Source organism: Hemicordylus capensis, chromosome 6 (assembly GCF_027244095.1).
Source record: "Hemicordylus capensis ecotype Gifberg chromosome 6, rHemCap1.1.pri, whole genome shotgun sequence".
Taxonomy (NCBI): Eukaryota; Metazoa; Chordata; class Lepidosauria; order Squamata; family Cordylidae; genus Hemicordylus; species Hemicordylus capensis.
In genome coordinates, this window is record NC_069662.1 from 15506539 (window position 1) to 15634178 (window position 127640).

Below are 127640 nucleotides of genomic sequence, written 5' to 3' on the forward strand. Positions count from 1 at the left end.
TTTTTAAAAAGAACGTTGGCAAACTCTCTCTGTATCTCTATTCTGTTCACTCTCACCCAACAGAGTGAGATCACCAGGCAGAGCAAGCTGTATAGACTGTCTGTAGCCGCATTAAGATGTTTGAAAAGGAAACTGCACTCGTGGTTACAGTGACTGAAAGCGGATAGGAAGTCCCACCCCTCATGGCCACTCCCTCCCTCCACCTCATGATAATGATGATAATTGAGCTGTTTGTGTGTGAAGAGAGAAATGCTGTAAATGGGATGGCAGGTGCTTCCGTGATCAGCAGCCTGGGTTATTATGGGCATAGCTCACTGAGAGCATGCTGCCTGATCCATGGGGTGGCGAGTGTGGGCAGCCTGCCCTGCTCTCACACCCTGAGAAATGCCTCACCTGCCTGTCACCGCCACACCCCACTGCCAACGGCAGTGTCAGCCCCCCACCCCCCACCCCCATGCTTTCCTGCCACATTTCCCGGCTGCCTTACCTTCTGGGCACACTGGGGTTTTAAAGTAGGGGTCACAGGCCGAAGTGGGCAGTGGAACAGGCAAGGATGGAGCTCCTAGCAGAGAGAGGCAGATTCTGTTGCTTATGCTTTGCTACTTGGGTCACTTCCTCTCTTACGCTCTTCTCCCCATATCTTCCACCAACAGGTTTTGAGCACTGCACTTTACTCCCAAAAGGAAACAGGCAATGTGCAGAAGTTTATGGGTGTAAAGAGCAGGGAGAAGGGAGTGAGAGAAAAAGTTATTCACCAGCTGGTGAAAGGGCAGCAAAAGAAGCCACTGTTCCATGCTAGAAGGCTGGTGCTTGCCATCATCTCCGCTGCTGACTCATAGTTTAAAACTCCAGTGTGCTCAGTAGGTAAGCTAGCCAGGAGATGGGGAAGGGCAGCGTGGGCAAGGGAGGCAGGGCTGGCCCTGGCCACTTGACACTGATGTTGCCCCTGACCCCCAACTATGGTGTTGACATCAGGGAGTTGGGCCAGCATCGGGGCATGTGGCCAGTAGCATCTTGGTGTCGCTTCAAGCAGCACAAGTGCTCAAGTCAGCACCAATTCCAACAATGGGGCAAGATCTGTTTCTTGGTATACTGTGGGGGAAATAATCTCCCCTATTCTGAGTTCTAGTTATATAAAGTTGAAAATTATTTTTCTAAAGAGGTTTTTTCCCCACCCAGCTCTGCCACTTGGGAAGCCATGGATTCCGCTGAAAAGTCCTTCAAGCTCATACAGAAGGCCAAAAGGAAGTTAACGGAAGCTCTTCAGAGAGACCCGGAGCTCATCTTCGCTGTGGCCAGGTCCCAGCAGCTCCTCACACAGGGCGAGCTCTCCTCCCTCAGTCAGTTGAATACTCCACAAGAGGTTGTAGAGAGCCTGGTTGATACTGTGCTGGGAAAAGACAGATCGACCCATGAACGTTTCTTAGAGTACCTGGAAAACCTGAGATACGTCTTCCCAAGCCTGAAGCCCATTTCTCAATATGTAGAAGAAGATGGTGAGTGGGACTTTATGACTTCCTTGGACTGAGGGGATTTTCCTTGCTTTTCTGAATGACTTGAAAGGAAACCATGCATGCAGTTGCAGAAGCAGTAGCACTGAATTCCTTCTGTATGTTCTTGCATTTCCTACTAATGATATGGAGATAGGCCTGGTCCTGCCTCATATGTTTAAAATGGCCCTTACATTCATATTTTCTGTGTTTTAAAAGACACCTCATTAGCATAGGAAAGTGGAAATTCCTTTCCCTTCATGAGTGACTTTGGGAGTGAGGGGAAATGCATTGGTGCCCCTGCTCCCCTTCTCTTCCCTAGAAAATGGATTCCTACTTCTTTCACTGGCAAAGATCCTGAGCCTTTGACAGCTGCATAGTGGGGGGGAATTCAGTACTTTTTCCAGATGGTCATTTATAGCTGCTTCATTAGGGTTACAGTTGTGGGATGTTCACATGACATGGTCCTTCCTGGCTTTCCCCCCTGATGATTGGCCCTTCAATGCATGAAATAGTCTTAAAAGGTTGTACTTTTAAACAGTACTGGACATGGCAGTGTGGTATCTTGTGGGAGTTGGAAGTAGTTGGAAGTTGGAAGTTCGACGGGGGTTCGGTTCTACGTCGAACCAATTCGGTTCAATGGTTCCGAGGTAGAACCAAACCCCGCCCCCCCCACCCCGCTGGTTTGGTCCGATCTTGGCGTGGCCCAGGGCCTCACAGAGGCCATTTGCACATGCGCGGTGGCACAAAATAGCCATCACGCCAACATACAGAGGCCCCAACAGGCCAAAAAAGGTGGCCAAATGGGCCGCAGCGGTGATGACCGAGGCTGGCAGGGGGAGGGGGAACCTTCGCGGACCCCCCTGCAATGTAGAGGAAGCCCCTCGAAGGAGATAAAGGTTAATTTAAGAAAACCACAAACCCCTCAAACCGTCGGGGATCCGGCCTCTGACTGAACCCCCTGACAGTTTTGGGTGTGTGTCTTTTTATTTTTTAAAAACCTTTATCTCCTTTGAGGGGTTTCCTCTAAGCTGCAGAGGGGTCTGAAGGTTCCCCCTCCCCTGCTGGCCTCAGTCATCACTGCTGCGGCCCATTCAGGCTTCCATATTTTGGTATGGTGGCCATTTTGTGCCACCGCGCATGTGCAAATGGCCTCTGTGAGGCCCTGGGCCATGCCAGGCCTTGCAGAGGCCATTCGTGCATGCACGGCAGTGGACAAAATGGCCACCGCACCAACATACGGAGGCCTGAACGGGCCAGAAGAGGTGGCCGAACAGGCCATGGCGGTGATGACCAAGGCTGGTAAGGGGAGGGGGAACCTTCACGGACCCCCCCCCCCATGTGGCCTAGAGGAAGCCCCAAAAGTGACTAAAGGTAATTTTAAAAAATATATTTTTAAAAAATCACAAAGCCCCCCAGGACCAAACCAAACTAGGGGGGTGGGGTTCAATAGGGTGCCAGACAGAACTGGTCCAGTCAGGTTTGAGTCCAGTCCGGACTGGAACTGAACCGGGCCAGCTGGTTCTGTGCACATCCCTAGTGCTTTTGGGAGTTATGGCAATGTTCCAGAGTAATTACTTATCCTCTATAAGTAATTGAACAAGAAGCTAACTTTAACTGAGAAACAAGAGTTTGATATTTGTTACGAACTAAACACTACAGTCTCTTATGCAGATAGAGGGAGAACCTCTCAGTTTGAATTCAAGGCAATAAGCAAGGAGCCAACTGTGACTGCACCTCCAAGCCAGTACATAGATACATTCAAATAGAGAAGCATGCCCTGGATAAATAATTGAGACAATGTCTGTAGCAAATCCCAACAGGCTTCACCCTGCACGCCCCTCTATTCTGCACCTGAGCACACCTCTGTTTTCTGCTTTCTTGTGACATGCAGTCCACTTCCAGTCACTAGCTAGCTTCTTGATGTTTCCCCCTGTGTTCACTGTACAAAAAACCTTTTTTACACTGTATGCATGCTTATTTGTATTTGTATGAACCTGCAGACCCATCAGCCATAACATCTGTGGTGTAGCTGGGATCTTTGGGGTGGAGTGTGGGTTGCTTTACCTCTTGATTCAGAGGCATCACATCTCTTGATTGCATCTCTTGATTGAGGCATGGCTTCTCTCGCCCAACTCTTTATTCTCGCATGATGTGCCAAGCATCATCATGTTTTAGTCTCAGCAACAAGCTACAGGGAAGTATTGGAGCAGGTCAGTAGCTGATGTCTTGGAGGCAGAGATAACCTTGCAAAAACAAGTTGACTACAGCAACATTCTCCATGCTCCCTACTTTGTTGGATCTCCTCTGTCCTTACAAGACAGAGAAAAAAAGTTGCTCAACAAAACAAAAAACATGGAGGGTTTGGTTGAGCAGTTCCCCAAAGCCAACTGATTATGAGAGGTGGGGAGAAAGTATGAAGGAGAATAGAGTCCTGCTTCATCCCCCTGCCCACCAATCATCCATTTAGTGCATTATTGAAAACAGAATCCTATTGGAGGAGCAGAAATGGGTTGAGCTTCTCCATAACCACATGGCCTTGAAAAGAGAGAATGGCACAGTGAAAAAGTGATGCCTAACATTCTTTAAAAGTGAGCTTTTCAGGACAAAATGTTGCTTGGAATACATTCCAAAGATTGAGATTTTTGTGGTTTTTGGCTGCCAATGTCCTGGCTGTCCTGAGATGTCAGTAAATGTCCCTCAAACAAAGCATCAATTTCAAACTGGTTTTCAGAAGCTTTATTTTACTTCTGAGCATGCAAATGACTTGCGCTCTTGGAGGCTGAGCTTGTAGTTCATATGTAGACCAGAATCGTGGTAAATACATCATTGAAGGTTGGGGCAGTGGTGGCAGATACTTCATTAGGTGAGAAAATTGTGGCCTATGTAAGTTAGACCATAAGAACACCCCTGCTGGATCAGGCCCAAGGCCCATCTAGTCCAGCATCCTGTTTCACACAGTGGCCCACCAGATGCCACTGGAAGCCTACAGGCAGGAGTTGAGGGCATGCCCTCCCTCCTGCTGTTACTCCCCTGCAACTGGTACTCAGAGGCATCTTGCCTTTGAGGCTGGAGGTGGCCTATAGCCCTCTGACTAGTAGCCGTTGATAGACCTCTCCTCCATGAAGTTATCCAAACCCCTCTTAAAGCCTTCTAGGTTGTTGGCTGTCACCACATCTTGAGGCAGAGAATTCCACAAGTTGATTATGCGTTGTGTGAAAAAGTACTTCTGTTTGTTGGTCCCAAATTTCCTGGCAATTAATTTCATGGGATGACCCCTGGTTCTATTGTTATATGAGAGCAAGAAGAATTTCTCTCTATCCACTTTCTCCACACCATACATGGTTTTATAGACCTCTATCATGTCTCCCCGCAGTCGTCTTTTTTCTAAACTAAAAAGCCCCAGGTGTTGTAGCCTTGCCTCATAAGAATGGTGCTCTAGGCCCCTGGTCATCTTGGTTGCCCTCTTCTGTACCTTTTCCAGTTATACAATGCCCTTTTTTAGATGTGGTGAGCAGAACTGTACGCAGTACTCTAGATGTGGCCACACCATAGTTTTGTATAAGGGCATTATAATATGAGCATTTTTATTTTCAGTCCCCTTCCCAATGATCCCTAGCATGGAATTGGCCTTTTTTACAGCTGCCGCACATTGAGTCAACACTTTCAACGAGCTGTCCACCACAACCCCAAGATCCCTCTCTTGGTCAGTCATGACAGCTCAGATTGCATCAACGTATACTTGAAGTTGGGGTTTTTCGTCCCAATGTGCTTTACTTTACACTTGCCAACACTGAACCACATTTGCTATCTTGTCGCCCACTCACCCAGATTGGAGAGATCCTTTTGGAGCTCCTCATAATCCGTTTTGGATTTCACTACCCGAAAGAGTTTGGTATCATCTGCAAATTTGGTCACCTTGCTGCTTACCCTTGCTTCTAGACCATTTATGAATAAATTAAAAAGTATTGGTCCCAGTACAGATCCCTGGGGGACCCCACTTCTGGTTCTCTCCCAGCAGGGCCTGTTGTCCTGTGCGCTTTACAATTTTATCCTTTAGGATGCGTTCCATCAATTTGCCTGGAATGGACGTTAAGCTAACCGGCCTGTAATTTCCCGGATAACCCCTAGATCCCTTTTTGAATATCGGTGTTACATTTGCTACTTTCCAGTCCTCTGGTACACAGCCCGATTGCAGGGATAACTTGTATAATTTTAGCATGGAGGTCGCAAATTCACATCTGAGTTCTTTGAGGACTCTTGGATGGATGCCATCCAGCCCCGGCGAATTGTTAGTTTTTAGTTTTTCCAGACAGTTTAGAACATCATCTCATGTCACTTCTATCTGACTCAGTTCTTTAGCCTCCATCCCTGAAAAGCCTGGTTCAGGGAAAGGTATATGCTCAGTATCCTCTGCTGTGAAGATGGATGCAAAGAACTCATTTAGCTTCTCTGCAACCTCCATATCCTCCTTAATAATCCCTTTCACTCCCTCATTGTCTAATGGTTCAGCCGCCTCCCTGGCAGGTTTCCTGCTTCTGATGTATTTAAAGAGGTTTTTGTTATTCTCCTTGATACTTTTCGCTAAATGTTCCTCAAACTCTTTTTGTCACCCTTATTGTCACATTGCATTTCTTTTGCCAGCGTTTGTGTTCCTTTCTGTTCTCTTCATTTGGACAGGAATTCCAATTTCAGAAGGAAGTCTTCTTCCCTTTTATGACTTCCTTGATGGTACTTGTTAGCTATGCTGGGATCTTCATGGACTTAGTGGTACCTTTCCTCCTTTTGGATATACAATCTAACTGGGCTTCTAGTATTGTGGTTTTGAGTAAACTCCATGCATTGTGGAGCAAAGTGACTCTCCTGATTTTCCCTTTCAGCTTTCTTTTCAACCATACTCCTCATTTTTGAAAAGTTTCCTCTTCTGAAATTCAAAATGTCTGTGTTAGACTTCTTTGGTGATTCTCTCCCTGCATGTATGCTGAATTTGATCACACTATGGTCACTGTTCCCTAAAGGGTTGACGATACTGATATCCTGCCCCAGGTCTTGGGTGCCACTCAGGATTAAGTCCAAGGTCACCTTCTTTCTGGTTGGTTCCAAGACCAACTGTTCTAGGGCACAGTCATTCAGCGTATCTAGAAATTTGAGCTCTTTGCCATTACCTGACTGTGAATTTACCCAGTGTATGTGTGGGTAATTGAAGTCACCCATTATTACAGCCCTGCCTCTCCTTGAGTAGGGGTGTGCACGGAACCACCGAACTGCGGTCCGGCACTGGGGTGGGGGGTTGCTTTAAGAGCGGGGGGAGGGTTTACTTATCCCTCCTGCTGCTTTCCCCCTCTGGCACCCCTAGTTCCTTTGGAATTGGGGCGGCAGGATACCTCCCTGCTGCCCCTTCCCCCGTTCCACTGCTCAAGGCTCCCAGGACCCAGAAGTCTTCTGCGTGCACGCTTCACATCTTTAAAACTATCCCCTAAGGCGTGGGGTTTTGCGGCATAATACCTAAGGAGGTATTGCGGCGGCAGTAATTTGGGCGGCAAGATACCTCCCTGCCGCCCCTTCCCCCGTTCCACTTCTAAAGGCTCGGGGCCTTAGGCTCCCAGGACCCAGAAGTCTCTTTTGCACGTGCACGTCATGGAGACGTGAAGTGCGCGCACGATGTGCGCACACGCAGAAGACTTCTGGGTCCCGGGAGCCTAAGGCTCCGAGCCTTTAGAAGTGGAATGGGGGAAGGGGCGGTAGGGAGGTATCTTGCCGCCCAAATTACTGCCGCTGCTGTTGCAATACCTCCTTAGGTATTATGCTGCAAACCCCCCCCCCACCTTAGGGGATAGTTTTAAAGATGTGAAGCATGCATGCAATGTGCACGCGCGCAGAAGACTTCTGAGTCCAGGGAGCCTTGAGCAATGGAATGGGGGAAGGGGTGGCAGGGAGGTATCCTGCCGCCCCAATTCTAAAGGAACTATGGGCGCTGGAGGGGGAAAGCGGCAGGAGGGGTAAGTAAACCCTCCCCCCGCTCTTAAAGCAACCCCCCACCCGAACTGCCCGAACCCTGAACCGCCCAGGTCCGGACCGGTCTGGAGGCCTTTAGAATGGCCTCCGGACCAGTCCAGGCACATCACTATCCTTGAGGCCTCCCTGATTTCCTGCTGCAACTCCCAGTCACTGTCAGCGTATTGATCCGGAGGGCGATAGCACGTCCCCAGTAGCACATTTCCTTTCAGGCCTTGTATTTTCTGTGGAGGACTCCAGTCCACCTAGGTTTTCTAGCTTGTTAGATTCTATCCCTTCTTTAACATACAGTGCTACTCCATCTCCAAGGTGCCCCGCCCTGTCCTTTCTGTAGAGTTTATATCCAGGGATAACAGTGTCCCACTGATTCTCACTGTTCCACCATGTTTCTGTTATGCCCACTATATCTATTTCTGTGTTAGCAACCATATACTCCAGCTCACCCATTTTGGCTCGGAGGCATCTGGCATTGGCATATAAGCACTTATACACTGAATCTCTTCCGTGGTGTTTGCTATCTTTCTTTTGACTCTTTGACCAGCTGGCACAGAACCTGAGGTGAGTCCAAAACCAAGATCAGGCCCATGGATTGCAATTTCCTGCACATTGGCAAAGGGGGAAAATGACCAGACTGTGAATTCTGAGTTTGGAAGAAGGTATGAAACCAGCAGTGTGCTGTAGTGGTACAAGGTTAGACTTGGATTAGGAAGATCTGAGTTCAAATCCTCACAGCTACAGAGCCCACTGGGTGAGCTTGGACTAGTCAATTTCCCCCAAACTGACCTAAATCACAGGGTTGTTGGGACAATATGGGGAGGAGGGCAGGAAACCATAAACTTGAGTTCCTTGGACCAAAAGGAAAAAATAGTATAATAAATTGCTATGTGAACAAGTCATGTATTCAGGGTAGGGTGGCCCCTCCCTGCTCTGTGGAGGCTGTATCCCAGGCAGCCATGTGTCACTCGCATCACCAGACTGAGCCAAGAACTGGAACTCTGCTGGATCCCCAGGAAAAGGAAACTGGGCTGAGATCCCAGGAACCTTCAAGGAGGCAGAAAGAGGACCCAAAGATTGGGATTACTCAAGAAGAAGCAGTTCCCCTGTGAGAAGGGAGAATGCCGAGAACATTTTGGACAGTGGTTTTTATTCAGTTAAAGGGGACTTGGGAGAGTATAAGCATGACTTGTAGCTTAGTTTGACCAAAGTCCCTGATGTAATAAATCAAAGCTTTATTACTGTGATTGAAGGGTCACCCCCTTTGAAAGGAGTGAGAAAAGGCAGCGCATTTGTACCATTTTGTGTCTCCTGCATGATGGATTTTGCAGGCAGTGTCATGTTCCTAATGATCTAATTACAAACTCCCCAACGTTGTGATGTGGCTGTGGGGTTTTTCTGTTTAAGCAGAGAAATTAGTGACTCTTGGACACACACTTCTTTGAAGACATTGCCAGGCATCCTGACTAAATTACTTGACAGAAGTCCTATTGAAATTAAGTAGTTCTTTACAGTAACACCTGAGTAGTAATACATAGTCTGGATGTCAGCCACTAGTTTTAGAAGGAGAATAATTTATGTCTGTTGCGTTAGATTGAATAATTTGTTAGTGCAGAATTTTGATTACTTGGTTACAAACCTGGATTTCAGTTAACTTTTTTCCTGCAAGGAGCATACAATTTTGGCATTGCTAGACTGCAGATAGGCCATCTATTTGACTAAGAAAAGCAGTTTTTAAAAATGTGCTCACATTCTCAATTTCTACCAACAGAACCACGTTCCTTACAAGATGCAGAAACTCTTGCTGAGATTGAAAGTGCGAGAAATGTGCCTGTATCAACACTGGCTGGAAGGACATCATTTTCAAGGAAGACAAAAGAGGGTTTGGAGAGAGAGTCTTCATCAGAAAAAGCCCCCAAAGGGTAACTGCTGTGCTTAAGTGATAAAGCAAAGCCTTGTTAATAAAGGTCCAGCATTGGCACTGTAGTACCCTTTCATAATTAATATGTGAAAAGAAGAAAGAGGGAAAATCAATAATTAAGTGTTCTTCCCCACACAAGGGAACAGAAACTGGCATTACAGGTTTAGGTTATTCATTATCTGCTGAGATGAATAGGAAGCAATAAATTGGGCTGAACATGCAAAGAAGAAGCTTTCAGTTTAAAGGCACAAGAGCCCTGAAAAGTCTTATAGCATTTTGTCCTCACTGGATCAGCTGGAGCTGGGATTGCATTTTATTACAAAAAGATAGTAACAAATGGGATCTGAAAAACATGGGAGGAGAGAGCAGAAAACACTGAAGATGGAGACCATGTCAGGGGATGCTCCATAAAAAAGGGAGTAAACAAAATGCAATTCCAGAGAAAAAGGCTGGTGTGGAAGCACCCATGGAAAGTTAATGCCAGTCTAGTGTTACACTTTTGTAGGTCTAGGATCCACCTCTAGTCTCAGTCTGAAAGATGGGACTCTGTTGTAGCTTTTAAATATGAATATGTTGATTCCTTCGTCTCTCTCTTTGCTCCTCCTTCATTTTTCTCTTTCTTTGGGGGTGGGGGAAGAGAGAGAATGATGGGTAGTTGTTGCTGTGGCCCATGTTAGCCAGTCCAGGTGTTCCTAAACTTGGATCCTCAGACATCATTTGACCACAACTCCCATATGTGGCCTTCAGCCATTGTGGCTGGGGATGATGGCAGTTGTCCACCAACATGAGGTAGGGAATCGCTGGACAAGGACATGACTTAATTGTGGGCTCCAACCCACAAGCTGAAGACCAATGAAATGGAACATTGCTACCCTGGATTGACCATTGTTCTGACTCTCTATAATTCAGTTTATTACAGCCTTACTCATTTGAATTATTTTGTTTTACTGTAATGCATATGATAAAATGCACTTTTTCTATCACAGGTCAGGGGATTCAGTAATGATATCTGCCAATAACATATCGAGAGGAAGAAAGCAAGTGATTGAATTCCTTCAGAAAGACATAGACATGGTTTTAGATGAGTTACTCTCCCAGTCTGTCATCACAGAGGAAGACTATGAAACCTTGGACAAACTAGAGGCAGATGCCAAGAAGAAAAGTCGAAAATTGCTCCTTCTAATACAGAGAAGGGGCGAAAAAGCCTGTTGCCAGTTCTTGGAATGTTTAGAAGTCACATGTCCAGGGTCCAATCAGGCGCTGATGTTTTCAGTCCATGGTGAGTTTCACTTGGCATTCTCCCTAAGCTACAAGGACAATGAATAAAGCTTCTTTATGCACTCTCACACTGACCTTATGGGATAAGCAATTGGTTATCCTAATTTTATAGGTCAACATCCAGTCCAGTCGTTATGCCACTCAGTCGTTATGCCACTGCAGTCAGAATCCCTTCAAGTTGAGTTTTGGGCTCATTTGAAATGTCACATCTCTGAGGCAGCTTCACCTTCATCTCAACTGAAGAATTTCAGATTCTTATACATGAAGTTAATGTTATTTGATAGAAACATAGGAAGCTGCCTTATACCATTGACCACCTCGCTCAGTATTGTCTATGCAGACTGGCAGTGGCTTCTCGAAGGTTACAGGCAGGAGTCTTTACAAGCCCTCTCTGCAGATAGAAGCATGCAGGTGCTCTTCCCTGAGCGGCCCCATCCCCAAAGGGGAATAGAGAGCCAGCATGGTGTAGTGGTTAGAGTGCTGGACTAGGACCAGGGAGACCCGAGTTCAGATCCCCATTCAGCCATGATACTTGCTGGGTGACTCTGGGCCAGTCACTTCTCTCTCAGCCTAACTCACTTCAAAAAGGGAGGTGAGCTGGTGGTGTGGTAGCAAGCATGAATTGCCCCCTTGCTAAGCAGTCTCCATCCTGCTTCACATTTGAATGGGACACTATATGTGAGCACTGCAAAATAAATAAATAAATAAATAAGTGTGTGTGTGTGTGTGTGTTTCTGTCCCGCTCTTCCTCCAAGAAGCCCAGAGCGATGTACTACATACGTAACCTCCTACAGGGTTGTTGTGAGGAGAAACTTAAGTATGTAAGTATGTAGTACATCGCTCTGGGCTCCTTGGAGGAATAGCGGGATATAAATATTGAGAGAGAGAGAGAGATTTTACAGTGCTCACATAGTGTCCCATTCAAATGCAAACCTGGATGGAGTCTGCTTAGCAAGGGGGCAATTCATGCTTGCTACCACACCACCAGCTCACCTCCCTTTCTTTACTTGAGGAAAGGTTGGCGGGGTGAGTGGGAAGAGCAGAGAGTGGAAGAGGAGGGTTGTGGGCTTAGTGTGATCCCTAATTTGAGGTGGGCCTCCTTGAGCAGGGAGGAAGTAGCCTCATCTTAGTGCTGCTCTATTTGAGGGAGTCTGTTTTTCTAATCGCCACCCCTCCTTTTGAATACTAGATTGCCATCTCCTCCCACTCCAACCTATTTTGGTCAGGACAATCAGCACAGCCTGGAAGGATCGGTTTTTGATACGAATGGAGCTCGGTTTGTGGCCTAGCTCCCACCTCGCCTTTCCGGGTAGAGGGATCTTCATTCTGTACACCATTTTCCCTCCCCCAATCTCACTGTCACATACAAAGCCTACACATTCTGACGAGGATTGCCACCCTAAATCCATCTCCTTACTGGCAGACTTACAAATGGCTTTTCTATATTTCCTTCAGCATTTTTGCCTATGTAAATAAGTTCACCAGTCATGTTCTTCTCTTCAGAGCATTTGATTCCAGAGGCTAAAGCTGAAAGCCCAAGAACATCAGAGGGGACAAAGTACAAAGATTTCAAAGTTACTTCCTTTTGTTTGTTTTTGATTTATATACCGCTTTTCATTAAAATAATCTCAAAGTGGGTTACAATATAATTAAAATAATGCATAATTAAAATTAAAAGTACAGATAATATAAATATAAAAATAATAAAAGCGAGAGAGAGCAGTGATGTATAAATAAAGCATTGTTTTGGCACATCTGAAGGGCCAGGAAAGCTTCCTTTCATGATCACACATTTGGTTGCACACATGGGCAGATTTGGTTGCCTCTGGTATCTTTAATAGGTCTTGTTCTCCCTACTTGTTTGGTTTCTCCAGAAGCAGGATGTGCAGGAAGGGACATGTATCCCAGTGCCTAACAAATCTAAACCCTTCCTCCCGGCACCAATGTCCATGTCCATGCAATGTCCTAATCCATGCATTGAAACCCCTCAGTTCTGCCTGTCTCACTGTACCTGCACGTGGAACAGGTAAAATTTCTGAGAATGCTACCTTGGGGGTCCTGGACTTCAGTACTCGACCTATCAGCCTAAATTTGGCTTCCAGGACCTCCCGACTACATTTCCGCACATCGTTGGTGCCGACGTGCACCACAACAGCTGTCTCCTCCTCAGCACTGCCTAACAGCCTATCTAGATGCTGCGTGATGTCCGCAACCTTCACACCAGGCAGGCAAGTCACCATGCAGTCAACACACGGGTCACAAACTCATCTCTCTATACCTCTAATGATTGAATCACCCACTACAAGGAGGCCTCCACCCCTTGGAGGAGTATCCTCTGTGCAAAAGGATACGTGCTCATCTTCCACAGAAGGGGTCTCTTCTAAAGGAACATTTCTCTCTTCCTCAGACCTCCTTCCCTGAGACCTTCATTCTCCCTGACAGCAGAGGAGCTATCAGCCCTTGAGTGGGTTGACTCTACCACATCCCTGAAGGTCTCGTCTGCATGACTCTCTCTCTCTCTGAGCTTCTCCAGATCATCCACCTTGTTCCCTGAGAGCCAGTAGCTTCTTGCACTGAGCACACTCTCATGACTTCTGCCCATGAAGCAAAAAGTCACCCTCCCTGGATGACTTTCTATCTTCATACTGGTTTTGTTGGCTGTTTACAGTACTGTATTTAGAGATAATTTATGAGAAGGATAGGTCTCAGCTGTAATGGTCAGCTATTTAACTGTCCAAATGGCCTTTCTCAAGAATATGAGGGAGAGATCAGTAATTATATGAGGAACGGATTTGTACTTACCTTCTCTTCTCCACCGGGCTCTTTGTGATCACAGGGGCTTGTACCAGGCTCCCCAGCACACTTCCCACTAAACTCCCAATGTCCTGTTTGCTATCTCTGTTCGCTATGCTCTCAGGCCTTCACCTCTTATCTAGAGAGTAGATTTCAAACTGAGACACAGGATGTGGGTCAAATAAATGTAGGGCCTCCCACAGCCCTAACTGACTCTACCCCCTCGAGGCAGGGACAAACAAAAACACTGAAGTTTGCTAGCCCTGGCAAATGCTAGCCCTGGCAAATAACACACAGACACAGACTAGGACTTATCCCTTAAAGAGAAACCAGCCCCTCAAAATCTCCCCTCCTCCTGTTAGTTAGTTTGAAGGGGGGAAAGGCTAGATGTTGTTCTGTTTAGAAAAGCTTGCTCACCTCCTGAAGCTTCTTCTGCTCTTCCCAGAGTGGGCTTTATACCCAGAGAGTTGATCTCAGAGAGCTTACATTTCCATCCCGTTGGCAGTAAGCCCAGGAACCAAACTAAACAGAAGTAGAGCTCCTTCCACAGGATTGGTTGGCTGAGGAGAAAGCCCCTCCTCGTACAATCAGGTACTTCTGGATAATTCTATGGCATATAGACCAAGAATCTCTAGACAACTACACTGACTTGTGGTAACAGTGGCAGCTGGTGATTCCTGGGGATGGGGTGGGAGTGCTAGGCAGGGCAGGTGATGGGTGCAGCCACAGGTAGTGAGAGGTGGAGCCAATTGTGTCCAACTGCGGAGATGGAGCCAGGACTAGGTGTGTGCCTTAGCAATAACAGGTACATTACAGATTTGTAACCAATGAGTGGGATGAAAGGCACTCATTATAATAAAATGCGCACACACCCCTCAATTGCTCATCAGCAGAGATACAGAGAAATATGTAAAACATCAGTTGTTCTATAGTGATTACAAGGACTACAGTAGTATGTAGATTTGTATCTAACATGGCAGGATCAAACACAAGCACACACACACACACACACACACACAACTGTACAGGCCACAAGTAAAGCACAGACCAGCTACAAAAGGCTGCTTCCGAGGAGAGTAAATGCATTCTGAAGTCACCAGGGTAGCTCTGTCTGCCTGGTTTCAAAAAATGAACACTACTCATAATAAACAACAAGGAAGAACTGAGCCAAAGTGGTACAGTGATTAGTGTGCTGGACTAGACTGGAAAAATCCAAGTTCAAATCCCCATTCAGCCATGAAACTCACTTATCTCTCAACATAACCTTACTCATGGAGTTGCTAAGATGTAAATGTAACCATGTGCACCACTCTGGGTTTCTTGGAGGAAGCACAGGTTATACATGTAAAAGCAAATCTATATAAGACACAGGTAAAGCAGAGATCAGTTACAAAAGTGGAGAACAAATGCATTCTGAAGTTACAATGGCAGCTCTGCCTGCCTATTTAAAAACCACATACATCAATAATAGAAAAACCACAAGTTTTTCAATAATGCTTGCTGCAGCTATGAACCATCTCCTGAAACTTAGAAGACACAATGGGAAGCAAAGATGTATGGCGACATGCTCTCACTTCTCTATGTCTGCTGAACAACTGGGTGCCCACCTTGGGTGCCCACTCTCTGCCCACCTTTAGTGCCCACCACCCAAGGTGGTATCCATTCTAGCTTGGGTGTCCATCCTAGCAAGCAACAAATGGTTTAAAAATAAAATAAAATAAAGAACACTTCCTTAATCCTTGCCCAATGAACCATAACTGTCAGTTGACATATTAATGTTACAGATACTGGCCACAATCCAGAGAAAACCCTGGTTAGCTCTTTGCATAGCAAATTGATTTTTAAAATCATTTCCTTCCAACAGAATCCATTCCTTCTCTACATATACCACACCCACATGGAAAGCCACTTCTGCAATTATTTGAAAAACATTTTGGACTCAGAAATCCATTCATATACCCTAAAAGAACTCTTATGTCTTCTTCTGCCAGTTTCTAATCTAATTAGTCCAGTCTTACAGTTTGCTGTTCCTTCCAGTGTTCTTAAGGCATGCCATTTTGGGAATGGGCCATAAAGCTTTGCATATAGATCAGACCAGAGAGCAAGGGGGAGAAAGCAGAGGTTGCATTCCTCCCCTCCAAACAAACACAAAGAAGCCAGCAAAAGATCAGACTTACCAACAGCCAGCCAGCCAGCCATCTCTAACCAAAATGGTGATTGGATTTTTCTGAGTTGTGTTTTATAGCTGCTTCCCTCATACACACGTGGAAATCTTAAGTAGATTTAACTAAAGGTTTACTCAGCAACAACTCAGTTTTCTCCTTGCCTTTCCCCCACTTTCCCTCTTGAATCCACCCCCACGCTCTCTATAGGATCCCCTTTGGGACAAATGCCCAAACAAACAAATTGAAAAGATAATTGAAGAGAATAAAAGTAGCTAAAGAAAAAGGCCACCCACTGGGCACTCACTTCCCCACCCACTGGGCACTCTGATTGGCTGCCTAAGGAGTCAATCAGCATGACTCCTTCTGATTGGTGCTCAGGGTATTTTAAGCTCAGCCCACCATCTGAAAACAAAGACAAGCCTTTTAATTGGCTGCTACCTCATTATATTCAGATTTGAACAACACTGTGTGTTCCTATTGGTGTTTACAAAATTCTGGCACCATTGCCCACCTTATGTACACACTGGGTCTAAGCTGGAGGCAGGTAAGAGGCACAGACAGGGAGACAGTGAGGCAGACAGAGAAATGGCTACAGAAGACAGACAGAGGAGATTAAATGGCTGATAAATATTTTCAGGTATTTTCAAGTGGGCACTGCCCACTCTGCCCTCTGGTAAGAGACACCATTGTGTGGTTAGAGCAGCATAGTAATAAACTTATCATTTCTACTTTGAAAACATGCCAAACCCACAATGCTCCTGTGGCAACACAACTAATTCAGGGTGAGGGTAATACTTCCTATGTCCTATTGTTCTCATTCTGAATGCAAACTTTGATGTTGAAGCAGAAATAACTTGAGTATTTGTACTTAATTTGCATAGTTGCTCAATAGTGCTAGGGATGGGCCCAGACTGGTCCAGAGGCCATTAAAAAAGCCTCCGGACCGGTCTGGACCTGGACGGTCTGGTTCGGGTGGGGGGGTACCTTTAAGAGCGGCAGGAGGGTTTACTTACCCCTCCCGTTGCTTTCCCGCTCTGGCGCTGTAATCCTAAGAGTAATTGGGGCGGCAGGATACCTCCCCGCCGCCCCTTCCCCGACGTTGCTTGAAAAAACTCTCAGCAGTCCTTTGCACGCGCAGGCTCCCACCACTCTTCAAGCTACCCCCCACCCCAGTGCCGGACTGCAGTTGGCGGTTCCGTGCACACCCCTAAATAGTGCATAACCTGGATTCCTTTGTTGCAAATGACTCCTTTTGCTAGGGTCTTGTAAGATCTGTTTGACCAAGCTGCTTATCTCTAGTCTTGTTCTCAATTTCTAGAAGCAGAGCTGTTATCCCTCAGAGTTACAGAGGATCTTGCAACACATCAGCATGAAAGAAATGGACAGAAACCAACACCAGCTAAAACTTTCTATTCAGAGGAAACACAAGAGGCTCTGGAGGGAGAAGCTGCATTGGAAACAACTATCAAAGGGTAACGTCTGTCCTTAAGGTTGCACTCAGTACCATTCTCCCATTGAAAACAATGAGACCCGAAAGTGCTTCACTTTGGCCGAATGGTACTGTTCTTCAATTACATGGCCCAGTTTTTTAAATTTATTGATGCAACAGAAGATTAATACCAAATGTTTTTTGCGGGGAGAAATGTATCTAATTCATTGGTGGCCGGTACAAGTGGAGTGGGGGGGAGGGATGGAGGGCAAATGAGCCTCAGTGAGTCTCATTCTCAGTCCTCTAGCTCCATCCCAATTGCCTCCCTTTCCCTTGCTGTGTTAGCCGCAGCCTTAACCCCTTATATGTGAGCTGGTCATTTGCCAGGCTGGCCAGGCACAGTGAGGGAGAGTGAGGCAGCCGGGATGGGGCAAAAGGAGTGAGAATGAGCCTCACCATCCCCGTGATCTGCCCATACTGGCCACCACTGAGCTAATTACTTCATCTTACTCCAGCACTGAGCTAATTAGTTACTATTGAGCTAATTACTTCATGAGCTAATTATGAATTCCCCCAGTGGCTGCCTGTGTGCATATGCACACATTTGCTCAGTAATGATGTGCAAAATGGTTTGCCCACAAATTGATTCAGGTCAAATTGGGGGCGGGGGGCGGTTTGATGATTCTACTCTGAATCAAATCACCCTGAAAACAAAGGGCCAGATTTGTGGTAGAATACGATCATCCCTGATTCAACCTGAATTGGCTCAGGTGCCATTTTGAGGCCCATTTTTCTGGGGAAACTGGTCTCATAATGGTGCTTCTTTCCGGGAAGAGCTAGTCTACCAATTGGGATCAGCGGGTTGACACCCTAAGTCCAGAGTGGTGGGTTGGTCTATCCGCTGATCCCTATTGGTAGACAAGCTCTCCCTGGAAATCCAGGAGAGCTGGTCTACCAATTGAGTTTGGCAGGTAGACAAATCGTCCACTCCAGACATAGGGTGTCAGCTCGCCTCGGAGATCAGGTCTACCCAGCAGATCAGCTGATCTGTTGGTTTTTAATGATATTTTGAATTTTTTAAAACCTTCAAAAAAAAGTCCTGTAAGTGGCTTGTTTCATGGCGGAAAATAAAAACAAACTAGAATGGAATTCCACCCTTGGACCATCATTCCACCCCCATGTGGAGAAATCTATCCATTGCCTTCATAAAAAAGGGTTAAACATAACCCCCTTTCCCCTCCTTTTATATTTCCAGAATGGCTTGGGCTAGTGTTCAACTTCTGAGCCCAATTTCAGAACAGGTTAGCAAAATTCTGTGTATTGATTTATAATACAATACAACAAATATTTATATTTCAAAAATGTCCTATAAGTGGCTTGTTTTGTGGCAGGAAATTACAAAACCTCTGTAGCTGAAGCCTCCTACCCCCACCCTGGACCATCATCCCACCCCTGATGTGAAAGATTCTGCCATTTGCCTTCATTAAAAAGTGCAAGATGCCCCCCCCACTCTTTATATTTCTAGAATGGCTGAGCTTAGAACTCTGAAATTGGGCTCACATGTTGTCCAAATGGCAGAACTCTGTGTATTTTTATTTCAAGGAAATTGGTCAATCCTTTGATTTTAATTGATTTCCCCCCCTACTGCAGTAAAGCTGCCAGAAAGGGTTATCTCTATCCATAGGCTGCATTCAGACATACAAGATAACCACAGTTAACCTTGACCGGGGTTGCAATTCCTAATTCCAATTTGCGCTGCAGATATTCCATAAACCAGGGCCAGCTGAACTGGAGTTTCAGGAGAGGGGAGCCCCTGCCTGCCGTTTGGCCTTCCAGCTCAATCCCAGCCAGCTCCGTGGCCAGACTGTGTGCAAACCATCACTGCGTCAGTGACTCAGCTGCGATTGGACATGATCTTCAATGGGGCATGCCGAGCATAATCATGCATATTTTGAGTGTTCCCTCCACCTGCCTCCCGGCAAACTTGGGGGCCCGGGGTGGAATCCCACATTCAGTGTGGAAGGGGGAAACCCAAATTTGCTATAATGGGATATGTAGATTAAAGAGGGCAAAGGATGCTGGGAGGTCTGTCGAGATGTGTGAGGGCAGAGCCCATCAGAGCAGTCCAGCCAGACCCATCACAAACCTGCTGCAAGCAGCTGGCTGCTCAGTGGGCTCTCACTCTCATGAGATGGCCAGGCTACTGGGGATATGACTTTGACTGCTAAGGCACTATCCCCACCCACAGACTGCAAGCTCATGAGTTGATACACCCATTTAACCACCAGGGAATTTACAGGGGCCCCTCTGTACTGGGGTCCCCAACTCTCATTGTTAAAAAAAATAAATCCCTCTAAAGCCTTGCATGCACCCAAGAGGACATCCGGACACAGAAGGTGCCATAGCCTGGCTGTGTGCACGGCCGGGAATGACCCAATGGGACAGTACATATACTCACATTCGAAAGTCCCAGGTCCATCTGCTCTGTCTGTGCGCTGTATGCTGATAAATGGGTGCAGGGAATCAAGGGAGAGGGCACTTTCTTCTGATCCTCCAGCCATGGAGCAGCTGAGTTGACTGCAGGGCTGCGGGCGATGGCACACCTGTACATATGTGTGAATGGCCAGACAGGGGGCTGGTTTCCGAGGCACTTAGCCACCTTTGGGACCACGAAAGCAGTCCCTGCGATACCCCTGCCAACCGTGTCCCAACACACCGCAACACAGCTCTACTCGGAGCACCTATGGCCTGAAACTATAGTGAGTGGGCACAGTCCACATGTTCATACTCATCATCATGCCTTGATGAGGAGTAACCAGGGCCTTGCTCATCATAATTGCTCATGAGTAATCAGAGGTTGCAAACCGCCCCCCACCCCACCCCCAGGGAAGTGGCTAGGCTCCACTTCCCCACCCCTTCTTTGTAAAAATTAGAACAGATCCCCCTGAAACCTCCCCACCATCTTCTCCTGTGCAGACTTCTGTACACCCAAAGATCATCTAGAACAGGGATTCTCAACGCTGGGTCTCCAGGTGTTATTGGACTTCAACTCCCACAACCCCCAGCCCCAGTGGCCTTTGGTTGGGGTTTATGGGAGTTGAAGTCCAATAATATCTAGGGACCCAACGTTGAGAATCCCTGATCTAGACGCTTCCTTTATTGTTGCCAGGGGAAAAGGAAGATTACAAGGGAGGGGTAGATACTGGCGAGGACCTTTCCACCCAATCAAAACTCCCGGGTCCAAGTCCATCCTTGCACCGTATGCAGATCTGATGGGAGAGGGAAGCCTCTGTTCTCCAGTCACCCCTGGACAGCGGCTTGGTTATTGTGGGGTGATGGCAAAGGTACATGTGTATACATGAGCTGGCAGGGGGCATAGTTTTGCAGCAGCTTGTCTGTGGTCCTCAAGACAAGGAAAGTGGTCTCCAGGGTAGCACTCCCTGCGGCAGCCACTCAAAAATCATCCCTTGTTCTATTCAGAGCACCCATGGCCTGATGCTCTCATGAGGGCAATATTAGTAGGTGAATGAGATGTTTTGCCATCTGGCATCATGGCAGATTTGTCAGGCAACTATTACCTCTCCCCTTAATAGTCCTTCTCACGAGCTGTCTGGGGGTGTCCCCGTGGCCTTGCACTCTCATGCCTGGCCATTGGTCATGTGACTGGTTCCTTGTAAAAGGATCTCAGTTGACCCAAGACTGACCCTGGTGATCGGGCTTGATCATGAGCAAGCCTTTGGGGGCATGAACCCCAAGAAAGGGGAAGGGGATGGGCCCCCTTCCCCAACCTTTCTGTGTAAATAATAGAACCTGGCTATTAACAGAACCTTCTGGGAGGCTGCCTTTCAAATCCTGCCAATAGCACCCCCACCCAAACCATTTGCATGGATGGTGCAGACACCAGGCTGCAGCACAGACCCAGAGGTGCTCTTACCCCTGGATTTCGGGGCTGAAGTCCAGGGCCTCCACAGCCCCTGGGGCCCCCAAACCTTTTTTAGTCTCTCCCAGGTGGTGTGGCTGCATTAAAAATGTGTTAAAAATACTATGCGTGGGGGCTCCAAAAGCCTTTAGGCATTCAAAACTCCCAGTGCTGGCCTGGTGTGCTGCCCCATGCAGATCTCTTCGTGTGGGTATCAATGAGAGAGGGGGCCACCAGTGTCCAGCTGCCCCAGGATGGCAACGTCTCCCCTGGGGGCACGGGCAGGGGGTGCACATCTCCACATTGGTTGCTGGGCTGGCAGGGCGCAGGTTTGACAGCGGATTGGTGGCAGTAGCTGAGACCAGAGTGTTGGTTTCACTTACCGTGAAGGCTTCTTCTGGTTCCTGGGCCTGTGGACACCTCGGGGAGGGGGGTGCAGCTGTTAGGAGCAGCCCCATTGGCCACCCGAGGAAACTCATAAACATGCTCCGACTCCCCTGATTGCTGCCGATATCGGATGCTGACAAGGAATGAGTTAGGTGTGGTTGTGGCAGACGGCTCGACTCCCAGTCCCCCTGAGAAGCCGTTTGTCGCTGATAGGCAATGAGGTGGAGAGGCAGCCAGTACGAGCAGCCTGCAGACAGCCATATCTGTTGCTGACAAAAACTCCAAATTCACCGTGAACAGGGCAGGATGAGGTGGGGTCTGGCGCATGAACGGCCCAAAGGCGGCCGTGGCCGACAGGGAGAGTTGCAGCGAGATTGGGCGCATGCATAGCCGTTGGGTGGACGTGCCCAACGGGGCTGCTCCTAAGAGCCGCACCCCCCCCGAGGTGTCCTTGGGTCCAGCAACTGAGAACAGGACAGCACTTGCCCAAGTGCTTGTCCATGCATCTTTCCTGCATAGAACATCAACCCTTGCTTCCCTTAGTCTGTCACTCTTGTGAGAGAGCAGCCTGTGGGATAATTGCAGCTTATGAGTACCACCGCGCACTGCGCTAGTACCATCTTGTATGTTTTGCATTAGTGCCCAAAGATGATTCTTCTCATGAGCAAGACTTAGGGAGCAAATATTCCCACCCGGGGAAGGGGCTGGGTCCCCTTCCCCACCCTTTCTGTGTGAAAAACAGAACTTTGCTGCTCCAGCTTCCCTGCTTGGGTCTGCCTTTTGTACTCCCCCACCCCTAGCCAGTCACTCCCCTCCCTGCGCCATGATGGGGTACCCTGCTTGTGCTGCCACTTGCAGTGCTTGTGAACATACATGATTAATGCTCCATTCTCAGGGAGCAAAGCACTGAGTGCCCGCCCTGCCATCTTGTGTCCTCACCCTACCATTTGCCAGTTGGGGAAGGAGTGGGAAGAGGGAATGCTCCTCTTGAGAGAATGACAAGCCTGCAATCGGATGTGGTGGCATCCCTGTTTCCTGGCAACTCCATAGCTGTGCAACTGACAGGAGGGGCAGTTTTCTGAGAGGCTGCCAGTGAGAAATGCAGAAAGCATGGAACAGTCATATCCTCGGGTGAGAAGTGCAGAAAGCATGGAGCTGCCTCTATGACTGGGTTTGGAAATGGGTGTGAAACCATGTCTATAGCAGAGTCTACAGTCGGGGGTAATGCTTCAGCAGCAAAACTGCAGTTGGCAGTGAAGCTTAGAGAAAACCAAAGGTCCCAACTGGAGTTTGGTGGAGCTTGGTGGAGCAAAATGGAGTTAACTTTTGGACTGTAACCATGGTTTTGTGCATTCGGGTGTACTGCAGTTACAACCTTGGCAAATTATAACCGTGGTTATAGTGTACATCTGAACTTGGCCATAGAGTATTTCACATCTAGTGAAAATGGAACTAGCTGTTTCATCTAAATAACCAATATTTTTTAAAAAACATATTCACTATGCTCAAATTGGTTTGTGATCCAAAAGGTCTTCACGAGAACTGTGAAGCAAGACATGTCTGGTGGAGCAAGGGACACATGATGTGTCCCAGTTAGTTTGTGAATGATGAAGGAGCTATGTGAATCCATTGTGGGTTGTCATCTCCTCCTCCTCCTCCTCCTCCTCCTCCTCCTCCTCCTCCTCCTCCTCTGCACTCTGGCCCAGATCTATGAGTTTGTAGTGAATGATCAAGAAGATGTATGGATCATTTGGGGGCTGTGTAGTCCCCGTCCCCCCACCGCTCACAATGCACTCTGGCCCAGACCTGTGGGATTGTGGTGAAATGTATATATACAGAGCGGATGCTTATTATGCGGCAGGGTGGGCGGGGGAGCTCATTAGTTCCAGGGTCCAAAATTACCTAGCTGCACCTCTGGGAGGGATTGAAAATGTGGCAAAAATTCTGAGTGAAATGTCACGCCGCCCCCCCCCTTCTGAGTTCTAGTTATGCAAAGCCTAAAATTATTGTTTTTTAAAAAGGTTTTTTTCCCCCTAGCTTTGCCACTTTGGAAGCCATGGTTTCTGCTGAAAAACCCTCCGATATTATACGGAAAGCCAGAAAGAAGCTAACAGAAGCTCTCCAGAGAGACCCAGAACTGATCTTTACTGTGGCCCGGTCCCAGCAGCTCCTCACGGAGGGCGAGTTCTCCTTCCTCTTCCAGATACATGAGCCACAAGAGTTTCTTGAAAACTTCATCGATACTGTGCTGGGAAAAGAGGAATCAACTCATGAACGTTTCCTAGAGTTCCTGGAGAACCTGAGGCACGTCTTGCCAAGCTTGCGGCCCATTTCTGAATATTTGGAAGATGGTGAGTCAGTGGCACTTTCCAACATTCTTAGGCAGAAGAAAAGCATTTTTGTGCTTTCCCAAAGGGCTGAGATCACACATTTAACAGCAACAGCACTGAATTCCTTGTTTATGTTGTTCTTGGGCTCCCTTCTGCCTCTGACTGTATGTAGAGAGTCCCATGTGTGACTGGTACTGCTTCTTGATGGTAAAGTGGCCCTTATGTGAAATTACATTTATGTTTTCATCTTTTATAAGGACATTTTCTCATTTAATAGGACAGTGGAATTTCTTTTCCCCTCTCAAGTGATTCTGTGATAGGGGTATGCACAAAACCAGTCGGAGTGGTTTTCAAACTGAATTTGAACTGAACCACTGGGGGGGTTCTAATTTGAACCTCACTCAAACTGGTTCTAAAAGGTTCTAAATAGGGAATAATGGAGACTCAAACTGGCCCATTGTTCCCTATGGAGAGCACCTAGGGGTACAAATCTGGGTTAGGTGATAGAGACCCAAGTGTGTCAACTACCACCCAACCCCCAAAAGCAATCGGGCACTCAGGTGATTTTTAATGATTTTAAAACTTTTTTCAAGTTTTATCATTTCTGCCATAAGGAATAATGGGGATTTGAGACAGCCCCATTTCCCCCCTTTGGGGTGCCCAGGTGCTCCAAAGTAGGTTTGGGGGTAAGGCACACTGGGCAACAACTACCGCCTCAAAACTCAAAACAGTGGTGTATGGTTTTTTTATTATTTTAAGGAGTTTCTTAGTTTGGCCTCTTTGACAGTTCTCTCAATGAATCCCTATGAAGAATGTTTATATTAGCAAGCAACCACTTTGTGTTGGGATTCTTGGATGTTATATACGTTCTTTATAGGGATTCATTGACAGAACTGTCAAAGAGGCCAGAAACTAAGAAATACCTAAAGAAAAAAAGGGGGGAAACCTATACCTGTATATCCCACCAGCTTGGGGTTTGAGGGTGGAGTTGTTGCCCAATGTACCTTACACCTAAACCCTCTTTGGAGCACCTTGGCACCCCCCAAGGGGGAAATCGGCTGGTTGGGCCACCTCAAATCCCCATTATTTCCTATGGCAGAAATGATAGAACTTGAAAAATGTTTTAAAAATCACATGAGTGCCTGGTTGCCTTGGGAGTTGGGTCCCCCCATGGGTGCCTACTACCCTACCTGGTTTTGTGCCCCTAAATGTGCCGCAAATCAAGACAGTGACACAACTAAACTGCAAACTGAAAAATCACAACAGAGACAGATCTGCATTACACCATGGCGAACTACACACAAAGACTGACATGACAACAAGAACTGCAAACCAAGAAAACCAGCAGGAAAGGAAATTACGCTGAAGATTACAACTAGCCTGCAGCCACAAAAACCTAGTTACCTCACACAGAGGAAGACGCAAAACTGCAAAAACCAAAAAACACCTTTAACCCCAACCCATTACGCACAAACTTTAAAGAAGAACACATTTAAACACACACATTGAAGCAAGCAACCATTTAGGGGAAAAAGAATCATTTAAAGCAAAGCATATTAAAAACCCACATTTTAGATATCCAATAAAAATTTAAAATAACGCACCTTGAGCTAGTTTATTTTCTTCTCTTCGTGCATGGTAAAATAAAGGAAAATTTGCCTCAGACTGGCAGGACCACCACATCTTTGGTGAGAGCCTACATAGGCAGACATGTGGTGGCACCAGACCACTGACACCTCACTGGCAGTGTGCGTATGTGTTTGGCGCATGTATGTGGGTGCTAGCCACAACTGAAAGGAAAGAAATAGGAAGCTATATACATTTTATAATTATGTACAAGCATGCATGCGCGCGCACACATACACACCTATACAGCTATTTACACACCTATCTACACAAACCTCCACACACCTATCTACACAAACCTCCACACACCTATCTACACATTGACAAATTTACACAGTCCCACATGCGGTGCAACCCCCCACAAGCCACTGATCTACACATATACATATTTGCTAATTCACACGTTTACAGATTTACACAATTACAGAGCTCTGCATGGTGCAACCCCCCCAAGCCACCTATCTACACATTTACACATTACCGCACAGCACAACCTTCCCCCAGCTATCTATTTACATATTTACACAGTCCTGAGCTGAACGCAAGCCCCCCACCCACCTAGTGTGTGTGTGTGCCCACAGTCCCCCGAGTGCTACTGGCCAAGGGCACCAGATGTTCATCTTCATGAGTGGTGCCAGTGGGTCTGTGTGTGTGTATGTGTGTGTGTCATGCTACAGCACTAACTGCATGCTGTGACACAGCACAGCTTTGGAAAAAATGAGGGAGGATTGGGGTTGAGTGGAAGACGTTGTGGGCAGGTGACCAATACCATGGGTCAACCATGGGCCAATCACTCACCCACCTCAACCTTCCGCTCAGAGTGACCCAGCAGGGGGAGGTTGCCCTTGAGGAAGACCAATTGCTCCACCAAGTCAGTGTCCAGGCGTGAACAATGGGGTGTCACCATGTCTCCAGCACATGAAAACCACAACCTTCTCGCTCTGGACACTACTTGGTAGGCAGGAGAGGAGGTGTACTGCCACCACCACCAGGTGTGGCCAGACTTGGTGGCTCATTGCCCAGAATTGCCATGGAAAAGGCCTCTGGACCAGTCCAGAATTTGGCCGGTCTGGCAGTCTGGCAGCGGGGGGGAGTGTCACTTTAAGGGCAGGGGGGTAGTACTTACCCCTCCCGCCGGCGCGTGCCGGCGGTGACAACGGATGTGTGTGCACTGCACCGGGCGCATCCGTAGCACCAGCTTCTACTTACTTTAGAGCTTTGCAGTCAACGATGGGGGCAGGGGCGGCAGGGAGGAACCCTACCGCCCCAAAAACATTTGTTTAAAGATGAGCGCCGGAGGGGGAAGAGTGGCGGGAGGGGTAGGTACTACCCCCCGCTCTTAAAGTGACACTCCCCCCAGTGCCGGACCACGCCTCCGTGGCTCCGTGCACATCCCTAGTTCTCTACATCACATGATGAGATGTTGAGGGAGCCCATGCTCACTCTGCCGCTCATGGAGCATGCACCTGGACCTTTCACTCTGGTGGAAATGGGCTGCAATCTTGCGGAGCAGTGGTAGTGTGGAGCACAAGCGCAGCTGTGACAGCAGCAGCACCTACTGGTGAACGGGCCTGTTCCTTTGCCTCCTTGAGCCAATGGCATCTGTCACAGCTAGGTGAAGTGTGTGGGCCATACATTGCATGTTCACACACACCATCAGCTCTACTGCCTTGGTTACGTTGGAGGCATTGTCTGTGACAATGAACCCCCTGCTGAGGTTTGGCAACCCTGTTAGCCATTCTGGCAGTTGATGGCGGTCGCCACCTCCTCCTTGGTGTGCACCATGTCCATTGTCTGCACATGCATGACAACCCACTTGTGTCGAGCTGCATGGGACGGGATGGGTGCGGAGGCAGCACCAGAGGTCCCCCCACTCTCTCCAGCCCCCACCAGTGAGCAGTGAGGAAAGAAGCATGCATCCCACGCACACTGTTCCATAGATCAGTGGTGAAATGCACACTTGTGCTGGGCTTGGCTCAGTTTGAACTCGGACCGGCAGTGCCATTTTAAAGGCCAGTTTGAACTGAATTTGTTCAAATTCAAACTGAACCAGTTTGCACATCCCTATTCTGTGAGCAAGGAGAGATGCATTAATTCTCTTCATCTCCTCCCCTTCCCTGGAAAATTGATTTCTACTTTCTTTTTCTTCTGACAAAGATCCTGTGCTCTTAAGAGATGCATAACAACACTTCAGCAAGTGTGGCTCCAACTTATAGCTATAGCTACACATTTATTCCTGTAGCTGACTATCATTATCATCATATTATGTCACCTCAATTTCATTGAAAAAGGAAGAAGCATTTGAGCTCTGACACCGTCACATATCATTTGAATCCAAGAAGCTTTGTAATGCAAAGGGAGAAACTCTGCCTCATAACTTAGAACCAACATCTTAGAGCCAAAAAATTGGATCTGCTGCTATCACCTTTATTTTGAGCCCGTGTTATAGGGTTTCTAAAACACAGAAATCTGATGTGAGAGGAACATGCATGTATGTGTGTGCACACACACACCTTTCTTTGAAAATTTTGATACTGATACAGAATCAATTATGTGTTTGAGTAGTTTCTTATTGCTGCATAATCTGTATTCCTTTGTTGCAAATGAGTCTTTCTATTATTAGCTTACTGAAAGATATATTTGACTAAGTAAAACTCTTTATCTGCATTCACTTTCTCAATATGTAGAAGCAGAATCATCTTTCAAAATCACGCGCAGAAATGACAGTGTTTCAAATAACAGAAACACAGCTGGGTTAAGAGAGATATCCCATTCAGAGGATGCAAAAAAGAATCTGGAGAGAGAAGAAACAGCCACCAGTGAGTAATGTATTTCGTTAAATGATTACCTGAGGTCTTGCCAAGAAGGACACTGTTGTTTGGGACACCCTACTGCAGATGGTGCTCACACTAGGATGGCAGCTCTGTCCTCTTCCTCAGTGCTCTCCGCAGTTGCTTTGTTATCTATTGATCTCGCTCCATATTGTTGTCATTTTTTTGACCTCCCATCCAACAAGGGGAGCTGCAATCATCTATGATCATATGAGAAATATGTCTTGTTTATATAAGGTGCAGAGGGAGAACACTAGGTTTCTCACTGGAGCATCCAGGAGCAAATTGTAGAAGAAGGTGGAATGTTTCTTTTGGGGAGGTCTTCTATGGAATATAATGGTGTCATAGTAAGTGTAGGCTGCTTTGTGGTTTCTAGTAGAGTAGTAAAGGTTTTCATCCTTTTTATTTATGTTTGTTTCATTTGTTTTTCCTTTTTTGTGTTTTTCATTTGTCTTATAAAACAGAAAAGAAACATTTCATTTTTAAACAATGCATCATAACTGTGATGCATCATGGGTCATGTGATTAAACAAAATGGCTGCTGGGAGAAGGCAGTTTTGTCACTGGTCTTGAACCGAAACTGACAGTTTGGTTCCAGACCAGTTGATGGTTTGGATTCAAAGCTGGCAGTTAAAATAATAACCCTTCCTTCCTCCCAAAACATGAAAATGAATGGCAGTGAACAGGGGTTCCAAAACAGAACCCCCATATACCATCATTCTTTCCAGTAGTTCCTAAGTGCATTTATTTCTGATGAATGGAAACAAATATATATAATTTTTACATTTATATCCCGCTTTTTCCTCTGAGGAGCTCAGAGCAGTTTACATGGTTATCCTCAAAACAACCTTGCGAGGTAGGTTAGGCTGAGAGATACATGACTGGCCCAGAGTCACCCACTGAGTTTCATGGTTGATTGGGGTCTTCCCAGTCCTAGTCCAACATTCTGACCTCTATGCTATGCTTGCTCATGAATGGCTCATCATACGCTATGAATGGGTCTCATTTGTATCCCTTTCCATTCATTTCAAAAATGAACACACATGTCGAAAACATTATAGGCTGGTTCTCTAAACAATTCGCTAAACAATTCTGATTAGGGTAGGAGATGCATCCTACCCAAGTTCAGGAGCTGTACGTGCTCCCATTTTCCAATCAGCTGTGAATAAAAGGTAAGGTAGGAGCGGGAGGAAGTGATCGTCTGCTAAGCAGCGTCTAGGTTGGAGGGCTTGGCCCTACCCAGCAGCTGAACCCAACTCTTTAAGGAATTAGGACGAAAGCCCTTCAGCTCAGCTGCTGCTTAGCAAATGATCACTTCCTCCCCCTCCTACCTTACTTTTTACTCACAAATGATTGGAAAAATATGAGTACACACAGCTCCTGATCCCGGTTAGTATGTTCTCCTTCCCTGATTAGAATTATGAGAACATCCCTTATATCAGAACCCCACAGAACACAACACAATGCAGACTACCAAAAAGGCGTCATAGGAAAAGAAAGCTACAAAGGGATGACTGTAAAAAAGAAAAACATTGTAGCCAAGGTGAGACTGCATGACAGTTTGGGGGGTTTAGCTTAACAAAGGGTCAGGATGGTAGCAGTTAACTGGTGAGCTCTGCAGTCCTTAGAAGAAAATCTCCATTAAATGGGAAAATAAGATCAATCGGTCATCACACAGTGTATCCACTCAACAAATACACACAAAATATTTCATTCCCCTTTAATGTCTAAATATTTGGCTATCTGAGCAGAGCTGTTCAGAATTAAAATAAAGTTCCAATAGTTCTTCAGTTATTGTTATAGTTGCACATGCTTTGCATGAAGAACTAACTTCCGCCCAGTAGGGCAGAGAGTACTTGCCTTAGGAACAAGATGGTGGGATGCACAATGGACCTCCACCATCATGTAATATATTGAGGTCATTCACACCATCAAAAACTGTGTTCCGCCTGGGCTTGGGGGCTGTGTGTGCTCTCATTTTTTGGTTGTGTGTGGAAGCAAGCTAGGAAGAAAACTTGGTTAGCTTTTCCCTTTGCTTCCACACAATCACTTCTACCCAGGTTTTCCTCCTACTTTGCTTCCACACAAGCAAAAATTGGGAGCACACCCAGCTCATAAACCTGGGTAGAACAGGGGGAATCTCCCTATGTTGCAGGAGAAGTACAAAGAGAAATGCAAGACTTCTGGAAATGATGGCTGGAGATTGCCCCAGTGCCATCTTGGAAGGTACACATGGAGAATTTGGAGAGTTCAATGCTTCCCAGCGCTTTCCCCATAAAGCCCTATGGAGATACCAGTGGGAAGCACCATGCTTCGCAGCACTCCATGCATGCCTTCCCACACAACTTCCTAGACATCTCTAGAGTACTCTGTGGCTCTGGATCTCTTTAAGGGCCTCCCCCCATGCTGTAGATGGGCTGGGCAGAGGAGAGCAGTGGGAAAGCTGCCTTTTATTTAGCTTTGAATATTCAGCACCAAAAAATCACACAGTCATCATTAATGTTAATCAACTTTTTTCTCAACTTTTTCCACAGAAAAAGAATTACAGAAGTATATAAACAAGGAACTTACCCTAAGAGAAGTCCTGGAAATCAGTTCAGAAAGTCTGAAGGAAAGGACCCCTCAGTCACTGGGAGACTTGCCTTGGCATTTTCTGAGGAATGTCTTTGCTTTGAATGTAACTGCCAGGGACACAAGACTTGGGAAAGGAGCACCCAATGATCAAGGAATGAGAGGAAAGGAAGAGAAAGAGATGTTTGATGAGGGAATTTTCTTCACTAGTGAAATGGATGACAAAGTTTCTGTGAACCCCCTTGACGTCCTTTGTGCTGTTGTGCTTTGTTCAGACAACTTTCTCCGACAGGAGATCTTCTCCAAAATGTCCATGTGGCAGTTTGCTCTGCCTTTGCTTCTGCCTCCCTTGGAGACTCCTAGGTGCACCCTGATGCTCTGGGCCATGAGAGACATTGTGAAAAGATGGAGGCCCCATTCCCTGGCTGAAAGCAAAGGCTTCAGAGAGGAGAGCCTGGTGCTGACCTCCATGTCCAACATTTCCTTTGTGCGGATGGGGAACTTGGGACTCTCCAAGTCCAAACTCCTCAATGAGATTCTCAGCCCCTCCCAACAACACTACGATTTCTTCATACACCAAGACATGGAGTGTGGAAATATCCCTCAAGAAATTGCTGATGGGCTTGTGGAAATGGCCTGGTATTTCCCAGGGGGTCAGAAAAGCTCTGATCTCTTCTCAGAACCAGTTGCAATTGCAAATCTCCATGGGAATGTGGAGTCTCATTGGCTGCAGTTCCACTTTCTAACACAAGTTTCCTCAGCAGTATTTATATTTACTGAATGCATTGGAGAGAAAGAATATGCCGTCTTGTCATCATTGAAAAAATCATTGTCACTGTGTTTTTTCATCTTGGAATGTCACAGTAAATATTTCACTGATACTTCACATTTTATACGTGAATTAGCTACTGTTTTTAAACTGAAGAATTCACAAACACTAATGAAAGGTGACAGGAAAAATGAACCACAGTTTGTGGAAAAGCTACAATCTATTGTTGCAGGAATAATCCACTCTTCTTCTAAGAGCATGCGTAAACAAAACATGGCTGATGTGGCCTGTGAATTTAAAATCCAGGTGGGTGAGGATGCTCAAGACTGTCAGAATGTCCTCAGATACGCTGATGAAATCACAGGAGGCATCAAAGACATAGCAATCTATAAAAAAGAAACACTGACAGAGATCCAAGGTGATCTCTGGAAAAATCTGGCAAGAGTGGAAAAAGAGCTGTGCAGAATGAAAAGCCAAGGGGACACACCTTCAGAGCAGTACAAGTCAAGGGTGGAACTGCCCAAACAGTATGAGTGTAAGCACCACAGTGGTTTAAATAATTTCACTGATGGCATAATATATATGAATTCAGCAGAGAAGCAATATTTTTTACAATGGATGAAGTTTCACCTGGACGGGATTGTTAGGGAGAATTTGACTAGGTTGTGGGCAAAGTACAAAGAGAGATGTGAGACTTTAGGAGACAAAGGGCAGAAGACTTCAGAGTTAGACCAACTGATATCTTCTTCTTCCTTGGGAGTTGTACATTTCGTGCGTGAGTTGGGGCAATTCTATGAGGCAGAGCATTCATTGGTTAAAGAGGGCAGAATAGCAACAACCAGGAGGCAGTTTGTCCATTTCCCAATCATTGCAGCTGACTGGATGCTGGAAGAAGGATTTCCTCTAGAACAGATCAATGGAGATGCATCGAATATACCCCTTCAGTGGATAACTGATGTTCTGACTGAACTCAATAAGAAACTAGGAGGTTGGTCCAGAATGATAGTAATCATTGTGCTGGGGGTTCAGAGCACTGGGAAGTCCACCCTTCTCAACACCATGTCAACACTAGTGATTAGCTTGAGTGCCATCACAATGGTGAACATGGCCAAGAAGAATACCACTAAAGTGAAGGACATGCTGCAAATTGTGACCCATGCCTTCCTCAGGATGAAGGAGATTGGGCAAAAACCCAACTGCCAGTTTGTACATCAGAATGTCAGTGATGTTTGTGCTCATGATCAAAACATGAGGGACAGGAATTGCCTTTTGGAGCAGCTGAATGAAATGACTCAGGCTGCTGCAAAGATGGAAAACACCAAGTGGGATATCAGATTATCAGACATTATGGACTATGATCCAGAAATACATAACTGGTATATTCCAGGTCTGTGGCATGGAGTCCCACCCATGGCTCCAGTCTACAGGGGCTCCAGTGAAAAGGTCTTTGAGCTAGAGAAATACCTATTTGAATATATAAAGCATATTTCACGTGAAAGGCCTCTCAAAGACATTCCTCAGTTTATTGAGTGGGTGAAGAGTCTGTGGAATGCTGTGAAACATGAAAACTTCATCTTCATCTTCCGCAACAGCCTCATAGCAGAAGCCTATACCAACCTGTCCACAAACTATTCTGAATGGGAGTGGGCTTTCCGCAAAGAGATGCACATTTGGGTATCTGAGCAGGAAACTGTGATACAAAATGTTTCCCCTGATGCACTTGATCTCAACACTTTGAAATGTGAGCTCCAAAAGAAATTATCCGTTGGAGCACAGACGATTTCCAAGAATCTGAAGCAGTACTCTGAAAGTGGAGCAGGAAATGTATATCTGGTAGAAAAGTACAAAGAAGATTTTGTCAAGAGTGCCAAAAGCCTCAAGCGTGAACTTGAAGGTGGTTCTTATAGCAAATTGGAGGATGCCAGACGCATTGAAAAGCGTGAATACAAGACTGACATTTTCTTAACCAGATATGTGAAAACAGTTGAAGAAAAGGTTGATGGGCTTCTTGATGAATTCAGGAACAATGAATGTAAATTAGAAGACTGCAAGCTGAAAGAGGAGTTTAAAAATAGACATTTGTATAAATTAGATGAACTTGCTACATCTTTGATCACCAAATGCAGTTGGCATATTGTTGAAAAGGCCAATCCCAAAGGGGATTATGATGAAACATATTGTGTTGAATTTGTGCATATGATCAATAAGGAACTTCAAAAGAATAATGTTGAGGAGTTTTATACAACACCTGGCTTTGAAGGAGACATAAAGCTTCATATTTTGGGAGAAGCAGCCCATGCATTTCAGAAGATGTATGAAGATTTCATTAAGGAAAATGATCTCATAGCACGCCTGAAGAAACTGAAACCTCAGTATTTCTCTGCTTTCAAAGACCTTTATCTGGAAAAAGATGCCCAGCAAAACAGGGCTATGAATGTCTGTGATAAATGTCTTTATCCTGCCCTAGTGGATTACATCAAGAAAAGACTCGGGACAGAAATAATGGACAACTTTCTTAGCAATGCACAGTCCACTGAATTTGCCTGTTGGGGCTTCTTCCAATTTGCTGTTCTGAAGGAGTTGTTGCAAGGAATGAATTTTGGTCCATATGTGACATACATCAGGAACTATGAAGACAAGAGCTGCATCTGGGGACGAGTGTTAGATCACTCTGCAGTAAACGACAATCTGGAAATCCGTGAGAAAGACATTCTCTCTCTAATACTAAAAAAAATTAGGGGAACATTGGACAATCAAAAGCTTATTGAGACAATTCCAGAGTTTTTGGACAACTCTTGCAAAGCTATGCAAAAGGAACTGGTCATATCTGAGCACAATCTAGCAGGGATACAATTTAAAAACAAGTCCGCTCCTAGCCAATTCGCTTGCATTAAAAACCTCCTCCATGGTTTGGAAAAACTAATACTGTCTCAGCTGAAATCCATGGATGTTCAATCCACATTCACCAGAAGGTCTGTCAGATCACTGGATGAGATCCATAAACGAGAGTTTGGCTGTGGGAAGCAGTGTCCCTTCTGCAAAGTTCCTTGTAAAGCTGGAGGGAATTATCATCAGGAGCACTTTGCAGTAAGAATTCAGTCAGGATTTTGCAAGAGAATATGGTGCTAAATGAGCACTACTGCCAGAAGATTGGAAAATGATCACCAAACAGGCATTGGATGCTTTGAAACAAACCTTTAATAGGAAGTAAGCAACATTATCTTGAATGAAAACTGGTGAATTTCCAAACAAATCTTGACATTCACGAAGCACACCCATTTTCCTGAATGCTTCTATAGGTCTCTCTTTGAGTTTTGACCACCATGTAGCCAGCAGCTACACACATGGACAAATGTGTTGGTACCCCTCCACGAAAAAAGAAGAACCCACAATTGTCTCTGAAATAACTTGAAACTGACAAAAGTAATTGGTACCCATCATTGTTTATTCCACATTTAACAAAAATCAGACTCTGCTTTAGAGTTTTGGTGCAACAGAATATTTCAAATAATAACACAAATGAAAATGGCATGGACAAAAATGATGGGACCCTTAACCTAATATTTTGTTACACAACCTTTAGAGGCAGTCACTGCAAACAAGCGATTCCTGTAGCTCTCAATGAGACTTTTGTGCCTGTCAACAGGTAGTTTGGCCCACTCTTCCTGAGCAAACTGCTCCAGCTGTGTCAGGTTTGAAGGGTGCCTTCTCCAGACTGCATGTTTCAGTTCTTTCCATAGATGTCTGATAGGATTCAAATCAGGGCTCATAGAAGGCCACTTCAGAATAGTCCAATGTTTTGTTCTTAGCCATTCTTGGGTGCTTTTAGCTGTGTGTTTTGGGTCATTATCCTGTTGGAGGATCCATGACCTGCAACTGAGACAGAGCTTTGACACTGGGTGGTACGTTTCACTCCAGAATGTCTTGATAGTCTTGAGATTTCATTGCTCCCTGCACAGATTCAAGGCACCCCGTGACAAACGCAACAAAGCAGCCCCAAAACATAACTGAGCCTCCTCCTCGTTTCACAGTAGGTATGGTGTTCTTTTCTTTGAAAGCTTCATTTTTTCGTCTGTGGACATAGACCTGATATGACATGCCAAAAAGCTCCAGTTTTGTCTCATCTGTCCAAACAACATTCTCCCAGAAGCATTGTGGCTTGTCAATATGCATTTTAGCAAATTCCAGTCTGGCTTTTTAATGGTTTTCTTTCAACTGTGGAGTCCTCCTGAGTCGTCTTCTATTAAGCCCACTGTCACTCCAAAAGCGACGGATGGTGCGATCAGACACTGATGGACCTTGACCTTGGAGTTCAGCTTGTATCTCTTTGGAAGTTGTCCTTGGCTTTTTGTCTACCATTCTCACTATCCTTCTGCCCATTCTGGGGTCAATTTTCCTCTTGCAGCCGCGTCCAGGGAGGTTGGCTACAATCCCATGGAGCTTGAACTTCTTAATACTATTTGCAACTGTTGTCACAGGAACATCAAAGTGCTTGGAGATGGTCTTATAGCCTTTGCCTTTAACATGCTTGTCTATAATTTTATTTCTGATCTCCTCAGACAACTCTCTCCTTTGCTTTCTCTGCTCCATGTTCATTGTGGGACACACGATGATACCAAACAGTAGAGTGACCACTTTTCTGCATTTAAATAGGCTGAATGACTTATTGCACGATTGGAGACATGTGTGATACTAATTAAAGAAAACAGCTAATTTGAAAAATTACTCTAATCCCATTATTTATTATCTTTTCTAGGGATACCAAAACTGTGTCCAGGCCACTTTACAATATCTTTGTAAAATAAGCAATACTTTATCTCTTTTCACACTTGCTTTACTTTACTCGATGGCCTATCGAAGGCATGCAGGTATCCACATGGGACAATTGCTTTTCATTTAATCACTTTTCAGGAGGCATAAAACTGGCTCCACACATTGGTAGTGAAATGCAGGCTGGTGTCAGGCACTGCTGGCTGCAGCAGCCGCAACACAAGCACCCTGCATGCCTGTTACAAGGAAGGCATCAGCCGCCTACTGAAGGTGGTGCGTGAGGGGATCTGCTAGTCAGTGGCAAGCAGCTGGAGCAGCCGGCAGAAGCTGATGTTCTCTGCTATCTGAAATGGCTGGTCGTCCAAAGCCATCATCTCTCCAATGGCCTTTCAAAAACCAAATTTCTAGCCCTCATGGTGGTAAGGACGGGATTAAAAGGGCAGTGGCCAAGTCTGACAAAATCTTCTGGAAACTGCTCCCCTTGCCCCCTGTCCACATGCCCATGGGGTAGGGTATTGGATACAGAATTTAGGAGCCTCAGAATATTAGTTTTGTGCCTTAGTGTGCCTCTGGGCACACTATATTAGTGTGCCTCTGGGCAACTCAACGCTTGGCCACTGTGGACTGCATCCACTGTGCAATGTGCAACACCCACTACTTGAGAGCAGGAGCACATCGTTGGCATCCTCAGATGCTTGGCACCATTTCCCCTGCTGACCTGTGCCCTGCACTGTGTGCAGACAGCACATCTAGGCTCACCTTGGTCCCACATGATGCTGCAGCTGGGCCAGGACCATTTGGGTTCTGGCAGTACTACTGGACCTGCTGGCTGACCACCAACACCACCCCCACCACCCTCTGTATGGGGCTGAGAAAGTCCAGGCTCCACAGGAATGATTTTCTCCTGATCCTCTCAGTAACAGACTGAGAGTCACACTGTGGGTCATGCTGCGAGTGGGAATTAGTGGGGAGGAGCATGGAGAGAGGGGTCTGGCTGGGCCAGAGGCCATCAACACCTCCTTCTCCACTCCCACCAAGGGAAGAGCTTCTCCCCCACGCACTACTTCTACCTCAGCCACCACAGGAGGCTGGAGTGTGGGGCAGGCTCAACTGGAAAGGAGATCCTGTGCACAAAAGTAAGTGGGGCCAAAGACATGGGGAGTGGGTGGCTGCCCCTCTCGCTGCCCATATCTGCTATCCCAACCAGCATTCTCACCCTTCCCTCTGAACCTTGGTCAGCACTGTCATGGAGACCATCTTCCCCTGGGGCCTTTAAATTAAAGCCCAAGGCCTACTCAAGCACTCCCTAGCACCTTTCAACCTGGATCCCTTCCCCAAACTAAGCCCTATTTAAAAGATAGTGATGGAATTCTCCTTTCAGTGTCTTCTCCTGTCAGCTTCTTCAGTTGGGGTATTTGGCCAGGGGCTTCAAGTGATCAGGCCAAACACACACTGGCACTCAACAGCACAGTGGAGGTCAATCAACAGCAAGATAAGCCACAAAAGCAGGGCTCCAATAACAGAGAGCAAGGCAGGCAGCAGCACCAGTGCAGCAAGAGCAAGGTAAGGCACTCTTCCTCCAGAAGCCCAAGGCAGAGTAAAGCCAGGCAGGAACTTTGAAACTCCCTGCTTTTTGCTCCCCCCTCCCTCATCCCTCCGCTATAGCCAATGGGGGCAGAATTGCCCTGACAAAACAAAGATTTGAATGACAACAAGCCAACCAGGATAAAGGAGATTGCTAGCCAATCAAAAGTGGCAGAAAACCAATGAGCAACTGAGAAAACCTGTAAACAAAGTGGAGAAAATGGTGGCCACCTGTCATGCCCTCGCTCTCAGATAGCAAAGAGGAGGGGGAGGCAGGCAGCCCTCCAGCAGGTGGAGAGGCACCTGAAAGGGAGTGCTCGGCTGGTGGCCCGCAGGAGATAGCAGAGACGGGTCAGGGAGAGGGTTCAGGACAAGATGGCCCACCAGGAGCCAAGGACTTGGGGGATGGAAGATCAAACCACAAGCTGGAGGACGAACAGCTTTTAACTCCCCAAGAGCGCAGATGTGAAAAGCAGTGATGGCAGGTGCAGGAGCTCCATAGAAGCCAGCGCCTCCTCGAGAGGCAGCAAGAGAGACGCTAAATGTCCGACAACTGGCTGGGGGAGGAGAGCAATTAAGGCCAAGGACTATAAATCAGCCGGTGTGGCAATGAACAAGCTGCTGGAAACAACACGTTGGTTGGGCTTGTGCTGCATTTGAAGCGTCTGCTATTTCGGATTCCAGGCTTCATGTTGAGCTCCTGAGACCCAGGCTTCCCTGCTTGTATTTGAACCCTGAGCTGCTGGCTCCTCCAACAGAGACCTTGGACCAGGCATGGTCTGGCAGTCAAGTTCGTGACAGTGCCAGGCCATTCGAACCACCGAACAGGTTTGAACCAGTCCTATATGAACTGGGCTTGGTTCAGTTTGACCTCAAACCTTGTTTTGGGGGCCGGTCCAGTTCAAGTTTGAACTGGTCTAACTGGTCCATTTTTAGTAGAACCCTGTTTGAATAGAACCAGTTCTGCACACCCTTTCATGATATTTTTCTAATGTTAAACAGACATGAATTGATGATGGATTGAATGGAGGCAAAGGAAGACAGGATTTAGAGGGCCAATGTTTCATGCCTGCTTGATGGATGATGCTGTTATCAATGGAAAAGGAGAGAGTGTGAGGAGAGGAGAGTTTGGGAGGAAAGATGAGAAGTTTGCTTTTGGACATATTGCATCTGAGATGACAATGAAACTTGATTGTTAGGGAATGCTCTGCAGCATTCACATTGTGGACCAGGCCCGGTCTTCAACAAGACTTTAATGCTTGTGAAAGAGAGCAGTGTCTGGCTTTATATGTATGCCGCACTGGCTCCAGTATTGGGGCTGACCGAGGTGGGGCCCTTGCACTGCTGGCCACACCTCCTGATTCTGATGGCAGCATCAGGGAATGGGATGAGCACCAGCTTCCTCATGCACCCCCTCTGCCTCTCCCCATTACTGCCAGTAGTGCTTTCAGCTTCAGGTTGGGCAGCAAAGAGGAAGGAGCTCCCTTCTTGCCACCCAACCTGCAGTCTAAAACTGATCCTTGCTGCGAGGTAGCCAGGAGCAGAAGGCTGGTGAGGCGAAGCCTGGCTGGTAGAGGATGGGGTTGGATGCCCCCTGCATTCACCATCCTATTGCAAGAGATGCCAGCTGAAGCCAGCACCTCAGCTTGCCTCCTTCATGAGCCCCCTTGTGAGTGTGTGTGTATGTGTTTAAGTGTGAGTGTGTACGTTTCTTGAGGTGCCCACAATTGTACATGGTGGAATGTCTGGTTTTTTGTGTGGTCATATTACCTTTTATCACAGCAGATTTGCTAAGAAACATCTGCATGGGAAACCAGGTATTTGACTGTCTACTTTAAGGAAGAAACCCTCAAGCTAGTCTCATGTCATGTTTCATGGCAAGAGCCTAATGCAGGTGCTCCAGTGAACTTGTGCACATTCTGCACACTTTCCTGCAATGAGTATAAACACTTGCTGGTGCTCAGGCACACTCACCAGTCCACACATATTCTCCAACCTCCAATTACCCCAACACCTATGCCCAAGTTCAGCTGCTGCAGCTCTATAAACAACACTTCCTTAAGGTGGAGCTGGCTCAAAGCAGGTCTTTGTCAGAACAAGTGTTCTGTCCTTGGTGCTTTTACCAAGATGTCCCCAAATAAGTTTGATTGATTGATTGATTGATTGATTGATTGATATACTACCTTCCTAAAGTGACTCAGGGCAGTTCACATTAAAATAAAAAACACATAATAAAACAATTAAAATCAAATAACATTTAACCAGATTAAAATTAATATTAACAACTAGGCATCATTAAAAGCCAGGCTAAAAAGATGGGTCTAAGGCTCTCCTGAATGCCTCCAAGGAAGATAATCCTCTCCTATCCATAGGGAGTGCATTCCTCAACTAAGGGGCAACAACTGAGAAGGCCCGATATCACCGGTTCATGACTACCAGATGAACCAGTGGTACCCAAAGACAGACTCCTGATGATCTTAATGAGCAGCAGGGATATTGTAGGGATATTGTGAACGAGCATTCTGACCCCTGACCTTTATTAAGAAGTCTCAAAAGAATCATTTCAATTTTCTTCAATTTTTCTTGAAATCCTTCAGAATGAGCATATACTCTCAAACACATTTTTATCCCACTTTTCATTTTTTAAAAGGTGGTTTTCAGTATAAAACAGACAATGATAAAATCAGTTGCTGCAAAATTCAGTACGTGGTGAGTCTTATTCAGGTTGGCTTTGCACAATTACTGCCAATCTAAAATTTTAGATGATTTAGTCTCTGAGTCTGTCATCACGGAGGAAGAGTATGAGGACTTGGACGAAGGAAAAGAGGACTTCAAGAAAAAAATTTGAAGTTTGAAAGTTGTTGTGTATAGTACAGAAAAGAGGCAGGTGGGGGGAAGCTTGCTGCAAGTTCCTGGAGCATTTGGAAACTGCACATCCAGGTTCAACTCAATCGCTGCAAAATTCAGTACGTGGTGAGTCTTATTCAGGTTGGCTTTGCACAATTACTGCCAAGTCCAGAATCTGGGAATGTGTCAGGGAAATCTGGGCATAAGCAGTGTGTGTTCCCACAACAGTGGCATGCTCCCTGACCCATCCACCTGCAGAGAGACTGCCCTGCCCCTGCCACTCACCTTGTCTCTGCAAATGCACAGAGGCTGGCTGGCATTGCAGCCAAGTGCCACCATGGATTCTAAATAGTATGCTGCTAAAATGGCCACCATGCATTTGTAGAGGCCAGCTGCATTACAGAGGCAGGGAAGCCTTGGCACAGGCCGCTGGGTGAGCCGCTGTGCTACCCGGAACCTGCAGGATTGGTGCCTGCAGTGGCAAGGTGAACAGTGTAGCGTGCCACGGGGAAGAGAAGGGGAGAGTGAGGTGGCCAGAAATGAGCATGGTGGCAAAGCAGCATGGGTTCTTCGGACTTGTGTGCCCTATTAAAGCTCTGCCTTGAGTGCACTCCTGTTGGGCGTGATGTCTGAACCCACCCAAGTCCAGTTCCCATACTGGATTCCGAAGATTCACCTAACGTTCTCTCAGGATTTTTCACTCTACTTGAAAAGAAAGTTGCAAGTGAGTAGATAATATCAGGTGAATTCTGCGAATCTGGAATGGGAACCGGACTTGGGCAGGTTCAGATCCCATACATGCCGTGAGCATGTACTCCCAGTTCCTCAAATTTCATGGACACATTACCAGCTTCTGGACTTTGTGGCAATTGTGGGAAGCCACACTGCTTTCTTTCTGAGCCTCAAGGACAATTGACATAGCTTCCGTCTTTGTTCTCAAAATACCCATTCAGGATATGAAGCTCTTATCCTCATTTTACAGATCAGGATCCAGTCCAGAGTTCTGGCCATTCAGTGCTGCACTCAGAATCCAGTCCAGGTGAGTTTGAGGCACAGCACTAAAGAATGGAGCTCTTGATAGGAAGACACTTCTTTGATCCAAGTTCATGCTTAGAAATCAAAATCCATAGCTGGCTCTACCTCAGCCAAGGGAGTTCCTGTCCAAATCCTTCATTTTGGTAGGGGGTCTACCAGAAGTGCACCAAGATTATTTTGATGCCTGGACCCAAAGGCCTTTGGAGCACCCCCCCCTCACCTGACTGCAAGTTAAGCATCATCCCCCTACACACACACACACACACACACACACACACACACGAGTATTTTTGTTGGGGGTTGTAATTTTTACCCTAATTAATTAGCAGAGCACTAAAGAAGGTACCCACTCTAGTTACAGAGTAGAATGCAGAGTTTAGTTGTTGCAGCTATTTAGACGAGACACATGGAGTTTCTTGTAGAGCTAAATACTAAGTATTTATTGGTGAAGTACACTTTGGATAGGAAAGACCTAATCCTATCTTATAGGCTACATAATGAATAGGGAGAGAGAGAGAGATATGTTTCCATCTGCTCTCTACAAGGAAAGCTCCTGGCTACCTCTACCTTGCTGTGAGGTAGCCAGGAGCAGAAGCCTGGTGAGGCAATGCCTGGCTGGTGGAGGACGCATTGAGATGCCTGCACTCAGCTCCCCATCGCAGAGATGCTGGCTGAGGCCATCACCTCAGCTTGCCTCATTAATGTGTATGTGCATTTCTTGAGGTGCCCAAAATTGTGTATGGCGGAGTGTCTAGTTTTTGTGGCACATAACTCTTGCCTGTGCGCAACCTGTGATGCTCCCTGTGTGAAACAGGATGCTGGACAAGATTGGCCTTGTGCCTGACCTAGCAGGGCTGTTCTTATCTTATCTTATCTTCAACAAGAAAACAGAAAAATCAACAAGAAAACAGAAAAAAATCAACAAGAAAACAGAAAAAAGGGGTGGGGAGAAGCTAGGTTTATTAAGGTGTGTCTTTTCTAGGGTTTGATTTCTGGCTCGCTGGGGTTTGCTATAGACAGGGCAGTTTCAGCTTCAGTTTCAGTTTGCCTGGAGAGACAGTGGGTGGGGATTAGCTCCAGGTAAGTCACACAGCTGTGGGCGGGGCCACATTCCTGAAGTCCATCAGTTTGAAATCATCAGCTCTTGAAGACAAGACTCAGAGCAGGGTAGCTTTGCTCCCAGAAGTTTACAAAGAGATATTGAAGGGGTTTTACAGGAGTTAGGGGTGGAGTTTAGCGGGGAAGTGTGTGGGGAGGCACAGAAGCGGTTCCTGCTTATTACAAAGGAGACACACAGCACGAGAAGGTGAGTACTACCCCACTTTTGTAATTTTCCTGAGAGTCAGAGCTTAAAACCCTTACTTAGCATTTTACTGCAGCTAGCTTTTGAATGACCAACTGATATATTCTATATAGCCAATAAAACCAGTTATGAAGCTTGAATGCCAGCAGGGGAAGGGGATGGGGTGCTTCCCAGTGTATTGCACAGAATGTTGCATGATTGACTATCTGCCAGAGGAGCAGAGGTCGTGGGTGTGCACTCAGTGCAAAGAGCTCCTGGCCCTCAGGAAATAGGTTTGTTCCCTCAAAGGCAAGGTGGATGACCTGGAGAAGCTCAAAGGGGCAGAGGTGTATGTGGGTGAGACCCTTGGGGACATGACAGAGACATCCCACTCCCAGGCTAACAGTTCCTCTGCTGTCAGGGAGAATGAAGGTCTTGGGGAAGGAGGACATCAGTCTGAGGAAGAGGGGAATGCTCCCTTAGAAGGGACTCCTTCCTTGGGTATTGTGCCCATATCGTCTCGCACAGAGGATATTCTTACAGGGGTTAGGGGCTCCTAGTAGTGGGTGATTTGATCATCAGGGGCATAGAGATATGGGTGTTTGACCCATGTGTGGACTGCACAGTGACTTGCCTGCCTGGTGAGGTTGCAGACTGTTGGAGATCCAGCTCCAGATGGCAGGGGCCTTTTGCACCAGTAACCCTAATGACCACTAGGTCATTGGGAGTAGAGAGAGATAGTTGGGGTCTCCTTCTCTTGCCTGTTATCTCTGCCTCTATGACCCCTCTATGGATAGACTGTACTCAGGAACTTCCTGAGACTAACTTCCTTCTTCTCCTCCTCACAATGCTTCTAGCTCACTCTCTGAGCACCATGCTTCTATAGGTCTCTCTCTGACCAACCTGAAGCCAGCTGTTAGATATGTCTTTTCTATCATCATTAACTTCTGAATAAAGTAGATTAGTTTAACCTTACATAAATCTCTATGCTTATCATTTACAAGCTGTTGCCCCTTAAACTCTCTTAACTTCTGCTGTAATGAGAGTGAGTTCGCTCCTGAAATACTCTGCTAAGTAATTTTCTCTAACACAGACATCATGCATCATCTGGATAGGCTGTTAGGCAATCCTGGGGAGGAGTCAGCTATCGTGGTGCATGTAGGCACCAATGATGTTGGGAAATACATTTGGGAGGAAACGGCTAGGTAGCATATTGAAGCCCAGGACTCCCAGGGCAGCGTTCTCTGAAGTGCTACCTTCAGGGGCTGGCGAGACAGGCAGAGCTGAGGGGTCTCAATGTGGGGATGAGACGGTGGTGCTGGGAGGAGGGGTTTAGATTTGTTAGGCACAGGGATACATTTTGGGGCAAGCAAAACCTGTACAAAAGGGATGGTCTCCACTTAAACCAAGATGGAACCAGGTTGCTGCCGCTTAAAATAAAACTAGGTGGCAGAACAGCTTTTTGAATGACGCCAGAGCGTTATCCTGTCTGCCAACAGGAACTGGGTGGCATTTCATTCAGCAAGCAAAATCCCCCAAGGTGCCAGGGTGCAAACTTTTCAGATAAACCAGAAGGTAACAGAGTACAATCAGGAGTAGCACAGACAGATATGGGTCCAAAAGGTGAAATAACAGTAAGGGAGATAGCACATGCCAATGCCAGGCAAGAGACAGAGCATATAGGTGTTTATATACCAGTGCCAGAAGCCTCCGAGCCAAGATGGTTGAGCTGGAGTGCTTGGTTGCTAGTGAAAACATAGTGGGCATAATGAAATCTGGTGGAATGGTGAAAACCAGTGAGACACTGTTATTCCTGGATACAAACTCCTCAGAAGAGACAGGGAGGGGAGGATTGGGAGTGGGGTAGCACTGTATATCAAAAAAGGTATAGAATCCAACAAGATAGAAAACCTAGGAGGTCTAGAGTCCTCCACAGAATCGTCATGGGTGACAATATGAGGACTGAAAGGAAATGTGTTACTAGGGACATGCTATCACCCTCCAGATCAAAATGCTGAGAGTGAATTGGAATTAGCGGGGGGGGGCAGAATCCAAGAGGTGTCAAAGAGAGAGAGAGCTGTAATAATGAATGACTTCAATTACCCTTACATAGACTGGGCAAATCCATGTATGGGTATTGACATTCAGGTCAAATTTCTAGACATGCTAAATGACAGTTGGTCACAGAACCAACCACAGAAGGTGACCTTGGATTTAATCCTGAGTGGTGCCCAGGACCTGGTGTGAGATGTCAAAGTTGTAAATGCATTGGGGAATAGTGACCATAGTGTGATCCAATTCAGCTTATATGTGAGTAGACACTGCTGAGGAAGTCCAACACAGATGTGTTGGACTTCAGAAGAGGAAACTTTTCAAAAATGATGGGACTGGTAAAAAGGAAGCTGAAAGTGAAAGTCAGGAGGGTCAAATCACACCAGAAAGCATGGAACTTATTCAAAACCACAATAATAGAAGCTCAGTTGGAATGTATACCAATGTATAACAGCAGTTTCAGGAGGACGTCAGCATGGCTAACAAATAGAGTCAGGTAAAATATAAAAGGGAATAAAATTGAAAGTGCTGCCCAGATGAACAGAACAGAAAGGAACATAAACTCTGGCAAAGAAAATGCAAGGAGAGTTTGGGGAATTTATATTTAAATTTCCGAAGCAAAAAACCTGCCAGGGAGGCGGTTGGACCACTAGATGATGTGGGCGTGAAAGTGATTAATAAGAAGGATAAGCAGATTGCAGAGAAGCTGAATGAGTTCTTTGCATCTGTCTTCACGGCTGAGGATACTGACCATATCCACGCTCTGGAACTGAGCCTCTCAGGCTTGGAGGCTGAAGAATTGGGCCAATTTGAGATAACAAGAGAGGGCGTTCTAAACTGTCTTGAAAAACTAAAAATCAACAAATTGCCAGGGCCGGATGGCATCCACCCAAAAATTCTGAAGGAACTCAAATGTGAAATTGCTGATCTCGTAGCATAAATATGTAACTTGTCCCTACAAACAGGCTCTGTGCCAGAGAACTGGAAAGTAGCTAATGTAACCCCAAATTTCAAAAAGGGATCCAGGGGGGATCTGGGAAATTACAGGCTGGTTAGCTTAACTTCTGTGCCAGGTAAATTGATGGAAAGCATACTTAAGAACAGTGTGGTTAAACATATAGAAGAAAAAGCCTTGCTGAATGAGAGTCAGCATGGCTTCTGCAAGGGCAAGTCTTGCCTCACTAACTTTCTAGAGTTACTTGAGAGTGTCAACAGGCATGTGGATAAAGGTGATATGGTTGACATAGTATACCTGGACTTCCAAAAAGCTTTTGACACAGTTCCCCACCAAAGGCTCTTGAGTAAACTTAGCAGTCATGGGATAAGAGGACAGGTTCGTGTGTGGATCAGTAACTGGTTGAAGGACAGGAAACAGAGGGTAGGAATAAATGGACAGTTTTCACAATGGAGGTAGGTAGGAAGTGGGGTCCCCCAGGGATCGGTACTGGGACCAGGACCAGTGCTCCTTAACTTGTTCATAAATGATCTAGAAGTTGGGGTAAGCAACGATGTGGCCAAATTTGCAGATGACAACTATTTCAGGTAGTGAAATCCAAAGTGGATTGTGATGAGATCCATAGGAATCTCTCCAAATTGGCGGAGTGGGAGAAAAAATTTCACATGTGGTTCAGTGTAAGCAAGTGTAAAGTGATGCATATTGGGGCAAAAAACCACAACTTCACATAAACATGGATGGGGTCTGAGCTGTCAGTGACTGACCAGGAGAGAGATCTTGGGATCGTGGTGGACAGCTCATTGAAAGTGTTGACTCAGTGCACGGCAGTGGTGAAAAAGGCAAATTCCATGCTGGGGATAATTAGGAAAGAAAATAAAAATTAGGAAAGAAAATAAAAAAAACCTGAAAATAAAAATGCTAATATTATCATGCCCTCATACAAATCTGTGGTTCAGCCACATCTGGAGTATTGCATGCAGTTCTGGTCACTGTATCCTTAGAGGGACACTGTAGAACTGGAAAAGGTGAAGAAGAGGGCAACCAAAGTGATCAGGGCCTGGAGCACCTTCCTTATGCAAGGCTACAGCATCTGGGGCTTTTCAGTTTGGAAAAGAGGCAACTATGGGGAGATATGATCAAGGTGTATGAAATTATGCATGGAGCAGAGAGAGTGGGCAGAGATAAACATCCCTCTCTCACACACAACAGTAGAACCAGGGGCCATCCCTTGAACCTGAAAGCTGAGACTTTTATGCCTTCTAGGAAATTTTAGGCCTTCCAAAAAAGGAAGTAATTTTTCACACAGCACGTAATTAATCTATGGAATTCTTCTGCCACAAGATGTGGTGATGGACACTAGCTTGGATGACCTTCAAAGGGGTTTAGACAAATTCATGAAGTGATGGGAAATTCCATCTATCCATGACCACTAGTCTGGTGGCTGTACTACACCTCCACCCATTTAATGTCATTTAACTTTATGGACATAACGTTGGACAACTAGTCTGGTGGCTAGTTATTTAACGTCATTTAACGTTATGATTAATTGGAGGCAAGATGCCTCTAAATACCAGTGGCAGAGAGTAACAGTAGGAGAGAGGGTATGCCCTCAACTCTTACCTGTGGGCTTCTCAGAGGCATCTGGTGGGCCACTGTGTGAAACAGGATGCTGGACTAGATAGGACTTGGGCATGATACAGAAGGAATGTTCTTTTGTTCTTATGATACTAAGGGGTAATTTCCCATTACTAATGAATGGCAAAGGGTGAAAAAACACATAGCGTGAACCCTGAGGCCAATGGCAAGGATGAGGATGGCACAATGGCCAGAGTCACTTGGTGCAACATTCATCTTGTTGACCAGGCATGGTCTTCAACAATGTGTATGCAACACTGACTTCCATCTTGGTGCTGACCAAGGTGGGGTCCATGCACTGCTGGCCACATCTCCTGATGCTGATGGCTGCATCAGGGAGCAGGATGAGCACCACCTTCCCCAAGCACCCCCTCTGCCTCTCCCCATTGCTTCCAGGAGTGTTTTCAGCTTCAGGTTGGGCAGCAAAGAGGAAGGAGCTCTCTTCTTGCCACCCGACCTGCAGTTTAAAACTGATCCATGCTGCGAGGTAGCCAGGAGCAGGAAGCAGGTGAGGCGATGCCTGGCTGGTGGAGGACGGGGTGGGATGCCTGCACTCCGCTCCCCATCACAGAGATGCCGGCTGAGGCCATCACCTCAGCTTGCCTCATTAATGTGTGTGGTGCCCACAAATGTGTGTGGCAGAGTGACTGGTTTTTGTGGTCATACAACCTTTTATCACAGCAGATTTGCTAAGTAACATCTGCATGGAAACCAGGTATATGACTGGCCATTTTGTGGAAGAAAACCTCAACAAGCTATTCTCATGTCACATTTATGGCAAGAGTCTAATGCAGGCACTCCAGGGAACTTGTGCACATTCTTCATACCTTCCTGTGATGAACATAAACATGTGTTGGTGCTCAGGCACACTCACCAGGGCGCTTCCCAGATTGCACGCTACAACAGTGTCACGACTGTCCACTAAATGTGCTTCCGTACTGCCTGTGTTTTAACATCATAGACCCTATGTGTCAACATGGTGCCATTCACATTTCCGATGCCGCCTTTTGGATTTTATGCTTGCGTTTTAGTCCTACAATCTTATATGTGCATTGCAAATAAATAGCTGTATTTTTCTGTTGTAGGATGGTTGCACAAGCTATTTACGTTTTCAAACTGATCTTGTCAAGCCGAAGCATTTTACTGCTGAACAGCATGTGATCTGGAAAGTGCCCAGTCCACACACATTCTCCAGTCGCCCCAACACCCAGGTCCAAGTTCAGCTGCTGCAGCTCTATAAAGCTCACTTCCTTGAGGTGGAGCTGGCTCAAAGCAGGTCTTTATCAGAACGAGTCTTCTGACCCTGGTGCCCTTATCAAGAAGTCTCCAAAGAAGCTTTCAATTTTGATTTCGGGGGTGTTTTTTGCTTCATAAAGCCAGCAAGGCATAGCCAGGTTGGGGCCTGCTGAGGTTTGTAAGTATTCAGCAAAGCTAAGGTTGCCAACATTCCATTGCCTAAATATGGGACACAAGTGCGGGGGGGGTCATCTGTGGGTGGGGTCATCGTAGAAGCCTGAGTCCCAAATTCCCCAGGTTTACACACACACATTCCCGCACCTTCCCCACTGAAAGCCTCACTGAAAGGCTTTTTTACCTGCCAGAAATGATGAGTCGGTTAGCAGGAGTCTGTAGGTCTATTTACATTTGATAAGTAAACAATTATCAACTTGCAAAATGTAAATAAAACCAGGCAATTGCTCCTGAAAGTTTGCAGAGCAACTGGGGCTTCTTTTGTGAACTGTGTTGCTTCTCTAATATTATAATATGGACTTCACCCAGACTTCAAAGGGCTCAATGCAAATACATTGAGGGATGAGGGATTGCCCCAGGCTCTGCCAATAATATGGGGAAAACAGCATCCCATAAGGGACATGAGATTTTTGCCTCTGATATGGGACTTCCCGTATAATACAGGACTGTTGGGAATGCTAATTAAAGTGCCCAAAAGGAAGTTACCCACTCCAGTTACAGAGTAGAGTGCTGAGTTTAGGAGTTGCAGCTATTTAAAGAATACACATGGAGATTGTTGTACAATCTAAATAGGTTTATTGGTAAAGTACATTTGTGATAGGAAAGACCTATCCTGACTATCAGCTACATAATAAATAGGTAGGGAGAGAGAGAGATGTTTCCATCCTCTCTAGGAGGAAAGGAAGAGGACTGATTCCCCACAGGAAATACCTGAGGAGTCAAGGCAGGGGTCTTAGAGTAGAGGCAAGCAGGGACAGGTAAGGAGACCCTCACTCACTACTTCTACTCCCAATGCTCATTAGGATAGTGGGTGCAAAAGGTCAATACACTAGAACTCCATCCCCAACAGGGCACAGTGGTAGGTTGCCACACCTGAATAAATGGTTCACCTTGCCAGAAACAGAAACATTTGTTGGTGCTCAGGCACACTTACCAGGGCGCTTTCCAGATTTCATACTACAACAGTGTCACTACTGTCCACTAAGTGTGCTTCCATACTGCCTGTGTTTTGACATCACAGTCCCTGCGTGTCAACATGGTGCTGTTCACATTTCCAATGCCGCCTTTTGGATTTTATTAATTTTATTTATTCAGTTTCTATACCACCCTTCCAAAAATGGATCAGAGTGGTTTACACAGAGAAAAAATAAATAAATAAGATGGATCCCTATCCCCAAAGGGCTCGCAATCTAAAAAGAAACATAAGATACACACCAGCAACAGTCACTGGAGGTCCTGTGCTGGGGGTGGAGAGGGCCAGTTACTCTCCCCATGCTAAATAAAGAGAATCACCACATTAAAAAGGTACCTCTTTGCCAAGTTAGCAGGGGTTATGCTTACGTTTTATGCTTGCATTTTAGTCCCATACTGTTGCGTGTGCATCACACATTTTTAAAATATTGTTTTGTTGTAAACTGCCCAGAGACCTGCATTTTGGGCAGTATACAAATGTGTTAAATGAATAAAATATAAAATAAAATCACAAATGAATAGTTGTATTTACTACTTATGTTTTCAAAATGATCTTGCCAAGCCGAAGCATTTTACTGCTGAACAGCATGTGATCTGGAAAGTGCCCAGTCCACACACATTCTCCAGTTGCCCCAACCCCCAGGTCCAAGTTCAGCTGCTGCAGCTCTATAAAGCTCACTTCCTTGAGGTGGAGCTGGCTCAAAGCAGGTCTTTATCAGAACGAGTCTTCTGACCCTGGTGCCCTTATCAAGAAGTCTCCAAAGAAGCTTTCAGTTTTGATTTCGGGGGTGTTTTTTGCTTCATAAAGCCTGCAAGGCATAGCCAGGTTGGGGCCTGTTGAGGTTTGTAAGTATTCAGCAAAGCTAAGGTTGCCAACATTCCATTGCCATATGGGACACAAGTGGGGGGTGTTATCTTGGGGACAAAGTCATCTGTGTGGGGTGTGTGTGTGTATGTCATCGTAGACGCTTGAGTCGCAATTCATCTGTAAAAACATCAACAAAACAAGCCCCATGATTTCACAAAGCTTCTTGTTCACACACACCATCCTATGTAGACATAGAGCAAGTGTCAGGTGAAAACTTAAGAGAATCCCCCAGGTGTATGTTCGTGCATTCTCTCTCTCTCTCTCTCTCTCTCTCTCTCTCTCTCTCTCTCCATCCAGGAGTGGAGGGAGGCTGGCAGCGCCCCACGTTCAGCTGCTGCTGCTGCGGGCCGCTGGCTCCGCTCCCACATCTGGCGGGGGCTGGATAGCCATGCCCCCATGTCTGATGTCAGATGCAGGGGTGTGATCTCCCTCCCAAACGGAGCCACACCTTTAAAAGGCAGGGAGAATCAATCTGGCCGCACTGCCAACGCAGTGCCGGCCAATTTTGGTCCCAAATGGTGTTGGAAGTTAAAGGACTATGCGCTGTCTCTTTGTCTCAGACAGTGGAGGACAGACTAGTAAATCAGAGGGCTAGAGAGTCAAGACATTGGTCATCCCTTCTCTGCTGCTCTGATGCTATCCCTTTGAAATGTAGATTGCTACTCTTAGGGATTCAACTTCCTCCCTCTCTCTCTTCCCTTCCTGCCCCTCTACCTTGCAATATGGCAAGCCTCTCTCCCTGCACCATATGTGCAGAGAGGATGCAGAATCCATCTGCATCCCTCTAGATAGATAGATTAGAGATCCTAACTCCTCACTTTCCTATCTAGAATGGAGTTCCTTAAAAAATGCCTTATATATTGATTTGAAACTATGAATTGGCTCCAAGTTACTTTACTCTCAGCACACACACATGCCTAACTAAATCTGCTGTGTTGTGCCTCTGTGCACTCTGCTATATTGAGAAAGGGATTCTCTCACCACAGAGAATTTCCAACAAATGGGGCTGCATGGCCCCCGTTTGGGAGTGAAATAACGATTCAAACATTTAATCCACTCTCATTTGCTACCAGAGAATCTACTCTCAGAACACCTTGGGAGCAACAAAGCCCAGTGCCCCATGGGCTTGTGGGTTTGGGGGTGGTTGGCACACTATGTGCACTACACCACCACTCACTCTGGACCACCCTGGTGCCCCCCAAGTGGAGTTATGAGGCTTCTGAAATCCCCGTTATTCCCAATGGGAAAAAGCTTAGACATGCAAACTTCATAAATACTTTAAAAATCACCTCTTTCACCAATTTATTTGAAATCTGGATGGTAGCAGGCACCCATTGGGGCACTACCACTTGACCCACTCTTCTGCCCCTGAAACCCCTTTTCTGCCCTGAATCTGCCACAAAGACATGCCAACTTCAAAAATTATTTAAAAATCACTGCTTTGCCCAATTTCTTTGAAATTTGGATGGTAGCTTTCACCCATTGGGCCCACCCACCCCACTCTTTTGGCCCCAGGACCCCTTTTTTGATCCAAATTGATTCAGATTTGGAAAATTCAGGTACAAATCGAATCTGGGGTTATTGGGGGGGGGGGATTTGGACCCAAAACAAATCAGGGGTGATTCAATTTGGGTACAAATTAAAAAAATCAATTTGTGCACTTCCCTACTATTAACCTTGTTGTAGACCAGACCTGCACAATGTAAGGCCCACAAGGCGGTCCTCTTGCACCATCCCCTGAAGGAGGCTCCTTGGAGAAATGTCTAAAACCCATTCTATGTGGCCCGTTCCTACCTTTGTGGGAACAAGCACAGCCCCTGAGGCTCATGGCAAGGATGAGGATGGCACAGTCGTCAGAGGCATTTGGTGGAGTTGTGTTCATCCTGTTTCTGCCAGCTAGCCAGCTTGAACCAGTGCCTGGGACTCCCTCAGTGTATCAAATGCAGGGAGAGTAAAAGCCTTGTGTGCGGTGATGAGTATTTAGAGATAAGAAGCAGAAAGCAATATCATAGCAAGGAAAGAGACAGGAGGAAAGAAAGAGGTAGAGGAGATGGGAGGCAGAGATCAGTGAGGTGAGGAAAGAAAGGCAGATGTGGTGGCAGAGAAGGAAGTAGAAATAGAGGGAAAATACTAGTGAGGAGGAGGAGGAGTTTGTCATAGTAGTAGTAGTTTGTAGTAACGTGTAGTGGTCGTAGTAGAGCGGGGGTGGGGGGGATAAGGTGACAGTGTGACGTAGAGAGAGACCAGTGGTAATGCAGAGAACAGAGAAGGTGCCATGAAGTGGAGAGAGGCAAAAAATGGGCCGCAGAGATGGGGATTTAGCAGGATCTGAGGATGGGCTAGCAGATGTGACCCAGAGTCCTGTGGTAGTACAAAGAGAGGAAAGTGTAAGAACATAAGAACAGCCCTGCTGGATCAGGCATGAGGCCTATCTAGTCCAGCATCCTGTTTTACACAGTGGCCCACCAGATGCCTCTGGGGAGCCCACAGGCAAGAGGTATGTGCATGCCCTTTCTCCTGCTGTTGTTCCCTGCAACTTGTATTGAGAGGCATCGTGCCTCTGAGGCTGGAAGTGGCCCACAGCCTCCAGACTCGTAGCTACTGATAGATCTGTCATCCATGAATCTGTCTAAGCCCCTTTTAAAGCCATCCAAGCTGGTGGCCATCACCACATCTCATGGCAAAGAATTCCATAAATTGATAAGGAGGGACAGAAGCACCTGCAGAGGTGCAGAGAAAGAAGAATGTGTGTGCTGTGGGGTGCAGAGAGAAACAAGTTGTGGAAACTGAAAACATGTTAAAAAGAAAAGCCTGGCTTGAAACTCTGGCAAAAAATTATGTGGGGAACATCAACCGCCCCACCCCCATTCTGAGTTCTAGTTATGCAAAGCCTAACATTATTGTTTTAAAGAAGGTATTTTTCCCCCTAGCTTTGCCACTTTGGAATCCATGGCTTCTGCTGAAAAACCCTCCGATGTTATACGGAAAGCCAGAAAAAAGTTAACAGAAGCTCTTCAGAGAGACCCAGAACTGATCTTCACTGTGGCCCGGTCCCAACAGCTCCTCACAGAGGGCGAGTTCTCCTCCCTCTCCCAGATACATGAGCCACAAGAGTTTCTAGAAAACTTCATCGATACTGTGCTGAGAAAAGAGGAATCAACACATGAACGTTTCCTAGAGTTCCTGGAGAACCTGAGGCACGTCTTGCCAAGCTTGCGGCCCATTTCTGAATATTTGGAGGATGGTGAGTCTGTGGCACTTTCCAACACTCTTAGACAGAAGAAAAGCTTTTCTGTGCTTTCCCAAAGGGCTGGGTTCACACGTTTTACAAAAGCAGCACTGAATTCCTTCTATATTTTGTTCTTGGGTTCCTTTTTGCCTCTGGCTGTATTTGCCTCTGACAGTACCTCTGCTAACGGAGCAAAGAGGCACCTTTTCAAAGTGGTGATTCTCTTTAATTTATCAAGGGGAGAGCAACTGGCTCTATCCATCCCCAGCACAGCATCCCTCCAGGGATGATGGTTATTGTTTATCTTATGTTTCTTTTTTACATGGTGAGCCCTTTGGGGGCAGCGAACCATTTTATCTATCTCTCTATTTATATCTATGTTAACCACTTTGGGAACTTTTTGTTGAAAAGCAGTGTATAAATACCTGTCATATTCATATGCTTTCCCAACAGTGTTGCTTTCATAGTCAGGAAGGATATAGCAATGACAGTACTTGGGTACAATGTGGTCAGTGACTAACTAATATCAATTAGATTTCATTGACAACCCTTAACATGACAGTGTTTCCAGTCTATGCCCCAACGACTGATGCAGAAGAGGAGGAGGCTGATGACTTTTATGCTCAAGTTCAGTCTGCAGTTGACAGAACATGCAAGCAAGATGTGCTGCTGCTGGCGGTTGGAGACTGTAATGTCAAAGTGGGAAATGGTAAAGAGGAAAACAAGTTGGACTATATGGCCTAGGAAACAGAAATGAAGCAAGAGAATGACTTATTAGTTTCTGCCAAGTCAATGATCTCGTCATTGCTGAGACATTCTTCAAACAACCAAAGCAGTGCCTATACAGATGGACATCACCAGATGGAGTACAAAGAAATCAAATTGATTACATTATTGGTGCAAGGAGGTGGAAAAGCTCAGTTATAACAGCAAAGCTGTGGCCAGAGGCCGATCATGGAACAGATCATGAACTGCTCATGTGCAAGTTCCAAGTCAAGCTAAAGTGGAAAAACAAAGCTATCCAGTTTCCACGATATGATCTTGAGAATGTACCCACCATTTTTAAGGAGAACATCAGGAAGCGCTTTGAAGTTCTGAACCTCATTGATAGGGAACCAGAGGAACTGTGGAATGAAATCAAAAATGTTGTTAAGGACGAATGTGAAAAGACTGCCAAAGAAACAGAAAAAAGCAAAATGGATGTCAGAACAGACGGTGGAAATTGCCAAGAAGAGGAGAGCAGCCAAAGTCAAGAAAGATAAAGACCTCTTAAAGGAACTTAATAGGGAATTTAAGAAAGCTGTTAGAAGATACAAGGAGTATCTTACTACAATGACATCTGTAAAGACCATGAGGATGGAAATAGACACGGAAAAACAAGGAAAGCTTTCCAAAAGATCTGTGAACTCAGAAGGAGGTTCCAGCCTCAAATTGGTATGTTAAGGGATGCCAGATAGTAACTGATTCAGAGAGATCAAACAGAGATGGAAGGAGTATACTGGAAATCTGTAAGCAGGGACATCAACATCCAAGTTTTTCTAGAAGATATTCCCTACTTGCAAGAACCTCTAGTATGGGAAGATGAAGTTAGATCAGCACGGAGAAAGTTCCATGTGTGATTGGTACTGCCTCTTGTGGGAAATGTGTCCCTTATATGAAATTATAATTCATTTTCTAAGCTTTTACGAGAACATTTTCTCTTTTATTAGGATGGCAGAATTTCTTTCCCCCCTCTCAACCTTGAATCGCATTGCAGACATAGGCCCAACAGTAGTACGGCAACCTTCGGTTTCGTTGGAGGTCCTCCCTCCACCCACATCCTCCCTCTTCCTGGTCCATCAATGTCACATCCCAGCAACGTCTGGGGCACTTTTATCGCCAGGCCCCTAGCAAGGCATCGGCATGTCATTGGGGCTGCAGCCATTGGTCACGAGCTCAAAGGGGGCATGCCAAGCGAGATTGTGCTGTCTCGACAGGGGTCGTCTGCCCTTGGCATTGAAAGAGCTTTTAAACATTCAAACCCTCAACATTTGATTACAGCACTTGGCCCTCAGCCCGTGCAAGGTGCCTGTACCCAAGCAGTACCACACAAGCATATCCCTTCCACACTGGAGTTGTGTGGACTTGTCCACAGAGTGCCCACCCTGTCATTCCATCTCTTCCTTGTGCATGTACCCCGTACAGTTATCATGAGAAGCAGTGCAAGCCTTAATGTTGTGGCAGACTCAGCTGGGAGCATCAGGGAACTGACTGTGAATGACACCTCTCCCCCTTTCAAATTTCCCAGGCTATGATCGGTGTCGCACCATATGTAGAACTGCTGCCATGGGGAATCGCAGGCATGGGGAGTGCCTGCCTTCAGGGGCCCTGGGTGACCCGCCTGCCCACTGTGCAGAAGCTTTAATAAGTCTATTTGCCACGGGAGTGACAGACAGGCAGAGGGAGCGCTTTTACAGTTCCTGGGCGGCATTCGCCAAGACAGGGAATGAGTTTTTTGGGTTACTCTTCCCCGCTGTTTGCATGTATCGAGCAACCAGGCTGGTGGCATTCTGGCTACTGCGTGTCTCCATGGCCTCTCACTCTCGTAAGGGAGTGGTCCACTCTGGTGAGCAGTTCCTAACAGAATGAATATGGACGGACAAATGGACGGACATTTTGTGCAGTGGTATCTCCGCTGGATCCAAACTCCCGTTAGGGTCTATTCTGCTCTGGGGTACTATCCAGCCTTATCTCCTAGCGGAAGGCCTTCTCCTGAGTAATGCCAGAGACTGTGATTTTTTCAACAAGGGGGAAGGGGCTGGGCTCCCCTTGGTCACCTTGTGTTCAATGACAGATAGGAACCACTCATGAGTGGAAGGGGCAGGCTTTCACCCAGGACACAGGGCAGAACCCGCCTGGCATGTGCCATCTGTTATGGGGCTGCCTTCTGACACAGGGCAGAACTTCCTTTGTATGGTTCATCTGTGCAGGGTCTGCCTGTACATCAATGTACAGGGCACAACTCCCCAGCATGTGTCATCTGTGTATGGTCTGCCTTCATGCGAAGCCACAGGGCAGAACTGCCCTGCCATGTGTCATTTCTACACAGTCTGCTTTTATGCAAAAAAACACTCAGGGCACAGTTACCCTGGCATAGTCTGTGTATGGTCTGCCTTTAAGCAGACACACAGGGCACAACTCCCCTGTCATGAGACATCTGTGTTGGTTCAGCCTTGGTACAAACACACAGAGCACAACTCCCTGTGTGGAATTTGCCTTTCTACAAAGACACGTGGCTCAATCCCTGTTGCATGGGTCATTGGTGGGGTGGGGGCTTCCCAGCTTATGCAGACAATAAGATTGTCTCCGCTTTGCAATTACTCATTTATTGTGAGAGTTCTGCAATCCCAGATTACAGAGTGGATGCCCCAGTATCTGTTGTCAGGAAGAATAGGGCGAGTATAGGAGAAGGCAGGGGCATGGAGATTTCACCAAGAAGTGAGCAGCAAGAGCACTGTCAGCATGTACCTGCTGCATTTCTGGGCAGGTCTGTGCCACCCTGTCTATGATTTCAGGTCCAGAAATGGGCCTACAAACCAAAGATTCGATTTGGAGTTTGGCAAGGGAAACCTCAGGTTGCTTTTGCTGCAAAACCACAGTTTCACACATTCGGGTGTTTAGCCAGGCTCCAGTTGGTCAACCTTTGGTTTCATTTTACGTGGGAATGTGGCCATAATTTGAATCCAATAAGTTTTGAAATGCAAAGAAATAAATTCTGCACATTTAAAAAAAAACCACTATGTATTACTGATGCAGAATCAATTATGTGTTAGTAGTTTCTTATTGCTGAGAATCTATTATTAACTTACTGAAAGATCTATTTGACTACGTAAAACTGTTAATCTGCATTCACTTTCTCTTTATCTAGAAGCAAAATCATCTCCTTTCAAAGTCACATTCAGAGTCACACTTTCAAATAACAGAAACACAGCTGGGTCAAAGCCAGCTAGAGATAGACCTTATTCAGAGGATGCAAAAGAAAATCTGGAGAGAGAAGGTTCATCAGGAGCAGCCACTGGGTAATTTATTTCCTTAAATGACTATCTGAGGACTTGCCAAGAATTACACTGTTTGGGGCGCCCTATGGCAGATGGTGCTTACACTAGGATGGAAGCTGTCTTTTTCCTCGGTGCTCTCCCCAGGTGCTGTGTTTATTAGTTCCTTATTTCTGTAAACTGTTCTGTTGCTCCATATTGTTGACATCTTTTGACCTCCCATCCAACAGGGTGAGCTGTAGTCATCTATGATTGTAAGTGAAATATGGCTTGTTTATATAAGGTGCAGAAGGAAAGAACTAGGTTTCTTACTGGAGTGGGGATGCATCCAGGAGCAAATTGTAGAAGGAAAAGGGTGGAATGTTTCTTTTGGGGAGGTCTTCTATTAAATATAACGGTGCCATGGTAAGTTTAGGCTGCTTTGTGGTTTCTACTGGAGTAGTAAATGTTTTCATCCTTTTTATTTATGTTTGTTTCATTTGATTTTCCTTTTTTGGTGGGTTTTCATTTTTCTTATAAAACAGAAAAGAAACAGCCATTTTTGAACAATGCATCATGGGTCATATGGTTAAACAAAGTGGTTGCTGGGAGAAGGCAGTTGTGTCACTGGTCTAGAACAGGAGCTGACAGTTTTGTTCCAGAACAGTTGATGTTTGGATTTAAAGCTGACAGTTAAAATAGTAATTTTCTCTATCTTTCTTTCTTTAAAAAAAATTGAAAATGAATGGCAATGAACAGGGGTTCAATGAAACAGAACCCCCCACATATCATCATTCTTTCCAATAGTTTCTGGGTGCATTTATTTCTGAATGAGTGGAAACTAATGAATGGATCTCATTTGTATCAATTTCCATTCATTTCAAAAATGGACACACATTCTTAAAACTTTATAGACTGGTTCTCACAATTCTGATTAGGGCAGGAGATGCATCCTACCAAAGTTCAGGAGCTGCACACGCTCCCATTGTCCAATTATCTGTGAGAAAAAAGCAAGGTAGAAGTGGGAGAAAGTGACTGTCTGCTAAGCACATCCCAGAGAAGCACAACAGATCACAATACAAGGCAGACTCCCCAAACGGTGTCCTTGTCATAGGAACAGAAAGCTACAAAGAGATGACAGTAAAAAAAGAGAAACCAAAGTGAGACTGCATGACAATTTGGGATTTTTATCTTAACAAAGGGTCAGGACAGTGGCAGAGTTAACTGGGTGAGCTCAGCAATCCTTAGAAACAAATCTCCAGTAAATAGGAAATTAGGATCAATTGGTCATTGCACCATGTATCCATTCAAGAAATAAACACAACATGTATTCTTCCCCTTTAATTTATAAATATTCGGCTATCTGAGCAGAGCTGTTCAGAATTAAAATAAAGTTCCAATAGTTCTCCAAACTAGGTCTGCAAGATCTAGTTATTGTTATAGTTGTGCAAGCTTTGCAAGAAGAAATTCACTAGTTCAGCCCAGTAGGGGAGAATTTATCCTAGGAGCAAGATGGTGGGATGCAAAATGGACCTCCATGTAATATATTGAGGTCATTCACACAATCAAAAACTGTGTGTGTTCTACCCAGGTTTGAGAGCTGTGTGTGCTCCCGATTTTCGGTTGTGGGAAAGCAAGTATAACTTTTCCTTTGTGCTTCCACACAATCACTTCTACCTAGGTTTTCCTCTTAACTTGCTTCCACACAACTGGAAATTGGGAGCACACACAGCTCCCAATATGGATATGCATGCAACCAAATTGTCCGTTTCGGCTTGAATCCAGTCCAGCCATCGAGCTGGCTCAAGGGGCTTGATGGGGATACTTTTAAAGGAGAATCTCGAAAGGATTCCCATTTACGTGGAGGTGGGGGAGGGCAAAGCCTGTTATTTACCTTTAAATCCAAGCCGTAGCTGCATTGGCAGGGATGAGGGGGCGGGGGCTCCTTCTACCCAAATGATCCAGCAGCCCATTTCAGGCCTGAGATGGCTGTGGCAGGAGGGATGGGGGATGACAGAGGTGCTGGCGGGGGCTCGTTCCAGCAACCCGCCGGCCTCCCAAGTGACCCAGCGTGCATGTTACGGCCTATTTTGAGCCTCTGTGTACATGCTCAGAGGCCTGAAACAGGATGCAGTGCGGCCGCTGATTCATTTAGGAGGCTGATGGGCAGGTGGAAGCAATGCCCACTGCCTCGGTCATCCCTTGTCCCCGCAGCTGCAGCCATCCTAAGCCTAAAACGGGCCACCAGGTCATTTGGGAGGCCAGCAGCAGGGTTGAAGGAGCCCCCTCCCCGTTGCCGTTGAGTTGGCTTGCAAGGTGGGGATTTGGTTTGAATCTCACACACACACACCCGGACCAGTTTCCCTGGTCCAGTTTGGGGGCAAACCCTTATGCTGAGCTGCCTTGATTTCAAGCCACCCTGCACAACCCTAGCACCCACATATGGGTTGAATATAGTTTTTGATTGTGTGAATGAGCTCATTATCAATTAAAATAATGTTTCTCTCCCCTTTCCCCTCTCCATGGAATAATCAAATACGTTTTCAAGATGGCAAATGAGAAGTCAGATATCGCCTTGCTCAGAGGCTTGCTGAGGGCAGCAGGTCAGCTACAGTGGCAGCATTGCATCTTCTCATTGGCCATGTGCTTATACAGTAGAGCACATGCAGCCATGGAGGATGGCTGCCAAGAGAGGAAAACATGGGAGAGTTCAGATGTGAGGCATGGAGGAGGAGCAGCCAGCAAGTGGGGTTTTTACACAACCATGCTGGTGTAAAACTTGGACCCTATCTTGGTCAATCTCTGGCATCTCCAGTTACATGGATCTCAGGCTGGATCTCAGCTGTGAAAGACCTTTCGCTGCCTGTGACCTTGGAGAGTCTCTGCCAGTCACAATGGACAATACTAGGCTAGATGGACCAACAGTCTAATTCAGTTTTAAGAAGCTCCTGACGGATCTGGTTAGGTTAATTTTTTTCCCCAATGTCAAAAATAAAATAAATGTTTCTGTCACAGGTCATCTGATTCAGATACGTTATCTAGTCATGAGATGATATCCAAGGGGAAAAAATGGCTGACAGAAATCCTTAAGAAGGATCTAGAACTCATTATAGAAGAGTTAATCTCCCAATCAGTCATTGAAAAAGAACAATGTGAGTTATTAGTCAAGCTGGAGGAGGATTCCAAGACAAAAGTTCAAATTTTGCTGCTTCAGATACAGCAAGGAGGAGAAACAACCTGCCACAAGTTCCTGGAATGTTTAAATGTTGCATGTCCAGGTTCATACCAGAATCTGCAACGTTCACTATATGGTGAGTCCTACCTAGCATTCCTCCTAAGTCTCAAGGATAATTAACATAGCTTTGTTGTTTATTCACCAGTCCATGTGGACAAATAAATTATTTTCGTTTTACAGATCAGGATCAAAATCCAGGGCAGAGTTTTGGCCATTTGGAGCTGCAATCAGAATCCACTCCAGGTGAGCTTGGGGCTGAGCACTAAGGGAGATCGTCCTTGACAGAAAAGGCATAAGGAACAAAAGAACTCAGTAGGCCTGTTATCACAATCAGCTTGAAGGAAGGAGAAGCCTCCTTCTACCCTAATCTGGGAGCCAGGGGGAAATGATAGTCTGTGAGTTGGGTACGGAAGTGTGATGTGCAGGGAGTCCCTTCCCTCCACCCTCACTCTGGAGCTGGGTCCACATTCTGGGCTTGCTGCTGCTACCTGCCTCTGTACCCAGCTCACAGGAGAGCATTTCCCCCTCCTCCTCCCTTGTTTGCAGAATTCTCACGCTGGCCAGTTGGGAGTGTGCCTGGCTGCCGATCCAGGGAGGAAACTTGGAACCTTCTGCATGCAGATGTTCTTCCCAGAGCAGCCCCATCCCTTGAGGAGAATATCTTAGAGTGCTCACAAATGTAGTTTCCCATTCAAATGGAAAAACCTACTTAGCAAAGGGTACAATTTGTGCTTGCTAGCTACCACAAGACCAGCTCTCCTCATACACATGTTTTTGAAAAGAGAAAAATGTGCACATGTGCTCCAATGCACGAGAGAATCTGGATTACTTTATTTTGAAATATGGATTTCTGTTTAATTTCCTGGTGTTACAAGAAATAGATTGGCCATCCATTTGACTAAGTAAAGATGTTTATCTCTATTCCCTTTTTCAATTTCTAGCAGCAAAGTCCTCTTCTGTATGCACCACAGAGAGTTTCGCAAGGCCTCAGAACACAGGCTTAACACCAGTTAGTTCAAGGGAGAAAAAAGAGGAGAATCCAAGCAGAGGGATGTCATCAGGAACAACCACAAAAGGGTAACTTCTGCACTTATGTGATGAACTGAGGTCTTGCTAGGGATTCTACTACTTTATTGGGCACTTGACAGCAGACAGTAGGGCAGTACACCTGAGGTCTTTGACAAGCAAGGCTGCAGCCAAAACCAAGGATGTATATCTAAACAGCTGGGGTGGTGTTCAAACTTCAGAGGCTTTATGATAAATGTGGCTACTAGATGACATTTAGTGAACTGCTAAATGTCTTCTTCATCATATGTTTGAATATACCCAACAACAGTTTGTGAAGGCTTGCGTTTTAGGGTATTTGAAGCAGATGATCTAAGGGCACTTTCTGATCCTACAAGCAATACCATGTACATATGATCTCAGACTCTCACAGATCACAACACAATGCAACAGGGACAGAGCAAGGTTGAAGTGGGTGCTGAGGCAAGGAGTGGAGATGGGCCCCTGCCCCCCATCCCTGACTTTATCCCACATTGTGTGCTTCTATAGACAAACAGTAAAGATATAGTGAAAAAACAAAATATTTTCAGCATACCCTCTCTCCCATTTCCAGGCAAATAATATCATACATTCTCCACACATGCAGTCAGAGACATTTGCATACATATTTGCATATGTGTGCATATCCTCCTGCCTCAGAAATATTTTTAACTTATATACCTACTACGATCACCTCATATATTCATAGAACATTAACAAGTCTTCTATCTTATTCCCCATTCTCTCACTCTCACACTCACACCAGTCACAGTTTTCCACAGGAAGATGAGCCACAGATTTTGCTCCAGAATATAGAGGTAAACTACTGAACTCTAGTGCTAAGGAATGTTTTGTGGGAGGCTGGAAAGAGAAAAAAGGAGTATTATGGTTTTACTCTGTTCTAAAAAAAAAAAAAATCAGAGCAAGATTCAAAAAGAATTCCTAAGCTTCTTTTAACTGAAAATATTTTCAGTTCTGTCTCAGCTTTAGGAGGGAGGGGGAGGAGCTTCAGGAAGGATAACTCCCTCCTCCTGAGTGGCAGGCTGATGCTCAATGACGTTTCCCTGTCAGGCTGACAGAGGGGTTAGCTGAACCTGAGCACTAGCCAACCATATAGGAGGAGAGGAGTAGGAAGGTGATACTCCTTTTCCTCCCCCTCCTGGAGAGGACTTGTCTTTCTTGAAGCCAAGCCAAGTCCTCAGATCAGAATCAACATGTCAAGGATGGGGAGAGTGAAGAGCGAGTTCTCACCCACCCAGTGCTCCCCCTTCCTCAGGGCCCAGGGACATTTGTCCCACCTTGTTCAATTATAGTTATGCCCCTGCAGTTCAGACTAGAACTGGGTGGGACCTACATGCAGATAGCGCAGATTCATGGAGCCCTTCACAGTTCCTAGCCTGGTTCAGAAAGAACCTGATAAAAGAAAAGACTTCCAGGTTGCAGGGTACTCTCTAGTTTCTGCTAAATGGGGGGTGGAATGATGATCCAAGGGGTCGTCTACATAGGCAGAATGTGGGATTTCAACAACATTCAGCATTACCCTTAAAACAGGCCTTGACAAATTTTCTTTGGATCTAGGAGTCAGCCCCCAAATTTAGGAATCCAACAAGGGACACTTGATAAAATTACCAGATTTAGTGATGTGGAGGGGCGGGGGGGTAAACAGGCTTTTCTTTACCCCTTTTACAAATAGCATACTTAGAACAGAAACAGGGCTGCCTCGGACAAATAATGTTATTATGAAGTAACTCTGAATATCCTAGTCTAGGTGCCGCAGTTAAATTTCTAGGTGCCAACATGACTCCCTGGTGCCTGGGATTTCTCAAGAGCCATAATTATTTTAAGCTAGTGGTGGTGATGGCATAGAACTGGGAGCCTGTTTGGGGCATAAGATGTTGCATTGAATTGCTGGCATATCTACCTGGGTAGCAAATTCTGCCTGGGCACCTGGACAGCCACAGCTAGTTAAAGTAGACAACACAGACAGAAGGACTAAGAATTCGATTCAGTATAAGGCAGATCCAGAGAGTCTACACAAGTGTTGTCTCCTTCTCTCTCTCCATCTCCCTGATTCCTTAAATAAAATATTTTGTCCACACACAGGTTATGGGATTCATCGAGGATGTCTGGCAATGAGATTATACAGAAAGGGAGAAAACAGTTAACTGAAATCATTCAGGAGGACCTAGAAATCGTTCTAGATGAGTTACTCTCCCAGTCTGTCATCACAGAGGAAGAATATGCAAACTTGAACAAAACGGAGGAGGATTCCAAGAAGAAAAGTCAGAAATTGCTGCTTCTGATACAAAAAAAGGGGGAACGTGCCTGCTGCTGGTTCCTGGATTGCATAGAAATTGCATGTTCAGGTTCAAAGCAGTCTCTGCAGCCTTTACTTAACGGTGAGTCTTACTTGGTATTCTCCCTAAGCTTCAAAGAAAGTAAGCATAGTTTCCTCGTCTATTCTCACGATGGCCATGTGGGATAAGGGACTATTATTCTCAGGTAATAGGTCAGGATCAAACCAGAATCCAGTCCAGGTGAATTTGGGATTTAGCACCATGGGACTGAGTCCTTGCTAGAAAATCAGACCATTGAAATAACTTCATTGCATCTCACTGCTGGTTGCCAAATCCATGTCTTGGGAAAGCTGCTATTCATGAACAGCTGCCTCCACCTCGGGCAAAGAGTGCTTCTGCACCAGGACTCCTTAGTGCTGCTGCGGAGGCTTCTGCTTTCACCTGGAAGCAAAATTAAAGTGGCTCTTACTTAACACCCATTCCCACAGTGAAGGAGTGGGGCTTCTACTCTAGATAGTCAGAGGGCAGGTGAATTCTGAGGCTTCCCTCCCACTTCCTTGTTTTATTGAAGAACACAAGTTCTGTAATTAATTAATGCATCATTATTTCATTGTGATTCTTAGAGGGGCTTTCTGTTACAGTTGGCCTCCAAGAGGTTTCCATGCTGAACTTGGAGATGGAATGTCTGATGTGTTGCTTCTAGCAACTAGGGAGTGAACAGCATTTCTAAAATTGCAAGCTTACAAGAAGTTATAAAATATTTGGCAGCAATATTTAACTCTCTTTTGGCTTTTTTTTTTTTTGGAAGTTCCTACCTTCTTAAAATTTCACCTTGTAGAAGGCCAATATTTAATATGATCATGATGGCAATTGATTATCTTCATTCATTCATCATGTTTGTGTGGTGGTAATTAGATTTGGTAGGGTTACAAGGAGACAGGGGATACCCATTCTGCAGACTGGATCAGAAAAGAGTGTGTGTGTGCATGTGTGTGTTTTGCAGGAAGCACCTTCATGCAGTGGGTTCCACAGCCCCCCAGCCAGCAGGAGCACTCTGCTTGCCAAAATAATGCCTCCTCCACATGGACCTCCCACGCACGACTCTCTCTCACTGTGTCTGCAGCAAGTAGAAACATTCTGCCCTCTTTGTAAACTGCCTTGACTGGCTGGCCAGCCAACCTCCATCTTTCCCTCCCCTCCCCTCCCCTCCCCTCCCACAGTTGAAGCCCGCCTGCTGGGATGTTTTCTCTTTCTTCTCCCAGTGAGGGAAAGCAGGGAGACGATGGCAGAGGCAGCATTCCCGCCCAAGCCGGAGAGAGGACATCCCAGCAGCCTTTGGCACCACAGGACAGGAGGGATGCTGGCTGGTTGGCTGGCTAGCCAAGGCAGAGGCAACTTGCAAGGAGCGCAGAGCACTCACTTGGCTGTTACCTTATGCAACCGCTACGGGAGCAGGAGTGGGGAGGGAAGCCAGAGTGGAGGCACTTGGGTGTGCAGACAGAGCACTCAGTGGGTTCTTGCCTTCGTGCCGCACAACCCCTGCAGCCGAAACTCCTTAGAAGCACGGGTTGAGAATTGGGCAAAAAGAACTCTGTGCCACTGCTGGGCTTACTAGGGGGCTGAGGCTGTGTAGCTAGCAAGAGGCGGGGGCCGGAGGCAAAAGTCAAAGTGCCCTAGGTTCGTCCTTCGCCTCTAACTTAGTGGGAACTGTGTGGTGGGGCTGCTGGCCCTTTGGTGCGCAAAAAATACCTTGCAGCTTTCCCCACCCATTAGCCCAAATTGCCTGCTTATCTGCCTGCCTTCCTATGTCCCAAGGACAATTAACATAACTTTTTCATTTATTCTCCTGCCCATATGGACAAAGAAATTATTATTCTCATTTTGCAGGTCAGGATCAAAATCCAGGACAGAGTTTTGGCCATTTGGAGCTGCAATCAGAATCCACTCCAGGTGAGCTTGGGGCTGAGCACTAAGGGAGATCGTCCTTGACAGAAAAGGCATAAGGAACAAAAGAACTCAGTAGGCCTGTTATCACAATCAGCTTGAAGGAAGGAGAAGCCTCCTTCTACCCTAATCTGGGAGCCAGGGGGAAATGATCGTCTGTGGGTTGGGTACGGAAGTGTGATGTGCAGGGAGTCCCTTCCCTCTACCCTCACTCTGGAGCTGGGTCCACATTCTGGGCTTGCTGCTGCCACCTGTCTCTGTACTCAGCTCACAGGTGAGCATTCCCCCTCCTCCCTTGTTTGCAGAATTTTCATGATGGTCAGTTGGGAGTGTGCCTGGCTCCCAGATTAGGGTAGGAGGCTTCTCTTCCCTAATGCCGATCATGAGAACATCCCTAGTCTCCATTTAACAAGTACTAACGTGTTTGTGTAGAAGTTAGTGTTTGAAAAGTTTTAGATGTTTTTACAAACTTCAGACCTCCTGCAGAGATGTTGGACTACAAATCCCATTATCCCTTGTAATTGGCTATTGTGGCTGAGGATTATGGGAGTTGTAGTCCAAAAACAGCTGGAGGGCTGAAGTGGTGCAGCCCTGGTGTGGACAATAGTACTGAGCTAGACCAATGGTCTGACTCGGTAGAAGGCAGCTTCCTATGTTCCTGCTCAGATCTCACCTGGCACCCACTGGTTCTCCCCAGAATTCTTCAGTTCTGTCTCAGAGCTGATCTTGATGGACATCAGCCAGCCAAAGTTAAGTACTCTTATGGCCACCATATGAATTTTGAGAACTTTCTGCACAGCCATTTCAGAATTATATCAGCATGAAGTGCAAAAAAATGGGGAGCCCTGCTCCTTTCCTATGAAGAAAAGGGCAATTTCCTCCAAAAGGGGTTGAATGATGGTCAGTGTCAGGGTTTCAATTCCAGAACCTTTTGTAATTTTCTGCCAAAGAGTAAGTTGTTTATAATGCTTGTTATTATTTATTTATTTTATTCAATTTATATACCGCCCTTCCAAAATGGCTCAGGGCAGTTTACAACGGGATAAAAACAATTAAAACCAGTTAACAATTAAAACCAAACTATAAAAACAGAATAAAACCAATTAAACAATTAAACAGCTAAAAACCCTGGAAAACTAGGGAAACCATTTAAAACAATTTAGAACAGTTTACTCATTTAAAAACCCTGGAAGGCCAGGCCAAACAGATAGGTTTTAAGGTCTCTCCTGAAGGACAGTAATGAACTCAAATTACAGATTTCTGCCGGGAGTGCATTCCACAGCCCAAAGGCAGTTACAGAGAAGGTCTGCCTCTGAGTTGCCACCAGACGAACCGGTGGTAACTGGAGACAGACCTCCTCAGATGACCTTAACGTACAGTGGGGATCATGTAGAAGAAGGCGCTCTCTAAGATAACTCAGATCTAAGACATTCAGGGTTTTAAAGGTAATAACTAACACTTTGTATTTTGCCCGGAAACATATCAGCAGCCAGTGCAGCTATTTCAAAACAGCCATAATATGGTCTCTCCAGGTTGCCCCAGAGACCAATCTGGCTGCCACGTTCTGTACTAACGGAAGTTTCCGAACTACGTACAAAGGCAGCCCCACTTAGAGCGCATTGCAATAGTCAAGGTTACCAGCTGATGCACCACTGTTTTGAGGTCATCCTCTTCAAGGAATGAGCGCAGCTGTCAAATCAGCCGAAGGTGATAGAAAGCACTCCTGGCCATGGCCTCCACCTGAGATACCAAGGTGAAGCCTGGGTCCAAGCTGCACACCTGTTCCTTCTGGGGGAGTGTAACCGCATCTAGCACAGGAAGATCTAACTCACCCCTCAGATTCTGAGCCCCCACATTGAGCACCTCTGCCTTGCTTGGATTCAGTTTCAATTTGTTATTCCTCATCCAGCCCATTACTGCCTGTAGGCAGGCATTTAGAGAATGAGTGTCATTTCCTGAAGATGAAAAGTATATTTGGGTGTCATCAGTATACTGATAGCACCCAGCACCAAATTTCCTGATGACCTCACCCAGCGGTTTCATGTAGATATTGAAAAGCATTGGTGACAGAATAGCGCCCTGGGGGACTCCATATAACAGCTCGCATTTTGAGGAGCAACTGTCACCATCTGGAATCTACCTGAGAGATAGGAGCGGAACCACTCCCCTACCCCCAGCACACATGATGGCAGGTGGCTAGGCCAGAGCCAAGGCAGGCACGCAGGTAGCCTCTCCAGCAGAGCAGGCTGCTCGCCACTAGCTGGCCACTGCTGGGGCCCTCCAAACGTGGGGCCAGGGGCAATTGCACTGGTCGCCCTGCCCTAAGGGTGGGCCTGCCTTCAAGGGAACTGGTGAAGCCCCAGTGCCATCTTGGAAGGTACACATGGAGAATCTGGAGAGCTCGATGCTTCCCAGCACTTTCCCCATAAAGCCCTATGAAGATACCAGTGAGAAGCACCATGCTTCGCAGCACTCCATGCATGCCTTCCCACACAACTTCCTAGACATCTCTAGAGTACTCTGTGGCTCTGGATCTCTTTAAGGGCCTTCCCCCATGCTGTAGATGGGCTGGGCAGAGGAGAGCAGTGGGAAAGCTGCCTTTATTCAGCTTTGAATATTCAGTACCAACCAATCACACAGTCATTATTAATGTTAATCAACTTTTTTCTCAACCTTTTCTACAGATAGAAGCAAATCACTTCAAAATGTTCTTGCCAAATTAAATTTACAGAAGTATATAAACAAGGAACTTACCCTAAGAGAAGTCCTGGAAATCAGTTCAGAAAGTCTGAAGGAAAGGACCCCTCAGTCACTGGGAGACTTGCCTTGGCATTTTCTGAGGAATGTCTTTGCTTTGAATGTAACTGCCAGGAACACAAGACTTGGGAAAGGGACACCCAATGATCAAGGAATGAGAGGAAAGGAAGAGGAAGAGATATTTGATGAGGGAATTTTCTTCACTAGTGAAATGGATGACGAAGTTTCTGTGAACCCCCTTGATGTCCTTTGTGCAGTTCTGATTAGTTCAGATAGTTTCCTTCAACAGGAGATCTTCTCCAAAATGTCCCTGTGCCAGTTTGCTCTGCCTTTGCTTCTGCCTCCCTTGGAGACTCCCAAGTGCACCCTGATGCTCTGGGCCATGAGAGACATTGTGAGAAAATGGAGGCCCCATTCCCTGATTGAAAAGAGAAGCTTCAGAGAGGAGAGCCTGGTGCGGACCTCCATGCCCACCATTTCCTTTGTCCGGATGGGCAGCTGCAGCCTCTCCAAGTCCAAACTCCTCAATTTGTTTCTCAGCCCCTCCCAACAACACTACGATTTCTTCATACACCGAGACATGGACATTTCGAACAGCCTCCGTGAAATCGCTAATGGGCTTGTAGAAATGGCCTGGTATTTCCCAGGGGGTCAGAAAAGCTCTGATCTCTTCTCAGAACCAGTTGCAATTGCAAATCTCTGTGGGAGTGTGGAGTCTCATTGGCTGCAGTTCCTCTTTCTAACACAAGTTTCCTCAGCAGTATTTATATTTACTGAATGTTTTGGAGAGAAAGAATATGCCCTCTTGTCATCATTGAACAAATCATTGTCTCGGTGTTATTTCATCTTGGAACGTCACAGTAAAAAATTCACTGAAACTTCACATTTTATAAGTGAATTAGCTACTGCATTTAAACTGAAGAATTCACAAATACTAATGAAAGGTGACAGGATAAATGAAGCACAGTTTGTGAAAAATCTACAATCTATTGTTGAGAGAATAATACTCTCTTCTTCTAAGAGCATGAGTGTACTAAAGATGGCTGATGTGGCCCGTGAATTTAAAATCCAGGTGGATGAGGATGCTCAAGAGTGTCAGCATGCCCTCAGATATGCTAATGAAATCACACAAGGTATCAAAGACATAGTAATCTATAAAAAAGAAACACTGGTGCTCCAAGGTGATCTCTGGAAAAATCTGGCAAGAGTGGAAAAAGAACTATGCAGAATGAAAAGCCAAGGGGACACACCTTCAGAACAGTACAAGTCCATCTTGAAAGGTAGACGGGTGGAACTGCACAAACAGCAGAATGAGTGTGATCTCACCCCTGGTTTAATTAAGTTCATTGGTGGCATAACACATTTGAATTCAGCAGAGAAGCAATATTTCTTAAAATGGATGAAACTTCACCTGGATTGGATTGCCAGGGGCAATTCTACTAATCTGCGGGCAAAATACAAAGAGAGATGCAAGACCTTAGGAGACAAGGGCCAGAAGACTGCAGAATTAGACCAACTGATATCGTCTTCTTCCTTGGGAGTTGAGCATTTCATGCGTGAACTAGGGCAGTTTTATGAGGCTGAGCATTCAATGGTTAGAGAGGGCAGAATAGCAAAAAGCAGAAGGCAGTTTGTCCATTTCCCAAGCATCGCAGTTGACCTGATGCTGGATGGTTTTCCTCTAGAGCTTATTGATGGAGATGCATCCAACATCCCCCTTCAGTGGATAACTGATGTTCTGACTGAACTCAATCATAAAGTAGGAGGTCGATCCAAAATGGTGGTGATCACTGTGCTCGGGGTGCAGAGCACTGGGAAGTCCACCCTCCTCAACACCATGTTTGGGCTGCAGTTTGCTGTCAGCAGTGGCCGATGTACACGAGGCGCCTTCATGATGCTCCTTCAAGTCAAAGGAAACTTGGTTCAGGAGTTTGGCTGTGATTTCATCCTAGTAATAGACACAGAAGGCTTGAAAGCCCCTGAACTGGCCAAGTTGGGAGACAGCGACCAACATGACAATGAGTTGGGCACTCTAGTAATTGGCTTGAGTGACATCACAATAGTGAACATGGCCATGGAGAATGCCACTGAAATGAAGGACATCTTGCAAATTGTGACCCATGCCTTCCTCAGGATGAAGGAGATTGGGCAAAAACGCAACTGCCAGTTTGTTCATCAGAATGTCAGTGATGTTTGTGCTCATGATCAAAACATGAGTGACAGGAATCGCCTTTTGGAGCAGCTGAATGAAATGACTCAGGCTGCGGCAAAGATGGAAAACACCAAGAAGAACATCAAGTTTTCAGACATCATGGACTATGACCCAGAAATACATAACTGGTACATTCCAGGTCTGTGGCATGGAGTCCCACCCATGGCTCCAGTCAACAGGGGCTATAGTGAAAAGGTCTTTGAGCTAAAGAAATACCTATTTGAATATATAAAGCATCTTTCACGTGAAAGGCCTCTCAAAGACATTCCTCAGTTTATTGAGTGGGTGAAGAGTCTGTGGAATGCTGTGAAACATGAAAACTTCATCTTCAGCTTCCGCAACAGCCTCATAGCAGAAGCCTATACCAACCTGTCCACAAGCTATTCTGAATGGGAGTGGGCTTTCCGCAAAGAGATGCACGTTTGGGTATCTGAGCAGGAAACTGTGATACAAAATGTTTCCCTTGATGCACTTGATCTCAGTACTTTGAAATGTGAGCTCCAAAAGAAATTATCCATTGAGGAAGAGAGGATTTCCAAGAATCTGAGGCAGTACTTTGAAAGTGGAGCAGGAAATGTGTATCTGGTAGAAAAGTACAAAGAAGATTTTGTCAAGAGTGCCAACAGCCTCAAAAGTGAACTTGAAGGTTCTTCTTATAGCAAATTGGAGGATGCCAGACGCATTAAAAAGGGTCGATACAAGACCGACATTATCTTAAGCAGATATGTGAAAACAATTGAAGAAAAGGTTGATGGGCTTCTTGATGAATGCAGGAAAAACAAATGTAGATTGGAAAACTGCAAGCTGAAAGAGGAGTTTGAAAGAATGTGGACCAAAACATTCTTGGAATTAACACCAATGCACTTGCAGAAACGCCAAGTATGTTCAAATGTTGAGTCACATCTGAGAAAAGATTTGTCATCTCGTGGCAGGCTATTCAATGAAAAATTACAAAAAGGTTTGTTAAGCTACAGAATAAAAGCCTTCAAAATAAAAGATGAATATATACACTTATCATGGTTTAAAAATGTTTTCAAAAAAAACAAAAAATTGTATCAAGTAGATGAACTTGCTAAATCTTTGATAGACAAATGCAGTAGGTACTTTGATGAAAAGGCCAATTCCATGGAGGATTATGATGAAACCTATTGTGTTGAACTTTTGCATATGATCAATAAGGAACTTCAGGAGAATAATGTTGAAAAACTTTGTACAACACCTGGTTTTGAAGTAGACCTAAAGCTTCATATTTTGGGAGAAGCAGCCCATGCATTTCAGAAGATGCATGAAGATTTCATGAAGGAAAATGATCCCCTATTACGTCTGGAGAAACTGAAACTTCAGTATTTCTCTGTTTTTAGAGATCTTTATCTGGAAAAAGATGCCGAGCAAAGCAGGGCTAAGGATTTCTGTGACAAATGTCTTCATCCTGCCCTAGTGGATTACATCAACAAAAGACTTGGGATAGAAATAGTGGAGAACTTTATAAGAAATGCACAGTCCACTGAATTTGCCTGTCGGAGCTTCTTCCAGTTTACTGTTCTGCAGGAGTTGTTGGAAGGGATGAATTTTGGTCAATATGTGAAATACATCTTGACCTATGAAGAGTTTGTCAAGAGCTGGATCTGGACACGAATGTTGGATCGCTATGAAAAAAACAATGATCTGGAAAACCTTGAAAAAGAGATTCTCTCTGTAATAATAAACAAAATTAGGGAGACTCTGGAAAAGCCAAAGCAAAAAGATGCTGGGGCAATCCCAGAGTTTTTGGACAACTTTTGCAAAGCAATGCAGAAAGACCTGGTAATTTCTGAGGACAATCTAGTGGGGATACAGTTTAAAAACGAATTGGTTCCTAAGCAATTTTCAGCTTACATTAAAAATGTTCTCCCTGGTTTGGAAAAACAAATACTATCTGAGTTGAAACTCATGGATGTTAAATTCACATTCACCAAACTGCCTGTGAAGCCCCAGGATGAGATCTTCAAGCGAGTGTTTGGCTGCGGGAAGCAGTGCCCCTTCTGCAAAGTCCCCTGTGAAGCTGGAGGGAAAGCTCATCAAGAGCACTTTGCAGCAGTCCATCGACCTCAAGGACTGGGGAGATACAGATGGGATAAAACAAAAGAGCTTTATTATTCATTGTGCTCTTCTGATGTGGTTTCTGACAATTGGTTCAAAAATAGACACACAGACAAAAAATGGCATCCATACAAAAACTATCGTGACTATTATCCAGACTGGAACATTCAACCAGATCCCAGTATCAATGCTTCTGATTACTGGAAGTTCATTTTTGCAGAATTCAATCATGATTTTGCCAGAAAATATTGTGCAAAACCAGCAGAATTGCCAGAGGACTGGAAAAAGATTACCAAAGAACAAGCAAAGGAAGCTTTGAAGGAAACCTATAATATGAAGTAAGCAGTACTACCTTGAAAAAGAAAAGCTGAAGTTCCATACTGAGCCCAACATTCATGAAGCACACATTTTCCCATCAAAACTGCACACCAGTAATTTATTGATGAACATCACAGGTGTTACCTGCATTTGTCATTGATTTCCTTCCACAAATTATGGCAAGGTAGACTGAGGGCAGTGAAACAATCAAGTTTATTTTTTATTCAGATGGTGATAAATTGAAGATGCTTTCCAACAAATGTGTGGTATTAGCAAACAAAATATTCATTTCTAATCCTCAGGATTCCCCCCCCCCCCGTATTAATCCTATTAATATAGGATTAATTGTATTTTAATCCTATATCACGTAAAGGGGCTTCTATGCTTTTTAATCACGTATTCATATATATCAATTTGGTCTAGATCTGTTTGAACTTTATAAAGGCATTTAGCTGTTCTTTTGAAAATTGCGGTACCAGCTGTGTGCTAAGAGGATTCTCGGCAGAAGAGAGGAAGTTGGAGTTGGTTTGGGGTCAGATACAGGGGCGTAACTATAATAGGGCAAGGGGAGACAGTTGTCTGGGGCCCCACTGCCTCAGCCCCACCCCCAGAGGCAAGTCACATGACTGACTCCCCCAGCCACACACCTGCCCGGGCTTCCTTCAGTTGTATTCATCCTCTGAAACTGATGTGAGTGTTAAGACCTGGAGTTACCAGAACAGCATGTCTTTCTCTAGTACCGTTAAACGACTTGTTGCATCGTCCACAAATTACAAAACCTTTACAAAAATAATTTAGGATGATGTTCTGTTGTGGCACATAGGATATATAGATATATAAATTTTACTATGCTTTTTGTTACCACTATTCAGCCTCATTTAAGATTGCTTTACTTCATGAGCTGAGCTTCAGTGAGGGGGGGACATTTTAAAATCTTGTCTCTGGGCCCACTCCAACCTTGCTACACCCCTGGTCAGATACATGGGACATTTTGCCAAATTAATTACTGTAAGATGGCTTACGTTCTAACGAACAAACTGCAAGAACAGAGAAGGGGCTTTTTCTGCTGAGAATTAACCATTAGGTAATAGTCAAATGACAGATCATAAAATCCAAATATTCAAGCTATGTAAGTCAGCAGTTCATGATTTTTGCACACAATCTATACCTAATCATTCTAAAATGACATCTTTCTAATCAAGATGGGTGGTAGCTTGTAATTAGACGTGGCCTATCAAAACCTAACAAGTACTCCAAGCCATCCTTTTGGGAGGGAAAGACACTCCTCCATGATAAGGGATTATAAAAGTTTGGATCACGAATTAGTTTTTAGATTCCCCCCTTTTTGACCCCTTATGAGTTTCTAACATGTGTACTCCTTTTCCAAATTTTGTCCAAAGCTTTGGGCTTTATGTCCTAGCTATAATCTTTGATACCTTCTTTTAAGTTTTCCCTAGCTCTAAACTTTAAGCTCTATAATTTGTGTGTGTGGGGGGGAGGAGTTCTTTTGATTTTCATTGAAGCTTCTATTCTGAGTTTTCTTTTTGTGTTACTGAGACTGATTTGCTGGTTTACCTGGAGTGGTAAGATATCTACTAGACTGTTTAGACTATTAAGATCAGCTCCTCTCATTTGTTTTCTCTTGTAACTCAAATAAAATGTTAAATTGATTCCTGTAGTGTGTGCTTCCTTTTCTGGGCAGTGGGCAAACAGCCGGTCAGGACCTTATAAACCCATATAGCTAAAATCTGGCTTCTGAGAAAAACCAGGAATAAAAAATCCCAGCACCTTAATACTAGCTCCCAAAACAAAATTCATTCTGCACACAGATTTAAAAAAATTAGAGGGGACACTGCTTGCCACCCTATTGGCACACCAATAATCTGCCTCCTGAAGTGCCTGCCTCACTTGGCCTCATGAAAGGACTGCCTGGCAGCATTTTCAGCCATTCTATGACAGTTTTTGCAGGTCCTCTTCATATATTTTATATTGTGAACTGCCCGGGCAGTATGGGGTGACTAAATAAATAAATAAAATGAAGCTGTATCACTCACCTCTCTGTCTGTGTTCCTGCTCCACTGATGACTACACACAAGTATAATGCAAGCTGTTGCTTGAAGATGGACTTTCAAAAGCAGCCTATGAGGGCAACACTTATAAGAGTTCTTTGGACACCAGTCAGTAGGTACTGCCTACCCTAAGGTACTTATGGTAAGGTACTGCCTTATCCTGCCTACCCAAGCTCTACACGGCTTGGGACCAGGTTACCTTTTGGATTGCATTTGCCCACATGAATCTGCCAATGCCCTCTGACAACCCAGTCAAGCCCTTCTCTTATCCCCTCATTGACACAATTTTGATTGGTGGGGGCCAGGGATAGAGGTCTCTCAGTAGGGCCACCCCCCCCCCCACCCCAGTCTTTGGAATGCCCTCCCAGTCTCCCTCTTTGCTTAGTTTTTTAAAAAGAACTTTAAAACTTTATTTTTGAAAATAAGCTTTTAATGACTGGCTGTAACTATTATCTTGTCTTAATCCTGGCTGCTGTTCTGCTTTTATCTGTTCTCTCTTTTATTGTGTTTTGCACTTATTCACTATCTTTTATTATGCTTTACTCTTTTGTATTTTTATCTTGATTTTTATGATTTTAGGCTGTTGTAAGCTAGCTCGATGGGTGGGCTATCTCCATTGCTGGGTGGGATATCCCCTTCTCCAGTGTGCTCCCTGTTGAAATAAGAGGCTCCCCATCTCTGGCAACCTTTTAAAAGGCAGTTAAGAAACATTTCTTCACCCAGGCTTTTAATTAGATTTACAGTTTTTAACTTTTCTCTACATTTTAAATTATTGTAGTGTTCAAGTTCTTTTTAATGTTACAGCCACAAGCCAAAACAGAAGAGAAAGATTACAGTTATATAACAATAAATTGAGTGTATATAATAAACAGGCTGAAATTAGAATTAATTAAAAAAAATTGACAAAATTGAAAACATAGTGATAATAAACATTTAAAACAGTAAAATATCCTTTTACTGTTCAAACATTTTAATTTTGTTCTAATTTGTATTGTTTTATTGTAAATATGTTAAACAAAATATTGTGTGTATACATACATACACACACTGTATACACACACACCCTTTTTTCATGAAAAGTATTTGTAGCTTTCTTCTGCCTACTGGTGAATGTAGTAGAGATCAAATAACAAGAATTGCAGTTGCAAATGCTGGCATGTAGGCATGGTAAAGTGTTTGCACTGGTATAATGAGAATACCCAGCATATTTCTAGCCCTTAGCATTCTAGGGGCAGGGAGAAAGCATGGAAGTGTTAACCCTCATCCAAATTTTGGGTTAGATCTCCACCCCAGCTACATAAAGGTGCATAAACAAGCAAACCACCGCAATCCGAGCTAAACTCCTGTTGTCAAACTCTTACCTGCACTCTGCTACATGATATATCCACAGGTATGGTCCCTCACCAGTCATGATATTTATGAAATTAATAAAAATATGACACAGGGTAGAAAAATCCCCAGAAATGAATGGGCTTTCTGTGGTGAGGTGGTTTCTATTACATGCCCATGGTAAGCCATTTGGGGTGGGAGAGAACATCTTGTTCTTCGAGGTAGCTTCTGTCTTTTACACCTCTCGGCTTTGTGCATGCATGGAGACCACTAATTGGTATCTTCCAAGTTTCATCTCCTGCTTCTGGAGGAAACCCCGCTCCCAGCCACTATATGTGTCTGTGCCTCTCCTCATCCCCTCAGTCTTTCATCGTCAGTAGACTTCAGTAGACTTGGTCAGGGACTTTGCGCTTCGAGCTGGAAATAGAAAGGAAAGTTTTGATCTTTTTCTCTCTATTTACTCTCCATCTCCTATTTACTCCACTTCTACAAGGGCTAGAACTTAGCTTTTATTTTTAAATGAAAGATGGAAATCTGGGGGGATTAATGGGAGGGATCCAAATCTTGAATCAATTTGAATCAAATCAGGCACAATTCTATTTGGACCCGAATCTAGCCAATGGACCACAGGGGTGATTTGTTTTGTCTCCAAAATCACCTGAATCAGCTAGATTTGGGTACAAATTGATTTGTACCCGAATCAATTTGCACATCCCTAATTTTGAGTGTTTGGGCCATGGGAAAAATGAGGGGACTCAAAACACCCCATTGTTCCCCATGGATAGCTTGTAGGGACACCAAAGTGGGTTGGGTGGATACACACACAGAGACAGAATGTCGGGTGATTTCATAAGTCTATTGGAAAGTAGGCTAAAAAATGTCTTATCTTTCCTCCCACTGTACAGTGTGTATCCAGGGTGGACCCATGAGTCAAGGGTCCCTATGGAGCCCTTTTATTCGGGGGAGGGGTTGACCTCCCTCCCCATGAGGAAAGGTTGTACATCACTTTTTCTGGTGGAAAAATAGAGCTACAAATCCTCTAGCCTAGCTAGTTGGAACTTAGCCTTCTTCCATACATCCATCCCACCCACCCACCACCGCCAGTGTGCAGAGCAGGGAAGCCTAGTCTCAAGGAAGGAGAATGGGGTGTGCTGATGGAGCAGGGGGCAAATAATCTTTAGAATGGATCCCAAAGATTGCATGCCTTGGAAGGGGCTCAAAGGGCAGTTTATAGGGTTAAAAAGGACACTGAAGAGACAATGAAAAAGTCTCTGGTGAGTTAGTGATTACCTGGAAGAACTTCCTGTGTAAAACTATTTTTTAAAGGAATGTAAATGGAACTAGACAAAGAGATAGACTTATCTGGGTAGCAAAAACTTTCAGGAACTTGTCCTCCTGTTTGCAGGAAGGAAAGAACCTTTGGAAGTACAATATGTTTTTGTGCAATCAGCATACGCTTTACACCCCTTTGTGGGATGGATCCCCATAAATTAATCTGGGCAGTTCATGTCAACAGTGGTGTGTTGGGTTGTCCAACAGCACAGCACAGTGCTGTACTATTTCTTATAAACATGAAAATTAACCACTCACTTAAACAGAAGAAGATATATGAAATACACTTGACTGTGTGCAGGAACTTCTGGTTTGTGCTCTCTAGTAGATTGAAGGTGGCAGAGATGGACAGGATTGCTTGGATGGGGCTTCAGGCCATCATGGTGGGCAATATAGAGATTGTGCTGCCTACTGTCTATATATTGATACATCCAGCAGGCTTTGCTTCAAGGGACTTAAGACAATATCTCAGCACTTCCCACCAGGATGGATTCTGCTCAGTGGATGTTCTGGTACCTGCATGTCTGAATGGTCTGCAAGACAGAGGGTGTCCCTGGGTTACTCAGCAAAATGGCCCACTTGAAATGCTCTCTGTGGTATTTGGTCACCAGCTCTTTCAGAGGATGACTGCTACAAATATGACTACAAATATTTCTATACTGCTTTTCAACAGAAGTTCTCAGAGTGGTTTACATAGAAAACTATACACAGAAATAAATAAGATGGTTCCCTGTCCCTAAATAAGCCCTCAAAATGGATATTTTTTCTCAAATTGGGCAAGATAATATCTTTTAGCAATCCAGTTCTTTGTTGGCTACATAATGGTTGAAGAAAGTATGTTTGTGAAATAAAGTGCGAAGACTGTTCTGGGTGGTTTTATGTTAACTTATGTTGTGAGTGTAATTCCGGGCTTGGGATGCCATCATTAGGTGAGAAGATGGGAAGGGCTGATTTGGCATTTGAGAGATCAGGAAAGTATTTCCCCATAAAGTCCTTGTGCAGCCTATGTAAGTGTTCTGTGCAGGCTCCTTCCCATGGGGATGTATTTGCCACATGACATCAGAGTGTGGATTTACAATTGTTGGCTTACCAATTTTTCAGGAGAATGGATGGGACTCATATGACACATATGTGATAGAGGAGAGCATGTGGGATGCTTACACAGGTCTGAATCTTACCATGGCCTCCGGCTCCACCACATCCACATTTGTTTCCGTTCTCAGTGGAGTCCTGCAAGTCAGTGTGCCTGTCATGATAGTCATAAATTATGGCTGCAGTATGGGTGATAGTGGGATCTCACAGAAGAGATTGGGCCTGGAAAAACTCTGTGTCACAGCAGGGTGTCTGAGGGAAAGGAAATGGAGATACACCGCTAAGGTAGGGGGCAAAATAAGGGGAAGGAAAACATATTGACGGGCTAACATTTCACGTATTAACACTTCAGTCACATTTTCGCTACCAGCCACTGAGTGGCAGTGGTGCTCTAGCTGTGTCCCACATAGACTCCTGAGGAGAAATGTTATTTGCTGCCCCTCATTATACCATGAGTGAACTGCATTTTAGGCACACATCTTACCACTTCTGCATCTGGTGTGTAGTAAAATTGAGATGATACAAATGACCAAATTCTCCCAGAATGATCTTTCTTACCCCTGGATAGTTTGGGTACATCCTATCAAAAATATTTCATGGCATGCAATTGTTAATCTGGTAGACTGCTTATCTTTACAGACTCATTCTCTGAGCCACTTGGTGGGATGATACAGTTGACTACGCTACCCCAAGGTGAGACAACTCATCCTGGGGCAGTTTGGTTGACTGTATGAGTTCCCTCTAGTTGTACAAGAACAAATGACAAATATTAACCTGGTTCATACAATCACTCAGATCTAGGTTTAATGGGAGTGAGATTGTGTGAACCCCCAAGGCAGGAATCTCAGATTCATCTCAGATAAACCATCTTGGCAAGGGTTGGTTCAGACAATCATGCAAATGGCTGTAACCCACATTAAACCTAGATTTGAATGACTAGGTGAACCAGATCACTATCTATTTGCCCAGGAGCAGCTCATACATGAAGTGAGATGAGGCAATCACCTTAGGAACCACATTAATGGGGCAACAGCAAGGTGGCAAGATATTCTTCCACCACCTGCTTTTAACGGGGGGTGGGGGGAGAAGGAGACATAAAGTACACACAAAGGGGTGGCATTTGACACCCTGCCTCAGACATTCAAAGGTCTTGAGCTGCTACTGTCTTTGTCTCTCAGCTCCTCTGGGTACCATTTCCCACTGTGGTTTCATATCAGACGATGTGCTTATTGGTGGTTCTGTGATCCCTGCTCTGATGCATAGACAACATTTACAAAATACAGTTGTAGCCATGTTGTGCATTTGGCCATTAAATAACTCTTTCACTTACAGGGCCTGTTCCGGCAGCATTACCAGAGTGGCATGGCTGCTGCTGAAATGGAACCATGTAGTCACTTAGCCACTGGTCTCTGAAATAGGAGTTCTGCGATTTGGGCTAGTTCAGACCATGCCAAGGAAGCCCCACCCCTTTGGGGGGTAGAAGATGTGTGGTTTCTCTGACACAGTTAAATTTGATTTGAACCTAGAGATTTGATTTGAACTGACTGGGCAGGGGGTGGGGGGAGAACAGTCTGGCCAGCCTTTGTAGAGCTTGATCTTCAGGCATTAGCAGGCATGTCTGCTGATCAAGTTAGTGTTAAAGGCAGAGGAGCAAGGGCTGGTTAAAAAGTTGACAACCTAACTACATGGGTGGCATTTCAGGCAAGCAGCAGAATGATATGTATGCAGCATGCCTTCTTGAGAGCAATAGCTTTGCTGGGGAATAGGAAGTGAGCCAAATAAAGAGTTTCTCTTTCCTTAGGATCCTCAGAAAAAACACTTCCTTTGAAATTTTGCCATGTGAATTGTTGAGGAAACCCTTGATGGCTCCTTCCTATTTTCCAAGGCATAGGCATTTCTCTTCCTTTCCCACAGAATCGCAATGTGTGCAATAGGTGAAACAGGCACAAGTTTAAAGGACAAAGACACAACAGTCCTAGAGATCTCTCAGAAACCCAGGCCACTCCCATCCTAACTGGACAACCCCCCTGGCAGACTCAGTCTAAGCAAAAAATTCCACATGGGCTGTGTTGATACCATTCATTACCTTATCACTGATTAACTATTAAAAACCAGTGGACTTTGGAGCCAGAAGTAACCCTGCAAGGACTGTGGGATTCCACTCTCTTGGTTGGCGAAAATGTTGATGATTGGGTAGGAGTGCCATCAGTCAAATGAGGTACCACCCAATTAGATTGCCATGACTAGTCATCTCAGAGTGCTTGGCGGTTGGAGGAGTACATGTAAGTAGCTGTGCCTAAGGCCTCTTCTCCATCTCATCTCTTTTCTTTTCTCTATTAGTCTAGCAGTTTAATCAGAGGGTGCTGGAAACTACAAGCAGTACTGGCAAGCTAAACTGAATGACTCTGTCCATCACAGACCCCCAAGTGAGCTGAATGGTAAAAGAGTTTGTGGAAGTTTAATTGAACTGATGAATGCCAGAACGTGACAGGGAGCAACGAAAGAAGGAGGTGAGATAAGAGGCAAAGGGATTCACCCAGGGCCAATCCTACTGTGATGGTAAATCAGGTTGCCAATTTTGGGGTACTATGAATGAAGGGTGATAGAGTGGAAGGCAGTCAGATCTGTCACATGGGGCATAATCCAGTGGGAAGTTCTGGGCAAGTCTCATTGTGATGAGCACATAAGAACAGCCCTGGAGATTTTACGCACAGCAGATTTTACCGCGGGTTTATCAGGAGGCTTTACTGCGAACTTAAAGCTGTCGCCAAAAAATGCTGAAAATAGTAGAGTTTTTTACTCCAGAGATAAATCGGTCTACACTCGGGTGCAATGGAAAACCCGAATTACACATGTGGACTGCTCCCAATAACCTGCAGGGACTTTGGGGAAAATCTGGCTGATATGTGTACTTGCACCCTCCATTCTGGAAGAGATGAGAGCTAAAAGCAAAAATCTCGTGGTAAAACTGCTGTGCGTAAAACTTCCTACTGGATCAAGCTCAAGGACTACCTAGTCTAGCATCCTGTTTCCACAGTGGCCTACCAGATGCCTCTGAGAAGCCCACAGGCAAGAGGTGAGGGCATACCCTCTCACCTGCTGTTGCTCTCCTGGATCTAGTTGCTCCCAGCAGGGCTACCCAGCTTTTTATTCAGCTTTTTACCGAGAGTGGAGGAAAGCAGAGCCCTATAACCATGATCCTTCTCTCATGAGGATTTAAAGGAAAGTTGGGGAAGTGAGTGTACATAAGGGGAGCAGCATTTCACACCCCACCTCGGGTGCACAGCGCTCTTGGACCACTACTCATGTTGGATGTCTCACTGTCAATTTGTGACCTCTTTCTACAGTCCAATCTTTTATTTCAATCTACACCGGATCCTCTCTAGATAGGGGCTGCACTCTTCCCATGTTTTCACTAGCATGAAACAGGCCATTGGGTGCTTTGGAAATGTTTGCAATAATGTAGAGCAGTGGCCTTCCATCTTTTACTATAGAAAGGAAAAGAAAATAACTTACCTCCTGAGAACTGCTTTTTGTTCCACAGAAGAAAAGTTCAGGTACCAGCATAGTAAAAAATATGTAAAGGGTGGAGAAGAATTAAGAATTCCCTTCTCTGACATTTTATATTTTGGGATGGATGTTCTTTCTCCCTGAAATCAGAATAATACACCCTTTTAGTGAATTTTTATGTTTCTGGTGGCCATGTGACTGGTAGATATCCCCTGTAATGTTAACTTCTTGCCATATTATTGCTACCTTTTCTTATGAAACTACTTTATTGGTGTTTTTCTTTTCTTTTCTTTAAAAAGATATGCAAAACTGATTAATAAAAATTAAATTAAAAGAAGACGAATCCCCTTCTCCACTGCAGCAGCCTCCTGTGGCAACCTACACTCTCCACAACTACATTTTGGTTTTTTAAAATTTAAGTGGGGGAAATCTCAGGTGTAGTTTTGTTCTCAGAACAGATAAAAGCAACCTTGGAATTGGAAATGCTGTCTGCATTTTCCCTTCCTTAATCCCCTTCTGTTACCACTTGGCAGAACTCCGGCCTCGTGTGCAGCTGTTAATTCTTGCTACTTCCTGCTTCTGGAGTGCAAAGTAATTTCTCCTGTGAATAGGTAAGCAGTGTTACAGAATTTTGATTTTCAATTCAATTTTTTAAAAGCAGGCTTGCCTATTGAAGAGCACAATCTGCTTTGTCACAAGCCCTTCAATCTATGGACTTAAAAAAAAAATCAAAGTTTCCAAGAGTTTAATCGTGCTTATGGTAAACAGAGCATTGGAAGAAGGAACTTGTGAACTCCTCCTTTGGGAGGGACTTACCAAGCTTTCACAGAACCAATGGCACACAGTTTCCTTTCCAGTTGTGGCTGCTGCTGGGAAGTTTCTGACAGGAACCCTTTGAAAGGCAACATCAACTCCTCAAGGACGAAAGGTAGAAATATAAATCCAAGGTTTGGATGCAGTGGGAGGTGCCTGAGGTTGCCCCTTCAGGGCGGTTGTTACGAATCAACAACTTCTGTTTACACAGGCAAGGAATTCTGTCACATTTCAGCTGTATAGACCTGCTTACTCCCTTTAGACCAGGCTTCCCCAAACTGTGGCCCTCCAGATGTTACTGAACTACAGCTCCCAGCATCCCTAGCCACAATTTATTGTGGCTGGGTATCCTGGGAGTTGTAGTTCAGCAACATCTGGAGGGCCGCAGTTTGGGGAAGCCTGCTTTAGGCATTCCAGGATACAGTGTGGTCAATATCTTTTCAAACATTATGCACTGGCCAGCCTCATTCTCTAATGAGAGAGAGAAAGACAATGAGGTATAGATGTGTTTGTTTCCAGTGATGTGTCTAGTTGTATACTTAAAACAACTTGGGTGTATCTTCCCAGCCACCCACCCATCCCCTCAAATAAACTAACCAAAAAACCTCTGTTAATGGGCCAGAGTGGTGGGTTGGTATTTCCTCCATGGGAGCTATGGGTTAGGAGATAGTTGGCAATACAGTAACTTGAGAACTTTGAACGAGCAAGGCTTTGGAGCTTAGAGAAGGTGACGTACCCCATCCCAGCTCCAGCTAGGTGAGCAAGGGGTGTATGCCCGTGTGTGTAGTGCTGTTGTGACATTGGTGGCGGACCGTGTCCAGATTGGCTGCCCCCACACTCACCCACCCCCCCACCGGACGCTTCCCTACCACTGGGGCCCCATCCATGGCAAAGTATAGTGACTTCATGACCCAGCAATTATAGGCCATGATGCCATGATATCGCATTGTAGCTCTTTGCCAGCCACGGCGACTGTGCTGGACGGGCTCACAGAGGCCAGCAGCTGGTGGGCGAGGGAAAGATGGCCATGGTCCTGAGGCAGTAAGCGGTGAATGGTGGGCTAGCAAGGAGGCCACTGCAGAGGCCAACTTCCCCCCACAGAGCACCAGGCAGGCGCCTATAGGAACACAGGAAGCTGTCATACACTCAGACCATAGGTCCATCTAGCTCAGTATTGACTACACAGGCTGGCAGGAGCTGCTTCAAGGTTACAGGGGGAGTCTCTCTCAGCCCTATCTTGGAGGTGCCAGGGAGGGAACTAGAACCCTTCTTCATGCAAGCACACAGGTGCTCTTCCCAGAGTGGCTCAATCCTAAGGGAAATATCTTACAGTGCTCACATGTAGTCTCCCATTGAAATGCAAACCAGGGCAGACCCAGCTTAGCAAAGGGGACAATTTATGTTGCTACCACAAGACCACCCCCTTTCCTTATGGGGTCCCAGGTGGTCCATGTTTTTGGAACACAGCCATTTAATTACGTGTGTGTGTGTGTGTGTGTGTGTGTGTGTGTGAGAGAGAGAGAGAGAGAGAGAGAGAGAGAGAGAGAGAGAGTGAGTTAGCTAGCTAGCTAGCTAGCTAGCTACAGGCCCCTTGAAGGTGCAAGGCCTCTTTCTGTTTATCTCCATTTATCTTCTACTTCTATATTTTGTAAATAAAGCACATAATATGCCCAGTGCTTTCTTATCCAAAGGAAACTCAACTATCAATAGCCTTGCCCCAAAACTTGTGAATAGCCCTGCCTCAAAACTTGTGAACTCCTTTGTCTCCGAGGGAGTTCTAGAATTTGCTTACTTGTGTTTACCAGCGATAACAAACCTCCTGTTGTTTGCAAGAGTCAAGAGGCTTAATTTTACCAGGAATAGCTGACTTCCTTTGAGCTCATTTCAGGCTCTGAGTCATTCTATGAGCACAAAAATAATTCAGAGGTAGAAGTTAGTTTAGCCTTGGTTATCCCAAGATAAGTAGCAATCTCGTTATTGCAAGAGAGACCCCTAAGCATTCCTCACAAAATCTTTTCTCTCTCTCATGTGAGTCTGTCTATGAGTGTATATTGAAGCTCTGCTTGATACAAAGGGGATGTTATCTAGGCCTATACCTGACAGATTATAGAAATTCTGTGCACTGGACTGTACCAGCTGTGACTGGACTGGTACTGGACCAGCCAGAAATGTGAGTGGTGGTGTAGTGACCAGCATTCCCTCCCTCAGGCCTGTTTAACTTCAGCCCTCCATCAGATGTTGGCCTACATCTCCCATAATCCCTGGCTATTGGCTTCTGTGGCTGGGGATTATGGGAGTTGTAGTCCAAAAACAGCTGGTGGGGGCTATGTTGAGCAGGCCTGCAAACAGAAAGCAAACCCTTGTCTAGATTGACAGGCAGGTGAACTCCAGGGCTCAACCAATCATTCGACCAGTGGGGTGGGACCTAGAGAGCTGTTGCCAGGAAGAAGGGAGTTCTTTGTTAGAAGAAGCTGTGCTGGAAGTGCACAGGAGGACATGTGGCCATGGAGGTTTTCTGCAAAGCCTGGGAAGACAGGATTACAGGAGGCTTGAAGGTCTCATCAGGAGTTTTGTGGGAAAGGGAAGTTTAGTCTAGGGAAACATTTGTTTAGTCAGACTTTGCATTAGGGATGTTATATTTCTTTGGACTTTGCATTAGGGATGTTATATTTCTTTGGGGTATGTGATCTACATATTCTGGATACTGTTCTATTATAGTTTACCTGCAATGTAACTGAAATAAGAAACACTAGCCTGCACTCAATACACCTAGAGCATTGCAAAAGCTATGGAAACAATTAAGTGTGCATTAAGACAACCTATTTTTGTAATCCTAATGAGTATTCTTAATTGTATCTAAAAGTTGAGAAAGCCTCAGATGGAAGCAGTCTGTAGTAATTGAATAGAACTGTTTTTGTTCTTTCTTTTTTTACAAGCTTCTACAAGTTGGATTTTAACTCAGTAAAATGGTGCGGCGCGCGGCAGCGAAGGGGGGTTTCTCTGGTGCAAACACGTCCTCAAACATTCAGCAGCTATCAGTTTTCTCATCATGTGTAGGCTTGCATGTGGAAGATTTTTGTACTTGTCCAAGAGCCAAATTAAGAGAGTTTTCTCTGGGATTATCCCACCCCAAGCCCAGAGAGTTTCTGTAAACAAAAGGGGTGGTGGCGGCAGCATTTTAAACCTACCAGGAATATAGAATAGTTTTAGCAGAAGCCTAGCCAGGCAGCTCAGCAGGGATGATTCAGCATTTTACCCCCTCACGTGAGCTTGCTCTGAGACAAAGGCTGTAAATCTGCTACAGATGGATATAAGTGTGACCTTTCTCTTCCTTTATCCTCCCCTTGCTTTTGGCAATGATCCTATGCCTTTAACATTATTTATTTATGTATTTATTTAACATACTTTTATACCGCCCAAAACACAAGTTTTCTGGGTGGTTTACAAGACAATAAAAACAACCAATAAAAAGATTAACATATTTCAACAATTAAATTTTTTAAAGTTAGAACTATTAAAACACAATTAAAACAATATATAATTAAAAGCCTGGGTGGACATTATGCAACAGTCAGACATTCAACAGATGAGCCATTTTCCATCACTGTGATATGCTGCTGAGAAAAGCTGCCCCTGTTGAATATCTGCATGTCAAATAGTTTGTTAAAGACCCAGAAACCCTGGGGAAAGGTGGCAACCTTGACCCAAACACACAAGATCCCATATTATGCGGTTTGCTTTTTTGAGATGGAGAGTAATAATACAACATAATTTGCTTTTTCTATGTCTTCTACTTCTCTTTCCCCAGGAATCTGGCTTTTTCATCTTGTCTCCCAGGCTGTAAGCAATGTCTTCAGAGGCAGATCTCAAACCAGAGGGACGTCCTGAGCTGGGTGAAGTGAATAGGATTCCCCTACCAAAGACTACCTGTGCTGAATGGAGCCGCATCCAGAGCTTCAAAGCAAAACCAGATGATCTGCTCATTTGCACCTACCCCAAAGCAGGTGAGGAGTGTGTGTATGTGCTAATGCTGTACCCAGTTTGGGGATGCACTTCTGGCAAATGTTCCCTGATGACACCAGAAAAACACATATACTAGTCGGTCCACTTTACAATCAGCTCTGTGGAGTGGTGACCAAGGTCTGCATGCAAAAGAGTGGCTAATATCCAGACAAAATCATCCCTGAGCAGTCCTATTAAAATCACATAGTCCTTAGAGTAATTCCAGAGTAGTGTTATTGAGTAACTTAGTCCAGATACCAGCCAGTATTTGTTGTTTTATTCTCAGAATATATGTAGGGCAGAGCAGAATCCAGTTTCATGTTTAAAAAAAAAATCAACTCTCTAGGCCTCATGATTTTCAAAGAGAAGATTGGGTCTGTGTGTGCAGTGCCGGCAGTGAAATCTAGGACCGGCTTCAAGTGCTGGCATCACTGGACAACTGCCAAAGGCCCAGGTTTTTCAGCAGAGCCCACTGCCTATCCCTGAGGGAGGCCAGCTCTGTGCCCTTCATGCAGTGGCAATCAAATAACTCTCTCGGCTAAGAGTCATTCCACCATCACTGCCTCCTCTCTCTCGTCCCATTCACAAACAGCAGCTTTCCCCCAAAGGCTCCTATGATTATTCAGGGGCTTCCTGGGTAAAACTATCATTTATGAATGGGGGGGAACTGCTGGGCAGAGAAAGAAACAGAGCGGGACACACACACACCCCGCCCGCCCACCTCCATTCAGCTCTGTTGATGCTGGAAATCACACACACACACACACACACGCACACCCTGTGAACGTTCCTGCATCTGCTGCCAGCATTTATCTCCACTAGTCCTCTCCCATTAGAACTGTTGCCCTGGATAGTGGAGAATGCTTTAGGCATGGGGTGTGTTACTCCAATAGAGAAAGTCAACATATTTTAAAAAGAGGGTGTATTGTTTCACAAAGGGAAACAAACGTTAACAAAAACTGGCTCTTTCCAAGTAACCCTCCGTTCAAAACACACCAGTTACCGTTTACCCTCTTGCAGTCGTTGTCAGAGGAGTCCCTTCCTGCCTGCCTCCTCCTTGGCAGTTAACTTCCAACTGACTCTCCTTCCCAGGTTCTGAGGTCCATGGAACTCTCCCTGTCAATCCCAGTACCTAGCAACGGTTGCCATGCTGACCTCACTAACCCCAAGGCCAAGCAACATATAAAAATATGAACAACTAGCTGGGCCTGGCACAGAGCATCTGCACCTCCGGCCAGCCCACCCACCTGCTGTTGCCTTTTTCTCCACCCCTCCACTGAGCACCCGGGGGGTGGGGCTGCTTTCCAGCTGGCCAGCCCACTTCTTCTCCCCTCTATCTGCCTCCCCGCTGCTGCTTTCTGTCTGGCTGGCCGCCCGCCCCACTTCTTCTCCCCCCACCCGGCTGAACACCCCCGCTTTCTGACTGGCCAGCCAGCCAGCCCACTTTTCCCCATCCCACCTGCTTCTACTTTCTGGCCAGGTGGCTGCTGCCCTAGCTGCCATTTTCTTCCCTCCCACCCGTCCCATGGCTATCTGGCAGCTCTCCGAACTCTCTTGAGAGCTGCCACGCATGGGATTAGCCACGGGTATGCCTTAGAGAATTAAATATATAGATAGTTAACCAGTGAGTTCTTCACAGATCCCAATAATGTTAAGGAAAGTGAGACCCACTGTGAACTTGGGGTGAGCCACCCAGAATGAGCCACTCACTGCCTCCCCAAGTGGGCTGCCTGTGGTAGCCATCTCACCTTGCCTCATGGAAGGGCTGGCCCATAGGAGGGGGCCTCATAGGACAGAGAGCAGTTTGCTGAGGGCCCTGTCAGACCTAGAACTGGCTCTGAAGAAAGCTGAGCATGCTTGACAGGCCTGGCCCTTCCATGAGGTGAGGTGAGGTGAGATGGTCCCGTCAGGCATGTAAAGGCAGGGAATGCCACCTCTCTGCCTTCTGCACCACAAATGCCACCTCACCTGGCCTACCTGTCTCTGCTACCACTATCTTTCTCTCCCCCTTCCCTTGTAGGCCCATTCACTTGTTATGTTCAACACTTGTACAATGAGTATACAGTGTAAACAGGTACAGATATTCCCAAGTTATGTTGAACACAGGTACAGAAGTACACTTCCTATCTGCACCATGCAACTGAAGAGTTTGTATCCAGGTTCACCTTTAAAAATGATTACAGGTACAGTCATTCACACAGATGCATGTACAAGTGAACAGACATCTGTACACTCATATAGCATAATGTCTGAATTGGGCTTATCTCTTGTGGCCATCACCTCTTCTTATCTACTGCTTTCTGCTTCCTTTTCTTCCCAGGTAAGGTGGGGGAAGAGGTGTGTGCCAGTGGGGGTGGGAAGGAAGAATGGGCAGCAGCGCACTCTGCATGCCTCCAGGGGTGGGGGCAGCTCCTTGGGAGGGGAAACAGGCTGGCCTTGAAGCCTACAGTGAAGGCTTCAGAGGTCTGTGAAAGTACTTTCCCTTTTTGTGGGAAAGGGAATGCCTAGTAGGGATGTGTACGGAATCGGTGCACAGAACCGGTGCATGACATGCACAAACGCTGGCCATTTCTGTGGTGATGCTGGCCGGGGCTGCAGGGAGGCACACTTCAGCCCCATGTACATGCTTTTTGAGAGAGCGCTGGCGAGGGGAAAGTGGTGGGGCGGGCACTGGCAGGTAGGCAGCATCTCACCTGCCCCTTAAAGAAACCCCCCCACCCTCCCAGGAGTGCACGGAACCAGTTCCGTGCACATCCCTAATGCCTAGCATAAGCAGGCTGTACAATGCAGCTTGTCAGGGTAAAACATACTGAGGATATTCACATTGTTGGAAGTGGACTTTGCACTGCCTCATGTCTCAATGACAGAGGGGGACAGACTAGTGAGTCAGAGGGCTAGAGAGGTCAAGACATTGGCCATCCCTTCTCTACTGCTCTGACACACCCTTTGGTGTGTAGATTGCTACTCTCAGGGACCCTTCCCGCCTGCCTGCCTGCCACTTCCTCTTCCTTCTTCCTTGCAACATGCAAGTGCCTCTCTCCCTGCACCATGTGTGCAGAAGAGATGCATCCATGTGCATCCAGCTAGCTAGCTAGATTAGAGATCCTATCTCTCCACTTTACTATCTAGAACGGAGTACACTAATAAATACTCCTTCTATTGATTTGAAACTATGAACTGGCTCCAAGTTATTTTGCTCTCAGCATTCACGCATGCCTGGGCAGACTCCGCTGTGTTGTGCCTCTGTGAACTCTGCTATATTAGAAGGGTATCTCTTACCAGAGAGAATTCCCAACACACACATCAATGCAAAACTGAGCTGAGGGAGTTTTGCACACGTGTGTGAACCGGCAAACCAGCAAACACGACGGCAGACCTGCCTGTGAAGCCACCCTCTAAAATGAGGATAAGGGAGCAAGCGTTCTTTTAACCTCATTTTGTTGCTGTGAGGAGCCTGGGGAGGGGAGTAGGTCCCCAGAATGTACCGTGCACTTGCACAGGGCATCCTGGTAGTTCCAGGGGCTGGGACGACACTTCCCAGCCCCCAGCCCTCCCCTTTGCCTTGTCACACGGGGAATCCCCTAGGCACATGGGGAGCATGCCTAGCATCACTTGGTTGATTCTCTGTGTGGAAGGTAAGCTTTATCCACTTTCCCGGCAGACCACCTTCTACTCCTTCTCACTAATCGTGAGAAGAGGCTCACTGTATCACTGAAGTATGCACAATACTAAATATGCAATTGCTCGTTTTTCTTCCTTCTCTTCCCTTCCTCTCCACCACCTGCCTGCCCCACATCCTGCAAGGTACCACATGGATACAGGAGATAGTGGACATGATCCAACAAGAAGGTGACCTGGAGAAATGCCAGCGGGCCCCTGTACATCGCCGACACCCATTCATAGAGTGGGCACGACCACCCCAACCCTCAGGTGACACTCAAGGCATTGTCTATGGCGTGCCACAAGTCTAAACTGGCTAGCCTTCCCTAAGAAACCCTGGGAGTTGATCACCAGTTCTTGATCTTACATGAGTGCTTCACTTCTTTGGGCAGGAGTGGACCAGGCAGAAGCAATGCCCTCTCCACGGACTCTCAAAACCCATCTCCCTGTGCAGTTACTCCCCAAGTCCTTTTGGGAACAGAACTGTAAGGTAAGGACAGGACAAAAGGGCTCTGAGCTACCAGTCTTTGAAAACAGAATGGCTGTTTTTGTACCCACAAATGATCTGGGATGGATCACGTTTTACTACATGACTTGTAAGCCAGACTCAGCCCACGTGATGGAGCAATGACTCCACATTTCCAGCTGTTTGTCATGATGTGCTGAAATTCCCCTTGATACTTGTCTGGATACTGCAGACAAGGAGATGACCACACAGTTGCACACCCCTTTTGGCTACCCTGGGACTGCAGGGACAGAGTCTCTGCCTCTTGTGTCATTCTTCACTTTGAGCCCAGAGAAGGGTCTCAGTGAGCACTAGGCCTGAGCACATTAGCAAATGGGATTGGATCCAACCCCATCCAACCCAATCCCACTAATGTCAGTTGAGGGTTCTTTTGTCCCTTCAGAATGTTGGGATCAGGATTGGAGCTGGGTTTCCCCACCCCGGCGAAAATCCCCATAGAATATGGGGAAGGTGTTGTTTTTTTAATTGCCCCAAAAGACTGCTAAAGGGGAGCTCTGGAAGTTGCCCCACAAATATGTAAGGATGGCCAGAATCCGAGTATTTAATTACAACTGATTCTGACCATCTTTTGATTTTAAATTAATTTTTCAACATAACCAGGAAATCATACTTGCTGTGAAACCCAGAAGAAAAATAATGAAATACCCAGAAACCTAAGGGAAAGTGATGTAACATCAAAGAACCTCCAGGGGATACCCGGAAATCTGTCACTTTGTTTTTTTAAAATATGATTTAAAAACCAGGCTAAAACCTTTTTTTTTTTAAAAAGGAAATAGGCATGGGCAGGGAGATAGAGGACAGAAGGGATTTTTTTTTTAGGGTGGGATGTTTGCCACCCTCTCTCTCTCTCTCTCTCTTACACACACACACACACACACACACACACACACACACAGAGCAGACTCCCACCACCATTTTGAGCTCTGCAAAGCTCTGATTTCTCCCAACTGAGGTCAAAAAAGTCCAAACCTAAATGAGCTTCCCTAGTTTGGATCAGGAATGTCTCTGAAATCCTCTACAATGGCCCTTTTCCAGTGTTCCCAAGCCAACACTGCAGAGCCCTAGTTAGCACATGATGTTAAAAAGCAAAAGCTAAGCAGGCCTCAGCCTGGTCATTGTCTCTATGGGAGGCTGCCTGGAAACCCTGAGTAAATGGCCACGAGCCTTTGGCAGGTTGGGGGGGATGCAAATTAATTAAATGATTCCCACTCCCCTGCCCCACACCACATTTGCTTGTCTGTCCCATCAGTTCCTGTACGTAGCAAGGAACGCCAAGGACTGCATGGTGTCCTATTTCCACTTCCAAAGAATGAGCAAAGTGATCCCTGACCCAGGCACCTGGCAGGAATACTTCCAGACTTTCATGGCAGGCAAAGGTGAGTGAACCAACTTCCGGACTGAGCACCTGGGCGGGGGAGGGGAAACATGTAGAATATGGACCTCAAGTCTGCTTGAAGAAGAGGGCTGGGCAGGTGAGCAGGGCAGAAATCCATGCTGGCGTTGAAGCCAGGTTCACGTGCAGGGCTGATCTTGGCAGCTCCTTGGATACTGCAGTGCTAGGGCCCACGGATGGTGCTGCTTTCCCTGGTCCCCAAGGAGGAGGATTGGGCCAGCCAGTGATTGGATGCCACCAGCTGGGTAGGCAACGCTCCCTTGATTGTGCAACAGGTGTGACAGCAGGAGGAAAACAGAAATCCTCATCTGCTGCTGTACCCACTGCCAGGATAATGTGGGGGCTCGGCTGCCAGAAGGGGGCTCCTCCTTGCCAAGGGTGTTCTCAAATCTGGAGCTGGAACTGCACATGTGTCAACAGACAGGTGAGAGTTGCGGGAAGGCTGCAGAAGAAAAGCTCGCATGGTCACACCCTCTCCTGGAATGAGTTGTGTCCCCCTCTCTCAGGCCTCAGCGTTTCAGAAAGCAAACAGTAAGAGTAAAATGCTATGAATGGAGACTTGAAAACCTGAAGAGGGGTTTGGAGAAAGAGCTTTTGCACACTAAATTTCTTTCAGTTGGTCCTAATTCCTTTCCCTCATATGAATTGCTGCTCCCCCACCCTGAAACAGTGACTTAGGCATCCTTATTTCTGTGGATGAACCTATTCCCTTTCAAGGGAGGAAGAAAACTGCACAGCAATATGCAGATTTGTAATATGCACCATTTGTTGTTGCCACTGCTGTCAAACGCCTCGGTCCAGCTAGAATTAGTCATGACTACATACCACTGAGAGCAACAGAGGTCAAATTAGTCCTGACTTTTTTCCCATTGGTTTCAATGGACTTATTCATGGCAACTTTAGCTGGATTGGGGCCTTTGTGTGTAGAGTTTTCTGGATCTGTGTGGAAAATAGCAGGAACCCAACCACCCACCCCCAGCTGTTCCTGATAATGCTGGGAATGGTTTTTCTTTTCTGGGTGTGCCTCCTGCTGGGCAACTTGCCACAGTGCACCTCACTTGCTCCATTTTACGCGTTCTAGTTAGCTGGGGACCGTGGTACGACCATGTGAAAGGCTGGTGGAAGGCAAAAGACACTCATCGTGTGCTCTATCTTTTCTATGAAGACATCAAGAAGGTGAGCAGTCCTGGAAGAAAGTGGCTGTGTCCAGTGTAGGTCTGGAAAGCAGACTATTTATATAGTTTTGAAGAATTCATTCATTTGTGCAAATAAAATCATACTCCACGATGACATACAGATACCAGATTTGGCATATACAATCTGGCCACTGAAATTAACTGAATGTTAAATCTACTTTTTTAAAAAAACTTTTTTGTAATTCTTACACTAAAACTTGCATGGTGAAAATCTGAATAAATATTTTGTAGTTTCTTTGGAAGAAATTCTGAATAATACTTCCAGATTACTTATACTCCTGCCATTTAAATTAGCTGAGTGCACTACGTTTTACACCCCAATATGCTTGGGGGACATGTTTACATGTTTGGGGTTTTTTTTGCTAAGTAGAAATTCTGAATTGTCATATTTTAGCTGTTATTGTTCCCAGCTGATTTTTAACATTGTCATTGGATCAAAAATTCCAAAATGACATCACTCCCAAGACAAGCAGAGGATCTTTCTCAGATTCAAATGTACTATGATGTACATTTGTACATTCAGATGTACTATAAATATACTAACCACCCTGAGCCATTTTTGGAAGGGCGGTATAGAAACAAAATAAATAAAAATAAATAGATAAATAAATAAATAAATAAAAATTTGAATTTACCATATATGGTCATTATACAATAAAATGAATGTTTGCAGTCGAAATTCTATTACATATATTTAATTTCATCGACCTGCCTAGAATAAGCTACACAAAATGACTTTACCCTGTCGACAACAGGCCTTACCTACTAGTTGTCTATAACTTCATTCCTTTTCAGAAGTGGGGATTAAGATGGATAGGTATTCATTTAAGGAGGTAGGGTCAAATGAATGCATGGCAGTCTTGAAAATAATTCTTTCCTAGAATTTTCTTCTTCTCCCCAGCAACAGGGTAAGGTTTTGGCCCTTGCAGGGATGTGTTGCTGAAATGTATTCCTCCAGACCCAGAAGACTGCTTATTTGATTTGCCTGTTCTGGCTGCAGCTTTTTGGCCCAAGCAGGGGGTGGAGGGTCCAATAACCTTTGGCCTATACACCTTGGTATCTCCTCCTCACATCCTTGAAATGGGCATTCCCTTGTGTAGGAGAGAGCAAGTGCTATCTGAATGGTGTTCTTAGTGGAAGTGGCAGAGGATCCCACTCCGCTCTCAGCCAATGGCACAGGGTGGGGTAAGGTGGGAGACCAACAAGCAGGTGTCAACTCATTCCCCAGTTCCATCTATTGCACCCAGAATGAACCACAGCAGGAAATCATATGGTTACTCTGTCATTTGCTCCCCAGAAAACCTTGAGAAAGGAAGCAGGAAGAGGCTGCTGATCAACAATATTGCCTCACAGCTATGTTTGACTCTCTGCATTTGTCTGCCTGCCTGCCCTTGGTCCCCTTCAGCCCTGTAAGCCTTTCTTGGAGCCTGCTTTCAGCTTCAGTCTTCTTCCCCATCTTGTCTGTTTGATTGCCTTTCCTACTATGGTGTTCCAGGCCCTGATCTCGCAAAAGTACAGCTCATGCCCCAGCTAGCCTTTCCCACTGGAAGTAGGGCAATACATGTCCATGGCAGTAAACCCTGTGAAGGAACATTTGGGAAGGCAAAAACCTCTGTAATGCAGGGGTTCTCCTCAACCTTGGGTCCCCAGCTGTTGTTGAACTCCCATCAGCCCCAGCCATGATGGCTTTTGCCTTTATAGTCCAATAACATCGGAGGACCCAGTGTTGAAACCCCCTGATGTAAATGGTTTCTCTAGTCTGTATTGCTCCTGTTGTTACTATGAGGAAGCTCTCCACCCAGGCCAGTTTTGTGAGTCTGGAGGAATATGCAGAATGTGGAGTCTCCCAGCACAAGTTCTGCTTGTGGACATTTCCGAGACTATGGCTTACAAGCAGCTTCTCCAGCACATACAACAGCAAGTGCTACTCAGTGTCCTAAGTAGTTTAACACTTTGTTCCCAGCATTCCTCTACCTGACCTTTTTTCTTTGGCCTCTCCTGCTACACACTTTCCATCCCCCACAGGACCCAAAGCACGAAATCGGGAAGGTGATGCAATTTGTAGGGAAGCAACTAGATGAGGCAACTCTGGACAAGATTGTCCATAATACCTCATTTGAGGTCATGAAGGACAACCCAATGGCCAACCGGGCTGGCGTGCCACTCTCAGTCATGGACCAGTCCATTTCCCCATTCATGAGAAAAGGTAAGACTTACTTCTCCCTCCACTTCTTAAGCTGGGACACAGTCAACCGCCCCCTGCCCCCCATTCCTATTCTCAAGGCTCGGGAATAACAGAGCACCACTTTAAATATCTTCCTATTACATTTCTGAATGGATTGTGTGTGAGTGTTTGTGTGGTTATACTATAGGGACAGTTGGTGATTGGAAGAACCACTTCACGGTGGCTCAGAATGAACAATTCAATGAAGACTACCAACGGAAGATGGCCAACACCACTCTGACTTTCTCCATGGAATTCTGAGGGCCAGAACTCCTATACTTCAAGAGGATGCCCTGTGGAGGGTGATTTGTCTCAGCTTGTGTCTTCAGGTGCCTTCTCAAGCTAGGCCTTAGGTCTGTGTACCGTTATTATGCTTTGTAAGTGTTCCTTATGCCAAATTAAAAACACTGTTGATCGTTTGGGAGGCCCTCTGTTTGCATTTCTTTTTGATGTAGAGACACTGTGTTTTGGTTGCATTTGTTTCTGAAAACTGTGTAGCTTGGTTTTTGGAAGAGAACCTGGCCCATGCACCAGGCTCCTGAATATCCCACTTCCTGAAGGGAGAAAGACACATATTTAGTCTTGACGGATACAGAAAGATCTTTAAAATGCAAAGAAAGAGTTTCTGCTATTATTTTGCGCTTTAGGAGTGCTGCCAGGACCCCACCCACAGCCAGAGGAGAAGTGTGTTTTCTATAGCTGCTGCTATTTCTACCCAATTTCCTATTTCCTTGTCCCAATCTGCTAACCACCAATACTACCAGAGTCCTTCCTTGCTACCATGTGGTGGTTGTACAAGGGCAGGAGAAAGGGCTATGCAGAATACCAAAGCCCCCATCCTCTGATCACCCCAAATCCTACTTTGCCCCCATCTGGATTCCTAGATGTCACAAGGCCAGTTTTCAAGTTTTATTTTAATAGCCATAGGGGCTAGGAAGCCTTCTAAGACAAAGAGAGAGCCTTGGTATCAAGTGTTGCATTTCTGTAGTGGAACTGATGAAGGTAGAAAAAAATTCAACCCTGGTTATGGCTTTCAAACCGGCCTGGGGAATTGAAAGAAACCAATGCAACAGTATAGTGAAAAGAGTGATCATAGTTTATTCCATTCTTGCCATAGAGAGTAATACAGTTCCATTTTCATCTATCCTCTAAGCATGTGTGCTGCAATACTATTTTAGTGTTATCCCAAGAGCCTCCGTTCATATCCTCTGGCTCCCCATGTGCCAAGTTTTGTTCCTCAGGGGCTTGTTCGGGAGTGTGACTTGCAACCACCACTGCATCTTGCCCAATGCCCAGGTGGTTAAGCCTCCTCTCCCGGCGCTCCTTCTCCCTTGCCCACTTCTGCCGTATTGCTTGTGGCCAGTTGACTTGGTAATAGTACTGTTCCACTTCAGGTTCCAGTGAATGATGACCCTCATGGGGAACATCTGCCGATGCTTCCTCCAGCGACACCTGGGGGTGATGGTGGGTCTTTAGATTCTGTGCTTCTTGGCTGTCTTTCTTGGGCTCTTTTGCAGGGCTCTTGGCCAAGTCATTTGAGGGCATGTGAGCTAGATTTCTCCCTTTGTCTATGGGAGGATTCAGATCAGAGGAATGGAACTGTTGTCCTGATTGCAGAGTGGCAGTATCTGTGATGCAGGCTGCAGTGGGAGCAGGTAGCGGCTCAGACTCTTCCAGTTCCATCGTCAAAAGTGCGCTCTTTGACTGTTTTCCTCCGTGATGGTATGCTTGTAGCTACCAGGAAGGCAGAGGGCAAGGGAAGTTCTCTATCCTCGGCACTGGATCACACCACTGACACTCCACTATGAAGCTGCAGGCTGAGAAAAACTTCTGAAATAAAATTAGGAAGGGGAAAGAAGTCTACTTTAGAAACGAGTAATGAAAGTAAGGGAAGATTCAGGTGTCTGTTCTACATGATCTGGTTAAGCATCATGACTCCCCGCCCCCCATACCCTGGGAATTATATTAAAGGGGACTAAGTAAAGGAGGGTTGCCCCAGCCCTCCCACAACGTGTATGGCAAGGGGAAAGCAGTGCCCTTGATAATACATTACTCAGAGAGGAATTACTGGTGTTTGGATGAAAGTCAAGACATTTATTGCTGAAGCTGGACCAGAAGCAACTACCAGTTTTCCTGAAGTATGTGTGAATTCAGCCCCATGTTGCTTCCTGGTGAATGAGTTAGACTCTACCAGTCCTAATGAGTGGTCTTTTATCCCTGCCACAGACTTAAGCAAATTATTCATATTCTTAAAGAAGAGACACAAGGAAACAATGTGGGTATGCTAACTCCCAGGGGCATTTCTAAAGTGAGGTGACAACTTCAGGTGGCAAGTGAGCCACAGAACAGCAAGTGCAAGAACCTGGCTCAGTCCCCCAGCCCCACCCCATGGGGCCCCTCATCTTTGCTATGGCACATTCTTCTTGCCTCCTCCAAGTCTTTGTGTATATGCAATGGCCAGAGCATGCCCAGGAGGGCTCTGAGAGGGGCAAAAGGATGGCAAGAAGGATGCTGTGGCAGCAGAGAGGCAGTGATGGCAGCAGGCTCTGGCCCAACGGGTGGAGCTGCCAGCACTTCCCAGCTCACCTCAAGCAGCCCCAGCTGACTTGAGCCACCACTGCAAACTTTCCAGTGTTTCCCAGGTGAAAATTGTGGCAAACGTATAGCAGCTCTCTTTCTGTAGCAAGGATTGCTGCCCAAGCCATCTCTTTCCCCAGTTATACAGAGCTGAAGGCTCTACTCCATCCACTCTGGGTTGCATTCATGCACTTTGTAGTTGCTGTTTCCTGCATTTGTGAACACCAAGAAGGTGTTTGCTTCTCTTGTTTGTGCTGCAATCCACTATTGGCAGTTCACAATAAACCCTGCTAGCTGTAGCATCTAAAACAGCAGTCTGTGCAGGACATGCAGTCTTATTTATACCTACAGGTGCATTAGGAATGAGGCGCACTGGTTTTCCTCTCCCATCCTGCTAGAGAGCCAGAGAAGAAGGGGCCATGGCCCCAAAGACCGACAACTCTAGCAACTCAAATTGACATCGTTTTAACAAGACATTCCCAAAAGGCAAAGGGAGGGACAATATAGGGACAGTGATTTTCCAGGGACCATTAGCAGAGAAGACGGACTGTCATTGAAAATCAAGGACAGTTGGAGTATGTGAGAATGCATACAAGAGATGGAAAACAAGCAATGTAACTGGAAACAACTTATGGTAAGTATGGGAAGTCGCTTATACTTTCTCTACACTCTCACTTTCAGAATTGGGAGCAAAGCCCAGAAACATCTATGGATTAGTGCGCTGCAGCCCAAGACCTGGGTTCAAGTCTCACCTCTTCCATAGTATACCATTAGGGCAATTCATACAGTTCACACAACCAGGAACTGGGTAGGATTCCTACACAGTTTTGGGAGCTGGGCACACTTTAGTTCTTTGATTGACCGTGTTAGGAAAAAAAACAAGGTAGGAGGCATGGAGCTTGAGTCTGTCAAGCCCCAGCTGGGTACAGAGGTGCATCTAGGTAATTCGGAGCCTGGACCTAAAGGCCTTTGAAGCCCCCTGCCCCCACACTGTAAGTTAAGCATCATCCCCTTATTCTTTTCCCACATATGTGTCCCCACTCTCCCTCTGGTTCTAAAGCACCCAGCACAGGTCATAATCACACTCAGCTGCCTGGCACAGTGTGGTCCAGTGGCGACCACACCACCCAGGACAGACTAAAGAGGATTTGGGGGGCCCCAGGGGATGTGGAGGCCCTGGACTTTGGCCATGAAGTCCAGGGGTAAGAGCGCCACTGGCTGGGTAGGATGGTTTTTCTGCCTATTTTCTTCAGAAGCTCGGGTGAAATCTTGATAGGCTGTGCTCGTCCTCTCCAGCTGGGACTTTATGATCAAGCTCCCCATTCCCTACTTTATTTTTTATCTAACACACGATCCCAAAATGGGAGCATTCATCTCCTGCCCAGTTTATGGTAGTGTGAACAGCCCCACTGTGTGGGGTCTCTCTCCCTCTCTCCCCACCCGCCACTCAGCCCCAGTTCCCAGTCTGCACTATGCCTGCTTTAAAAAACAGTCCTCTAGAGCTCTATACTTTCTGTTTTCAGAAGAGCTGTTACAGCTACAGAAGTTCTCCAAATATTTTTGCAATGGTGTTTCAACAGGAGCCAGCATTATCTAAAAGAGTCCCTAACCGGACGCACGTACCTAAGGTTTTGCAAGGGAGGGATTTCTAGCATCCCAGCTGCCATCCAGTTGCTTTCACAGCCAGAAAGACTGCAGTACTGTAGTTTAAAAAGCCCAGACAAAAGGGGTGGTAGGCTAAGAAGATTTGGAACCCTTTGTTGCTGTGGCAACTAGAAGTCCCCACCTGTTGCCAAGACAACCAGAATTCACCTGGGGATGAATATTCCATCCCTCAAACCAGAGAGGATCAGTTTGTCCAAAGCCTATTGCCAGCTAAAAAACTGAAGTGCTTTTTGCCAAACCACCAGAAATTTTCTATTCAAAAGAGCCTGTTCATGCTTTAAACTCTGCTGCTGCACCTTTTTAGCTATTCCATTTTCACACTGTTATTTTGAACTTCTCTGATGTTTTAACATGTTAGCGTCTCTGAATTGTTTAGTCTTAATTTAAATTGTTAATGCTTTTAAATACTTGTTTTTTTGTATGTTGCCTTGAACCAGTTTGGTAAGCTGCTGATGAATTAATGCTAAAAAACAAAAGACAAAATAGTGTTGTGCCTCACTTAAAAAACAAATTTATTGTAGCACGAACCTTTGAGGACTAGAACTCACATCCTCTAGTGGGCTGTGGTCCATGAAAGCTTTCATTAGCTTTTAACAAACTTTTTTTCTTTAAATAAGATACAATATCCAAAAGATTTTGAAAATAAGACAGAAATTCTGCTATAAAATAAAGTACTAAGAATATAATAGAAGTATTATATTGTATATAATAGTATTGTATATAATAGTATTATAATACTATTATACAATATAATAGTACTAGTGGGCCCGGGCACAGAGCATCTGTGCCTCTAGTGCGGCCGGGCCCACCGCCGCCTGCGCTGCGGCCGGGCCCGCCGCCTTACCTCCGCGGCCGCCGGGCCCGAGGGTGCCGCCGCCGCGGCCGCCGGGCCCGAGGGTGCTGCTGCCGCCGCCCGGCCCATCGCCGTGGCCGGGCCCAGGAGTGCTGCCGCCGCCGGGCCCAGCCAGGCCGGCCGCCTCGGCTCCGCAGCCGGGCCCGCCTGGCTCCCTGGCCATGGCCGCCGCCGTTCTCCTGGGTGCGCCAGGACCAATCAGGCGCCCCAGCAGCCCAGCCAATCAGCTGGGCTGCCGGGACGCATTTCTCCTGGGCACACCCAGGAGAAATATATATATATAGATTGTATTTGTATTCTGAACTGAGAATAGTTCAGAATACAAGACTGTTAGTCTTTCAGATGCCACATGAATGTTGTTTTTGCTGCAACAAAATAACACGAATTAACTGACAAAAGCCAACCTGACTGCTGTTTAAAGGGGTTCCAGCACTTTAAAGCACACCAGCAACTAGGAACATAGGAAGCTGCCATATACTGAGTCAGACCATTGGTCTATCAAGCTCAGTATTGTCTGCACAGACTGGCAGCAGCTTCTCCAAGGTTGCAGGCAGGAATCTCTTCCAGCCCTATCTTGGAGATGCTGCCAGGGAGGGAACTTGGAACCTTCTGCTCTTCCCAGAGTGACTCCATCCCCTGAGGGGAATATCTTATGGTGCTTACACATCAAGTCTCCCATTCATATGCAACCAGGGTGGACCCTGCTTAGCTAAGGAGACAAGTCATGCTGGCTACCACAAGTCCACCTCCAGATTGTTTCTAGATTTGGCTATGTATTATTTGTTGCACAGAATGGGTACCACAAAGGCAAGACATTTCAATATATCTTAAAAGAAAACCAACACTTCCATGCAACAGCAGTTTCACAGAAATTCTGACTGTAAATGAAGAAAGACTTAGAGGCAACCTTGGCTCCCCAGCTGTTGCTGAACTACAACTCCCTTCATTCCCAGCCACAGTTCATTGTGGATGGGGATTATGGGAGTTGTAGTTCAACAGCAGCTGGAGAACCAAAGTTGCCTACCCCGACCAAGAAGAACCTGAGAGGCTTCCATCCAACCAGTTTGGATGTTTAACCCATGACAAGTGTACCTGGGGATGTGGGTGCCCCCTTCCTAATATTCACTTGTCTCACCTATATCCATATGGGTTAATGTTATCTTTTCTACCCTGGGTTCCCTTTGGACTCTGTCTACTCTCTTTCAGATCCTGTTTGGCTGGCTCGCCTCTCTGCCTCTTTCCTTGCATCTGTAAACAGAACCAGCTTCTTTGTTCTCTCCCAGCTCTATAATGTCCCGGTCCTGTCTCCCAGCTATACATGCTGGCCTTTCTACCCTCCACGTGACTCACTGGACCTAAAATCCTGTAAAATGCAAAACTGGGCCCAGTCTCCTTCAAATATATTTTCTGAAGTACCTGTTTTTGCTCCAGGCACCTGTCTTTTAGCTGCAGTGCAAATTTCTCAACCCAGCTGGCCTGGCGGTGAAGATAAACAAGCTGCCAAAACTCACATATACCTCTCTCAGGAGAATCCAAATGCAAGAGGAATAATATGGAGGCAATGAAAGGATCAGATCCACATGTTCCAACTGCAGCAGCAATATATATGCCCAGCAGCTGAGCCCCATACAGGATGGAGCAGGGAATTCCTCTCCGTAGCCATTGCTGAGTGTGCTCAAAGAAGACTGGCTGAGCAAAATCCTTGAACGAAGAGATTATAAGAGTATCAGGGTAGGTGTTCCCCTTCCCCATAGTTTCAATGCATTTTTGTATGTGTTGAGCGATTAGGCTCATCCCGGTTTTAAAAAGTGCTGCAGGATCTTTAGAGGCTCAAAGTTGTTATGGAATTAACAGGCAACAGCATAAATCGGACTGAGCAGGAGGTGAACAGAGCTGTGTGTGTATTCTAAGCTACAAGCCCTGAAAGAGAAAAATATCTGCATTGAGAAAGCTTGAATTCTGCAAACTGTATAAGTTATACATGTGATGCAATGCATAATTTATTATACTAGCCTTTCAAATATAATAGCAGAAAAGTTGTTGGAGCACTATGGCCCTACAGCCAGAAAATTTTGCTATGCTCCTGAAATATATAAATGAATTAAAGTGAACTATAAAAATAAGTTTTTTAAAGCTCAGTGCATGCAGGCTGGTTCACATGTCTGTTCATCATCACCCATTGATCTCATGAAGGACTGCTCAAATTGCAGTACTGGAAACAGGTCACAACATGTTGGGCTCAGCCCAGGGATAAGAAATCAAGCAATTAACATATGCGTGTGTGAACCAGCCCACTCGTGCTCCAAATTACTATTGTAGGAAACTGGATCCAGGATTCCTGGCTATTTTCTCTAGCCTATCCCTCTAACCAGTTAGCCCCCCCCCCACACACACACACTTCCCTCCAGTGTTGGAAATAAATGCTACAACACACGTCCTGTGTTCAGGTTCCTCTCAATATGTTACCACAGAACTTTGTTGCAAGTTTTCAGCTCAACTTCCTAAATCTGTTATATCTACTTGAATTGTATCTTAAGAAAGTGAATCCTGACTAAGCAGCATTGGCATTAATGAGGTAAGTTAGCAGTGATTCATTTGTCCTGGTAATTTCAATAGGTAATTATCACTAACTTTCTTGGAATAACCTGCATCTCTTTTAGCAGCTCCATGACAGGCAGAAATCAATAGGTGCAGCTTACTTCAGCCCTTCAATTCCATGCGGGGGGACTTCACCTGTTGATTTCTGCCTGTCATTGAACTGCTAAATAGCTTCTGTAAAAACAAAACAAAAAACAACCCTCACACTAAAATTCTCATCACTGATTGAGAGACTGAAAATAGTTAATCTGAATAAATTATTGCAACGTGCAAGGGTGTGATTCGGAGTATGTGGAAGATATATTTTGCATTACTCCTACGTAGGTCTGGGCTACTGACCTAATTTCCATGGTTGCCATGTCAACGGCCCAAGACCATTCATGAATAGGCAGGCCGGGCCTCAAAACTGGATTGAACTGGTTTGAGGGACAGAGACAGGGAAAGCCTTGTGGAGTGGGAGAAACCATTTCACAATGGTAGAAGGGGAAAACGGAAAGAAACCAGGTCATAATTTTGAATCCTTTGCAGATGTTACAAAAGAACTGTTTATTTAAAAAGAAATAAAAGAATGCCAGATAATAATAAAGTTTTTTCTCCTGCATTTCCTGCTTTTTATTATGTAAAACTGTTGGCTAAAATAACATTTGAATTAAAAATGATATCAGTAACTGTGTGTGTTACTAAACATAAAAGAAAACCCATTCATTTTCATTCTGGTTTAAGAGTCTGGTACATTTCCATGGCAATGATTTAGCCATTTTATCTGTTTTCAGGAGAAGATGAAATTGACCAAGATTGTTGATCAGAATGGATTATGATTTTTCTAATCTCTATGAAATTCATGAATCTTACCAGTCATGGTTCAGAAACTAGAATGGACAGCCTTGGTAGAAACTGATATCCTTTTATCTTGATATGACATTAGTCCTTATCACATGTGTATGTTTGGGTAGATAGGATCAGGCCATCCATCTCTCCATGGTTGAAAGGATCATACATCCTCGTTTGGTCTGAAGTGCCCCTCTATTTTCTTTTTGCTGAAAGAAAACCTTAGGGTTTTTAATTCTCCACAACCATGAGGACTAGGCACATGCTCCTTTCAAAGAAAAGCAGACTCTCTGTATTCTGATCAAATAAATCCTGTGGCAGAATCTCATGAGTTTTAATCCTCACACTCACACTTTCAGTGACCACTCCCCAGTACATATATCAATCCTGGTGCATGTGTGTATTTACACATGCACCATGTTTATTGGATTTTCTGTTTCTTAATTGCTCTAACCAGTTGTGTGAAACTTGAAACCGTTTCTGGTTGTCTTTCCAGCTGATATTTGACAGAGCATATATATGAGCTGGGCCTTTTCTGTGGGAATTATGATTTATGCCCAAACACCAAATGGGTTTGGGTAAGACACACTTTCTCAGCCTCAGAATCTTATCTGTAAAATGGGATGAGCAATCACGGGACTATTGCAGATAAAATAGACTTGTCCTGTCATTTGCCTATTAGAAATGCTGCTTATCAAGAATGCATAATCATTGATTGATTAAGTGCTGTCAAGTCGATGTTGACTCTTAGCGACCACATAGATTCTCTCCAGGATGATCTGTCTTCAACTTGGCCTTTTAAGGTCTCTCAGTGGTGCATTCACTGCTGTCCTAATCGAGTCCATCCACCTTGCTGCTGGTCGTCCTCTTCTTCTTTTTCCTTCAACTTTGCCCAGCATTATGGACTTGTCAAGGGAGCTGGGTCTTAGCATAATGTGTCCAAAGTATGATAGTTTGAGCCTAATCTTAATCATTAACAGCACCAAATTAACACAGTATGGGTTAATTAATAATAATAATAATAATAATAATAATAATAATAAAATATTGTAATTGTGTCTTTTCTACAATCTTGTTTTTACATTTTGCTGTAAACTGCCTTGGGATTGCTTCAATGAAAGGCGGTATATAAATTTAACAATGAATTAAAAAAAATAAAACACAGTTGTTCAGGGGCAGCCATGTAAATTTTAAAGCAGGAGGGGGGGGGAATCTTGTAGCTCTTTAAACATTAATAGATTTATTGCGGCAAACTCTTGTGGGCCAGAGCCCTTTCATGGGATGTTTCTAAAGGGCTCCCGTATGGCACGGTTACGCTATTAAAAATGCCGTTAGTCTTTTACGCGTCACAAAGCCATAAATAAAACGTACTCTCCTATACTCTGCGGCGGCCGCAAGTGACTTGCCCTGAAGTGTCTAAATGACAGGAGGCTTTGCACATCCCAAGCATCACCAAAGTGGGGGGGGGACTACAGCCCCCGACCCCGACAAGCGTGAGCTCTGTCCATCTCTTCCTTTTCTAAGGACTCCCCAAAGTTGCAACTTTGGTTGCTTCCAGTCTTGCTCCGTGATCTCATTCCCTCCTCCGCCAGCCAGGATTGTACCATTCCTCCCATGCAGTAGGGGAGAGCGGACCGGGACAAATCCATGTCGACAGCGAGGCCAAGCGCATTCCCTTCGAAGTGGGTTGCCCTGAATCCCATCGTGGGTTTTAATTTTCATAATTTCTTAACAGCTTTAAGGATCGAAGTTCTACACACGCGGTGGGGAGAAAGCACGACACACTCCTCGGCGGCAGAAAGCGAGGCTAACAGCTCTGCGGGGAAAGTCGCTTTCTAAAAAGCCTTTTTCTCCCCCCTCTACAGTCTCAGATGGTGTAACCCAAAGGAAGTGGGAGGGGGGGAGTATATGTGGGGCAAAGGAGGGGGGAAGGAGGCGGCTTAAGACGAGGAGGCCAGAGGAGAGGTTGCTGCAGCCGCCGCCCACGTGGAGAGGACACCCAGGGGGCTTCGGCAATGGCATCTAACGGTGAGAAAAGCACTGCAGGAAGGGTCGTTCTTTAAAAATATATGCGGAGGGGCCGCGGTGCTTTTTAGTCGCCTCTGAACCCGAGGAGCCGAATAGTGAGGAGCGGGTTTCTTTTCAAAAGGCTGCGTCTCTCGCCCTCGTGGTTACACAACAAAGATGAGCCTGGGGTAGACTTGGCGAGATGCCGCTAGAAGCGAGTCGAATTGGTTTTTAGAGAGGCGGGAATAGAATTGCCTTAATCGGAGGGGGGGGATGTCCCATGGGGGGGGAGATGGGCAAACTGGGGGCCACTCCCTTCTGCAGCGGGGAGGGCGGGCGGGCAGAGAGGGACGGGGGCAGGTTCGGCCTCGATGACTTTAAACTGGTCTTAATCTTTGTGTTAGAGGTGGGGGGGGCAGTATTGCGGGGTGGGGTTTTTTTGTTTTGTTTTTTAAATCTAGTTCTTTTGGCCTCCCAGTCAAGAGCAGGATGGCGGAGGCTTCAGAGCTGCCTGAACTGGGCAGAGGCTTTTGTGGGGCGAGTCATCCTCCCATCAGTGGGGAGGCGAGGACTGGGTGAAGTATTGGGGTGGCGGGGCGGCCTCTTTCCTGCCACCGCCGCCCCCTCCCCACTAGTGTGTTTCCTCGGCTCGTGGGGGGGGGGAGAGGGCTGCCCTCTCTCACTTCCAGAGGGGTCACTTCTGTTCCAAAATGATGGGCTTTTCACGGATGGAGGGCGGGCTCTCCGTGGGTGCTGTTGTAGAAAGCATCGTGCGGCTGCACTCCTAGTTCCAGACTCCACTGGGGAGGATTAGCCTCCTTTTCTCCACCTCCCCATCTGCGCAATTCACTGCCGCCATTTTGTGACCGAGTGAGAGCGGAGGTGGGGGGGGGACTGCCGCATTCAAGCGCCAGTGTGGAAGGGGAGGGAGCGAAGGAGACGGGGCTTCCGAGGAACAGAACAGGGGCAGGGGAGCTTTGGCGGCCGAAGGGCTGCGCACGGACAGGGGAACATGTCGCTGTAGGAGATTGGCGTTTGAGCAACCCACTCACCGCCTCTGACGTAATCGTCGGCGTAGCTGATTAGAACGGTGGAGAATGGAGGGCGGGCTTTCGTTTTGATGATGCGTGCGCTGCTGGCTTACCGTCGGGTGGCAGACCGGTACTTTTAAAGAGTTACGCATGCGTAGATGAAGCCAGGCTTGTCGCAGTGTTGCATCCGGGTCCTTCCCGGCTGAAGCTTCCAACCGCCGCTTTGATTACGAAGCTGGCGCGCTTCCTTCTCCAACCCAAATCTCGTTCTTAAAGGGCCAGGCCGTTTGACTTAAAAATAAAATAAAATCCCGCAACAATTAAAGTTTAAAGTAAAATTCGTGGGGGTTTAAACGCAGGTCTTCTGTACAGAAATTCCTTCGCTTTTCCATGGGTGGGTAGCTTCCTTTCACGCTCTGCTGCTACCACTGGTGTTTCCCGTAGAAAATGAACCCCAAGATTCACCTGAGAGTTTTTAATGGTCGCTTTGCTGGAGACTTTATGGAAGCGGGAACTCGTGGTTATTTGCCTTAGGATGTAAACAGCCTAGAGATGTGAATTGAGGCGCTATATAAACCCATTAAATAAATATACACTTGAGTTCCTCCGGGGTGCTCTGGTGACACCATCCATGAGGAAAATTTCCTCAAGTCGAAATTGCTTCAGTTGCCAACTGACAGAACCACTATATGTCCCCAAATTGTCTGCTCTTTGCTCAAAGTTCATACCCATGTACTATTGCTTCTCTTTGGGCACAAATTGTGCATGAACTTGGCCAGGGGAAAGGTGGCAGATATAACATGTGCATGTGTGTGATTCATTCAGTACAACTGTGGTGTGTGTGTGTGTGGTGTTGTCGTCACAGTTTTGCATGTGTGTACTAGAAACAGGAATCTTTGTGCCTAAAGCAAAACCTTCATTTAAGTCAACTTTCACAAACACACCTCAGCATTGCCCCACGTGAAGCTTTTTCTACGTTCATTGTAGAGATTAGATCAGCAGTGCTGACTATGTAGACTTCTAAAATGTTTCTGTTAATCTATTTTTGTGTTGTTGTTGCAGATTATAGCCAGTCGGCAACACAGAGGTAAGTATCCCTTGAATTATTCATCTTACATGCATGAATGGCATGTTAACAGATACTTGCATGTGCTTCTGTGTGTACATACCTACAACATTAGTGATGTGTGAGCAGTGCTTTTCTTGTCTGTGACACTGAAGCTAGTCATGCTAATCGCCTGTATAAAAATGTAGAAGATGCTCGGGTACCACGAGCTGTTTCAAAAGAATAGATCTGCCGGATCAGACCCATGACTTGACTAATTCTAATTATCTACTAACTAGTAGGTGACAATTCCTAATTTCCTCGTATTGGCAGAACTCAGTGTTCCCAGGAGAAGTTTTGAGCTTATCTTAACAGAAAGCAAATAAAAAATTACTGAGCAAGTTTAATGTCCTGGCCATAAATCACAACAAAACTATAAAGTTTTGGTCTGTTCAGTGTTTACAGTTTATTATTCTGGGATATATGTCAACCTTCCCAATTCATACTCTTAAGAACAGGGCCCTTGTAAAGCCAGAATACTGAACTTATCCCTGAAATGTATCTTAGTTGTATGTATCTCCCATACAACTGGCATTGAGCCAGTAAAGAGTTATGGAGCTAACTGAAAGGAAGTGGGTCAGCTTTAAAACTATAGCTTCATTTCTGCTCATCTAATGTACCACAGCACTCTTTGTAATTTTGCTTATATATTTATGATTGTTCAGACTTTAACAGAAACCACACAGGAGAAGGAGTACAGATACACATCTACACCTTCATAATTTTGCTTTGAGTATGTGAAAAGAGAGGCACGAGTCCTAGGGAGGAGCTCAGTTTCTGGCTGTGAATACAAGGTGCAGACTGCATGTTCCTTGTGGTAATGCCACCCTGCTTTGGCTGAATTTTTTTCCTTCTTACTTTTCCTTTAGTTATGGAGCTTACCCAACTCCACCTGCCCAAGGCTACTCTCAGCAAACCAGTCAGCCCTATGGGCAACAGAGCTATGGTGGATACGGACAATCGGCAGATACCTCTGGATACAACCAAAGTAGTTACAGCTCTTCCTATGGCCAGACTCAAAGCTGTGAGTATTGTAGCATATCTTGTTTCTGACCCCATGACTGAACATAAAAATAAAACACCAGTGTATCCTCTCCTCGGGGAAGGTCAGCTAATTTGGAGAAAAGTCCTTTCATCTGGGAAGCAAATACTTTTTTCTTTCATTTCCAAGGCCAAAGTGTGTAATATGATACAGCCTCTTCATATTTTCTTCACTATTATCCTATAAAATAAGTTAGGTGGCAAGATACAGACTTGCGTTGTGGCTAAACAGGGGTTTTGAGCCTGTCTGACTCACATCCCATCCCAACACCGTTTGATGAATCTCAGTGAATGCAGTCTACAGATTTTGGGAGGCAACGGATCATAGCTGTGAGGTTATTTGTAATTTGAGATTAGGAATTAGCATGCGGTTACCCTGGGATCTGTAGGTAGTAAAGAGTCTCTTCCTGCTTCCTAATTTGCCAGTGTTTGGGGGGGGGGAGAGATCCTCCCCGGGAATATCTGTGTGTAGAGTTATTTATTATGGTGGCAGAACTGTGTAGGTAGACCCTTAGTGCTGAGCAACTTGCACCACTTGAGAGTTAACAAGAATGAATTGTTTTTTGAACAGCTGGTTATGGCACTCAGTCAACTCCACAGGCTTATGGCTCATCGACTGGATATGGCAGTAGTCAGACTTCTCAGACGTATGGACAGCAGTCATCCTATCCTAGCTACTCCCAACAGCCAGCCAGCTCCACCACTGGAAGGTAACCGCTAAATAGTCCCACGGGGAGCTATATCTAAATGTGTCTGTATTTTTGGATACTTTGTGTATTGAATTTGTTATCATTTGTGTGTGTCTCTCTTTCCTTTTTGTGAAAATTACAGTTATGGCAGCAGCTCTCAAACCTCTAGCTATGGACAGCCCCAGAGTGGGGGCTACAGCCAGCCATCAAGCTATGGCAGTCAGCAGCAGAGTTCTTATGGGCAGCAGCCTTCCTACAACCCACCTCAAAGCTATGGCCAGCAGAGTCAGTACGGCAGTGGCAGTAGCAGTGGAGGAGGCGGTGGCAGTGGAAGTGAGTTGCTTTTCTTTACCTCCGGTGCAAAGCCAAACAGGAATTAGTGGATAAAATTTAGTACAGTGATGTCTGCAAACTGCCACCTAGAGAGCAGTTGCAGGATTTGGACACCCCCACCTCACTTCCAAATGTCATGAGTCTCCCACTGAATAAACTGATTTGAGTCTGCTTTCCCTCATAGAAGCCTGAAAGGAATCGGGTTTTGGCCTGCTGTTAATAACCCTGTTTCCCCCCCACTCCAGCTGGTGGCTATGGCCAGGATCAGTCTTCCATGAGTGGAGGTGGCAGTGGAGGAGGCTATGGCAGCCAAGACCAGGGAGGATATGGGGGCCAGCAGGACCGCAACCGTGGCAGAGGCAGTGGAGGAGGAGGTGGCGGCGGTGGATATGGTAGAGGTGGATTTGATCGAAGTGGCGGTAGAGGTGGCAACAGAGGTGGTCGTGGAGGCATGGGGTAGGTGTCCAGTTGTTTGTTCTGGGAGAGGGAGTGGGTCTTTTTTTATTGGCATATTTCCTAATTTTCACCTTTTAAAAAATTATTATTACTATTATTATTATTATTATTACTTAAACTAACCTCTTCTGGGAGGGCATGATGTATAAATGACTGAAACTCGTTGTTTTTTGTATACAAGGCTGTGATTGGGATTACAGTGCTTTCTCTATGGGTTGAATTTTAATGGATGTCAAAATTGTTTTTTCTTGTCTGCATGTGAAGGAGTTACAAAACATTTTTTCTGACAATCAACCATTGCAGTCACAAGTCTGTGCATGGGGGCAAAATGTTATGTTTTTGTCTTGTAATCCAACTTGGATCTGTTTACAACCTCAAAGGTGCACTTGACATGACAATAATTACTGTTCTTCAAAGGTGAATGTTGGTCCTCTTTGAGCCATGTTACAGTTCCATACCAATCTATACAAGAATTTGAGTACTTTCTTTTTATGACTAAAACAAAAGATGGCTATAATAGACCATAGGTTCATCCTTCAACTCTACCCTCGTGTTAACCTGATGAGGTGCACTGTGGGTGGCCTGGTTTCTATGCTGATAACAAACCAAGGGTTATAAGAATCTCTTCTGTAAGAGATGGTGCAGGACAGGGCTTCTGTGCAGGTTGTAAACCAGTTTTTCTTGGGGTTATAATGCTGTGGTCTGGCCACATAATGAGTACATAAATAGGCTAAAAAGATGTATGTTGGTTTTCCCTCATAGTGGCTGGAATTTTGTACTTGTGGTCTAATGTGTGGCAAAGCAAAATCTTCACTGCTCTTGGGTGTGTGTGTGCACCTCCCTTTTTGTGGAAGGGTGGTTAAAGCTGATGTGCAAGAGGCAATGGTTGCTTAGCAACATGGAGTATATGGGCTCCTGCTGACTGTGGGGAGATGAGATAGTAGAGAGGTGAGTATAGGTGGGGACAGTTGAAGGGTGGTTTGCTTATGAAAGTTGTTGATCTGTTAACAATACCTTCTCTGTTAACAAACTCTGCATTTTGTGTGCCACAGGTGTGAAAGTCAATGAACTTTAATCAAATCTCCACCTTCCACATGTTAGTTAAGGGTCTGAGGAAGGGAGAGAGATCTTATGGCAGGCAGATATGCAGTCTTTAGATCTGAAATAACTTATTATGAGTACACTATGATGAGGGAACTTGGGTTTTTACATGCTTTCAAAGCACATATCTGCGTATAGGGTTGTAAACAAAAAGCTTTGCGAAAACAAGGCAAACTTGAGAAGGGTGAACTGGAAATACAGCGTGCACGGTATACAATATTTTAAAAACAAGCTTGGTTCACCGGTCATGCCAAGAATAGGACGGCAACGAGGAAAGCAACATTGTCTTGAAAACTGCATCACGGCGTCTCATGTAACGGTTCAAGATCGGAAGCAAGAATGGCTAAACACTAGAGCTGTTTCACTTGCAAACCTTCTCAAAGGTGTATCAATACTTTTTTAAAAAACAAAACATGCTGAGGGCCAGGAAAAGGTGGAGCAGGTTGTCTCTAGATCTTCAGGAAGAATCAAACATAGGTCTTGGCCATCATCTGAATGGATCTGGTGTAGTTTCTAGCAACAAACCTTTTTAGCCATGGAAAAAAAGCATCATTATCTTCTAACTTATCTCCTCAGCGGTGGTGAGCGAGGTGGTGGCTTCAATAAATTTGGTGGTAAGTCCAAAGAGTTCAAAAACTTGAACCACAAAAGTGTATTTCTATATATTATTTTTTCGGAGACTCTGTTTATATGCCAAAACGTTTGAGAAGCCACCGTTTATCAGATAAAAACCTATGGGAGCGTCCCCTGTTCTGGCACATCTGCCAAAATGGTTGGTTGTATCTGTGGTGTTGACTTCCACATTACGGGGCTTTCTACTCAGCCAAGTGCTTGGTGCCAATACAGTACATTTTGGTTGTATGTTTTGCAACAAGACAGGGGAGACAAACAACCCCCAGACTTGTGTCTTTGGGAGAACATGAGAAAAAAATCACTTTGTAAGTGTTGGGTTTGTGTGTTGCCCCTTGTTAAAACACACATGAAAATGCTGGGTTAAAACGTGTTGATGGAAGTGCATGCAATCCTGAGGAAACATGGTAAAACAAAGGTTTTATGGTACCTTTTTAAAAAAGTTACTGGTACAGGAAACAATATTGGAGGGACAGCTCCCTTCAAACTTGGAAGTGCAATTTTGGTCTGTATGAAACTCTCTTAAAAGAACTCTTGTTGACAAATAAGTGGTTTCATGGGCTTCTACTTTAAGAAAGTTTGGTCTTTTAATATTTTGAAGTTTCACAAAAGGTCTTTTTGAACTTGAATGTACCAAACCAAACGAATTGGTTTTAAGGAAAAGTTCCCATAGGGTTTGCTGAAAAAGGCTTGGCATGAACACTTAAAACTCAAATAGGATTGTTTAATGCACTTGAGACCAGTGTTGGGCATATGCTTTCAAAAAATATTCAGATTGGGTACAATAAGTTGTGTCAAAATGGTGAAAAATCTTTGTATAGGAAATGTTAATAGCAGTGGTTGATCTAAGTACTTGATGGTTTATAAAAACACAAAGCTCTCATTTGTAAAGGGCTGACTTCAGTGTGTGCTGTGGTGCAAGGTTGTTCCTATGTGCAAGTTTTAAGTGTGTTTATACTGTGAAATAAGTCCAGGATAGATTGTAGTGTGCAAGCTACAGACCTCATGGTACTAGAGATTTAAAGGCGAGAGAAAAAGACTGATCAAGGATCAATAAGAAACTCTGGGTAGCAATGTATGCTATAAAAGAGTGTTTGAATAGATGCATCAAGGTGGTTGTCAAACTGTATCTTGAGTATGTGTCCGGAGGCCTTGCTCCTCCCTGCAAAGCTGAAAATTAAGTCCAGTATGAAATAGTGATAAACTGGTTTTGCACTAAGCAGTCTTGTCATTAAGACATGGACCACTTCTGACTGGAGGGGAGTGTCTCTTGTACTTCTAAAGTAAGCCTGGGCCCGCACATGTTCCAACACTGGCCTGTTTCTAATGTGATCGTGATGGTAATACTTCTATGAGAGCAAGTTGGAATTTTTCACTCTCTAACTGAATCTCTCCTCCTTGTTTTCATGTGCAAAAGGACCACGGGACCAAGGGTCACGGCATGATTCTGGTAAGTGACAGCTTCATCTGACTGTAAATAGGAACGGGTGAAGACTTAAACTCACTAGCATGCATGTGGTCTGCCTTGGAAATGAGGTGCAAATGCTGGAGGATAACTTAACCGGTGGTGGTGGTGGTGGTGAACTTTTTTTGGGAACATTTATTCTGTATACTTCAGCAGAGCAAATAATGAAGCTATTCTCATGAGCAGCAGAAACTGACTAAGGGAGCCCAGCCCGTTTTCTGCTGCTCATATGCAGCAATGGGAGCCACGTGGCTCAGCGGCAAGCTTGCTTATGGAGCCCACTGCTTAACCCAGGTTTGGGGTGTGAGCGCAGTGCGCACCCAAAAAAACAGGTTAACAGGTTGTGTGTCTGTGGACACACTCGGGGAGGAGGGATCTCAGAAATGCACCACGCACTTGCACAGTGCATTACTGGGGCTCGGGGATGGAACGCTGCAGAGCACTTCCCTTCTCCCGCTGCTTGTCTGCACCGCCGATCCACCTGCCCAGAGCTCTGGCTGCGCTTGCCTGCGGGAAGCGCTTTCGTGCTTCCTTCCCACAAAAGAGGGTAGCTTCCTCACACAATCGCAAGGATCGCTTCACTGAGTTCTTAATTCTAAGAACATGTATCAAGTTGCGTTAAATGCACATTTGTTGAGTTCACTTTAAAAGGTGGTGACCAACAGTGTGGAACACAGCATCATACTTCTGGTATTTGCTGGAGTGCTGTTTGAGCTCTTCCATTTAGGAACTGAATTCATGAGTCCATTTTCCTTGTTCTGCAGCTGGTGAGCAGGATAACTCTGACAACAACACCATCTTTGTCCAGGGGCTTGGTGAAAATGTAACCATTGAGTCAGTAGCAGAGTACTTCAAGCAGATTGGCATCATCAAGGTAAAATTTTGCTCATTGTACTTGTGAGGTGGGCCCCATTTATTTTAGTTGTTTGTTTATTAAATTTATACCCTGCCCAAACTTACATCTCCAGACTTACGGAGGAAGAATGCATTTCTTCTATTCTCCTATACTTCTATGCTCTTGTCTTATACGTGGTTATAGAAGCGTGCAGTACAGTGACTAACACAGATTTTTGTTAAAGGGGCCTTTCAGAGTTGGCGCACCTTGGCAATCTAACTTCATGATAGTGGCAATTGGAATAAAATGGCAAAATGTTTAAAAGTTTAGTCACTAAAGGCAAGCTTGGGATGGATGATTTTGACATTCATTAATCTTTAATAATACTCAGTTCTGTGTGTAGATGCATCCAGCTGTTAAAAGCTAACTTGAGATTCTTTTTAAATATAATTTCCATACAGCAGCTATATAAAGTAAATGCATCCCTTAACAGTTAATAGTTTTGGCATCTGCCAATTTAGGAAAACAAAAACATGCAAAAGCAGAAACTAACTTTTGCTGAACATTGATTTTGTGATTCTTGTGTGTTTAGACAAACAAGAAAACAGGACAACCCATGATTAACCTGTATACAGACCGTGAGACAGGGAAGCTGAAAGGAGAGGCCACAGTTTCATTTGATGATCCCCCATCTGCAAAGGCAGCCATTGACTGGTTTGATGGTATGTTGCTGGCTTTGAACTCTATAAACATTTGCTGGGGATGGGTTTGGGGGAAAAGATAGTACGCTTGGACTCTGAAATAGGGGTGTGCAGAACGTTCCAAGGTCTGAATGGGCCGTTTCAACTGCTCTGAGCTTGGAACAGAACACCCCTCGTTTTGAGGAGCCTGTTCCAAGCCCGGAACAGAACAAACCCACCCCGTTTGGAACGTTCTTAGGAGAGGAGAGCTGGTCTTGTGGTAGCAAGCATGACTTGTCCCCATAGCTAAGCAGGGTCTGCCCTGGTTGCATATGAATGGGAGACTTGATGTGTGAGCCCTGCAAGATATTCCCCTCAGGGGATGAAGCCGCTCTGGGAAGAGCAGAAGGTTTCAAGTTCCCTCCCTGGTAGCATCTCCAAGATAGGGTTGAGAGAGATTCCTGCCTGCAACCTTGAAGAAGCCACTGCCAGTCTGTGAAGACAATACTGAACTAGATATACCAATGATCTGACTCAGTATATGGCAGTTTCCTATGTTCTGAGTACTCCAGCTTTTAAGGTACCTTTTTAACATTAAATTAACCCAAGCTCTTTCCAGCACTGGCACTGCAAGTCCCAGCAGCACTCTGGCTGGCATCCCACACAAGCAGTGGCGGGTCTCCAGAGACCTGCTGCCACCGCGTCTTGCAGTGCAGTTGCTAAGAGCTTGGATTAATTTTGTTAAAGGTACCGCCCCCAGCGCCACCCTTACTACGTTAAAAAATTTTTTTAGCTGGAACACTTGGAACATTCAAAACTGAACAGTTCTATTCCATCAAAACACTGGGTTGCCCTGGTGTTCTGGTTGGAACGTTCTGGCTGCTTTGCATTCTGAGCTTGGAATGGAACACAAAATCCATTCCGTGCACATCTCTAATCTGAAATATCAGGAGGGTATTACCATTGTAGTAGAGGAAAGATGCTAATAACCTCTACATTTGCCCCACTCTTCTCTCACCAGGGAAAGAATTCTCTGGCAACCCCATTAAGGTTTCATTTGCCACCCGAAGGGCAGACTTCAACCGAGGAGGCGGGAATGGCCGTGGAGGAAGAGGCCGTGGTGGCAGAGGAGGTATGTGCCACTTCTCTCTGCTGTGGTTTAGAAGTGGAGGTGTGTCTGTGGCACGACTGGTTCTTGTATCTTCACTGTATGTTTGGGCACAGGGAGAGAAGATGTCTCTTGGGCCTAACTAGGAAAACGAGGGCCAGCCTGTCATGATCCCTAGCTGTTCTGGAATGGGGGAGATGGGTACTGCATTCTGTTGATTTTTAGTGAAAAAAGAAACCTTGCATCTTTATCTGAGCTAAAGAAAACATTTGCAGGATGTCTTTCTTACTTGCAGCTGCCATTGATTCACTTGCATCTCTGGTCTCCCCAGGACCCATGGGCCGTGGTGGATTTGGTGGTGGTGGTGGAGGCGGCAGCAACAGTGGTTCCAGCGGGGGCAACAGGGGTGGCTTCCCCAGTGGAGGTGGTGGCCAGCAGCGAGCAGGAGACTGGAAATGCCCCAACCCGTAAGCAGCATGCTTAATGATTTTGGTAGTATGGTGGAAACAAAGAGTCCTAATGGCTATTGGTCCTGGTCCTTCTTGTTTCACTTCAAGTCTCTCTCTTATCCCTCCTTCCCCAAATGTATGTACTAGGACATGCGAGAACATGAATTTTTCATGGCGTAATGAATGCAACCAATGCAAAGCACCAAAACCAGATGGGCCTGGAGGACCACATATGGGTGAGTAAATCAAGGTTTGTTCCTGCTTTGTGTACAGGACACAACTTCCAGTCTACCTTTTCAGTGAGATTTCTCTCTGCATGTTCCTGTTTGCTTCTTATTGGTGGGAAGCTTTGTCAGAAAAAGAACTGTATTCTTTTTACACATTGTTCTTTATCTGGGTTCAGTTTATTCTCCTGCCAAATATAGTTAGCCTCTTTGATGAGCATGAGGAGGGCAACTTTTTTTTGGCCAATTGTAACATAATCTAACAATGTGCCTTTCTACCAGGAGGTGGGTTTGGTGAAGAACGTCGTGGGGGCCGTGGAGGTTTTGACCGAGGTGGCTTCCGTGGAGGCAGGGGCGGCGACCGGGGAGGATTCAGAGGTGGAAGAGGCGGAGACAGAGGCAACTTTGGGCCAGGAAAAATGGATTCCAGGTAAAGATGACAGCACTCTGTTGTTGAAGTAAAGACCGTGGAGGTTGGAAACCAGGGGGAAAGTAGCAGAGGAAGAAATTGCTGAATCCATATCCTAAACTTTCCGCTTGTCTTGCAACTGAGCTGTCTGGGCTGTTGCTTACCATTATATAGTGAACAAGCAACATAAATATTCAAGCTTGGAATTTAAACTTCCCTTTCCTTCTTTTGTTTACAGAGGGGACCACAGACAGGACCGCCGTGAGAGACCCTATTGAACCTGTGCAGGATCCCTGACCATGTGAATTTATAAACTTCGTTTATTTTGTATGATGTCCAACTTTGTGGCAGATTTGTGTATCCCTTGTTCCATTTGTGTATAAACTTTGTATTCCCTTTTATTCATTTTGTTGCCTGTATTTGAAAGTCACCCCATGCGTTAAAAACCAAAATGTTTTAGTTTGTGTGAGTGCGTGCGTGCGTGTGTGTATAACTGGGGAGGGGTGGGGCTTGAATAATAAAGCCGTTTTCAATCAAGACTGGAGGAAATTGAGTGCTTTGGTTTGACTTACACTGCAAATATAGAAGTGATATTACTCTGATTCTCCCTCAGAAGATGTTTGCATCCGAGACTATTATGGGTTGCCACAACCTCCTGCTCCGAGACAGGGCCAATCAGAGAGCTTTTTCTCCTTCTAGGAGGGAGGGGCAATCCCCTCAGCCCTCAGTCTTTCACTGTGTCTCGCTCCAGCAGGTGTCTCTTCACTTCGCTCCGTTTCGGCCTTCAACTCTATGTTCATTTTTACCTTCTTTCAACTTATTTGAAAGAATCCCAGAGACAGAGAGCCGGAAGGTCTTGGTACGCCTAAGGTACACCCGAATCGCTCTGCGCACATCCAGAGTATGCCACTTCCCCCTGGGAGAAGATGGACTGGGGCAGAAGGAAGGAAGCATCAACTCCTGTGACCTATGGAACAGGGAGTTGACCTTGAGGAGATAGGTTGGATCAGTACGAAGAAGCACTGAGTAGAAGGCCTTATGCAAAGGGAAAAAATATTTGGCTCCATGACTTTTCAGATAAGTGCCAATGTATCATTCTGATACTTAAGAGGATATGAGCAAAATTCTTGTGAAGCCCCATTACTTCCCTTCGTCTGCTATCAAGGCTGTGATGCAGCTGAAACATCCTTGGAGTGCTGAAACAATGGGAAAGTTGAGTTTATAAGCTGCTTACAGACCTCTGATATGAAGATCTCAAAAGCACCATTCCTCAAACATGCCTTAAACCAAGGCCTTTCAGCTTCTGTGGTATTTAGTGCAGGTATGGCATTAAGGGAGATGACAAGAAACAAAATGGGCAAGGTTGCTGAACGATGAGCCATACAGATGAGATCACAAACTTTCTTCCTACCCTTCCCTTTTTTAGGCAAAAGTCCCCAATAAGCAAAGAGGCTATTGAAAAGTCATAGCTTGCAGGGTGGGAAAGGTCAGCTGGTTTTGTAATACAATATTGGGGTGCGGGAGGGGTGTTGAGATAAAATGACATTTTATCTGTCATTTCAGATACTCCTTTTCCCCTCCCCTAATAAAAATGCAGTTGAGAGGGTGGTTGCACAACATGCTACTATATATTTCAGCCATTAACTTGACCTGCAAGAGAAAAAGCTGCACTTGTTCTACTCAATAGCTTCAGAGCTTTTTGCTAGTCTTAGTTTCATCCAGTTTTCTCTAGAAGTTCTCTTAAAAATAAAAATATTGTTCAATTTCTATACTACCTTTAATAAAGCATCCCAAGGTGGTTTATAAAAGTTATTATAGTATAAGATCCCTTTTTATGTAACATTTTAAGTGCAAGCGTTGCCAGTTTCAAAAACTTCACCTCCTTAAGAAAGCAAAGGCCCATGCCTCTAGCCGTTTCCGCTGTCGTTCCTAGCCTTGCAGCAGCAATGGCAGTCTGCTAATTCCAATCTCTGCCAAAGTTAATTTGTATCTCTTCTAATGGTTAGACTCTAGCTAGTTCCAAAGTCTTGGCATTTTTGTTCTTGTGTACTGCATGACCAATTCCTCTCTTTGACCTTTGTTGCGATTCTGCAAGTCCACTAAATAAGCCGTGGGGTTTGATGCTTAAAAGCCAAACAAACTGGGGAGGTTGGTGTCTCTTGTTACAGAGCACCAAAATCACGATTAGTGATTTTCCACGGATAAGGAGTATTCAGTCATTAGACCTCACCTGCTCTCTGACGTGGTGAAACCAGAAATGGGTGCTGCTGTCTTAGTGGAAAGTTGCCTTTTGCCTGCCTCTACTCCCTTTGTGACTATCTTCAGTGGTTAGAGGGGTCACCACAACCCCAATTGTCCAGCAGTTAACTGTTGCCTTTTCCTCACTAAGCCAGCCCTTCACTCAAGCCCTTTCTCCTCTCAATCATGGCTGGACTTTTATGGGCTTCAGTTGACTCTTGATGGAAAACTGGTATAGCATAGAAGCGAAAAGAGAAGATGAGCTTGCCTGCCTTTCCTGGCAGATGAGCAGCAGCCACCCTCCACTCTGCCATGCCTTGTGCCCAAGTGAACGGCAGCAGGAGTTGTGGGTGGGAGGACATCCCTTTCTCGCATCCCAGGGTGTCCCCCGCTACAAGTGCTGCGGGCTGGCTCTCCTTGGAGCAACTGCCACACTCAGTGCAGCCAGAAATAGTGGCAGGCCCAGGGGAAGTCTTAACCTGGCAGCAATCGCCCAGACCATCACCCGCTGAAATTATTTTTATTATTATTTTACATTTATATCCCACTCTTCCTCCAAGGAGCCCAGAGCGGTGTACTACATACTTAGGTTTCTCCTCACAACAACTCTGTGAAGTAGGTTAGGCTGAGAGAGAAGTGACTGGCCCAGAGTCACCCAGCAAGTCTCATGGCTGAATGGGGATTTGAACTCGGGTCTCCCCGGTCCTCGCCCAGCACTCTAGCCACCACACCACGCTGGCTCCGTTCAGCAAACCTCTGCTAAACGCCGGGTTAAAAAGTAGGGCTAGGCGCAGGGGCAGCGATCAGGCTCGATCTTGATCCTGGCGCTTCACACACACAGCATAGTCCAGGCTAGGCTAGGCATGTGTACAGTCTATGGATCATAACTGTCCTAGTTTGCATCTTGCCTCTGCCATGAACTCATTGAGTGGCCTTAGGTAAGCCACTCTCTAGTAGGGATGTGCACAGAACTGGGTGAAGGAGGCGGGTGGGGGTTGACTAGCTTTTATCCCTCCCTCCGCTCCCCCCCCCCCGGCACTCCATTGGCAAAGGGTCTGTCAAATCCCTGTATAAGCAAAGAATTCCGCCTTCTATACAGCTATCCCTGTATCTTTGCCCTCAGCGATCGCTGAATCTTAGGCCTGAGAACAGATCCCTGTATAAATACTAGTTTCCATCCTTGGAGACATTAATAGCGACTCCGTGTAATTTGCAGTGTGCCTCCCTGTCACCCCATTGCCTCATTGGAACCTATATTAGCGGACGTACCCAATGCGCCTGCACATGCACATTGCACTTGTGTGTGTTCATGAGTGTGACGGGCACGTGATGCGTATCGGGTACTTGTGCTGACGTAGGGTCTGACACAACAGCGTGGCAGGGAGGTGCGCTGCCGCCCCAATGGACCCTTTGCAAACGGAGCACTGGTGGGAAAGCGGAGGGAGGGGTAAGTGCACCCTCCCCTGCCCTTAAAGTCAACCCCACCACCTTCAAAATGGCAGAACCGCCTGCCGTTCAAACCAGTTCAGAGGCCCATAAAGGGCCTCTGAACTGGTTCCGTGCACATCCCTTCTCTCTAGCAGCCTCAGCTTCCCACCTGCAATATGGTCCTCTTCCTTTTAGGTAAATATAGGTATAACCTGTGTTTTTTTAAGGGGGGTCATCTTAAATTCAGAGTTGCCTTCTCTTTGGGTAAATACAGTATTAGTATTAAGACCCAAGTTTTATGCCATGGTCTCAGACTGGAATGTTCCACTTCCCTGCTTGTAAGAATTTTTGTTTGTGGAAAAACTAATCCCAAGGAATGCTTTTATCTTGAGAATTGGGTGTGGGATTCCAGGATCCCCCTAGCATGAGCTATTCTTGGTCTCTCCCATTCCATGCTCCCAGTCCTCCTCTGGTGCAATGATTAGTGGTAGACTTGAATGTGACAAACATGCTCGGATTCTGACTCTACTGTGAATACTTGGGCACGCCCTATTCACACATGATGTTCAACACTTGTACAATGAGTGTACAGTCTCCACAGGTACAGTTATTTACACATTATGTTAAACACAGGTAAAACAGTACACTTCCTAGCTATACCCTGTATTTGAGCAGCTTGTACATACTGTCGGTTCACTTCTAAGTGAACACATATACAGTCACACAAAGTGTACGTGGGTGTAAAGACATCTGTACACCTGAACAACATAATGTCTGAATAGGGCTAATGTCTTGCCCTCCCTGACCTACTACTCAAGTTGTTGTGAAGCTTAAATGCCACTTGAAGCTTGAGTGTGTCCGTCCACCCAAACAGCAGACCAGGAAATGTAACTCTGCAGGGATAGCATGGACCAAATTGAGACATTGAAGAGGATTGTTGTACAAAAACTCGATTTTTGTTCCATTTTCTTGGAGCCTGCAGGTAAGCATTAGCCCATTCGAACAGCTCTCTGTTCAGAGTCGAAGTAGAGCAACAAAGCAGTTGCTCTACTTAGCCCAGCTGCTCCACCCCAGAGGCAGGCGCATCTTAGCCATGAGCAAAGGATTCAGCCTTCTATACAGCTATCCCTGTATCTCTGCCCTCAGCGATAGCTGCATCTTAGGCCTGAGAACAGATCCCTGTATAAATACTAGTTTCCGTCCTTGGAGACATTAATAGCGACTCCATGTAATTTGCCAATTAACTCTTCAATTACCAGAGGCCATGATGTTCTATAATAACCAATTTCCGGCTGTCGGGGAATCCAAGCCAAGTTCGCCAAGCAAGTGTGCGTTGGGGTGTTATGTAATGACAGCGGTGACCTCATCCATGCACGTTAACTCTCTGCATTCCACCAACTCTTTGTGACTAAGGGCTGAGTAAAGGGGATGGTGGCAGAACAGGTGGTTTTGGGGGGTGGCACGAAGGTCAGACAGATAAACAACAGGGAAGTAGCCACTCTGCCAAGAAGTGTGACATAACGGCGATAACTTTAGAGCAAGGAGAGCTGGATTCACATATTTTCTCAGTTGTTAAGCTAACTGGGTGACATTGGGCCAGTCACTTCTCCCTCAGCCTGATCTTCCTCGTAGGGCTCTGGTGAGGATAACAAAGGTGAAAACTCCACATCCACTGACATGAATTCCTTGGAAGATACAGATATAATAAATACTATGCAAGATCCCCTAATTTAAATGAGTTCTCTCTTAAATTGTTGGTTCTGAAACTTGGGTCTACAAGTTTGTATGTTGGACTACAACTCCTATCATTCCCAGTCACAATGGCCTTTATAGCTGAGAATGTTGGACTATGACTCTTATTATCCTCAGCCAAATGCCATTGTGGTTAGTAGTTACTCTTATCTATACAGAATGTGTTTTTATGATGCCCCAGATGAATTTCCTGCTGGTACACCTTTGTGCTCTCTCCTTTTTGTAAACCCTGGAAACTGAAATGCTGAGATTTTGCTATGTTTTGTTGGTCCCATGTTTACCTGGGGCAGGTATATATAAGAACAAAAGAACAGCCCTGCTGCTAGCCTTTTTCACAGCTGCTGCACATTCTGTCGACACTTTCAAAGAGCTGTCCACCATGACCCAAAGATCTCTCTGCTGGTCAGTTACTGATAGCTCAGACCCCATTAGCGTATATATGAAGTTGGGGTTTTTTGTCCCAATATGCATCATTTTACACTTGCTAACATTGAACCGCATCTTCCATTTTGTTGCCCACTACCCAGTTTGGAGAGATCCTTTTGGAGCTCCTCGCAATCTGTTTTGGATGTCACTACCCTAAATATTTTGCCATCATCTTCAGATTTCGCCACCTTGCTGCTTACCCCAACTTCTAGATCATTTATGAATAAATTAAAAAAACACTGGTCACAGTACAGATTCTTGGGGGATCCCACTTCTTATTTCCCTTCATTTAGAGAATTGCCCATTTATACCTACCCTCTATTTCCTGTCCTTCAACCAGTTACCAATACACACAAGAACCTGTCCCCTTATCCCATGAATACTAAGTTTTCTCAAGAGTCTTTGGAGAGGAACTTTGTCGAAAGCTGTTTGAAAATCTAAGTATACTATGTCAACTAGATCACCTTTATCCACACACCTGTTAACACTCTCAAAGAACTCCAAAAGGTTGGTGAAGCAAGGTTTACCCTTGCAGAAGCCATGCTGGTTCTCCTTCAGCAGCGCCTGTTTTTCTTTATGCTTAACAATTTTCACTTTGATAATGTTTTCCATCAGTTTGCCTGGAACAGACATTAAGCTAACTGGCCTGTAATTTTCTGTGTTCCCCTGCATCCCTTTTTGAAAATCGGTGTTCTTCGATGTGGTCTCTGTGCTCTACACGATTGGGCTTTGCACTTGCACAGAGACCTCTCGATATATACAGCTGCACGGGCTTCCGTCCCTTGTCTTTCTTCATCCATGGACAGATCAACTTCATTGTGAGTGCCTTCAAGCTAGAACAATGCTTTTGTGATTTCCTTCCTATCTCTCTTCTTTTATCTGCCTTTCTATTCTTAGTTCTTAGTTTTGTTTCTCTCTTTAACGTAGCGTTTTGATTTCCTTCAGTACCGTAGAGTTTTGATTTCCTTCGGGGTTCGGCATTTCGCCGCCCTATGATGGCTTATGGCTGATAGAGTTATTTTTAAGTTTTGTGTCCGTTGTCGGGCCAAACTCCCTGTCTCCGACGGACACAATCACTGCTTGTTTTGCCTTGGAGAAGAGCATTGGGTGGACTCTTGTGCTCATTGCTCAAAATTTATCAAACAGGCCAAGAAAAATCAGGCTTCCTGCCTTCAGTCTTGGTTGTGGGAACAGGCCTTGAAATCATCTGCTGCAGCAGCAAAACCCTCCAAAATGCAAGCAGCGACCTCCAACTTGCTGCAGGACCCAGGCTCACAGCCCTCTACTTCCCCTACGGGGTTGGCTTTTGTTGCAACCGAGGTCGCTTTACCTGCAGAGCCTGTGATTCAGGCACTCTCCTCGGATCCCTCCGCGCCTTTGGTATCGTTTATATCAACCCCAAAGACCTCTGTTCCAGGGACTTCCACTGACCAGCCTGTTAAGAAAAAGAAAAAGAAGACCCATAAGGGTTCAGAGCCGGAGCACCCTCTGAAGCAAAAACTCCCGCCCCTACCCAACCCACCCGCCAAGAAGAAGGCAGCGCTGCCGAAACCGTGTGAATCTGAGCACCCTCTTCAAGACGAGGCTACCGGTACTGTCCCGATCAGATCCAGCCTGGAGACCGAGGAAGACTATGACTCCCATTCAGAACATGATCCCATGTATGAGTCCGAACATCTTTCGGAACCTGAGAGGGATTTAGCTGACACGACGGACTCCTTGTATGATCCTGAGACTGCCTACGAACCCGAGGCTGCCTTGTCTGATGGGGATTTTGAATCCGACTTTGAGCGGATGCAAACTGGATCCAGATACCACTATCCAGAACATTCTTGGTCCTCTCAGGATGCCCGCCATTACTTGACATTGGAACCAAACTACCGCTCCAGCCGTATGGATCATCAGACTCCATATCCTCGGGACCGATATGCCACATTCCAGCTGCACCAGTGGGATTCAAGCTCCAGAGCTCGGGACCGATCTCGGTCTCCGAGACGCACCTTGCCCGCTCCACTTCCAACAAAATCTCCGCCTCCACCTCCTCGTTCCACATCCTTGTTACCACCAGCAGTGCCTCCCTGGAACCACCCGGTACATTTACCTGCATCCATGGCCCGCCTGTATACCTGCTGTTGGGACCGACCTGAGTCACGGGTTCATAGTCCCTTGGTACTGACAGAAGAGAAAGACTCCTCGGATTTGAGTTCGGAGTATGAGGACCCAGGAGTGGCCTCTGTGTGTTCGGATGTTGTGTCCCTTGGATCCTCTCTGCAGGAGCTATTGGCAGAAGACAAGGACAGTGCCTTCCTTAGACGGCACCCCACCCCTAATTCTGTGGTTGTGGAGTCCTCCCTCACCAAAAACTGGGGTGGCTCTACTTCTACACCGCCTGACAGGGAAGACAAAAAGATGGACGCTTATGGTAGATGCCTCTATTCTATTTCTACTTT

The 127640-nt window shown here is 45.6% G+C and overlaps 4 protein-coding genes and 3 long non-coding RNA genes across 20 annotated transcripts; 4 read left to right on the forward strand and 3 right to left on the reverse strand.

Moving 5' to 3' along the window:
• The first annotated feature begins 845 nt into the window (after positions 1 to 845).
• LOC128332019 (interferon-induced very large GTPase 1-like) lies at positions 846 to 36277 on the forward strand. The gene is made up of 8 exons (XM_053266194.1): positions 846 to 864; positions 1180 to 1496; positions 9271 to 9421; positions 10407 to 10699; positions 16975 to 17128; positions 23429 to 23742; positions 28035 to 28166; positions 30713 to 36277. Exons 2-8 carry the CDS (start codon positions 1199 to 1201, stop codon positions 34645 to 34647), a joined length of 5277 nt encoding a protein of 1758 aa, XP_053122169.1. The 5' UTR covers positions 846 to 864; positions 1180 to 1198; the 3' UTR covers positions 34648 to 36277.
• Positions 36278 to 53643: 17366 nt separating this feature from the next.
• LOC128330644 (interferon-induced very large GTPase 1-like) lies at positions 53644 to 75785 on the forward strand. 3 transcript variants are annotated; one of them, XM_053263799.1, is made up of 8 exons: positions 53644 to 54232; positions 58125 to 58275; positions 61246 to 61541; positions 61646 to 61708; positions 62374 to 62542; positions 64613 to 64908; positions 66694 to 66756; positions 69435 to 75785. In XM_053263799.1, the coding sequence occupies exons 1-8, from the start codon at positions 53938 to 53940 to the stop codon at positions 74138 to 74140; spliced, it is 6039 nt and encodes a 2012-aa protein (XP_053119774.1). In that variant the 5' UTR covers positions 53644 to 53937; the 3' UTR covers positions 74141 to 75785. The 3 variants fall into 3 exon arrangements, with proteins under 3 accessions (XP_053119774.1, XP_053119776.1, XP_053119777.1); XM_053263801.1 differs by having other exon boundaries at positions 62407 to 62542; XM_053263802.1 differs by lacking the exons at positions 62374 to 62542; positions 64613 to 64908; positions 66694 to 66756.
• A 1110-nt stretch (positions 75786 to 76895) lies between these two features.
• On the reverse strand, positions 76896 to 89329 carry LOC128330646 (uncharacterized). 4 transcript variants are annotated; one of them, XR_008310190.1, is made up of 4 exons: positions 89267 to 89329; positions 83455 to 83588; positions 80025 to 80190; positions 76896 to 77931 (listed from the first exon to the last, which is right to left on the reverse strand). It is a non-coding gene; the product is annotated as an uncharacterized LOC128330646 (long non-coding RNA). The 4 variants fall into 4 exon arrangements; XR_008310191.1 differs by having other exon boundaries at positions 89260 to 89313; XR_008310189.1 differs by lacking the exon at positions 89267 to 89329 and adding an exon at positions 84265 to 84603.
• Positions 82179 to 97681, forward strand: LOC128330645 (sulfotransferase 1C2-like). 6 transcript variants are annotated; one of them, XM_053263803.1, is made up of 9 exons: positions 82241 to 82448; positions 83982 to 84059; positions 88070 to 88265; positions 92068 to 92193; positions 92316 to 92413; positions 93699 to 93825; positions 94924 to 95018; positions 97064 to 97244; positions 97411 to 97681. In XM_053263803.1, exons 3-9 carry the CDS (start codon positions 88109 to 88111, stop codon positions 97521 to 97523), a joined length of 897 nt encoding a protein of 298 aa, XP_053119778.1. In that variant the 5' UTR covers positions 82241 to 82448; positions 83982 to 84059; positions 88070 to 88108; the 3' UTR covers positions 97524 to 97681. The 6 variants fall into 6 exon arrangements, with proteins under 6 accessions (XP_053119782.1, XP_053119778.1, XP_053119781.1 ...); XM_053263807.1 differs by lacking the exons at positions 82241 to 82448; positions 83982 to 84059 and adding an exon at positions 82179 to 82220; XM_053263806.1 differs by lacking the exon at positions 83982 to 84059.
• Positions 97682 to 98337: 656 nt separating this feature from the next.
• On the reverse strand, positions 98338 to 109058 carry LOC128330058 (uncharacterized). Of its 2 annotated transcripts, none has more exons than XR_008309936.1 (2): positions 108843 to 109058; positions 98338 to 99092 (listed from the first exon to the last, which is right to left on the reverse strand). It is a non-coding gene; the product is annotated as an uncharacterized LOC128330058 (long non-coding RNA). The 2 variants fall into 2 exon arrangements; XR_008309937.1 differs by lacking the exon at positions 108843 to 109058 and adding an exon at positions 101463 to 101960.
• LOC128330059 (uncharacterized) lies at positions 104075 to 107724 on the reverse strand. Its single transcript, XR_008309938.1, has 3 exons — positions 107155 to 107724; positions 105808 to 105992; positions 104075 to 104277 (listed from the first exon to the last, which is right to left on the reverse strand). It is a non-coding gene; the product is annotated as an uncharacterized LOC128330059 (long non-coding RNA).
• On the forward strand, positions 107678 to 119885 carry FUS (FUS RNA binding protein). Of its 3 annotated transcripts, none has more exons than XM_053262246.1 (15): positions 107678 to 107811; positions 109884 to 109908; positions 110796 to 110950; positions 111539 to 111677; positions 111799 to 111989; positions 112235 to 112445; positions 114123 to 114160; positions 115594 to 115626; positions 116406 to 116515; positions 117069 to 117198; positions 118178 to 118288; positions 118560 to 118731; positions 118861 to 118949; positions 119220 to 119367; positions 119585 to 119885. In XM_053262246.1, the coding sequence occupies exons 1-15, from the start codon at positions 107799 to 107801 to the stop codon at positions 119622 to 119624; spliced, it is 1605 nt and encodes a 534-aa protein (XP_053118221.1). In that variant the 5' UTR covers positions 107678 to 107798; the 3' UTR covers positions 119625 to 119885. The 3 variants fall into 3 exon arrangements, with proteins under 3 accessions (XP_053118221.1, XP_053118223.1, XP_053118222.1); XM_053262248.1 differs by having other exon boundaries at positions 118596 to 118731; XM_053262247.1 differs by lacking the exon at positions 107678 to 107811 and adding an exon at positions 109041 to 109215.
• Positions 119886 to 127640: the final 7755 nt, after the last annotated feature.

What these genes read in the sequence shown, in the direction of transcription:
- LOC128332019 (XM_053266194.1), top strand. Translation starts at nt 1,199, where the DNA reads ATGGATTCCGCTGAAAAGTCCTTCAAGCTCATACAGAAGGCCAAAAGG. An exon ending in GCTGATGTTTTCAGTCCATG is followed by an intron (nt 10,700 to 16,974) that starts GTGAGTTTCACT and finishes CTCAATTTCTAG; the next exon opens with AAGCAGAGCTGTTATCCCTC. An exon ending in TTGGAAACAACTATCAAAGG is followed by an intron (nt 17,129 to 23,428) that starts GTAACGTCTGTC and finishes TTTTCCCCCTAG; the next exon opens with CTTTGCCACTTTGGAAGCCA.
- LOC128330644 (XM_053263799.1), top strand. Translation starts at nt 53,938, where the DNA reads ATGGCTTCTGCTGAAAAACCCTCCGATGTTATACGGAAAGCCAGAAAA. An exon ending in TTCTGAATATTTGGAGGATG is followed by an intron (nt 54,233 to 58,124) that starts GTGAGTCTGTGG and finishes CTCTTTATCTAG; the next exon opens with AAGCAAAATCATCTCCTTTC. An exon ending in TCTGCAGCCTTTACTTAACG is followed by an intron (nt 64,909 to 66,693) that starts GTGAGTCTTACT and finishes CTCATTTTGCAG; the next exon opens with GTCAGGATCAAAATCCAGGA.
- LOC128330645 (XM_053263807.1), top strand. Translation starts at nt 88,109, where the DNA reads ATGTCTTCAGAGGCAGATCTCAAACCAGAGGGACGTCCTGAGCTGGGT. An exon ending in TTTGGGAACAGAACTGTAAG is followed by an intron (nt 92,414 to 93,698) that starts GTAAGGACAGGA and finishes CTGTCCCATCAG; the next exon opens with TTCCTGTACGTAGCAAGGAA. An exon ending in GACTTTCATGGCAGGCAAAG is followed by an intron (nt 93,826 to 94,923) that starts GTGAGTGAACCA and finishes TACGCGTTCTAG; the next exon opens with TTAGCTGGGGACCGTGGTAC.
- FUS (XM_053262246.1), top strand. An exon ending in AGGAGGCGGTGGCAGTGGAA is followed by an intron (nt 111,990 to 112,234) that starts GTGAGTTGCTTT and finishes CCCCCACTCCAG; the next exon opens with CTGGTGGCTATGGCCAGGAT. An exon ending in GGTGGTCGTGGAGGCATGGG is followed by an intron (nt 112,446 to 114,122) that starts GTAGGTGTCCAG and finishes TTATCTCCTCAG; the next exon opens with CGGTGGTGAGCGAGGTGGTG.